The sequence below is a fragment of the Nuphar pumila genome, chromosome 3, assembly GCF_984573655.1.
Source record: "Nuphar pumila chromosome 3, dmNupPumi1.hap1.1, whole genome shotgun sequence".
Classification (NCBI taxonomy): domain Eukaryota; kingdom Viridiplantae; phylum Streptophyta; class Magnoliopsida; order Nymphaeales; family Nymphaeaceae; genus Nuphar; species Nuphar pumila.
The window spans coordinates 5,944,339-6,088,517 of NC_143251.1; the positions used below are offsets into that span (position 1 = coordinate 5,944,339).

General features: G+C 40.2%; 3 protein-coding genes and 1 pseudogene across 3 annotated transcripts; 3 read left to right on the forward strand and 1 right to left on the reverse strand.

Annotated features, from left to right (window-relative positions):
• The first annotated feature begins 6,343 nt into the window (after positions 1-6,343).
• LOC149841752 (uncharacterized) lies at positions 6,344-37,385 on the forward strand. Its single transcript, XM_089998517.1, has 20 exons — positions 6,344-6,731; positions 7,640-7,894; positions 9,383-9,507; positions 9,679-9,723; positions 9,821-9,902; positions 9,977-10,045; positions 10,130-10,300; positions 10,381-10,446; positions 11,183-11,251; positions 11,376-11,519; positions 11,613-11,677; positions 12,004-12,246; positions 13,252-13,364; positions 13,487-13,641; positions 13,733-13,774; positions 35,474-35,578; positions 35,665-35,857; positions 36,576-36,637; positions 36,706-36,757; positions 37,011-37,385. Exons 1-17 carry the CDS (start codon positions 6,531-6,533, stop codon positions 35,761-35,763), a joined length of 2,049 nt encoding a protein of 682 aa, XP_089854643.1. The 5' UTR covers positions 6,344-6,530; the 3' UTR covers positions 35,764-35,857; positions 36,576-36,637; positions 36,706-36,757; positions 37,011-37,385.
• A 706-nt stretch (positions 37,386-38,091) lies between these two features.
• On the reverse strand, positions 38,092-73,140 carry LOC149841753 (uncharacterized). Its single transcript, XM_090001151.1, has 8 exons — positions 72,861-73,140; positions 71,248-71,372; positions 45,786-45,823; positions 43,954-44,064; positions 43,686-43,765; positions 41,549-41,585; positions 39,950-39,991; positions 38,092-39,021 (listed from the first exon to the last, which is right to left on the reverse strand). The coding sequence occupies exons 1-8, from the start codon at positions 73,068-73,070 to the stop codon at positions 38,936-38,938; spliced, it is 729 nt and encodes a 242-aa protein (XP_089857277.1). The 5' UTR covers positions 73,071-73,140; the 3' UTR covers positions 38,092-38,935.
• A 53,193-nt stretch (positions 73,141-126,333) lies between these two features.
• Positions 126,334-128,081, forward strand: LOC149841754 (tetraspanin-8-like). Its single transcript, XM_090001152.1, has 2 exons — positions 126,334-126,961; positions 127,664-128,081. Exons 1-2 carry the CDS (start codon positions 126,458-126,460, stop codon positions 127,943-127,945), a joined length of 786 nt encoding a protein of 261 aa, XP_089857278.1. The 5' UTR covers positions 126,334-126,457; the 3' UTR covers positions 127,946-128,081.
• Positions 128,082-143,958: 15,877 nt separating this feature from the next.
• LOC149841755 (tetraspanin-7 pseudogene) overlaps positions 143,959-144,179 on the forward strand; it is a 1,901-nt pseudogene continuing 1,680 nt past the window's right edge.

The window sequence follows — 144,179 nt, forward strand, 5'->3', positions numbered from 1 at the left end:
CTCTTTATGGCTTCTTTCCAATGCCTTGCTTCAGGTGAAGCCATAGCATCACGAAAAGTGGAATGATCATTGTCGATAAGGTAAGTGATATAATTACTTCTAAAATTCTTGATAATACATGGTCTCTTGCTCCTTAAAGGTTCAACCACTTCTTCAGACTCAATGGGTCTAGGATGGAAACAAGATGGTTCTACCCCTACATCTATCATCATTTCCACATGTTCGGGAATAGAATCAGAAGATAAAGATATACCTAAAGAAGAAAGTTTTTGAGGTACACCAACTTTCATAGAAAATACATCCTCAAAGAATGTAGCTTATCGAAGCTCAACAATAGAGTTTACATCTATGTCAGATATCTTAGACTTAATTACTAAGAATTTATGGGCATAATTGTTCTCTACATAACCCAAAAAGACAACATCTACGGTTTTAGGACCCAGCTTCTTCCTGTTGTGCTCTGGGACAAGTATCTTTGCATGACACCCCCACACTTTAAGGTATTTCAAGCTAGATTTCTTATTTCTTCAGAGTTCAAAAGGGCTACTATCCTTATGCTTCTGAGGAACTCTATTTAAAATATGACAAACCGTATTCAGAGCAACCCCCCACATATAGGTAGGTAATCCAGAACTCGCAAGTAGAACATTAATCATGTCAGTTAGGGTTCTATTCTTCCTTTCTGCAATCTCATTAGATTGAAAAGAATATGAAACAGTAAACTCATGAAATATGCCAACATACTTGCAATATTCATCGAGTTTATTAGAGGTATATTCTCTCTCTCTATTAGACCTCAGTCTTTTCAGTTTTCTATCAATTTGTGTTTCTGCTTTATTTTCAAAAATAAGAAACTTATCAAAAGCTTCATCTTTTGATTTCAGCAGATACACATAACAGTATTTAGTGTCATCATCTATAAAAGTGATAAAATACTTTTTATGATTTCTGGTTAACACTCCATTAAACTCACAAATATCTGTGTGCACCAGATCCAATATTTCAGAATCTCTAACAATCGTATGGAATGATTTCCTACATTGTTTTGCTTGTACACAAATTTTACATTTTTTAGTTTTGTCAATGGAATGCTCATGAATCATTTTTAAGTTCATCATGCGTTTCACATAATTGAAATTCACATGACCTAATCTATTATGCCACAAATTAGATGATTCTATGTTAAATGCAATATTAGACAATGAATCAAAAGAAACATCATTTTCTAATTTATCACTGCAAACATGTTCAACACAAAGTTTAAACAAATTATCATCTAAATACCCCTTGCCAATAAAGGTTCCAGAATGTAAAATAACAATTTTATTACATTTAAAGTTAAATTCATAACCCTCTCTAACAAGACATGAACCACTTAAAATGTTCCTTATAACTACAGTCACATGGTGCACTCTGTGTAAAGATAGAACTTGTCCTGAAGGAAACTTCAGATCCACGCGTCCAATCCCTGACACCTTTGCAGCCGTTGAGTTGCCCATAGTTACAGATCTGCCTACAGCAGCCTGGTATGAGACAAAGACAGACTTATCAGTATAAACATGCACATTAGCCCCAGTGTCAACCAGCCACTCAGTTGGCTCATAAACATGATAGATTTGCGGGTTAACAGAAACATACCCAGTACTGGTCCCAACGACCTCAATCACCATGTTGACTTGAGGCGTTCCATCTGTGATCCCATGAGCTTTGACTTTCTTAGAAGGACATTCCTTAGCCCAGTGCCCAACCTGCCCACAGTTCCAACACAGTTTGTTCTTTGCCTTTTTCTGGATTTTGACCTTAGGTTTAAACTGAGTTTTCATTGCAGATTTCGATTTTTGTCCCTTGCCCTTAAAAGATCCGGTCATCATGTTCACTTTAGGCTGTTCAGTTGGCATCACAATCTATTTCTGACTTCTGTGCTCTTTTTCAATGGCAATGGAGACCATAAGATCATCCAGGGAAATCTTCCCTCTACGGTGCTTGAGAGACATACTAAAGTCTACCCAAGATTTAGGAAATTTCTCCACGATGGTCATAACTTGAAACTTCTCAGGAAGTTTCATATCAATCTCAGCCAAACTATGGAGCAACAACAGAAACTTGTGTGCCTGCTCAGTGATCGACTTGCTTTCAACCATCTGATATTTCAGAAACTTGGCAACAAAGTACTTTTCAAGACCTTGGTCTTCGGTATTGTACTTTTTGTCAAGTTGATCCCATAGGCCCTTAGCAGTGGTAGCCGAGGAACAATATACATTGAACAACGTATTGGACAAAGCCAACAGTATGCAACCATGACATATACTGTCATTTTCTTTCCACTCTACAGCCGCAATGACCGCAGTAGGGTCAGGATCAATATAAAAAACCGAAGGGCAGTCAAGTTCTAGAACATATAACAGCCCTATCGTTGTAAACCAGATTTTCATGCGTTGCTGCCAACACTTGAAATTTTGACCGAAAAACTTTTCTAGCATACCGAACATGTCCACTTCTGGTACAAAAGCAGAAGAAGTTGACATGTTTAGAATCTTCTCTAAGACTGTTGTATCGATTTTTCACTCACACAGTTTCACAATCAACATCATGAATAAAACCAGAACATGTATAAACATGATATTCACGGAAAACAGTTAACCGAAACATAAACAGGGAGCAAACATGTCGGTTTTCGCACAACACCAAAATCCAGACCACAACAAATAGACAAACAGTTGCATAGAACACAATAAAAACAACGAAAGCATGTTAATCCTGTGTAAAAGGCTAAGGCGTACGAAAGTACTTCCCTTAGAGAAGATTCGCCCCCATATACAGTGCAAACAAGGTCTGACGTCCTTCATTCAGGATACAATAACCTCGACAATTAGAACCGATGCACTCCGACGAATCGTCCTTCGAAGACAACCTCTTCGAACCGATGTTGCAGATAACCCCTTCAGGGAAAACTCAGAAGAGAGAGAGAGAGAGAGAGAGAGAGAGAGAGAGAGAGAGAGCAACAGAGAAAGAGAAAACACAAAGCCTTTCTTCAGAATGCTAAGCGTCAAGGATCTTCGTAACCCCAACCCTAGCCACGCTTTTATAACCCACGAACGGTTACAAAACGTGGATGAAGTCCGTTACGGAATCCGAGGCACCAAGATCCGTTACGTACTTCAAAGAGTCGAGATCCGTGATGGAATCCGAAGAGATAAGACTCTTTATTGGATGCGGACTACGAGGAGAGTCTTGATCCATTATCATTTCTCATAACCCATTAAAGCATCCAAATAAACACAGAAACTTTGGGCAAAAATGTACTTTGGCCTTGATTGGATATGGCCATAAAGGAGCCGAACCCGAACCCGAGCCCGAGCCCGAGCATCACTTCGGGGTCAGGTGGTCGCAGACAGAGTCTGATTGAAAAACTTGCCGAAAAAAACACACACCTTCAGAGATATTCCATGGTGGCTGCAAGTCACCCTCCGTCCAACCCAAACTATATCAAATACGTCGACTCAGTGGGCTCTGTTAGGTGTGAGAAGTAGAGGAGAGAGAATTCAAATATAAAAACATTGGCTGTTTGGAAAATGTTAGACTTGATGATGTGGAATAGTCCCGTATTGACAGTGTTTGAGTTTGTTGTAGGCTTTAAAACCTACATGTAAACTCTCACACTTGTTCCTAAGAACAAGAGGTTGGGATGACTACCACACACATGCACGCGCATGCGTGCCTGTCCGCCGTGCCGTGCCAGGCCCAGCCCCAGCCCGGCACAATGGATGGGCACGCACGCAGATGTGTGTGGTAGTCATCCCAACCACTTGTTCTTAGGAACAAGTGTGAGAGTTTACGTGTAGGTTTTAAAACCTACAACAAACTCAAACACCGACAATATAAGACTATTTCATGTCATCAAGTCTAACCTTTTCCAAACAGCCCATGTTTTCATATTTGAATTCTCTCTCCTCTACTTCTCACACCTAACAGAGCCCACTGAGTCGACGTATTTGATAGAGTTTGGGTTGAACGGAGGGTGACTTGCAGCCACCATGGAATATCTCTGAAGGTGTGTGTTTTTTTCGGCAAGTTTTTCAATCAGACACTGTCTGCGACCACCTGACCCCGAAGTGATGCCACCCTTGGTGCCGCCGCATGGGGTCTCCTCTGGCACTGACTTTGTCAGACCACCTGAATAGGTAAAGGGTGTTCTCCTCCATTTTTTTTTCTTCTGCAGCCCCGCACTCCGACTGCTCTGCCCGGATCAGTCGACTCTGACTCTGACAGCAATGCTGCTGTAAGGGAAAATCTCTTCCACCTTGACAACAGGGATCACCAAAGTCCACTGACAACCTGAGGGAGAGGGTTCTATGCTGACCTTGATGCCTGTAGGGATGCCAACCTCTAGTAACTCCACCTTCCTCTGCAACTTCTTCAGAGGGTTGCTCCGATTAGCGACGATCAGCATCGAACATTTACATACATGGTAAACTGAGGCTCAAATACCAATGTTGGGTTTCGTAAATCAGGGTGTTCGTAATAAGAGGGAGCACCTAGTTGACAGAGGAGAGGAGAATGAGAATGAGAATGAGAATGAGAATGGTGAGGTTTACGACCTGCTTCATTGGGGATTTTCTCGATATATGGATAATCATCCTGAAGAGATGGGGCCGAGTATAATTAATCTTTTCGGGGTAGCTATTTTTCAGCATAATAGTTCCCTTGAATTCTCAAACGTGTTGGAAATTCACTAATATATGTTGTGACTATTAGATTACCAATTGTCTTGGGTATCCCATGAGATATGATGGGCCCCACCACAATGTTTGTGGTCTCTTGAGGTTCCATACGTGAGACCTATGTGCACACTGGATCCTACATTGAATCCAGTTTCTATACTGGATCTAATAGGGTTTTGAACCTGCAACATCCCAACACAAGGTAATGTGCAATAGCTGCTCCTACTAGACAAGCGGAGCCTCCTTGGTATGTATAAAAATATCTTTCTCTCTTTCTTATTTAATATTTCTCTCTCCTAAAATATCTTTATAAATCATTTGTCTCTTAATTTTCTCATTAGTCATTAAAACAAAACTTTTTCGTCATGCATAAATTTGTCAACAAAATATATTTGAAATGCATCTTTGGTTTTTTTATATTGTCAACAAAATATATTTGAAATGCATACATAATTTACCATAAAAAAATTAACATAATCTAGGCCAATCCATATAGATGGTCAGTTATGTTTTAATTTAAATATATATTAAGCCATATAAAGGGTATTTATTTCCTTTAATTGTTTAGTTGATATTTAAAAAAAGTTATAATGTGTTTGAAACATGCATACATGACATATTTTTTTATTTGTCATAAAGAGATTAATACAACCACGATTGATCTAAGCCTAGCCATATGAACAGGCTGTTAAATATCAAGTCATCAATATTGGAGCGAAACCTATGCTTTAGGTTTATAAGGAAATTAGGATGGCAATGTGAAGCAACGTAATTGAATCGGTCTACTCTAATAGGTCTTTTATTGATTTTTGTTTTCTTAAGAATAGGCTGAATTAGTTTTCTTTGTTTTTATTTTTATGTTAATTATTGGCTATTTTGTTGTTTATGCATTAAATGCATATTTTAGAATTATTGGACACTATAAGTCGCCATTTACTTTATTCTTGTATTTTCATAAAAAAATTTGAAAATTGTTTGAATTCTTTGTGTTTTTTACTATTTTGATCTTGAAAAGAAAGGCCGATCGGCTGATTTTCTAAGTCGTTTTGGAAAGAAATTCTTTCTAAAACTCGAAGGGTATCAAATGAAAACTTTGTTCAACCCTCCAAGTGCAAAAACTATTCACATGACAACATTTCATATTAAATGTTTGCCTTCTCTTCTCATATTTTCTCAACCTCATTTTCACGTCACACAAACAAGAGAAAAAAATCTTCCTTCCCTGGGAGATCATTTTCAGTTCTAAACATGTCCTTTGAAAAATCTAATTTTCTCAGGAAAAGGTTCTAAAAATATCCAAAAATATGTATAATATAAGTTACATAAGAAAAAATGCAAAATACAAACAAAATTATGAACAATATAAATTATAAAACACTACATCGAAAATGTTTTTATGGCACTGGTGGATATCCACAAGCCGATCAGCCATGTTTGGAAAGGGCATAGCTGTTATTTTGGCCAAAACACAGGGTCAAGATCATCACACTAACAACATTAACGAGAATCGCTATACCGCCTCAACAGAGTCCATCCTCCACAGAATGCCACGTGTACTCCACGTGTCAAACCCCGGCGAGCCCCATAAAGCGGGAGGCTCCACATCCATACGTGGCGGGCATTTTCGATTCAAGATCCCGAGCTCTTCTCCTTCCCCGCAACGAACCCTTCCCTCCTTTTTCTCCTCCCCGATCCCGTTTGGACTCTCCGCGCGTGATCGCGATCTTTCCCTTCGACGTTGGTAATGCTCGTTCTCTCGGTCTCTCGTCCCCTCTGGTTGGAGTCGGGGTCCCAGGGGAGCCTCTGAGGATGGAGAGGAAAGCGCGGCCGGAGAAGGAGGCGGCGGCGGCGGTGGAGCGGCGGAAGTACCCGATCCGGCCGGAGGACTACGAGCTGTATGAGGAGGTCGGCCAGGGGGGCAGCGCGGCAGTCTACCGCGCCCTATGCGTCCCCATCAACGAGATCGTCGCCATCAAGGTCCTCGACTTCGAGAAGGGCCAGGCCGATCTGGTAATCCCGTCCCTTCTAGGTTCCGTCGCAGATGCATCTGTTTCTCTGATCGTTCGATCGTGAAGCAAAATCGTCGAATTCAATGCTTGTTTAGTCGTTCCTCATGTAAAGATCTTTTAGTCCGATAATTCGATCGAGTTGATAGCGTGTCGAGAATTCTCGCAGCTCTGTTATTTGTTCAAATAGCGCATTGTAGCGTGTGTATTTGATGTTTCATCAATGGATCCGGTTATTCTTCGGTTGATGAAAATTTAAGGGCTTTTGTAGCCAAATTCGTCGATGGTTTCTTTTGTTGATCGGCCGATGAAAAAAAATGGAGGCACGATGAATTTTCCTGTTTAGATACGAATCGTCTGTGAATTGGTTCAATGGATGCTGTCCTTGTGTGAATAATTTGTGTTAACTAGTGTGAATCACAATAGCATGTTCTTCACATACTGACATACACACTGTCGATAGATAAAGCGTGGACCTCAAGTGGTTAAACTCGTCACAGGGGTTCGGATTGATCCCACACACTTGCAAGAGCATGCCTAAAGGGACACTTGCTTGATTCGGTCGAACTTGGTAATCTAGGAATGCAGAGAGAGAGAGAGAGAGAGAGAGAGAGAGAGAGAGAGAGAGAGAGAGAGAGAGAGAGAGAGAGAGTTTATGCATCGGTAGTTCTACAGCATTTGAGGTTTCGTCGGTGTAACGGTACGGACAACAGAGAACGGCGTGTTGCTTACTACTTACTAGTTTGAATTTCCACTTTGTAGAGAATGAATTTTCATGAATCGTGTTTTTTTTACGATGCGACAAATGGTAGTTGGCTTGATTTTTGGGTTATTTGATATAATGAGGAGTTGTAATTGGTGAATTCCGTGGATGTATAATTCGAACGTTTTTTTTTTTTTGTGTGTGTTCAGGATAAGATTCGGCGTGAGGCACAAACCATGATTTTGGTCGACCATCCTAATGTTCTTAAGGCACACTGTTCCTTTGCCAATGGTCATAATCTCTGGGTTGTCATGCCTTACATGGCCGGGGGGTCTTGCCTTCATATATTGAAGGCCGCCTATCCTGATGGATTTGAGGAGGCAGTGATAGCAACTGTGTTACGTGAAGTTTTGAAGGGTCTGGCATATCTTCATCACCATGGTCACATTCATCGGGATGTCAAGGTGAGTATGCTTCTATGCACATATATGAATGCATTTTCCTTTAGTTTTTTCTTTTCAAATGTAAGAGGCTGTTCATTATTTAATTGCTGAGGGGTTGGATATTTTCGTGATTGTTTTATTTCATGCACGTTCTGTTTTTACATGTGGAAACCTTTCGAAATTTGAGGTGACTTTGGGAGGCTATCCTGCAATCATCTCTCTGGATGGAGAATCTGACAGCGATCAGAACTTAGATGTAGGGAAACCATCTAAAATTGTGCTAGATAATATTTGATTCTTTGACAACCTAATGCTGTGAGGTGAATTCTAAAGATGCTTTGACCCATTCTCATTGACTAACTGAAGATTCCCCATCCAGGTGAACATGCACCCGTACTTAGTCTCATGTGGCATGGTCACTGAAGTTCTTTTATGTGTGGTGCACATTATGTTCGTTACTGAGAAGTAAAATGATCAACGCAAGCAGTAGTATCTTAAGCAAGCGTACACCACAAAGGCCTTGCTTATTTTCATGCTGTTTTAGGTCATGCTGGAATATATTATTCCTCTTGTAGATTCTGTCTAGAAACGAGTTTGTTCCTTATGCTAAGATAGAAGCTGCTTTGGGACTGTTGTCATAATTGTGTGTTCTATGGCTTTCTTGGCCGGTAATACCAAGTTCATCTGTTGTGTAGACAGCAGGCAACAAGCATGTACCTTCAGTGAATTTTGCTCATGAGTATCTCATTTTAAGTTGTTTTTAACTGATCCTGAGTTTTTGTTTTCTTTGCTCATTGAAAATGTAAAAGAGGCAAAAAAATAAAAGGGTGGAGAAAGGAAAATATGTTCTTGGACTTGTTCCTATCAAGAGCATTTTGTGCATAAATGTTTGCAGCAGAAGGTTTGCTATGCATAAATGGCTAAATGAGGAATTGCCAAGGAATGATCTTGACATTATCAATCCTCATTGGTTTTATGTTATTAACAGCTTATTTGAGAAGCTAGTTCTCTTTTTAATGATGATTGTCAAGGAGATTTCATGGCTAACTCCTGTAAGTTGAATTCTTTAAAATTTGCTTGCATTAGATTCATGAAAGTGCCTGCTGTAAACAGAAGTGAGCTTCTAAAGTAAACAGTGATAGATATTCCTGTGTATATTCTCCCAATTTAATTGTATTTTATTCCTTTCTGGAAAATTGTATAACATGGTTTTGATTGCATGAGCAAGGAGGAAAAAAAATCTAATGTGAATCCATGTATAATAAAGGTGGCAAAAATTATTGATACCTTTTACATTCACCAATATTTTATTGATAACCAGGCATTATGAAGAATTGAACGTCTTCTGTTGTAACATTGTATTTTTGTTATGCTTGACTTCTATTAGGTTTCCATGTGGCTGACATCAACTAAATTTCTATTTTGTATCACTTCTGTATGTTGTTCTTGTGCTTCAGATGCTGTTACAGAATTTCTGGTCATGCATTCTGTTTATTCTTGCTATCACAGGCAGGGAATATTTTAGTGGATGCAACGGGTGGTGTTAAGCTTGGAGATTTTGGTGTTTCTGCCTGCCTCTTTGATTCTGGAGACAGGCAGCGATCAAGAAATACATTTGTTGGTACACCTTGCTGGTGCGTATTGTACTTTTATAATGGAATACATTGATGTTCTGATTTCTATGAGTTTTTGTTCCTTCTAATGATCATCTTGGTTTTATTTCATAACTATGAAAATGTTGTAAACAAGGGACGTAGATGTTGCTTCACCATTTTCCTTTTTTTCCTATATAAATTTAACTGCAGGATGGCACCTGAGGTCATGGAGCAGTTGCATGGTTACAACTTCAAGTAAGCCTGATCATTTTGTTTGTTATTACCCTAGAGTTGTCAGCCGAAGTTTTTGGTACATTATGCTAAATGTTTGTCTGGTGTTTCATTCTTCTAGGGCTGATATGTGGTCTTTTGGAATAACTGCATTGGAACTTGCCCATGGTCATGCTCCTTTCTCAAAATATCCTCCCATGAAGGTGCATATATGTCATATGCAGGGTGTTACCTCCATTTTCAGAAATAAAAAAGCTAATTCAAATTCATCATGTAGGTTTTGCTGATGACTTTGCAGAATGCTCCCCCAGGTCTTGATTATGAAAGAGACAAGAAGTTCTCCAAAGTACTGACAGTCATGTTGAATTTCATGTATATTTCAGAGTGTTGCCTTCTCCCTCCTAAGAAAGTTCTGTGGTTTGTTTCTTAGTCTTTTAAGCAGATGATCGCCATGTGCTTGGTTAAAGACCCTTCAAGGAGGCCTTCTGCCGAAAAGCTATTGAAACATCCATTTTTTAAGCAGGCTCGGTCCATTGATTATCTGGCACGAACAATCTTGGAGGGTTTACCGCCTCTTGGTGATCGCATAAGAGCACTGAAGGTTAGGATTCTTTATGCAAAAAAATTAAACCAAAGCTGTATTTTATGGTTCATTTTCTCACAGATTGTATGTTCTGACAGGATAAGGAAGCTGACATGCTCGCACAGAAAAAGATGCCCGATGGGCAGAAGGAAGAGCTATCCCAGGTTTGACATTGTCATCGTTTATGCTAAAAATTACTAGAGGCTTGTGCATGTTAGCCTTAGTATGGAGTTTTGATTTTGTTTTCTTGTCTTTAGGTAACTTTGTGTTGGTTCCAGTAGGTGGCTAAGTGTTCTGAAATCATCTATTAAGGCGCATAAAAATGATTTGAACAGGGTGCATGTAGGCCTGTTTTGGTTGCCAATTTCAACAGACCAGCTGATTGGATTGTTCAGTTTCCCTTTGGAATGCTTTTCCCAATTGGTTATTGTAATTTTATGTCTGTGTTGGTCTCATAGTTGCACATGTGCAAATGAAATAAATGCACAAGATGCTTGGTGCTAAAGTAACAAAGTCAGAAAGAAATGAACTTGAGGGCGCTGTCATAAGAATTGCTTGATCTTGAGATATACACCCAGTTTGCCTCTGTTTGAGGTGTATAATGAGTAGATGTGATCTTGTTTCTGCATTCCATGGGTCATGCCTTAATTGTTATCCATGAAAAGACCTTTTATTATCGACCTTTTGTCATGCCATTGGATTTTCTATTGTTCTTGAATAGTATTAGGGAACAATCTTTTCTACCATGGAGCGTAGTGCTTTGTTTGTCTCTAGGTTATGTGGTAACATTGACAAAGGAAATTCCTTCACTCATTTAGGACTGGTTTTTGCACATCTGTTTCTAGTCTCTTCCTAACATGTTATCCCTTGTTGTGATGTTTTGATCTTGGCTTTGTGCAGAATGAGTACAAACGGGGGATAAGTGGATGGAACTTTAACATTGAAGATGTTAAGGCTCAAGCTTCTTTAGTATGTAGTCATATGATTGGCCAAATCATATGTTGGATTCTTATTTCTTTTTCATAGGCATTTTGTAGCTCAGGTAGCTGCTGTGTGCCATTTATTAAATAATGATTGCTCTGGTGTTTGGTAGATTCAGGATGTTGATGAAATTCTTCCTAGTAAAGATCAGATGGAGCCCTTAAATCCTCTGCCTTCCCTTGACAATATAGAAGGTCAATCACAATGCCACTGTTCATTTTATGGTGACTCTTTAAAAGATGAACCAGTTGATCAGGTATGGCTCTCACTTATGTTCTCAGATTGGTAATGTTATATTTGCTTGTTGGTGTTTAGCTTTCTCACATTTGAGCAATTGGTGACATTACAGGAAGAAGAGCCTATAAAACAAAGCATGCTGGCTTCTCTTCATTCATCAGACCAAAGCTTGAACTTGTTCGATTAATTTCCCTCATCTTGCATTTGATTGTAATTATTTTTGTTTATATGAAAGATATACACCTCAATGAAAATCCATGCTGAAAAAGGAAAGCTTGTGAAAATGATTGAATTTTGTACAAGCTAGTAAAATTTGGATAATGCTTATATATGAAATTTGGAAGTTGATTATTCATATTAATTTTGTTGAATTTGTTCAAATTCGGCATCAGATGTCAAGCATGTGTATGTTTTATACTTTTATTATTGTGATCATTAGTGTTGTGCTTAGTGTCAGTGTCATCTACTCTTGCAAGCTTATTGTGACTAACTTTTTTTTGCAGAGGAAAATTGAATTGTTCTGCGAATGAAACAGCTGCAGTTGGCCCTGTGATGCAAGAGGACATCAATCAGAATGGTTTTGTCATGTCAGATTCTTGTGCACGTGATGTGTTTAAGACCACCAAAGGCGATGCTTCAGAGATCGAACCAAGGTCTATGGAGGATCTATCTAGACAAATTCATCATGGAAAAGGGTTGTCTACTGGGCAAATTCCTATTGACCTCCCCCCACCAAGAGGAGAAAGGTTAGGCATTCAGATAAAGGCAATGAATTACAAATGTGTACCTAATATTGTTTGCCTTGTTATCATGGAATTGAATCTGTTGCATCATTTTTGGTTCTGTTATAAAATGTAATCTTTTTCATAATGTTAAGTTGGAATTCAGTTCCCTTGAAAACGGTTAGGAGAATGTGTTGGTTCCACTGTTGAAGCACACTTGTGTTTCACATTTGCATAGGATGGTGTAGATTATAAGATATCCTTAATACTTGACTAAATCATGAGTAGTCAAATGACCATGCTGCCCCTTGTTAGAGGTGGGCAATGGGCCTGACAGACCGCGGGCCTGCCTGCCATCGGCCTATATATTAGACCCAAGTGTGTGTGTGTGTGTGTGAACTTATATATATATTATTTATAACACATTTATATTTATAACTATCTAAACTATCTATATTAATATGTCTGATACATATTTCTGAACTAATGGAGGGCTGCAGGCCAAGCTTTTTTCAATGGGCTGGCTTGAATCGGGCCTAGGCCTGGCGTGTCAATTGACTGGCCGGGATTTGACCGGGCCAACTGGCTGGGCCGGCCTGTTGCCCACCCCTACCCCTGGTGGAGCTACATATAGCTGCATTATCCTTTCTATGTTCTTATGTATCATGAGAGTAAAGTAGTTGAAATGTTGATGAAGGGTTTCTTTTGTATGAAGATCTCTTCACATATTAAGCATGTCTTAAGCCAGGGGAAAGAAGCACAGTAACTTGATTTGTGTCCTGCTACAAGTGAAAAAAGAGGGCAAATGAGCATTTTCGGTGCAGTTTTGGAGAGTCAATGTGAAAAACTTGGGGATGCATGAAGGATGGAGTGACAGGTTTAAATGCCTTGAATTCTCAGGATCCTGAACCCTTACTATTGGGTGCACCATTGTCATGTGCTTATGTTTTTGAGTTTTTTGTTTATTCTAACTAGCAGTCGCTTTGATATAGTTGTGTTCTTTATTAATTGAGCATGTCCCTTTTTCAGTGACGGTCAGAATGCTCAATCTCTGAGCCTTGGGCAGTTAAATTTGGAAGCAGTTTATAAGGGAGTGGCTGATGTGCCTCCTGAAAACATTCCTAGAACATCTAAGTTGCCAGGCATGCTTTGAGTTCTATTCATTCCCTTCCCTTTTCCTTTTTTTTGCAGCTATCTGCAGATTCTTGGCTTTGACTCATTTATTGAAGATGAAGTTACAAAATTCTGTTGTCCCATTATGAAGTTTGCTTCTTGGGCCACATGTCATTTCCATGCATTTTAAGATGCTGTTTTATTGCAGCATCAAATGCCGATGAGCTTGGCGATAAGGCAAAGGGGCCTGTTGTCCAGCAACGGGGGCGTTTCAAAGTGACATCTGAAAGTGCTGATGCAGAAAAGGTAGGAGTATGTGAGTATGGTATTTTGGCATCAATGTGAGTGATTGTTGTATCTGAATTTTTCTTGACCATGGCACATCTTTTCTTTTCAGGCATTGCCATCCCCTATTCTGCAGAAGAGTCACAGTTTGCAGGTAACTGCATCTTTAAGAGTGAAGGGATCCACATATTGTGTTGGGGAGTTCTCTATTCTTTTGCCATGTATCATATCGTTGTGAAGTTGTGTGTCATCATCAAGGGATTGTGTTCAAAAGATATTGATTGGATCTCTTTTTCTTTTTTATGATACTCATCACCAGACAAGGATGCTTAGTAGGTACTAGTTGGATTTATGTTGCAGTTGATGAAAGCATCTCAGGATGGATTCCTTTTATTATTGTTTTTAAATTTGAAAGAAATTTTGAAGTATCAAATTTCTTTTGAATTCGTGCACGCTGTGTAACTGATTATCATGCATTCATCAGTTCATCAAAAGATATGTAGATTAGTATGAATACTCAGCTGGAGTGTATTTATGATTAAACAAATAATCCATACATTTTTTAAAGCAAAATTGTGAAGAGAAGGATTTCCTGTGACATCTTTTGGAAATAAAATTTTGAGGCACACCTAGACAAATTGAAATACAGAAAATTACAGACATTCTTCTACATGATTACTATTCTGCACTTTCTTTGTGCAAATACTTGATCATCATACAATATTCATGTAAGATGATGTCCTTCACATCAAACATAAAAGGTAGCTATTGGACACTTTCTTGATAGTGCACCATTTTGGAGACGGAAGAAATATATGACAAAAATCAATTGACATATTCATCAGACCGTTCCTTCGCTTATCTTCTTTTAACATTATGTTGGACAGCTAATTGCTTTAGATAATGTCTTCCTTTTGTATTCTTCTTCTCACTTATTTTCTGTGCATTAAACTCCCTTTTTTCCCCTTCACTTTTAACTTCATGAATAACGTTTAAACATGGTTTTATTGAAATCAATGCAAGACTTCTATGGTTACATCTTTGAATGGGATAGGGTTGTCGCAACCTGGCATCCCTTTGGCCAGGTTTGCCAGTAGCAGTGGAGAAAGGGAAAGAAAAAGAGCACTGAAGGTAGATGTAGAGACTTGACATCTGTTGATGCTGGCACATCTTAGTTCAGATAAACAGATTGTTAGGTAGTTGAGACTATTCTTCTCACTAATAAATGGTGAACTATTTCAGTTTGAATTATTAAGTGGTGAACTACCTCAGTTTGAACTTCATCAGTTCTTACAAAGATGTTTTTGACCCTCTTTTCTGTCCTTTGATGTGATTCTTCATATATCTTGTCCTTATTTGTGTTTATGGGTAAGCCAACATTATGTCTTTTCTACTGATTACTTGCCATGTCATAGGCCTTTGGAATCTTGTCTATTCCGATAAAGTTGAATCCTTAGTGAGTGTAATGAAATGAAAAAAAGCTCACACACCTCACACAAGAGGGTAAACACAACCCAAAAATGAGTTCAATCACAAGGGCCACTAAAGGCCAAGAGAACACTCTTAAAAAATAAATCTATTATGTGAAATGCACAAAGAATGCATGAGTTACAAGGGGGCAATATGCCCCATATTTATACACACAAGGGATTGAGAGGCTCCCATTCTAGCCGTTGGAGAGCCCCCCAATCATTATATTGTCAAGGACAATATTGCCCTTGACAATACCTACAAAAGACACAAAATAAAAAGTAAGAAAAATAAAAATATAAGAAGACAGTTCTGCCACTAGTGGGCAGATCCTATTATAAGGGTCAAATTACCACAATACCCCTAGAGGGGATTACCTATTCAAACACTTAAAAATACATATATGTACATCAATTACAACAATATTTCAACACCCCCCTCAAACTTACCGTGCCACAACCGAGAGTTTGCTAAGAAGGAAGTGAAACCTCGGAGACAATTGCTTTGGTGAATAAGTTCGCCATTTATTACTTAGATGGTACATACAACAATGTAATGATCTTCGAGAATTCTTCTCTAACATAATGACAATCCATTTCTATGTGTTTGGTTCATGGAATGTATGATTGTCTGTTACGTAGGCTACACTTTTATTGTCATAACATAATCTTGAAGGTTTTGTTATGTGAACTCTCAAGTTTTCTAGCAACTGTATTCACTACACCAACTCAGAAGTAGTAGTTGTCATTGGCTCGTTACTTTGCTTACGTAGAGGATATTGACACATTTTGTTGTTTCTTACACTTTTACAAAATTAAAGTCACCGACAAAAATACAGAAACCTGTAGTTGAGCGTCGATCATTCATAACTCTTCCCCAATAAGAGTATGAATATGCAATTCCTTCTAATGGGGAAGAGGATGATAAAAATAAACCATGATTAACAATATTTCTAATATATCTAACAATCTTCATTACAACACTCATCGTACTTTTGTGGGAGAATGTTGAAATTGACTAATAATATGAATAACATGTGCAATGTCAGGTTGAGTAATAAAAAGATAGGTTAGAGCTCCAATCATTTGTCTGTAAGGAATTGGGTCTTTTAAAGGTCTACGTTATCTTTTTTCATCTTTGCATTGATAACCTCTGGAGTATCAACTCGCCTTTCATTAGTAAGTCTGGATCTTTCTATTATCTCAATTGCATATTTAGTTTGTGATAAGAAATAACTACGAGGTGAATAAACTACTTCAATACCCAGAAAATAATGAAGAAATCCAAGATCTGTCATATTAAAGTTGACTTTGAGGACTTTGATATGACTACTCTATGCTTATCACCTCTTGTGATAATCATGTCGTCCACATAGAGAAGTAAAATTACAATACCTGCATCATAAGTCTTAATAAGCAATGCATTATTAGGGAACGAGATTTAAAACTTAGTTGAACCATCATATTGCTGAAACAATTGTACCAATCATTTGAGGCTTGCTTCAAGACCATACAGGGCCTTGTGTAGGTGAAGAAAATTTTCATCTGCCAATCATAATCCGGGTGGAGGTTCTATATACACTTTCTTATTAAGATTACCATTAAGAAAAATATTTTTAACATCCATTTGAAAAATTGCTCATTTTCTAATAGATGTTATAACAATAAGTGTTCTAACTATAGTCATTCTAGCTACCGGGACAAAAATTTGCTCATAATCTATTCTATATTCTTGACTGAAACCCTTGACCATTAACCTAACTTTGTATCTTTCTAATGTTCTATCATGTTTAGTTTTAATTTTATATACCCATCTATACCTTATGATTTTCTTTCTTATAGGTAGTAATTGAATCTTCCAAGTTTTTGCTTTCTCTAGGGCTTCTAATTCATTATTCATATCTTTAATCTATTATAGATGATTCTTAGCCTCATTATAAGATGACTGTTCGAGTGGATGACCATATTCAAATGATTCATAGGACACAAATCTACTAGGTGCTTTAGAGATCCTTATGTATCTTCTAATACTAAATTGGTCTGGCTTAATTTTGAGAGTACCTTTCTAAAGCACATGGGAAATGATCATCGGTATGACGAGAATAGACTTGTATTTCATTGTGTGGTTCAACTATATCGATTGGAATATCATTGTCATTCTTATGTGCATCATGAGTGTCATCATTGACACTCTCATGCACATCATGAATATCAACATCATTATTCTCATGCATATCACTATCAAGATTATCATTAACATTGTCATGCTTATTGACTAGATAAAAAAGAAAATACAATGTTTCTTAGACTTAATTTTATCAAATCTATTTTCTTTTTCAAAAAAAGTTACATTTCTTAAAACAAAGTTTGTCCTTCTCAATCTCATAACATCTACATCCTTTTTGATTTTCGGCATAATACAAAAATACACAAGAAATAGCTTTTGCAGAAAGTTTATCATTTCTTTTAGTAATGACAAAACATTTACAACAAAAAATTCTTAACCTTTTGTATTCGGGAGGATTTTTAAACAAATTTTTTATAGGAGAAATATTTTCAAGGATGGTTGAAGGCATTCGTTAGAGCGGCTTCGGCCCAATTTTTTTTTGAAATATTTTTGCATATGAGAAGGGTCCTAATGGTTTCAATAATGTGCCAATGTTTTCTTTCGGCTAAACCATTTTGTTGTGGATATTTGGGCAAGATCTTTGATGTACATCTCCATGATGATCAAGATAGTTTTTGAAATCGTTTGATAAAAATTTTCCTCTAGAATCATATCTAAAGATCTTAATGTTTGCTTTAAAATATTTTTTAAAAGTTGTGAAATTTTTTAAAACAACCAAACACTTCATGTTTGAGTCCAAGAAAATATATCCATGCATGTGTACTATAATCATCCACAAATATAACATAATACGAAACTCTTTCTTTAGACATGATCGGTCCCGGTCCCCATACATCCTAATGTATTAACTCAAATGGTTTTTTAGAGAAAAAATGACTAGATCCAAAAGGCAAATATTTCATTTTCTCAAGGATGCAATCTTTACAAATAAAATCCTTTTAATTAAAATTTTCAAGAAATGAAAACAATTGTAATTTTGACATACTTGATGTCCTAATATTCTATGCCAATTTTTTATGTCTTTCCTTTCAACAAACTTACAAAAAACTTGATTTGATAACTCTAAATTGTCCATGAAGTAGAGATCCCCACTTCTATGGCCTCACCCAAACAACCTCTCAGATTAGAGATCTTGCAGCAAAAAATCACTAGATGAAAAAGAGATCTTACATCCATGGTCAAAAATTTGAGAAACAGATAAGAGGTTTAAATTCAATTTTGTTATTACTCTAATGTTTGAAACATAAATTTTTTGAATATTTTTGGATGAATCTTTTAATGTTCTAAAACTTTTGATTTTTAAAGCATATGAATCATTGGGGTTAATATGACATTTGTACAATATGGCTTATTAGGAGTCATATGGAAAGATGCACTGGAATCAAGAATTCAAGAAGTCATATCAGGGTCCACGCACGTAGAAACGGCCGCACCAGAGAGAGAAAAAACTTGGTTCTTGAGTAGTGGTTGTAGTGCCTTCATTAGTTGACCTAGAGACATTAATTCAATACTTTTGTAGCTTTCATATACACCACCGTTCTTAAATGATGGTCCCATAAAAGTTGCTTTCTTTTATTCTCGTCTCCTTTTCGGGCAAAAAAGGTTTGATGTGGCCTGACTCATTGCAAAAATGAAAATCTTCTTTTTGGATTCATAATCATTTGAGCTTCTTCCAAAATATGGAGGCTTGTAGGTCCTTGTATGATTTTCGAGTATTTACATGGCAATGACGAAATCTTCATCTTTGGAGGAGGTGGGTTTCTTTGACTTATTTTCTTTCATAGTTAAATCTTCTAGAGTTTCTACTATGGAAGGAATACATCCTCTATGAAAGAGAGCAAACTTAGTTCTCTCAAATTTGGGTCTAAGCCCGTTAACAAATTGGCAAAAATGCTTTGTTTTGAATTGTTTTTCACGAAGCTCAATGTCCATAGGATAATGTCATTTACGATCTAAGAGTGCTAACTAATCCCGAGAGAGAGAGAGAGAGAGAGAGAGAGGAGAGAGAGAGAGAGAGAGAGAGAGAGAGAGAGAGCATTATTCTCTTATGCTCATGTCTCCTTGGGTCATGATTTTTACTTTATTTTGAAGATTACAAACGTGAGCAATATCCTTTAAGGAGAGATTATTTTATTCATCACTATCAACATCAAACTTTGCTAAACTAAAACACTTCTTTATATCCACACTATTAATGAGTCACTTCATAATTTTGGAATGACTCATCTTCCATTCCTTCCATCTTTTCTCATAATCGACGATGACTTTGGTCATGTCATCTCCTTGAAGTGTCACTTCTTTTCCGTTGTCATTCTTTGTGAGCACTAGTTTTGGTTCCTTTTTGGTACCATCCACCAAACCCCATAGGCCCTTCCCCCAAATTTGATTTTTCACGATTGACACCTACATCACATAATTGGTATCATTATGTCTCACTGGAATGGTGACGATGGTTTCTCTGTCCTCCTCCATTGTAATGAATGGAGAAGCGATAGAAAGAGAGAAAGAGAGAAAGAGAGAAAGAGAGAGAGGACAAAGTAGATGGCAGGAGAAAAAGTTCTTTTGGACACCATAAGCCCACGTTCACACGATTCACACGAGTAACACGTCTACAAGATTCAATATTCCAAAGCTCTGATACCATGTAATGAAATTAAAAAGATCTCACACACCTCACACAAGAGGCTAAACACGACCCAAAAATGGGTTCGATTTACAAGAGGCTAAGGGCCAAGCGAACACACTTAAAAAATAAATCTATTATGTGAGAAATGCACAAAGAATGCATGAGTTACAAGGGGGAAATATTTGCCCTATTTGTACAAGCGGCTAAGGGCCAAGCGAACACACTTAAAAAATAAATCTATTATGTGAGAAATGCATAAAGAATGCAAGAGTTACAAGGGGGCAATATTCCCCATATTTATACACACACAAGGGAGTGAGGCTCCCATTCTAGCTATTGGGGAGGTCCCAACAACTAGATTTCTAGCCCTTTGGGAGCCCCTCAATGGTTATATTGTCAAGGACAATATTTCCCTTGACAATACCTACAAAAGACTCAAAATAAAAAGTAAGAAAAATAAAAATATAAGAAGACAGTTCTGCCCCTAATGGGCAGATCCTATTACAACAGTCAAATCACCACAATACCCCTAGAGGGTATTACCTATTACAAACACATGAAAATACATATATATATATATATAGATATATGTGTATATACATGATGCAACACGGGGATTGGCTTCAAACGTACTCGATTTCAGAAGATGATGGCACAACTCCCATGGTCGTGCGAAGTGCAGAAAACCAAAAGAATAATCACCGTAAAATGATGGTGCTTGCTTTATTTCCGTAAGACTGTAAGCAACAATAGAATAACACTAATGAAAGAGAAATAACAATGAAGGAAACTAGAGTCCAAAGGAAAAACTGCAGAAAAAAATATCAGAGGTGGCTGCTGAAACTTCAATCACGTCTACCCACACAACCCTAGAATAGGGTATTTAAAGAATGCAAGTGGACCCGGGTCTCGAGTCCGGTCTTGGACCCGAGACGTCTTCACTCTGCTGATGGATCTGGGACGCCTTGGGCCTTCCCTCGTCTGGAGTTGGTACGCAGGGTCACGTCCCTGCATCGAGGCACCTTGCCTGCAATCGGATCCAACTCCTGGGTCCGATCGTCTATCCCCTTTGGGTCAGGTTCCTTGGTCGTGCCTGGGTCACGCGGTACAGGCCCGATTTGGTCCTGCTCTGCATCATTCTCCTCTGGTTGGGAAGAAGTCGGCTATGACGACTTGTTGTCTCCACAATAAGCATATATACCAGACACATTGAAGATAGGTGAAATGTGCCAATCTTTGGGCAGTTAAAGAAGGTAGACATTTGGACCCAATCGCTGAAGGATCTTGAAAGGGCCATATTTTCTAGGACTCAATTTACCATAAGTATCCACTGGGAAACGCTCTGGACGCAGGTAATTCCAAACTAACTGACCAACTTGAAACTGGACATCTCGACGGCCCTGATCCACAAAAGCTTTGTAAGATTCATAACTCTCAACAAGTTTGGCTCGGACCTGCCTATGTATATCACGCATGTACTCAACAACATCAAACGCGTTCGGGGCTGGGTCTGAAAGACTCGACACAGGTCCTAGATCTACTACATGGGTTGGTGACCGCCCATAAACCACTTGAAAATGAGACTTTCCCGTGGACTGGTTGATGGAACTATTATAGGCGAACTCGGTTTGCGGCAAGACTAGATCCCAAGTTTTTACATTTTCACCAACTAGACTCCTTAGTAGGTTCCCTAAGGTATGGTTCACAACTTTGGTTTGGCCATCAGTTTGTGGGTGGTATGCACTGCTAAACTGGAGTTTGGTTTTCAATAAGGCCCACAATAATTTCCAAAAATGGCTCATGAAGCGAGTGTCACGACCGGAGGTGATTGTGTGAGGCAATCCATGAAAGCGGACCACATCCTTGAAGTAGTATGAAGCTACTAACGAGGCCATAGGCGGAGCGGGGGGGGGGGGGGCAGAACTGGGCTGTAGCACAGTCCTGCCTCCCGGCCCAGTTAATTTTTTTTTTAAATCCTAGTCCTAGCTCCGCCCTGATTCCATATGAAATAGATTTTTATCCATTTTTGTAGCCCAGCCCTGACTGCAGCAAATAGTTTGATTTGTCCATATGAAATAAATTTTTATTAATAATTGTAGCCATTTTTTATTTTATCTCTAATTTTTTTTTGAGGGCACTGCCCCGAACCCTAGACTACCACACCATTTTTTTGCTACACCCTTGTTGCCCCCCCCCACCCCTCACATGAATCCTAGCTACGCCCCTGAACGAGGCGTCCGTGGTCCGCTTACATGGGACAAAAATTGCCATTTGGAAAACCGGTCAACCACAACTAAGATGAAATCAAAACGATGCGAGGTTCTGGGAAGACCCACAATAAAATCCATGAAAACATGTTCCCAAGGTCGCTCATTGATGGGCAACAGAGTATACAAACCACTATTCTAACGTCGAGCCTTGGACACTTGACACACTCAACAACTTTGAACAAACTTGACAACATCTTTGCGCATTTTGGGCCAAAAGTATCGTTCATCTAGCAGTGCGAACGTCTTATCATGTTCAAAATGCCCAACTAGTCCCCCTTCATGTAACTCAGAATTCAATTGAAGTCTAAGAGAGAATGCAGGCACCAGTGTTGTGAAAAGCGTTGAGGCGTAGCGAGGCGCTCCACCAAAATCTGAGGCGAGGCGTAAGCCTCGAGGCGCAAAGCGTAAGCCTCAAAAAAAAAATTTAAACTTAAAAAAAAACTATAAAAATTATCTAAAATTATAAATAAATAAGAAATGCTTTATTGATGAAGCGCCAACCAACACGAAATAAAAAATCTCAAATAAATACGAAAAAAATATGAGATTAACATGTAAAAGTAACATTAATGCAACAGCTTGATCTATATAAGTATCTAATTGCATAAAAACGGAACTACCAAATGAACAACAGTAAGCACTCTCAAAGTCTTCAAGTGCTAAGAAGAAAAAACGCATTACTGTTTCACCATCATCTGACCATTCAAAGACACATAAAACAAAGGGATGAGTACCAAAGACTTCCCTTGTTCGAATTCCCATAAGCAGAAAACACAACAAAGGAGAAAATTAACAAGAAACCATAACTCCAAATGGAATATCACCACAACACCCACCTATCATAGCATCATTACCACCATAGCAACAAGAACTAAATCCAAGCAAACCTCTCAAAAACCACCAAACACGGGAAAATTTCAATATGTGGGCGCCATAAAAAGCAAAATCAGGGAACACACACTTTCCCAAACCATTGATTCAACAAATGGGTATTGCATAAAATCACAGAAAAAGGAAGAATAATCAAATGGGCATATGGTCCAATGGCTTGAATGACAAAAAACAAGTGAAAAAACAACCTATAGTTTCCTCCGTTGCAGGATTGATGACGGGAAGACGCTTCCCATTGATTGGTTCCTTCCATTCTCCATCTATGAAGAAGGAACCAATCAATGAAGATCTTTACGCACTAGATCATAGTCTTCAGCCACAACAATGTTTAGTAGAATATGAGATGACCAGGGCTTAGTCTAAAATCTGCATGTCTCAACTCTATCGAGCTATTAAACCAAGCATCTTGGGATCCATTCGTAAGTTTGACAAAGAAGTAGAAGTAACACGAATGTCTAGCAGAAAAACAAAACTACCAAATGAACAACAGTAAGCACTCTCAGTGAGGGGTCGACCAAGAGAGAAAAGCAGGGGAGGGGGTAACCCCCTGCCGACGAGAGGCGACGACAGGGGGCTCTGCCCCCTGTCGGTCGACCCCTCACTGAGAAGAAGTAAATAAGAGGGCTTACCTGGCGGCGGAGACTTCGACGTCACCGGAAAACGCAGAGAAACAGAGGTTGCCGGAATGGACGGCGGTGGCGGTGAGTCGCTGACCCCCTCGCAACAGAGAAAAGAAGATGGTGGTGGCCGGCGGGTCGCCGACGCCTTCTCAGTAGAGAAAAGAAGGTGGAAGAGGCGATGACCGGCGGCGGGTGGTGGCTAGCGGTGGCGGGGGACGAGAGGGGACGGAGTGGAGAGAGAAGGTTCGAGAGAGGGGACAAAGTGGAGAGAAGGTTCGAGAGAGGCGCCTGTGTCTTTTTTAAAGACACAGGTTCTCTCGAACCTTCGAGCATACGGGTCCGGGTCGGACTCGGGTCCGGGTCGGACTCGGGTCCGGGTCGGACTCGGGTCCGGGCCCATTTGATTTTCTAATGCGTGCCTCACGGTGAGGCGCGCCTCGCCTCAAGGCGTACGCCTCAAGGCGCATGAGGCATACGCCTTGAGGGTTTTACGCTTTTTAAGTGCGCCTCAAGGCGAAAAGGCCCTCGCCTCGAGGCGAGGCGCGCTTTTTAATAACACCTTGAGGCGCGTTTTTAATAACACTGGCAGGCACACATAACTTATTACCACGAAAGAGGTAACCGTTATGTATGACAAATCATGGGTCTATCATGCTAGTAGAGGACAAACACTTTTCCCAGACCTACTGGAAATCAGGATCTGTCGGGTACAATTCCTTGCAATGCTCAAACCCAATGACTTGCACGGACATAGTCATCAAAAGACTATTCTTCCTGCTAAGTGCGTCAACTACATTGTTTAGAGCAGAGTTACCAGTCGAGGAAGCGGGATCGAGAAGCGATACGGGAAGTGGGAGCGGGAAGCGGGAAGCGAGGCACTTTCAAAAATTTAGGAAGCGGGGAAGCGTGGGACCACTTAGAAGAAAATTCCGAACCGTCTCGGAAGCGACCTAGGAAGCGAACCGGAAGCGAGGGAGAAGCGAAAAAAATGGAAAAAATGGGGGAAGCATGGGGGAAGCGCGCTTTCCATAAAAGGGAAACACGCTTCCCATAAAAGGGAAGCACACTTCCCATAAAAGGGGGAGGCTTCCCCTCACGCTTCGGAAGCACGACGTTTCGCGCTTCCAAAGTGCGCTTCCCCTTTTGCCTAGGCGTTTCCGGTAACTCTGGTTTAGAGTACCTGATTGATGGCGAATAGTGAAGGTGTACTCTTGCAAGAAGCTGACCCACTTGGCATGTCTAGCACTCAACTTTTTTTGACTATTCAATTATTTCAACGCCTCGTATCCGTGTACAAGACAAACTCTTTATAAATGAGATAATGTCTCCAATAACGAAGGGCTTGTACAACGGCGTAGAACTCGACATCATACGTGGAGTAGTGGCACCTTGCCTGAGTTAGCTTTTCACTAAAGAAAGCAATGGGCCTGCGGTTCTGACTTAAGAGGGCACCAATTCCCACTTTAGAGGCGTCCCACTCAACCTCAAAGACTGCGCTAAAATCAGGAAGGGCTAGGACGGGGGCACTAGTCATTTTCTCTTTGATGAGCATAAAGGCCTTTCCCGCGACAGGTGTCCAATGAAAACTAGTACCCTTTAAGCACTCCGTAATAGGGGCCATGAGGGTGTTGAAGTTTCTCATAAAACGACGGTAGCAAGTGGCTAACCCGTGGAAACTACGGATCTCTCCTATAGTCTTTGGGGTAGGCCATTCTACAATCGCACAGACTTTGGCAGGATCCGCCTTAATTCCATCAGCCGACACGATAAAACCCAAAAATACAACACTTGATGTCATAAACTCACACTTTTTTGAATTGACATACAACTTCTCCCTTCTTAAAATCTCTAGGACCTGACGCAAATGACTCAAATGATCAGACAAAGAAGAACTATAAATCAAAATGTCATCAAAATATACAATGACAAACTTCCCTATACAAGGACGCAACACTTGGGTCATCATGTTCATGAAAGTACTCAGGGCATTTGATAACCCGAATGACATGACTAACCACGCATACAATCCATCATGTGTCTTGAATGCCGTCTTCCATTCATCCCCCCTCTCGGATACAGATTTGGTGGTACCTACTCTTTAAATCAATTTTGAAAAAAATAGAGGCACCGACCAACATATCAAACATGCCATCCAACCGAGGAATGGGAAAACGGTACTTAATAGTGATGCGATTGATCGCTCTATTGTCGATACACATTCGCATGGACCCATCTTTCTTAGGAGTGAGCAGGGCGAGCACTGCGCAAGGGCTCACACTCACGAATAAAACCCTTTCATAGTAACTCTTGCACCTGTCTCAACAACTCGGCGTGCTTGGATGGGTTCATGCGATAGGCAAGGAGGTTAGGCAAACTCGACCCCGGGACAAAATCAATGGCATGCTACACCACCTTCATCGAAGGTAGGCCATCAGGAAGGTCGTCTGGCATAATGTCACGAAACTCCTCAACAAGGGGCGCGTTGTTCGCGGGAACGGGCACGCGAGCAACCGAACTCGCTCAGGCTTATTCACAGTGGGAAAACTTGTTTCCTTGATAGGGAGAAGGATTATTTTATGACCCTTAAAATTAAATGAGTACGTGTTTCTGCGGCCATCGTGAATGGTCTTGCGATCAAACTGCCAGGGACGTCCCAAAAGAATATAACACACACTCATAGGGGCTACATCACACCACACCTCATCGTGGTAATGCTCTCCCATAGAGAACCGAACGAGACAACGCTGGGTGATGGGCACCTCGTTTTCCCTCTTGAACCATGCCATCTTGTATGGTTGGGACAATTTCTCCATTTTCAGGTTCAGGGTGGACACAACACTCTCGGAAACCATATTCTCACAAGCCCCAGTATCAATGATAACATCGCACGCATGCCTCTCACAATTGCATCGGGTCCTAAAAATGTTATTCCACAACCATTTTGCAGGGGTCGACTCTCAGTGTGCGGTCAAAACATGATGGATGGACAACAAATTTTTGACGTTACCATCAAACTCTATGACTTCTCATTCTCTCCCTCAATCGACGACTCACCCTCACTCTCACTATCGGATGCGGACTCAACAATACCCTTGATGAAATGGGCGTTCTTGTTCACGGTGGGGCACTTGGACGATACGTGTCCTAACTCCTGACACCTAAAACAACGGATGGTTGACTCACTAGGTTTGGACTTGGACCTGGTATGGTAGGCTGGTCCGGACTAGTCAGGCTTGCTAGAGTTTGCTCTTGGGGTAAACTTTGAGTCTTCCTTCCTTGGGGAGCTCGCTCTCCTGGTTGAGAACCTTGACTTGGGCCGACTGGACTGGTCACTTCGGGAGACTCTATACCCCTGCCTTCTTTTCAAAATTTCCTCCACATTCATTGCATAACTGCTGGCCTGATTCAATGACTCGACTGTGACACAATTGAAATCATCAGAAATAGCAGGACGGAGACCAGAAATATACCTTGTGATCTGCTGGCGGGCGGTCTCCTCGGTCTGCACTCGCAGGGATAGACGATTGAACTCAGCAGTGTATTCCGCCACGGTACGGGTGCCTTGACGCAGGGTTAGGTACTCCTTGTAGGCTCTCTCGGCATGGTCTGAAGGCACGAACTTGGACTGCATCAACCTCTGCATCTCTTCCTATGTCTGCACTCGGTCTTGCACCTGCCATTCCCTCGAACTTTGCAGCTCAAACCACCATGTCTGCGCTAGGCCCCTCAATCGAGTGGACGCTAGAGAGAGATGGCGGTGCTCAACCACAGTGTGGTAGTCGAAGAAAAACTGCACGGCGTAGGCCCAATCGAAGAACTCCTCAACGTCGAATCGTCCGACGAACTCTGGAAGGTCCAGCTTCACCCCGTAGGTGGAGGGGCACTCTGGCGCTCTTTTTTGACGAGGTTCTACCATTTCTGCAGGGTGCTCGTTTCATAAGGCTTTATCGTCCATCATGGCAACGTTATTTTTGTCACGGTATTGCTCGACTGGAGGCTGGTGTTGGCGAACTCCCATGACGTGTGGTCGGCACTCAGGCCGCATCGGTCCATGCTGAATCTGCCTCAGTTTGGCCCGCCCGTGGGTGGGAGCCATCTGCAGTCGGCGTTGAAGCACCAATATAACAGGAGGTACTACTAAAGGTGGAAGGGCTGGTCAGTTTAGGGGTTCTAGGTGTAAGAAATATCCACCTGCAAGGGTTAGAGATGAGGTAAAGAGAGAAGAGAGGGGTCAGCGGCAATAGGGTTTTCCCTCTTTTACTTAATATTTATAAGTGTTGTACATAGTATAACATTACACAAGAAGTAAAAACTAATTACAAACATGACACCGCCCATGCATCCCAAGATGGATCCTTGGAATGTGGTGCGGGTCAGATCCATGATCCAAAATTAATAGCCTCCCTCAAGTTGAGTATGGTCTTTGATCATGCTCAACTTGCCTTTGAGTGCCCAAAACTGATGAGTGGATAATCCCTTGGTAAAGATGTCAGCAACTTGCATATCTGACCGAACATATGCAGGTTCAATTTCCTTTTCTTCCACCTTTTGCCTAACAAAATGTTGATCGATCTCGATATGCTTCGTGCGACAATGAAGGATGGGATTGAAGGCAATATTAATAGCACTCTGATTATCGCAAAGAAGCATAGAGGACGAGATTGGTTCTTGTAATTCTTGTAGTAGATGTCTCACCCATGTAACATCGGTTGTTCCTGCTGCCATTGCACGATATTCTGCTTCAGTACTAGATCGTGCCACTGCCTTTTGCTTCTTGCTACTCCATGCTACAATATTATTGCCGATAAGAATGCAATACCCCGAAACTGATCTTCGCTCGTCAGGATCACCCGCCCAGTCCGCGTCTGTGTAGGTGAATAGTCGATGCCCTGACATATAAGTTGTGTCCTTGGTGTACATCAAGCCATCTCCAATCGTACCCTTTAAATACCGAATGATCCTTTTTACTCCTTCCATATGTACATCTATAGGAGCATGCATAAACTGTGAAGCCCTATTGACAGAGTATGCTATGTCAGGCCTAGTGAATGTTAAGTATTGTAACATCCCTACAACTCGACGATACAAAGTAGGATCATGATAAGTAGTGCCTTCTTTCGCACTTAGCATATGATTTAGAAGGCAAGGTGTGCTAATTGGTTTACAATTCTCCATCCCTGTAGCAAGTGAAATATCAATGGTGTACTTATGTTGGCTCAATGTAATAGTCTCATGTCGACTATCAACTTCCACACCCAAAAAATATCGCAAGGGACCCAAGTCTTTCATCTTGAATTTAGCCATCAGCATAGATTTAACCCAAGATATGTGAACCTCATCACTCCCGGTAATAATGATGTCATCAACATATATAAGCACCCAAATAATAGCTGAATCACTTTTGAATATGAACAATGAATGATCTAGAACACTTTTAGTGAACCCATGATGCTGGATCTCCGTGGAAAAACTCTCAAACCAAGATCGAGAAGCTTGTTTCAAGCCATAAAGAGAGCGTCGAAGTTTACATACCCAATTGGATGAATCATGCATACTATAACCAGGTGGCTGCTCCATGTAAACTTCTTCCTTTAGTTCACCATGCAAAAATGCATTTTTAACATCAAGTTGACTGAGTGACCATCCATGTTGTAATGCCAATGCAATGATAATCCTGACGGTGCCCAATTTTACGACCGGGCTGAACGTTTCATCGTAGTCCTGCCCATACTGCTGTGTGAAGCCTCGTGCGACCAGACGAGCTTTATAGCGCTCAACACTGCCATCTGGTTTGTGCTTGATCTTGTACACCCATTTGGACCCTACAACATTCTTGTTATCTGGCCTTGGTACAATTTCCCATGTATTGCATTCATGCAATGCTTCCATCTCCTCATTCATCGCCTCTACCCAGGCACGGGAATGTACAACATCATGAAAAGAGGAAGGTTCTGTTTCTTGGGACACTCTGGTTAGAAATGTTTGAAAATCCAAAGAGAAATTGTTATAACTTACCCAATGATCTATAGGACGTCTAATCCGAGTGGAACGTCGTAGAGGAGTCTCATCATTGACTGGATGAGCTCTACGAGAATAAACAAGACTAGAAAAACGTGAGGATGTTGTTGTAGGAGGAATGTCTTCCATATGCGGTTCCACATCGAAAGCATATGGTTCATTGTCTGTCAATAAAGATGAATCCTCATAAGGCAACGAGTCATATAAAAGTGAGTCACTGAGCCAAGGATCATAACTGTCCTGTGTATCTGTGGAAGACGAACCCAGAGTGTCAAAATTTTCATCATAAAAAACAACATTTCTAGATACCCGAATTTTGCCTGTATGAGGGTCATAACACCTGTATCCCTTATAGTCATTTGCATACCCAAGAAACTTGCACTGTACAGCTCTGTTTGGAAACTTATTTCTCAATGAATGATCAATGTGAACATAACATACACAACCAAAAGGATGTAGTTCTTCATATGATGGATGACAATTATAAAGAACAAAGTATGGAGAATTATCTTCAAGGATGGTCATGGGCAACCTGTTGATAACGTAAACAACTGTATGGAAAGCCTCGGTCCAAAGAGAGAAGGGAATACCCACAGTGTGCATCATGCTCAAGGCTGTCTCAACAATATGCCTGTGTTTTCTCTCAGCTACTCCATTTTGTTGAGGGGTATGAGGGCAAGAAATGTTACGTGTAATGCCATGCTCCTTCAAATATTCACTTAAGTCATGGGATATGTATTCTCCCCCCCATCACACTGGAAATATACAACATTGGTATTGAATTGGTTTTGGACTAATGCATGAAACTGTTTGAACAACTTGAAAACTTCATGTTTGTTTTTCATGAAGTAAATCCAACTAAAACGAGTGTAAGAATCAAGAAAGAGTGCATAGTATCGAGATCCAGAAAGAGAGGCAGTGGGCGCAGGACCCCAAACATCTGAGCATATAATCTCAAAAGGCTTTGTTGCTCTTTTATTGATACTATGAAAAGGAAGTACATGACTTTTGCATAAATGACAACTTGGACATTTTGACTCTAAACTGACTGCGGGTATTAGACCTTTAGCAGACAACTTGTCAAGAAAAATTTGACTACAATGACCCAAACGAAAATGCCATAAGTCTGGCTTATTAAGTTTCAAGACTCTAGATGAAGAATTATGATTTGTGGATCGACTCAAAAATGTTGGAAAGGAAGGAGCTGAAGAAGCCACGGCTACGGAAGACGACGTCTTCAAAGGCACATGAGATTCTTCAAAGACGTACATGTTCCCGCGCCGTTCACCTTTAGCGAGCGTCTTCTTGGTGTGAAGATCCTTAAGATAAACAGGAGTAAATTCAACGGAAGAATTTGTTTCATCAACTAATTTAGACACATATAAAATATTCTTTTGAATAGCAGGTGTGAGTAAGACAGTTGACAAGGGTAATTGAGATTCAGGCAAAGAAAGGGAGACATTTCCAGTGTGAGAGATGGGGTGGTGAGATCCATCTCCTATGACTATAGTGCCATTTCCAGTGTAAGGAGTCAAGTGAGAAAATTTACCTGCATCAGAAGTAACATGTGTTGCTGCCTCTGAATCAATATACCATATACCATCATCATTTTGACGCAAGTTCATCTGATTGAAAGTAGTCATAAGGATATTTTGTACGTCCTGTGGAAGAACCTGTCCCTGAGGAGTGCGTGCAAACGTCTGAGTTGCCCTCTGCCCTGGCCTCCCTGTTTTGTTCCGGTTCTGAGGATTGTACCAACAATTTGCTTTAACATGTTCCGGCTTGTTGCATAGAAAACAAGTAGGGACACGTCCCCCTCGTGGTACACTGCCTGAGCCAAGGCCTCCAGCTGGTGTAGGTAGTAATCCTCCTTTGTTTATAGTTGTTCCATTTGGACGAGGAGTAAATAAGACTCCTGTTTGAATAAGCGTATGTGCCATCATCACAGGATGAGTATCATCTGACGCGTGTTCCTGATTTAAACGGACCTCATATTGCAAAATCTTAGATTGAAGATCATCAAAACATGGAAGAACTGAGACAACCTGGAGTGTTGTGCAAAACATGCGATATTCAGGTCCAAGGCTACCTAATACCTGTTGTACCATGTCCTTATCTGATACAGGACTTCCAATGGCAGCTAACTGATCTGTAATAACCCTGACATCCCCCATGAACTCTGTAATAGATTTGTTTCCTTTTCGCATGGATTGGAATTGCCACTTGAGTTGCAAAGCCCGAGATTCAGAAACCTGAGAAAAGGAATGAGCTAGTCCATTCCACAACTCGGCAGCAGATTGATCATCAGAAATAGTTTATAAAACACGATAAAAAAGTGTGGAAGTTATGTAAGCAACTAATGTCTGATCCCGTTGTACCCATATGTCATAAGCAGGATTGGTGGTTCGAAGTTGACTCACCTTCCCATCTTCACCTGTTATTTCTTGCATGATATGTGTAGGTGGGGCGGGTGATCGCCCATCTAGATGCCCATAAAGACCATGACTGCGAATAAAAGGCACAATTTGACGTTTCCAAAGTAAGTAGTTATCATGAGATAACTTGTGGGTCATGAGGTGAGTAAGAAAACTAGGGTTCAACTTGGAATCCATGGATTATATGAAGAATGAGAAGCCAAAAACTGTTCTAACAGTGTATTGAATGAGGAGACAACAATGCTGTGTGCTGAAAATAATATCAACACACACGTTATTCAGAGAAAGAGGAAAACAGCAATGTTGTTGTGTGCTGAAAATGATACCAGCACACACGTTACACAGAGAAAAAGAAGCAGCAATGCTGCTGTGTGCTGAAAAAGATATCAGCACACACGTTACACAGAGAATAGTAACGTGCGAACCAGAAAAGAGAAAGAATCAGAAATATTTTGGGGAGAAAACAAAATGTGTGCTGAAAAAGATATCAGCACTTACGTTACACAGAGAATAGTAACGTGCGAACCAGAAAAAGGGAAAGAATCAGAACTATTTTGGGGAGAAAACAAAAACTCGGCAGACTGAAACAATATGTTATTTCAGTGAACCAGAAAAAGGTAACGTGCGTACCAGAAATATTGAGAATGAGAAGAACCAAAAGAAAAACTGGAATGACATGAAAGATTTATAAGAAAAAGGAAGAAAGAAGCAAAACTGATTAATGGAAGAAGGGACAGAAATAAACCTACGTTCTTTAGCAGCACGTGTTGGTCTTTAGAGGCCTTCTAGATGATTGATTTCCGCGCCTGTGCTTTGATACCATGTAAGAAATATCCACCTGCAAGGGTTAGAAATGAGGTAAAGAGAGAAGAGAGAGAAAAGAGGGGTCGGCGGCAATAGGGTTTTCCCTCTTTTACTTAATATTTATAAGTGTTGTACATAGTATAACATTACACACGAAGTAAAAACTAATTACAAACATGCCACCGCCCACGCATCCCAAGATGGATCCTTGGAATGTGGTGCGTGTCGGATCCATGATCCAAAACTAACACTAGGTTTGTGGGAATGGGATAATATGGGTTCGGGTTATGGGTTGGGTCAGGGTAGAGGTAGTGTCGGGTAGGGTACCAGGTTCTGGATCGGGGACAGGTTAACGGTTTGGGTCTGGTATGGGTATTGGGTTTGATTGGTGTAATATTGGGATGATTCACCCGATTGGATCTGGATCGGGTCAAGTCCTAAATTATTCGTCGGACCTAGAATGGGGTAAGTAGGATCAAGGATCGAGTTGTTGTGCGAAAAGGCCTGGTTAGAACTCGATCCTTGATCCATAACAGGATGGGTCTGGTTTTGACCAGACTCAAATTCAAACTGGAGATTCGTTCGGGTCTGATATAGGTTTGGGTCGGTATTGGATCTATTTTGGGGCTCAAGACTAGGGGGTTGGGTCTGATTCGGGGCGAACTGGGAACTGAACCCAACTGGGTAGGTCGGGTATGGGTGTTCAAGACTTGGACCCGCTCCTTGGGACTCAAAGGATGGTCCTCAAGATCCGAGTCTGGGTCCCGCTGTCATAAACTCCGGTCCAGACCCTCTCGGGTTCAGACTCATCCATAGGGCTCCCACTTGCGGGTGTGCTGCCATAGGGCCTCCACGCACTGGCTCAGGAGGGAAGGGGAGTTCCTTCCCGGGTTGGGCTGACGAACCCAGGACTGCATCAAGGTCCAGCGTGACGCTGGGGTCCTGCAGACCAGGCCCGGCCTGCGACACAACCACCGTGGCTCGAGGCCAGGGCTGTAGCGCACCCGAGATGTGTGTGTGGGGGGGGGTCCTGCCGTAATCCCCTGGTTCGACTGGAAGGTACCGGCTGTGTGATTCATAACCGCTACCGATTCTAGATGGAGAGAGGGTACCAGTTGCAAAATGGTGGCGGGGACAAAATGAGGGTGCGTTGGCTGGATTGATTCCGCAAGTATTGCATTCACACGATCGGTTGCGCTGTCATCCAGCTCTGCTCCCGTTCTTTGCATTGACGTCGCATTTTGCTCCACCGACAACTCAAGGACGACAATCGAGCCTTCGTTCCCGTCCATACGTTTTGACGTGCCAGCTACGTCTTTGCTTACGCGTAGTAGATTTTCTTGGATCTTGGTCATTATGTCTATCATCCGCATCATCGGATCCTCGTTGCCGGTTTCCTCCCGCTCTTTTCCGCTCTTAGGATCGTTCCTCGCTTCGTGCGCCATGCCGTTGACCAAGGAGGAGGGCTGTGCTCTGATACCACTTGATGCAATGCGGGGATCGACTTCAAACGTACTCGATTTCAGAAGATGATGGCACAACTCCCATGGTCGTGCGAAGTGCAGAAAACCAAAAGAATAATCACCGTAAAATGACGGTGCTTGCTTTATTTCCGTAAGACTTTAAGCAACAATAGAATAACACTAATGAAAGGGAAATAACAATGAAGGAAACTAGAGTCCAAAGGAAAAACTGCAGAAAAAAATATCAGAGGTGGCTGCTGAAACTTCAATCACGTCTACCCACACAACCCTAGAATAGGGTATTTAAAGAATGCAAGTGGACCCGAGACGTCTTCACTCTGTTGATGGATCTGGGACGCCCTGGGCCTTCTCTGGTCTGGAGTTGGTACACAGGGTCACGTCCCTGCATCGAGGCACCTTGCCCGCGATCGGATCCAACTCCTGGGTCCGATCGTCCATCCCCTTTGGGTCGGGTTCCTTGGCCGTGCCTGGGTCATGCGGTACAGGCCCGATCCGGTCCTGCTCTGCATCAATACATATATATGTTATATATGTACATCAATTGCAACAATATTTTAACAGTGAGAACCATGTTTTTGTTATACTCTGTACCTTTTATTGTTATACACCTGGTAGGTAAACTTGGTTGTTAGTCTTCTTCTTTTCTGAAACATTGGCAAAAAAAGTAATCATGTTTTTTGAATTTTGTAAATGGTGTACATCATGCGTGTGTTTTGAAATTCATATGAAATATTTTAATGTGTTGCTTCCATTATAAATTAGGGAAATGTATGGGGTCATCATCTTTGCTGGTCCTTTACAGTTCTATAAATCCTAGACCAGTTTAGGCAGGAAAGGAATATTAAGGTTGTTTGGACTATAATGGTGTTGATTTGGGTTATTTTCTCATTTTGTGCCATACAATTTTTTACTGTTTGTATGTGCCAGAAATGTCTTCTCTTCTTTTTGCTAAATTATACCATTCGCATGAATGGACAGGGAATTGTTGCATTAGCTTAACTGCACCTTTAGATTATAAATAAGGTTCATGTTTCTTCTATGTACCTGTTTGACATAAACTACTAGTGATATTCCTTGAATGGATAACTTAAGGCTGCCTATCATGTAGGTGATCCATCAACAACCTCCAACACCTTCTGAAGTGACATCCAATCAACATATCCCAAATTATCTACATTTGCAAAACATCTTACACCAGATTAATCAGCTAAGAGTAAGCATTAGAATCAATTTTCTATGCTTTTAATACTTTTTCCTTTTCCTTTTTTGGTAATGATGCTTGTTGGCATCTGCTGACAGGACTGTGTTTTGTCAATGATGAAAGAAATGAATGTTGGTGAGGTCTCTCCTGGTATGTATTTGACACAGTTTTGGCAATTGCTTATCCTTTTCCTGTAATAATACATGATGTGTATTTACCCTTCTTACAGCTAATTGTACATGTAATTCTGGTCAAAAGCCAAGTTCACTTACAATAACTGAGAAATCATTGGTAAGTGGCAATTATAGATTCCAAGGGGTAGTCAATATTTTCGACGCTCTGCCCTGGATTGTAGTCAATATTCTATCTCCTGTTGATTGTTTTGATCTGTATAACTTCTCAACTAAACATCGTTACTTGCTAATTTTGCACCTTGAACTGTTGACATGTTTCCATGAAATGGTTCAGTGCGTGTAATGTTGCCTAAGATTTTGGAATTCCTAACTGATATTCTTTTCGAAATCCTGACAATTCAGACTTTTTTTTGTGAATCGTGATCCTTGCATAATTGAAATAGCATGGGCAAAGAGATAAATTTCAGCGTATTCAGGAAGTGATTGATATACACGAGGTTTTAAAAGGCGGAACTAAAGGATATCCAGTTATGAGGGCTAAGGGAAAAGCTTCAAGACGATCCTCTGAAAAAAATTATAATGCAAATTTACTTTTCTTTTGGTTTATTCTTTTAATCTATGTACTGAATTATGAAATATGATCTACTTTATGGAATACTGCGTTATTTCTTTGGTAGCTCAAATAATCAAACAAAAATAGATTGAGATTTGTACCCTTGCTTTTATAGCTTAAGAAATGGTGAAATTTACTATTGATCCTCGTTTTTAGGATATAGCAATCTAACAGAATATAAGTGTGTTTACAAAGTCAGACTTGCCATTTTGCTTCTGCTTCTGTTTATGTATTAAACTGTGTTCCGTTTCTTCTCCTATAGTTGGAGTCTGCGTATGAGAGAGAGAAGGAATTAGTTCAAGATCTAACTGATACAAGATGGAGGTATTGGTAATGAAGAATGTCAATTAAACATCATGAAATGGACATATCTGATTCATTTCCTATTGCAGGCTCATCTGCGTCACGGAAGAAATGCAAAGAATGAAAATGAAGAACGGTCAGGTTGGTAACAGTTGTTTTGTGGTTCTCGCGTTAAGTGAATGTTAGCTTTGATTCTGTTCAGCTTTTACATGTTCACGCATCTCAGGCCATGCAAGTACTGGAGACTGAATCCAAGTCCATTAAGAGTCCTACCTGTGAAGGTGTTATTTTGTGTTGGACTAGGTTCAATCTCCGCATGACCATGCCTAGACAAAGGTCATTATGATGTCATGGCATATACTGTTATGCTCTTTTAACATGTGATGTAAACCAGGTCTAATGAAGAGATGCAAGTTTCGTGGGACATTATGAACTTTTGACTGGAGGAAGAAGCATAGGTGGTTAAGAGGGGGTGTCAATAATCATTAGAACCAAAGAGCTCATCTTCTCAATAGTGAGTACATCTTGGAAGAGGTTCCTAGATCAGCCTTCTGCATCAAAGCTGCGCATATTCTTTGTATGCGTCTGTATATGGTTACACAATTAGGTAGATATTTGTATCATATCCATAAACGCTTTCTTCGATGCCCTACTCCCTTTCATTCTTTTCATTTTATCCTGTTTTTGATCAACAAGGGCTGTCTTGCATCTTCATGATCACTGTTACAGAAATATTGGGATTTAAAATTAATATGCTTTTTGTGAATAACTATTTGGCAATTAGCCAATGAAGCTGGTAATAACAGTTCTGCCAGATTACTCCATTCAAAGAGAATTGAGGCTATCTATAAGATGCGGCTCTCTTTTTGTATTTGTTTTTTCTCTCGTCTTTGGATAGAATTGACTATGAATGGGGGGACCTGGATATCTATCTACCGATTAGTGTAATACTTCAAATTGTCTGCTATGTCAAAGCATGAGAGACCTGGTCTTTACCAGCTCCATTTTTTTGGTGAACAAAAGAGCAGGGTCTACCCAGATCTCAAATGCCTCCCAACAAGTCTCCTAACCTACTGCTAGAGCAGGTTGATCCTGCTCCTATGTCCACCTGAATGATGTGGGACCAAGTTTTCTTGTAACTGTCACAATGCTGTGAAATCTTTTTTTTGGGTTATAGGCAATCTGGGGAATAACCCCGCGTGGTACAAGCCTCAGACCCCTCAGTCATGATAGTGCACCAGTAATAGGGCAAGCTGACGTTGCAAAACAAATTTGAAGGCCATTATTTCTTTTCACAAGTACTATGGACTGCCATACACAAGGCGTTCTTATATAACATGCTCTCTGTGCTGCACTCGGATCTGGTTTGATGGGAATATGTCTCATCTTTACTGCCAAAAGCATGAGCAGTGAGCCCACAAGGATCCTCTGATTAGAGTGACTGTGAACATCACCAAACTAAAGGAATATCATAAGCTTGAAAGGCTGAAGTTGAGTGAATTCCCTAGTGGGCAAGGTAGACTTACGGTTTTTACACCCAATGAGCTTGCCTAAGTGAAGCGGTTTTCACACAAAAAAAATTATATATATAGGGGTTGGGGCTACAAAATTGTCATTAACTCAGCATCCGCACAAGTTTTGTGTCAATGCCGCAGATAACACCCACCAGTTTTGGATGTAACTTGAATGAAGTTCATTGACATCTCTTCTCTGAATGATGCATGTCATATTACAGAACCTCCGATCAGCTTAAAAGTGCAGAAGAGCACAATGGCAACAAAAGCAACCAAATTGCACTAGAAAGTTGTCATATTACAGAACCTCCACTTGTGGATGCACCTAAACTGCAACCGAGTATCATGGTAACGAAAGCTAGTCCTAGAAAGTTGTAACATTTACAGAACGTTCAATTGCAGAGGTACCGTGAGCAATCATATTTGCAGTCTTTACAATGCAAAAGAGTTCCACTGCATCATCTGAATCTTTGATGTAGACCCCAGAATTAATTTATTCAATAACCATGGCAAGCAATCTATGCGAGGAACTTGAGAGTTATCTTACCGAGATAAGCTTAAGCAAAGTAGTCCAACCTGAAATAAGAGAGAACAGAGACAAGAACAAATCCTAACTTGGAGCTGGCCATCTTATTACTGAAAAGCTACTGGAAATATTTGTTTTCCGAGACCTGGAGCACAGGGCATGCTAAATTATTCTGAAGCTGTTGATGAAAGCTGAAAAGCCCTGCGGGGACTAAAGGTTCCTGGAAGCAAATACTCAGGATATATGTGCCACTAACTCGAAATCTTGTTTATCAAGAAGCTACTCGGCAGAAGCAACTTTCCTTTGTCTTCTCCTAGACACTATTTCTGCAGCCCAGGCCTTGCCCACATCAGTTTGGAACTTTCCTGCATGTCGAAATGTCACATGTATTTTATTGCTATGTGCCACAGGAAAAAGCAAAAATAATACATGGTATGACAGCTATATAAAAATGTGGATCCACTTTCTCATAAGAGAGTCAAGTATGGACAGATCCATGCTCAAGTTAGTGATAATAGCCGGATTATTACATAGACCGGCAGAAAAAGAAGCAAAATCTGAGTAACATTGATATGCTTAGAACATACAGATCCATGCTCAACCAAATCATATTTAGAACATTGATATGCTTTGAAATCTGAGAGGAAAAAGAAGAGCTGAAAAAAAAATTTGAAGACAAAAACATAGCTCAAGTTCCCATCATGGGAAGACAAGTGGTACGTATCAGATTTTGGTGTTTCAGGGTTTCAATACTGCTCCATGGCCATCCTTGTTAAAAAAACATATCTATTCAAAGTCAGAAGTGTCATTTTGAAAGTTCCCAGAATCTCAGTGCAGACCATTACTTCCATGTTGGAAATAATTGGAAATTTCTTTACAATTTACTTGGGAAACTGAGACGCAGTCAAAGACAAGAAGATGCAAAAACTAAAAGCATGTCAACGTGTTATATATGCTTACAAGAGAAAAGAAAGGTGAAAAAAAACAGAACTAGTTATAGACTTTTATAACACTCAACTGAGAGTTGGAGCCTGATAAAACAGTCGAACAATCAGTTCGGGTCATTTTCTAGAGGATTCTTTTATCTCCAGTGTTCACAATCATGATAACATGTAAATACTCACATCTGTCAGTTTGGGTCTGTGGAGTAATCATTTTACATGCAATCATTCACATCCACGATTACAATACATGCAGACATTGCGTGTGCAAAAATATACAGATGCGTATGTATCCTTTGTTGTGTTTCCAAAATGAAAACAAAGAGACAGTCAAGTTTGATGAGTCATCAACCTGCTGTTGATTCGAAAAACTCCTCCAAATTCCGCTTTTGTTCTGTATAGAACACAAGAAGCCATAAGAACATATCAGACACCAAGTATAACACCTTGCACTCACATGCTAGAGTTGTGTCTATCTATGATAACAGATAAATCTTTGGACCAGCAACATGAGAACTTGTAAAAGCCTGCCATACTTGGGTGAACATGGTATGACACGGTACAGGTAAGACACTTGGGTATAGGTTAACAAAATATGCACTGGCCTTTTTGTTCATTTTCTTGACTCATTAACATTGATTAAGCCAAAATTTGTCCAAACTTTAAAGCAAATTAGGGATTGGCCCAGATCTTTGGTACTCCCCCTGCACCAAATGACTTGAGGAATTCAACCACTGCTACTTTGTGACATTGGGCCTTTGACGCCCACTGTGGTAACTCTGACCACTGGTGGCAGTATTTTGGTGATCGTGACCACTGGCAGCAAAATTTTGGCCAAAGCTTTTTCTCCCTTTCTTTTGCTTGCTTTTCTATCATAACACCATAAAAGAGGGCAACACTAAGGTCTATCTACTTCTGGTGACTATTACTGGCAACCTTGGGTAGGCTTTAGTGATCAGAGTTTTTTTCCCATTTTTAGGAAGAGGCCTTTTTCTTTCCTATTTTTTTTTTACTGGGGGGGTGCAGGGGGGTCGTGTGTGTGTGTGGTGGTGGTGGGGGGGGGGAGGGGGAGGGGGGAGACGGGGGAGCGGATTTCTGCTGGAAAAAGTTGTGGCAGAAATTAAATGGATTTTTTTCTATTTCACATCAAATATAAAAAAACTCCATTATTTTTGTTGGTTATCATGACTTTAGAATATAGTTTCCCTGCAAAAACCTTATTTTGTTTCATGTCAAGTATATAATGGAAAAAATCCCATTACCTTTTAGGGCTTCTCCCCCATGTAAGGAAAAACCCTTATTTTAGCACCAGAGAAAATAACCTCTAAACAGAAATCTGATGAATTTCCTTATCGCATTTCATGAATCATGATGACTATAGAATGGGAACACCCCACCTTTCGTTTGGGGAAAGAATCCCCTTAGTTTCCTATTATTTTTTCTAATGAACTTGAAAAGTGGTATATGCCTTTATGTTTAACTAGGACAATACAATATGATTATAAATGAATTTCAAACTGTTGGAAAGACAAGAAGTGCAAATGCAATGTCTAATTGAAATATTTGTGAAGATACCTTTGGTGCATCATGTATAAGGGTGAAGGCTCATCTTTTAAAATCTGGGGGGCATATTGACAGGTTGAAGAAGATATTTATAAACAATTAAAGAAAGAGAATAACAAGAGCACCAAATGGGTTTGGTGTAGTGGGCTGGGACCTAGGCCGCTAGGCAAGTGGTCTAGGTTCAAATCCCATGGGCGTTACCCCTTTCACAAGCTGAAGCGTGGCGACTCCCTGGAGGCAAGGGGTAAGCCCACAGAGTTTTACACCGCCAGGACATCGACCGTAAGTATGGCTGGCAGAGCCAGTGCAGCTAGGTCTCTGATCCTGGGGGTGGTCGCTCCGTGTAAATATAAAAAAAAAGAGAATAACAAGAGCACAGAGGCCATACCACTTTCGTATTCCAAGGCTTGAAGTATCATCTCAACCTGAAAGCAGCACAAAATTGGAACAGATCATTTATCTGAACACAATATTTCCAAAATTCACATTAGATAAATTGCACAAGATAAATAATTATATGACAGAATAATGCTAAAGACTTAACATAAGTAAAGATGCCAAGCTCAATCAAGAATCTGTAGACTTTGGTTTGGGATCTTCACCTAGCAATCATAGTACACACCAACCAACCCAAGGTCATACACGTGTATCGTGCTTTGACTTGTTTGATCATGAAAAGATATGAAGTCTGATAATTGATCATGAAAAGATATGAAGTCTGATAAATTGATAAACCGATGATACAGAAGGATGCCACTTAACAATTCAACACACCTAATGATGACTCTCAAATGCTTCACCTTACAAAGTTCAGTTTGCCAGTTCATGGTCAGACTTTCATCTTCAATTGAAAGTTTGAAAGAGTAGATAGCTGTTGATTACCCTTCACACAGCAATTAAGGATATGACTGTTCTGGATCATACTGAACATGGCTAAGCTAAAAATTGAACTTTTCTGAAGCCAAGAAAAACCTAATAATTTTTTTATGACCAATAAAAGCCTAATAATTAAGTTGTACAGTGTTGCAACAATATTTTTAGTAAAAAAGTATCAACTCTTAACTTAGTAGGGCATGAAGCCAAGTGGTCAAAGTGCTTGGCAAAACAGAAAAACCAGATCTGACACTAAGAAAAAGAGCGACAATTTGAATTTATCTGCTAAAATTGTTTTCATTTGGTCAGTCTTATCCTTTAAGCCACCCTATGTCCCAGTGATGCTATTCAGGATGCATGTCATGAGTGACGAGTCAAACTCATTATGACACGTTGACACGAATCTAATACGTATGGATATTATTTTAATATTTTTATTGAAATAGCTGATTATTTTTATATTTTTAATGATATTTCAATAAAAAAATGTGCTTTTATATTTTAAAATACTAAAACATAGTTTTTTATTAATTAAAATTTAGAAAAATCCATGTCACATGGATGCGGGTTCAGGTGTGGGACACGATGCAGATATGGTTAGTACGATACAATAATTTTCAAAAATTAGGACACGGGGGCACAGGCATGCACACGTAGATGCATGTATGTGTGTGACTGCATGTATAAAACAATAATTTTATATCACTACAATTAAGAACATCAAATAATGAATCTAAGTTGAAATTGAAATGTAATGTAATTGATGACAAATTTTAAAAGAAAAAAAACTCAAGTGAATTTGGAATAAGTAAATAAGATCATAAAAGAAAATAGTTAAAGTTAATGACACAATGTTGACTGTGTGTGAATTTGGTTTGACTATGCTAATGAAGTGTCCGAGTGTTGTGCCATGTCGTTACGGGGTACACATGCTAAGTGAAGTGTCAGTGTGACATAGGCCCTTATGTCTCGTTTTTTAGAAAATTTGTGAACTCACATGTCGAGCTCAAGTGGCGTGTTGGGACATACCAGTATTGTTGTGGTCCATTCATGGCATTGATGCATCACATCCTTTTTTCATGGCATCCAAAGAAAAGCTGCTTCTTTTCGCAATTTCATAGACAATTAGTTCACTGTCCACAATCCCCATATGGTATATCGGTGCCTAAGCATCGGTGAACCATCTTCTGGTCAAATGACATACCTTTTCCTAAGTCCTCACTATATTACTTCATGCGAGTCACTAGATTATTCCAAACATACAGTTGTCAAATCTGACAACTTTAAGTGCAAAAAGTTATGAGATTCAGCCTGGAATAAGTGGATAAGCGATAGAATAAGTTAATAATGTGTCCATTTGCAGACTTTGTTCAATAACAGGCATTATTGAGCCATGCAATAGGTGCGCAGAAATTCCTGAAACCTTCAGGTTCAAGAGCACCTAAAGGATAAACAAATCAGTTAAGCATTAGAATAGCAACAAATGTATGACACAAAATGGAATGAGTGGATAAGCTATAGAATTAATTAGTAATATGTCGTTATTTGCAGGCTGTGTTCAATAAGATGCATCAAGCCATAAAAAAAAGTGGACATAAATTCTTGAAACTTTCAAGTTCAAGAGCATGAGCATCTAGAGGATACGAAGTTACCTTATCAAAATCTTTAACAAGCTTTGCTTCCAGAGATGAGTTCTCTTCATATTCCATCCACAACTCGGATAGTTCCTTAGCTATATCATAGTGTAACAAACATAAAATAAAGTTTAATTACAACCAACAGTTCAGATAATTTATAGCGAAAAAACACCGCTTGAAGTAAGCTAGCGGTTCAGAGCTAAAAAACAGAAAAAAGAAGCAAATGCCTAAAATTTTATGACCACATGCGCAAAAAATGAACATAAAGTTGCTGCAAACATACCTCTTGGACCTCCACCAAGTAATTTACACATGTGCTCAAGTGCTTCCCGTTCTCTCCGGCTTTTTTCAGCCTTAGGTATACCATCAGAAGGAGCAATGTCGCCAACAATAGCTGTTTACATAACAGCAATCACATAAGGCATCTAGCAGGAAGGCCCTAACCACTCTCAACATGCAAATATTTCCTGAAAATTTAGTAGGATGGGATGGGTGACTGGAGGTGGTAGTGATGATGATGTTGATAGTGGAAGCGAGGAATGTGAGAGCTTTTACTAGATACAACTATAAGGAGCATGATATGAGTGTGTTTCATTGCATGGATATTTGAGAAGAGGAAGAGGCAAAGAACATCATTCTAGACAAGGAAATACAGTTGGGTGAAGCTATAGGACAATGGATATTGAAAAAACAGGTAGTGGTTATGATTTGGGTAAAGCTGAAGGTGGAAAGACTGGGTGCCTATTGGCGGATGGGGATGGGAAATTGGCAGCACAGTGGAGGTCCCCAAACAGGCTATGTCACATGGATACAGCATAGATACGGCGATACAGCCACTTTTATGACGTTTGCAGTATGACTTGTATATAAAGGGATACAGAACGGCAGTCCGAATGGAGTATCTGTGTGACATAGCCAACATATTATTTAAAGTTTGAGAATACTGTAAAAGAAAATATCACACTTGTTTCTCTGCATATGAATCCTGACAAAGTGGGAATAGTTTCAGTAAACTATATATACATAGTACAGTCTATGTTATACTTTGACTACTTCATTCTTTTATTCGTTGTTATACTTGCATCAATGCCAGTAATACAATCTTACGCATCACCCTCAAGGGATGACACTACTGCAAAAGTAGTGCTTTTCCTCCGTGTCTCCTTCAATTTGTGTTCTTTCTTGATATTGCACCAACGGTCTAATGACATCAGAGTGGGGTAAAGGTTACAACGGTCTGGCTGCATAAACAGGTTTGGTACCTTTCTCTTATTTCCTATTTCCTTGTTTTTCTTATCCTAGGTCCTCCTTTCTAATTTTTTTTTCCTTCCACCAAAGTATTTTTCTTCATGCCAATTGTTTTGGGATGAAGGCGTAGTTGTTGTTGTTGTTGTTGTTGTTTGCCATCAGTCTTCTTTTTCTCATCATTGTCACTCTTTCTATGCACATACACTGCCCTTAATTCAAATATGTATTGACCTTTCCTATTACCTATTTTCTTTTCATCGTTTTTTTGTGCTTCTGCTATTCTTAAAACTTTTTGTGCTTCTCTTACTTGAAAATAATAGCAGTAGGCCTGACATCATTCCTGAAATCACTGGGCAGCATTACATTGATATAGATATGTTTAGTTCAGCAGCCTTTCTTGTCTTAATATCCAAAAAAAAGGAACAGGAATATGAATTGAGGTCGAGCTGTGCAGATTGTCAACTGGCACCAGATCATGTAACAGGCAACCCAGTGATTGTTGTTCAGGTACAAGCATACAGTTTATCTGGAAATAGGCCTTCCCACCCCATGTAAGAGCAGCTGTAATTTGTTCTTCTAAAGGAAGAAAGGACAAATTGACCTCATTCTTGTTGGAGGTATAAAGGTTGGAAAATCAGGGAACAGTTAATTCAAGATCACACAATTCACATAATGCTTCTATGCTTTGAAATCTAGATAGACATATATGAGCGAGGTGAAATCAATTTATGGCTTCCATAAAATAGAACCACAAACTAGTCAAATTGTGATAAAAATCTTCTGCTGTTCATTGATAGATACACCTACAAGGCTACAAGATGGCACTCTAGCCACAGAAAAACAACAAGAACCCATATGATATCCCACCTTCAGCAATATCATGCACTATAGCCAATTTTATACACCTGTAAGAATACACACAAAGAAATGGGTTATCACAATGTGAGCGCAGCTCAATTCATACTGCATACAAGAAGGGGACTTCTATCAATTGCTTTTCAACAGATAGTGTTAAGAGTTTCTTGCTGAGTTTACCAACAAAATACAGATTAAGATATACTTCAAAATAAAGCAAACAAATAAATGGTACATACTAAGAAATTTCTACTTAATAATCATCACACGAGCTGAAATGTTTTTGTGAATTTGAGACTTCCAGTCATTTAAGCTGAAAACAAAGCCAAAATGTAAAAGAACTATAAAACAGCATCCCATAGAAAAGTTCTTCAAACAACAATCCAAAAAAATGTCAAAAGGTAAAACTGACTTTTTTTTTATGCCAATTTGCAGATCAACTTACATATGAATAGTTGCAATCAATGTTGTAAGTATTGTATAAGATACAATACATATCGTAACTATGGCCTAACTCGATACGATACATACTCATTGCGGTACGAGTATTGCTGATATCTTTTGACAAGTGTTTGCAGGTGTTAAGGCTGTTAAGCAAGAATCAGGCACCCTTTTAACTTGGATGGCAAGCGTCCATCTAGAGGACAGTAGAACGGACTGCTGTCCGCTGCACCAAACACGTGGATAAGCATCGAGGCTTATCCCTATCCGATCCCAACCGCCTTGTATGTCTTCCAAGGTGGGAGGACTCTTCTCGAACGACTTTTCGTATGAGAGGACTCTTCTCGGACAACTTTTTGTATGAGGACTCTCTTGGATAGGCCTTATCCCCATTTGAGATAGACTCATATCCTCTGGGATCGAATATTGACCCAAAAAATCCGGTGATCCATGTCTTGTTATGAACTCTATAAATAGGGGCTTAGCCCTATAATCTGATCATCAAAAAATTAGATATTCAAGTGCTAGCCCTATAAGAATACGACGACCAAAGCCTTGCCGGTACACCGTCTTGACGCCATTGAATAACACTCATATCTGTTAAAAATAAATGTATATATATATATATATTTATATGTAATATAACTAGAGTGTAACTAGGATTAGATTTTTTAGTTTTTTTGCTTTTTGGTTTTGAACTAGTCAACATTTGTTGACTAGTTAACATAGGGAGTCGTTGGGCTTAGGGATGGTAGTGGACCGGGGGAAAACGAGGCCCCGCCCAACCTCACCCTGCTTGGACCGGGATGGAGGTAGGGATGGAGGTTAAAATCAAAACCCGTGCGAGGATGGACTTATGCTTTCCCTTGCCCTGCCCACCCTGTCCCCAATCCCCGTTAGTAAAATAACTAAAATACCTTTAGGGATGGCAGTAGACCGGAAAGAAACGGGGCCCTGTCCCGCATCGCCCCGTTTGGACCGGAGATGGAGGACATGAAACGGGGATGAAGGTTAAAATAAAAAACCCATGAGTGGATGAAGGCAAGGATGAAAGGTAGAATTTTGAGACAGGGTGGGGGTGGAGACCTTGTCCCCCGACTCCACCCCGGTCCACTGCCATCCCTAGTTGGGCTACAAACGACTCTCTGAGTCCTCTCCTCATTGTGTATAAATACGAGGCAAAGCCCCTCTTCAAAGTATGCTTTTGGCATGGTCTTGATCAATAAAATATTATTTTTTATTTCTTGTGTTTACCCCTTTAGTGGATGTTTGTGTGTGAGCCCATTTTGTGGCTTGTGTTCCTTTGGTACGTTGGTGAAACTCTTTGAGTGTCCACCTTGTCCTCTTCGTGAATATACTTTGGAGAACCTTGTTTCCTTCCATGGTATCAGAGCTTGGAGATCAAACTGATTTTTTGGTGCATTGGGAAACGTGTCACTCATGACTTTGAAGAGATAAAGTCTCCTTTGCAAAATTTATTCACGTACTTGTGAGATTGTTGTGTCCTCTTGGTGGTGGAGTGCTAGTGTGTTTGTGCCCTTCATTAAAGGTGCTCTCTTGGTGGTGGAGTGCTCGTGATACTTTTGATTATCTCCTCTCTATCTTTTATTCTTTCTTTTAGCCCTTATAAACATGGATGACAATAATAATGTCATTCTAAAACCCATCAAACTCAATGACACAAACTTTGTAACATCGACTTCAATAATGAAACATTTTATATGGGAGAAAGGGTTGTGGGGATTAGTGAATGGGTCGGATTTGGAACCCAAACTAATACTAAGGAGAAAATGAGGTACCTCTTATTGAGGCTGAAAAGACCAAGGCTATGACCATGTATGAGAAAAAATGGAAAGAATGGAGAATGAAGCATGCCAAGATTATGTTTTGCCTCATTAGTAGTATTGATATCAAGAAATGCTCAAGTTTAGCTAAATTTGAACATGCAAATAAAGCATGTGACTATCTCAAGAGAATGCATTCTCTTAAAGATATTGCCCATATTTGCAACTTACAAGACAAAATACACACTATGACTCAAGGAGGAAAAAGTATTAGAGAACACTTTAGTGAGTTGTCCGACTTTGGGATGAGTTGAATCTTTTTGAACCGTAATGACAATGTCTCGAATACATAGAACTCCGTCAAAGATAAATTGATGTAGAACAATTCTATCAATTCATCAATGGTCTAAGATCGAAGTTTGAGTCTAACAAATTGGCTTTTTTTTCATAGAGAAAAAGTTCCTACTATTGAAGATATTATTGAAGAGCTACGTATGGAGGAAAATAGACTAAAAAGGATAGCTAAAGAAGATTATAATTCGGTCCTAGTCATGTCTAGGCGGGGAAACCATATCCATGCCTACAAACCACCATATTGTGAGAGACCAAACAATGATAACTATGGAAAACAAGGCAATGAGTTTGAGAAGAAAAAAATTATTTGTTATTATTGTCGTGAATCGGGACATGTCAAGACATATTATCTTAAATTAAAGAGCCCTATGAGAGGAAGGTAGCATCGATTGCACAAGAGACAAGTGAGCACAAAGCTACACAAGAATCAAATTTTAGAAGCATGTCCTTGACTCAACTTGTAGAAGCTCTTCAACCTCTTGTCAAAGGAGCTTCATCAACCAGAGCCATCTCCTCTGTTGGAATCATTGACCCTGGTAAGACACTTTTGCTTCTTGACTTAGATGCCTCATTTCATATGAGGCCTAATAGTGATATCTTATCCAAATGTCGTAATTCAAGCGAGTCAAATGTTTTTACCGTTGATGGGACATCTCTTGAGATAAAGAGAATATGAAATTTCAAAAATATTTCAGAAAGTCTTTTTATTCCAAAAATTATATATATTCTCAAGTTAAACCTAAATCTTTTGTCAGTTTCTCAATTATCTGACCATGGGTATAATGTTTTTTTTTCTTCTATTGGTTGTTGAGTGCAGGATAAACAATCAGGGAAGCTGATTGAGAAAGGTTATAGAGAAGAAGGGTTATACTACATGGATTTTTTGGAAATACCCCAAAATACCTTTTGTTGTAAAGTTTAGAAACTGGATTTGGATTTATGGCATAAAAGACTTGGCTATCCTAATGTATCCAAAAACACTTTTCAAATTTGAAAAAAAATTATAATCTTGAAAATTTTACATGTAAAGATTGTATTCTTAGGAAAATTAAAAGATTGTCATTTCAAGAAAAAACTTTTGTCGCTACATGACCGCTTGAGTTAATACATTCGGATGTTTGGGGCCCAATAACTGTTGTATCTAAGGGTGGGTTTGCATATTATGTGATATTTGTTGATGACTTTACTAGACACACATATTTACTTCCTCAAACATAAATCTGAAGTCTTTTTATATTTTTAAATAATATACAAATTGGTCAAAAATCAATTTCAAAAGAATATCTCTATCTTTTGCATTGATTTAGGAAGAAAAAATTTATCAATTTTTTTTAAAAATTACCTAGAATCAAATGGTATTACACATTAAAAATCTTGTCCCAACACTTCACAACAAAATTGTTTGGCCGAAAGAAGACATAGGCACATCATAGAAACCACACGAACTTTGCTTATCTCAAATCAAGTATCTAAAGAATTTTGGGCCGAAGCCACTTTGACTGTAGTTTATCTTATTAACAAAATGCCATATGTTATTTTGAAAAATATATCACCAGTTGAAAAACTTTTCAAACTTACTCCTGATTATTCTCGACTAAGGATTTTTGGATGCAAAAATTTTGTATTCACTAATAAAAGTGATAAACTTTCTTCCCGTGCTATTTCTTGTGTCTTTTTGGGATATGCAAATAACCCAAAAAGGCTATAAATGCTTTAATTTTAAAAATAATAAACTATATGTTTCCAGAAATGTGTCATTCTTAGATTTTTTTTTTTTGAATTTGAAAATTCTAAGGACATAACTAAGTATTTTTTTTATGTTGGATCTAATTTCAAAGTTTGATGATTGTGATAAAGATCAAGATATCAGGAATGATAAGATGAGTGAAGAAGAATCTCATGACAATGAGATAAGTGAAGAACAATATCAAAATAAGGACTGTATTAAATATTTCAGGCGTAGTAGTTCTGAACATCCCTGTGCCCTTGAAAGATATACTAATGAAAGCCATGTAGAAATACAAACTAGAAGGTCATTGAGAGTATAAAAACACCTAGAGAAATTTGTATCCTATGAGTCCTTTTCACCTAAGTATCACGCTTACATTGCATTGATACATTCCAATATAGAACCCTCAAACTATGCTGAAGCAAAAAAACATTCTGAATGGGTAGAAACCATGAGGGTAGAATTAGATGCCTTAGAAAAGGCGAACACAGACTATTCAAGATATTTTCTTAGGAAAGAAACCCCTAGGTTGTCGATGAGCTTATAAGATAAAAACCAAGAATGATGAAACTCTTGAAAAATATAAAGCTAGGTTAGTTGTCAAGGGATACTCCCAAGAGTATGAAATAGATTATGAAGAAACCTTTGCACTGGTTGCTAGGATGACCATAGTTAGAACCGTAATAGCCCTTGCCTCTGTGAAGAAATGTCCTATATACCAAATGGATGTTAAGAATGTGTTTCTCAATGGTAAATTGATTGAAGAAGTTTATATGGAAGCTCAACTTGATATGAGTGTAGCTGAGATGCGGATGCTTAGATGGATGTGTGGAAATACAATAAAAGATAAGATTCGGAACGAAGAGATACGTAAGAAGGTAGGTGTTGCACCCATTGAAAATAAGATGCGAGAGAATCGTTTACGGTGGTTTGGACATATTCGGCGAAGGCCTAATGATGCTCCAGTTAGAAGGTTGGAGAAATGGGAAAATATTTTAGTTAAAAGAGGTCGGGGTAGGCCTAGGAAGACTTGGATGGAGATGATAGGAAAGGATATGAATGCTTTGAACCTCACCGAGGACATGGCGTTGGATAGAAATGATTGGAGGAAAAGGATTCATGTGGAAGACCCAAAATGAATTTCTTTTTTGGTTCATATCGCTGACCCCAATTGTTTTGGGATGAAGGCGTAGTTGTTGTTGTTGTTGTTTGTTGTATTGTATGGTCTTAAACAAGCTCCAAAGGCTTGGTATGACATGTTCAGTTAAGTTATACTTGATGTTGGGTTTCAATCTTGCTTAACTGATACAACTTTGTTTGTTAAGATTTCTGATGCAGGTATTCTTCTTCTTCTTCTTTGCGTGGATGATATGATCCTCACGGGAGGTGACAAACAGGAAGCTGAAAACATTAAAAGACTTCTCAAAACATATTTTGAAATAACTGATTTGGGGTTTTTAAAGTATTTTCTTGGTATAGAAGTTGCTTATTCCTCTAGAGGTTATTTACTGACTAAATCCAAATTTACTTTAGATATTGTTGTTAGGTCAGATATTTCAAATGATAAAAAGGTTGACAGTTCTGAAGTTGTAAATGTCAAAATGAAGATTGATTAAGAGGAACCACTAGAAAATCCAACACCATATAGATGACTTGTCGGGGCTCTATCATATCTCTCAATTATGAGTTTTGACATTGCACATGTGGTTCACACAACGAGCCATTTTCAGCATGCTCTCACCACTGTTCATACGAGAGCTGTTTTGCGTACTATTAGATATATCAAAACTTATATTTTTTGAGAACTTTTCTTATCTGTTTTTTCTTCCTTAGATTTAATTGTTTATATAGATGCTAATTCGGGGGGTGATCCATATAACCGATACTCAATCACTGATTTTTGTGTGTTTTTAGGTGAACCGTTGATTTCATGGAAGTGTAAAAAGTAGCATAAAGTTTCTCTTTTTCAACTGAAGCAGAATACCGAGCTATGACTACAACTATTATGGAGGTGGTCTGGCTAAGAAAATTGTTGGCTGACATGGGCGTTCAAAGTAAAGGAGTATTATACGACTGTGCTATGACAATAAAAGTTCTATCTACATTGTCAGCAACCGAACCTTCCATGAACAAACCAAAAACATTGAGATGAATTTTTACTATGTGTGAGATGAATTTCTACATGTCACTATTGATCTTCCCTACATTACTTCATAATATCAACTGGCAGATTTCTTCACCAAACCTCTCGTCGCTCCTAGATTCCACTTTCTCTTGGACAAACTTTTGGTTATCCACCGTAAGTTTGAGAGAGTGTTAAAAATAAAATATATATATATATATATATATATATATATATATATATATATATATATATATATATATATATAATATAACTAGAGTGTAACTAGGAATAGATTTTTTAGGTTTTTTACTTTTTCGTTTTGAACTAGTCAACATAGCGAGCTCTCTATGAGTCCTCTCCTCATTGTGTATAAATATGGGGCAAAGCCCCTCTTCAAAGTATGCTTCTTGCATGGTCTTAATCAACAACAACAACAACAACAACTACAACTACGCCTTCATCCCAAAACAATTGGGGTCGGCCTTGCATGGTCTTAATCAATAAAATATTATTTTTTATTCCTTGTACTTGCCTCGCCGACCCCAATTGTTTTGGGATGAAGGCGTAGTTGTTGTTGTTGTTGTATTCCTTGTACTTGCCATTTTAGTGGGTATTTAAGTGTGAGCCCATTTTGTGGCTTGTGTGTACCTTTGGTACGTTGGTGGAACTCTTTGAGTGTTCACCTTGTTCTCTTGGTGAATATACTTTGGATAACCTTGTTTCTTTTCAATATCTACGTGAAGTGCTAAAGGACAAAAAAGAGCATGAACGATAAAACGGACCCTTGAGTTCGAAAAAGGTATTTTTCAGATCCTTAAAATGTTCATTTCAATTTCATTTATTCTTTGGATTAGGTGCTTATACACGTTTTATTCTTACTCGCATATTGAAATTCGCAGCGACACGATTCAAGCTACAAAGATTGAGAAACCTGCCCCATCTTTATCTTCTTGTCAAGCGAAGGACAATCGAAACTTGCAAACAACATCCCCACATTCAGAAAAAATATTTTGTGTAATTTGAGTAAGTTAGATCTTTCCAAAACTTTCAATTTTTTATCAACAGTTTTGAGCAATCACGATGGAGTGCCGTACTTTTTTTTTCGTAGCTAGAATTGCATTGCAGGGAGATTTTGACCCCTAACGAGCCCAAAATCTTGGTTTTTTGGGTTTCTGTCTTTGTCTGGACGACAAACCCTATTTTCCTGTCCGCCAACATTTGGTCATTCGGGTTCTGCCATCCGCAGACCCATGCGTCTGCAGGCTCTGCCATTTGTTGACAGATAATGTCGTTCAAAGACCCTCACATCTGCAAGCTCTGTCCTCCGTTGACAAATCCGCAGACCCGCGCGTCTGCAGGCTCTGTTGTCTGCTGACAGATAGTGCCTCCGTGATCCTCACGTCTACCACTGCTTTCTTTTGCTCCTTCTTGCTAGATCTCTTGTTTATTTTTTCTCAACCGATTTATCTTGCGAATAGGTTGCTTTGCATTATATTCATGCATCAACACTAGGTTTTAGGCTTATTAGATTTTAGAAACCTTTGCTGGATACTTGCATGTCAAGTAGAAAATAGGAAAATACAACCTCTAGCCAGTTAGGATTTGTTTGAAACATTGTTTGATTCCATTGTGTGCTTTTCATTTATTTATCTTCCTCTCTCTTAGGAAAATAACCTTTCTTTTATTGTAAAAAATTTCAAAAATCTCTTGACCTAATCCTCTACTAGTACCCTTAAGTTGTTAGCTTGGGTATATCGGTGGTGGTATCATTGGAGCAAAATATTCCACAGTAGTACCCTTAAATTGTTATCTAACCAATTGTTTGAGGTATAATAAATATCCGATTTAAACTCTGTAAACTCCAAATCCAATCCATACCAGAGGAACTACCTTTGAATAATCTCATCTACAGGATGCCACCCCATATGATGCAAAACATCATATTCGATGAAGATCCTGAAGAAAAGACACACAGACATTCCAAATGAGTCTATAGCTATGTCACAGGGATTCGGCTAGCAAGGTGCCGCACCCGCGTCGACGCGACTCGACGCGGGTGCGGTCAACCTGATCCTGGGTGCGTTGACCGCACCCAGGATCATTTAGGTCCATTTTTTTTTTGGATTTTTTTTAAAAAAAATTTGCCCAAATGGGCTGCGAATTTTTTAAAAAAAAAAAATTATTCTGACAGCAGCTGTCAGCTGCAACAACTTTTCTGTCAGCTGCGAAATTTGAAAAAACCCGCGTGTTCCCTCGACCCCCTTTATATATATATATTACATTTTTGCCCGTGCCGCACCCGGGTTTTTTGGAAGTGCCGAATCCCCGCACCCGCGCCCGCGCCCGCGCCCGCGCCCGCACCCGCACCCGCACCCGCACCCATGTGACATAGGTCTATAGATGACCGAAAAAGGAGAAAGACCCTGATGTTCCCTGAGTTCAGTTCACGTCGGTATTCTCATCGATCTCGTAAAGTCTCCCAAACGGATTACGAGACGAGAAATTCTAGCATGAATGAGTCTACCAAAAGATGAATCCTTGGGACATCGCATTTCAAAGCTTGGTTCGAAGAACAACACCCTAAGTCCCTTATGCGGGTCACGAGACAGACAACTCAAGCACAGGTGAGTCCCCCAAGAGACGAACCCCTAGGACCTCGCATTTCAAAGATCGGTCCAAAGAAAGGATGTGCTAGCACAAACAAAACAAAATATGAAAATGATTGAAGAAAAAATAAGAGAGATCCATGAAAGGTTGAGATAAGAACAGACACAAGCTGAAAGAAGAGCCAAAAGAGCACACAAATCAAAGTGTGAAAGGGCACGAGTCAACAAAGAGACTAGAAGGACTAGACAGACTCCAAAACCGCAAGAGGACAAAGAGTACAGTTAGTGAGGAGAGTCTCAAATATCTGATGTGGAGAGAAGAGGCTACAGATCCAGGCCGACCCGTTCAGACCAAACCATGTCATCCGAGTTGGACAAAAAAATCAAATCGCTAGAAGACATGGTCCAGAGCATAACCTCGATAATGAGATACATGGATATAAATCGAAGAAAATACTCCATGTGTGATTTCATGCCAGAGGGATACAATGAAAAATATTATGATACCCCTCCAAAATTCCTAAAGTTTAGCGAAAAAAGAGACCCAAGGACTCACTTGTCCTTATTTATGAGAAGTATGGCCAAATATTGAAACTACGATAGGAGGCTAATTAATTGGTTCCCCAGACACCTGAAGGAAGAAGCACTGAAATGGTTTGCCACCCTTAAAAGAATTCAAGCATATCATAAATTTGTTCATGCAGAAGTTCAGATTTAATGTTGAGGCCCTTCCCACCATCAATCAGTTGTACGATCTGAAGCGAAAGAAAGAGGAAGGTGCCCATGAGTTCGTAAATCGATGGCAGTCCAAGGCTAGCAAGATAAAGTAGTTGATCTTTGACTCTCATGCCATGGTCATCATGATGGACAACTTCTCTCAACCAAATTCTAAATCTCTTCATGGAGATGTTTAGATTTAATGCTGAGGCCCTTCCCACCATCAATCAGTTGTACGATCTGAAGTAGAAGAAAGATGAAGGTGCCCATGAGTTCGTAAACCGATGACGGTCCAAGGCCAATAGGATAGACAACTTCTCTCATACCCTGGTCATCCTGGTAGACAACTTCTCTCAACCTCTACAGAGCCTCATCAGCATGACTCAGGTTGAAACCTATACCAAACTCATCAAGAAGGCTACAACCTTCGAGGTAGGCATTAAAAGAGGAGTATATGATGGATTCCTGACAGCAAAGACAACAATATAGATAAGAAGTCAGACCAATCTAAAGACCAAGTCAACACAATACAGGCCACAGGGCAAAAGGCTAAGAAAAATGGTAGTCGGGGGTAGAATGGAGATAACCAGAGAACCTCCCCAAAGAAGCAGAATGAGAACGGATATGGGAGAAATCCCAAGTAGACCAAAAACCGAACATTCACCAAGTACGAACAACCTCAATCACAGGTCTTGGATCTACTACTAGAGGATGGACTAGTCAAGTTGCCCGAGGTGTCTAACCCAACACAAATGAAAGGAAACGACCCAGCCAAATACTGTAGATATCATAGAGTTGTGAGTTATGACACCGAAGACTGTTTTATCCTCAGGCACATCATCCAACACCACATAGACAATGGGGAGCTGCTGGTGAATAAAGAATAGCGAGAGCCGAGCAACAATGACAGCACCATAGAAAAAATGGTTCGAGCTTGTAAAGCAAGAGAAAACTGGTTACTGGGGGAAGGTATGAAGCAATGACCATCTAACATCATAATGGTCTGTGCTCCACGAACCCTCGTATGTAGTAATTGTTCATGTTCGATGCCTCTAGTACCCCAAATCTATTATCAAGGAGAAAGAAAGGTATAAGAAAGAGGAAATTCAAAGGAGAACAAAAAAGTCACTCAGATAAACGTGATTGATCTAGGCTCACTAGTCAACAATCATATCAAGGTTCTTTCTCCAGTGTCCCAGCACCTAACATCCATCAAAGAAAATGGCAGCCTCTCTGTACAGCTCATATTATCCAACCTCGAGGGGAAGATTGACATGAGAATTGTTTGGTCGAAAGAGTAAACAACCCCATCATCTAACCCAGTCGTGAATGTGGTGTCATCCAGTTCGGGCCATGTGTCAGTCAAAAACCTCTCTAAAAGACCCAAGGTCATAAGAGAGACTCTTCCAGTCACACCAAGAATGAGAACCTAGGGTCTCGGCTACAAGGGGTCTGTTAGAATCTCCTCTGGTACCTGTATTGAGAAATGAGAGAGAGAGAACAGAAGAAGATGAAGAAGAAGAGGTTGTGGCTGTCACGATTTCATCAACTAATGAAATCGTGATCTAAACTTTGTATTAATACATTTAAAAGAATAGTATGGATCTGAGTCTGGTGCAATGTCCAGACCCGAAATAAACAAAATAAACTTGTACATGACTCTAGTCCTTAGTAACCATACTATACATACAATGGACCTGGGTCGGGTCCTAATATCCCAGAATACACTTTTTCACCCCCCCTCAAGTTGATCATGGTTTTGGACCATGAACAACTTGCCTTTAAGCATCCAAAAACGATCCTTTGTCAAGCCCTTTATAAATATGTCTGCAACTTGTCTTTCAGTATTGACAAACTCGGGCTTGATCTCTTTTTTTTCAACCTTTTGTCTTACAAAGTGTTGGTCGATCTCAATATGCTTAGCACGGTTGTGATGTACTGGATTGAATGACATGTTGAGAGCACTTTGATTGTCACATAGTAAGATAGAGTGTGAGATCTTTTCTCCCACTTCAGTTAGTAGATGTCTGATCCATGTGGCTTCAGCAGTAGCGGCAGCCATGGATCTATACTCAGCCTCAGTGCTTGACCTAGCGACAACCTTTTGTTTTCTACTACTCCAAGAGACTAAATTTCTTCCAATAAAGACACAATAACCTGATGTAGATCTTCGTTCATCAGGGTCCCCTGCCCAGTCTGCATCGTAATATATAGTAAGTACATGCTCATCCTTGTCGTACGACTGTGGTGAATATATCAATCCATCCCCATTGGTTCCTTTCAGATATCTAAGAATCCTCTTAACTGCTTCCATATGTTCAGTATGAGGTGCATGCATAAACTGAGATACTTGATTGACCGAATAAACAATATCAGGACGAGTGAATGTGAGATACTACAACATCCCTATTAGATTGCGATACCTGGTGGGATCCTCACACAGATCTCCATTATGAGTGTTAAGTTTTTGGTGAAGCACACTTGGAGTTCCTAGAGGCTTGCAGTCTTTCATACCTGACTTGCTGAGAACATCTACTGTATATTTGTGTTGAGTGAGTGTCAAGCCATGAGCCTGGTTGTCAACTTCTACACCAAGAAAATAGCGCAGGACACCAAGATCTTTCATTTTGAACCTCTAACCTAGTAAGTCTTTTACTTCTTTGATGTGAGCTTCAGAGTTTCCTGTGATGACAATGTCGTCAACATAAATTAATAGTAGAGTGATCACATTCTGACTTCTAAAAATAAATAATAAGTGATCCAGTAGAGAACGTGAAAATCCATGTTTTTAAATAGCAAACGAGAAGCTGTCAAACCAAGAACGAGATGCTTGTTTTAGACCATAGATAGCTCTCTTTAGCCTGCACACATGGGTTTTACAATTTTGCTCTTGATATCCAGGCTATGTCACAGGGATTCGGCTAGGAGGGTGCCGCACCCGCGTCGACGCGACTCGACGCGGGTGCGGGTGCGGCACCGGGGTGCGGTCAACCCGATCCTGGGTGCGTTGACCGCACCCAGGATCATTTAGGTCCATTTTTTTTTTGGATTTTTTTTTTAAAAAAAATTGTCCTATGCTGCGATTTTTTTTTTTAAAAAAAAAATCTGTTGACAGCAGCTGTCAGCTGCTCGTTTTTTTTTTTAAAAAGCAGCTCTGTCAGCTGCTCAATTTTTTTTAAAAGCAGCTGTCTGTCAACTGCTGACAGACAGTTGCTTTTTTAAAAAAAAAATCGAGCAGCTGACAACTGATCTTTTTTTTGTAAGGGAGGGGAACCCCGACCCCCTATATATATATATATATTGACATTTTTGCCCCTGCCGCACCCGGGTTTTTTGGAAGTGCCGAATCCCCGCACCCACACCCGCATTCATGTGACATAGTATCCAGGGGGTTGTTTCATATATACTTCCTCTTTCAAATCTCCATGCAGGAATGCATTTTTCACATCGAGCTGACTCAACTTCCATCCATGTTCAACAACCAAGGAAAGAATAATTCGAATTGTTCCCATCCTCACCACCGGGCTGAAGGTCTCATCATAGTCTTGCCCTGCTTCTTGGGTGAACCCTTTTGCCACCAGTCTTGCCTTGTATCATTCAATGGTTCCATCTGGTTTATACTTTACTTTGTAGACCCATTTGCATCCGACAACATTTTTGTCAAGTGGTCTGGGAACAACTTCCCAGGTTCCACATTCATGTAAGGCCTGTATTTCATCATTCATGGCTTCTACCCATTTGGTAGAAGTGGGTGCTTGATAGTACATAATAGGTTCATCTTCCTTATTGAGGGCAGTTAAAAAGAGTTGAAAATCCAAGGAGAAGTTATTATAGCTGACCCACCTATCAATAGGATGTCGTATGCAATTTGATTTTCTGACTTCAAGAGCATGAGAGGAAGTAGGATCGGCTGTAGAGGCATGATTTTGGTTTGATGATGTCGTTCTCTGTCTAGTGTAGAAAATGCCCTTGTATCTGCCCGGTACGGATGATGGTACTTCTTCCTCATGCTGTGATCCCGATGTTCCAATGTTCTCAAACATTTCTTCTACTTGCGGCATACAATTTAGAGGACAGACTTCATTGGAACTAGCAAAAAGTTTTGAATTCAACCAAGGATAGTAAACTTCAGTTGTGTTAGAGGACATATCTGTTGTGTCTGCTTTGTGATCAAAATTTTGCTCATCGAAGACAACATTCCTTGAGATTATGATGCGCCTGTTGGTTGGATCATAACACCTATATCCTTTATAGTCGTCTGCGTATCCCACAAATCTACACTTTTGAGCCTTGTCCTGAAACTTGTTTCTCAGGGACTGGTCAATGTGCACATAACAAACACATCCGAAGGCACGCAAATCATGATAACTATGGTGAGCTCCAAAAAGACAATAATGAGACTTATTTTCCAGAACAACCATAGGCAGTTTATTTATCACATGTACGGCAGAATAAAAAGCTTCTGTCCATAGATTGATGGGAAGGTTACTGTCATGAAGCATACTCATGGCGCTTTCAACGATATGCCTATGTTTTTGCTCAGCAATCTCATTTTGTTGAGGGGTGTGTGGACAAAACACCCTTCTTCCTATTCCGTTATTTTGAAGAAAAGAAATAAAGTCACTAGATGAGAACTCCCCACCTCCATCACATTGAAAAAATTGGATGGACTCAGAGAATTGATTTTTAATAGGGAAAGAAAATTTTGAAACAAAAGAAAAACTTCCGACTTATTTTTTATGAAATATATCCAAGTGTATCAAGAATAGCTATCAACAAAGATTAGGTAGTATTTGCTCCCAGATCCAGGGACAACTGGGGCGGGTCTCCATACATCAGAACAAATTATCTCAAAAGGTTTCGAAGCTCTCTTATTAATGGAATGAAAAGGCAATACATGACTTTTGCATAAAAGACAACTTGAACACTTTTGACTTTTCTCATTCCCATTGAGACTTTCTTTTGGAATGAGATTATTAGAGACAAGTTTCTCAATAAAATGACTCCCACAATGTCCTAATCGACTATGCTCTTTCTCTTCTCTCATACTAAATTCTGGTGGGACTGGAGTGGTTCCATCCAAGTGACCTAAGAGACCTTGGCTCCTTATAAAAGGAATGATCTGTCTCTTCCAAATCAAGAAGTTTGAGGTATTCAACTTTTCAGAAATGAGTTGATTGAGAAAGCTTGAAGAAAGACTCGATTGAGAAGAATAAGAATCCATGGAGAAAGAAAATTTAACAAGAGTGTTCACAAAGTGCTCAGTCTCCCCCCCCCCCTTTTTTTGCGGCTTTAAACTGGAGGTTGCAGACTGCCAGATTTAGAAGAGAATCAGACATGAGCTTTCCCTTACACTCTTGCAAGATTTGAGATTAACGTGATGAAAATCCTTTTCACACGTTGAATAAAGTATTGATCTAGATGTATTTTGAGGCAAAGGTAGTGAATTCCAACTGTGACAACAACTTGAAAAGAAAAGAGAATAAGAAAAAAACTGTGTTCCAACTGTGACAGCAACTTGGAAGGAAAAAGAGAATCAGAAAAGAAAACTGTCACACAGCAAAGATGAACACTGAGGAGAACTTGATATCCAGATCTGATGGTGGAGTTGCGTCAGACCGGGATACGTAGAGGAGATTGGTAAAGAGAGACAGAGTTGGTGCACCAGATCAAATAATGTCAGATGAAAAAGAAAATGGATCGTTTATGTGTTTCACGTGAATCGATTTCAGCGATTCACGTGAAACAGAATTACCCGTTTTTCCTTTTTTGGGACAGTGCTTACGTGAACAGAGTTCACGTAAATCGCAGACCCACGTGAATGTTAGGTCCACGTGAGACGTGAATACACCAAAAATTTAGAAAAGAGATGGTGGAATCAGAGATAGACAAAAGAAGAAGAAAAAAAAATGAAGAGTAGAAGACAAGAGACGAAGGACCTCAAACCTCTGGCCGTTGCACCTTTTCAGAAGCCTCTTCAGCCCTCAGATGGATCTCGACTCTGATACCATGTTAGAATCTCCTCTGGTACCTATATTGAGAAAGGAGAGAGAGAGAACAAAAGAAGAGGTTGCAGCTGTCACGATTTCAACTAATGAAATCGTGACCTAAACTTTGTATTAATACGTTTAAAAGAATAGTATGGATCTGGGTCTGGTGCAATGTCCAGACCCGAAATAAACAAAATAAACTTGTACATGACTCGAGTCCTTAGTAACCAGACTGTACATACAATGGACCCAGGTCGGGTCCTAATATCCCAGAATACACTTTTTCAGGGCCTAAACAGGAAAAGGGCAAAGAAAAAAAACTCTCCTGAGTCCTGAAGGGTCACCTCAAGAAAAAGGCCATCATCATAAGCTAATTGAAAGGACCAGACACAACAGATAGCATGGGGCTCGGCCTGAGATAGAAAAAGCAACAAGGCAGCCTGAACTCTAGCCTGAACTCTTTTATCTCTCTTTCAGCAAAAGGAAGACACCATGCTTAGAACAAGGCTTCCACATGTCAGGGTAGAGTCACAATGGTATGGAGGAAAAATGATATCTCGCATAGGTCACCATCCCACTACCCCAAGTAAGTCTTCAAAAATCTAAACTCTTTAAATAACTTTTTGAAAAATAAAAAAATTAAAATATTTCAAAAAATCCAAAAAAATGAGAAAAGCAAAGAAAATTCAAAAAAAAGTTCTTTCTAGGGTCCAAGTTATCCTATTTGTTATAGGAGCATGCTATTCCTGTTGACGAGACTAAGGAAGCTACTTGTTTTCAGACCATTCTCAATGATGTCTTTCTAACAAAACCATGTGAGGGCATGTCAAAAGAGTCTGAACCTATCTAGAACCTAGGGATAGGGCATCATAAAACCATTTCAAAATCCAAATCTCTTACACAAGAAGAAACTTCTAGTAGCCAAGCATATAAATCCCCAAACCGGCTCGACCTTGTTCGACGAGACTCAAGTAGTCGTGAAAGCCTAATTTACCTCTGGATATTGGCTCGACCTTGCTCGACAGAACCCACAATGTTCTTTACATCTCAATTGTCCCAGACACTGGCCCGATCTCATTTGGTAAGACCATAAAAAGGTCTTCACATCCCAGTTGTCCTTGAACTAGTCTGACCTCGTTCAACAAGACTCATAACGATCTTGACAATCCAGTTCACCTTGACTCCAACAGTTATAGGAAGGGGATAGAGCGTTATCATGATGCAAAATATAGCATTAAAAAATCAATAAAGGTCAGTGATCTTTTCCCAAGATGGATCTAGTTCTTATCAAAATAGTCATTTCCTCAAGTAGGTCCTTGCACTCGAGAGTCTACCATATAAGACATCCAAGTCTTAGGAGGAGATAGGCAGCGATACAACGAGGCTAAGGTATTTTAATCTAATGATTCTAGTCTGAGTTTATAATGATGAATTATAGGGGGCACAAGATTATTATCGATGCATGGATGAAGATCCAATGAAAACCCACCTAGGCAACCAACTCTCCAGGAAAGAGGTTGGTGTTGAATACCTTCAATGCTAATTAGCTTTATAGGTTGGTGAGGAGCCTTTTCTTTTATCTCGATGAAAAAAAGCAGAAAAAAATGAAAAAAAAGAGAAACCAATACTTACTTCTAGATCTATGGTGTGTTGGTAGGCTCTGATCATACGATTGTCTCAGGGGCATAGGTTAGAATGGAATAAAAAAATGAGAGGTAGGAGAAAGCCAATATCTACCTTTTGACCTATGGCAAAGTGGCAGTCTTCGATCATATGGCCTTTGGAGGCAAAGGATGAATAGCTAGAGGCATCCCTCCAAGACCGAGAAGCTATGATTGCTAGGCCTCAAGTCAAAGAGTGGCAATAATGAGGAATAAAGTCCCGAGCTAACAACAAAGACTACAAAAGCTTATCTAAGGGGAAGAGGTGCACTTGAACGCATTCTTATCAAACCCTAATCCTTTAGAGTTCACCATTAGACCAAAAAAGAATGCCTTGAGACCTAATCTCACGTCCCTATAACTAGTCAAAATTTTCAATGAAGCTAGTGTCACTATCTTACACCACCACCTAAGAGGAATAAAGTCTAAAGTGTAGGAATCTCAAGTGTAGAAATCAACTTGTTAGGAAGGTTCTAATTTTTTAAGAAAGTTCTAATTTTTTAAGAAAGAGCAAAAAAACACGGCTTTATATGCTCAATCGTTCATAGTTATCATAGGCTACCTACTCTACTACAAATGCATGAGTCACACTGCATATCATAAAAGTTCATTGCATGCATTATAATGCATCAAAGAGTCTAGCCTTAGGGATCCTGAGACTGAGGAGTACACAGAAAGATATGTCCTCTCTTTGATGTTACTTGACCGAAGTACGCTTGACTCTCCTCACTTGGGGCAGGAAATCATACATCTAAATTGATCATCTTAGAAAGGGTATCTCCACCCTAAGGCTTTATTGGGGCAACTCTACCCTATTTATGAACCCACAAGAGGTGTAGGATTCCTCACCCCCCACAAATTCTCAAAAAGAAAATCATTAAAAATCAAAACGGGCCTAAAAGGCATGAAAGAAAGTCACATTTCTCTTGTGCTACCCCTGCCTGAAGCCCAATTTTTTTTCTCTACTACAAATAAAGTGTTTCCTGAACTGTCTCAACCTCGTTCGACGAGACCCACGACGGTCTTCACATCCCAATTATTCCCCATTTTTGACACTAGCACCGACCTCGCTCGGTTAGATCACCAAATAGTTTTGACAATCCAGTTGTTTCCGTTAAAATATGTGTACTCGTACACATATATTTTGAAATATAATCCTTAAATGTACATATATATTTATATATATATATATATATATAAAGATACGTATACATATATATATGTATACGTATTTCTATTTATATATATAAATATATATATTTTATCTTCCTAAAATACCCTCAAGGGTATTCTTGTAATTTGACATTTTACGCATATTCCAATTGGAATATACATTGTAATTTTTCCCTTAATTTTCTGTTTTTTATTTTCTTAAATTTCGTATTTTGTACCACATTGGGGGCCTCCCAATAGAGATGTTGGAAGCCCCCAACGGTCACAAATGTGACCGTTGGGGGCTCTCCAACGTCTCCCTTGGGAGCCCCCAAGGTGGTCCCTTTTATGCTTATAAATAGGGGCTTGCCCCTTTGTATTCTTTAAGATTTGGAGGAGCTCTTGCTCCATTGTAAGGGGTTTTTACCCTCTTCTTCCTCTTCTTCAATAATATTCAACTTATCACTTTATGTCATATTTTTGCCCCTTGTGTGGGTTTATGTGTTAGCACATTATGTGCTTGTGTTGTTCCCTTTAATGGGTTTATTCGCACTTCATGTGCATGTGTATGGGTTCATTATTGAACTTAATGTATTCAAAGCCACTTTCTAACATGGTATCAGAGCACGGTTACGATGGGGTTGTCTCTTGGCGCAACGGAAAGCGTGGTGCTCAAGAAATGGTGAAGTATTCGTTCTTCCTCTCTTTTTTTGAAGTTTTCGGTATATATCTCTTTTCTTAACATATTATGCATTATGAAACTATTTTTCTTGCACATTTAGTGTTTTTGATAGTTGAATCATTTCCTTTCACATTTCGCGTGTTCGTATATTTTAAAATATCTACTTTTAAATTTGGTAAATTTGTTTATTGTTCAAATATATAATTCTTGGTTATATAGTTATCGATTTCTCATCACATATAATAGTAATTTATGTTTTGCAAAATTGTTTTTCAATTATGTGAGATTTATGATTTTTCATAAGAATTTCGTGATTAACCTATAAGTTAACTTTTTAAATACGATTTCTTGCTAGATTAATGATCTTTGTTTAAAAACTCTTTAATCTCATATAAAGTCTAATTTGTTTTGAGTTCCTCTCTTGTTTATGGATTTTAGTGCATTTTTTGGAAAAATCTTGATATAATTCTTGTATAAGAATCTCTCACATCTAAATCCTTGTTATGAATCCTAAGTAGTTCTCGTTAATGATAGCTATTTATGAGAACTCCTAAAGATGTTTCAATGATTTTGGTTTATTTAAAGGTTTTTTGAAAAATTGTTTGTGATAAATAGGTTGTTCGAACCGGTGTAAAAAGATCTTTTAAAAGAATTTCTCACACTATATAGAATGCATAGTGTATCTATTACATCTTTTTGGTATAAAAGATTTCATTAAATTTATTGATGCAACTTTACAAACTTGTTGGTTTGTATTTTTCACATAAGATTTCAAAACCTCTTGATTGTATGCCTACATTGGCCATAATATGGTCTTCTTTTGAATTGCATTTATCAAGCATAAAATTGCATAATTGAAGCTTGAGAGTCTCAAGCATTTGCATCTTTTATGAAATACATGCATGTTTGATATTATTACGCTTTTTGCGTATTCTTTGTTCAAGTGTTGTGAGAGTGCCTTCGTGCACATCTTTTTTAAAGTATTTGTACTCATATACGTATTGTCTCTTCGTAGACATTTTTACATTGTGGAGCTTTTGTGCACATTTCTTTAGGTGAAAGTGTAATGAATTTAGATATTGATTCTTTTGTTGAATCATTATAAAACATTGTAAGTGCTTATGGCACTTTGTACGTTTCCGCATATCTCAATCAAAGAATATTAAAACTTGTTGTATGGGATTTAATCCCAATTCTATAAATTTTCAAGTATTTTTGAATATCTTTTCTTGGGTATTGTGTTAAAGCTCTCCTTGCGAATCATTACGGTTCTTGTGATTTCTTTGTTAAAAGCTTGATTTTCTTCTCTTGATTATCCCAAGATGATTTCTTTATGTCATTATGTTCTTTGAAAAAGTTTTTTTATGATACTTATCTTGTCCATCACAAGTTATATGGTGCATCAATTCTTTTATGGCCCTATTGTTATTAGAGATATTTGAGGTGAGTTATGAGCACCTTGTGTTATACCATTTTAGATTGTCCACTTGCCATATTATAGATGGTGGTTGAGGTGAGTTATGGGCACCTTGGGACTCTAGAATGATTTGGTATATGATCTCTAATTATGAGTGTGTCACTCGTTGTTATGTCATTTTAGATTGTCCACTTACCATATTATAGATGGTGGTTGAGGTGAGTTATGGGCACCTTGGGACTCTAGAATGATTTGGTATATGAGTGTGTCACTAGTTTGATATTGGTCATTGATCTTATGGATGCTCTTATTTATATATAAATGTGATGGATATATGATGTTTGAAACCTTAAAATGTTTTAAGGTATATTAATATCAAGGTTTTTGGGATTATTGCCCAACCTTTTATTGTTTATGAATCTTATGAGTGTCTTTGCACATTTGTGTCTTGTGCTTTTATGCACAAGTGTTCTTGGTGTGTGTATATTCACACATTTATTCCAAAATATTGTTGTTATGGGTATTCTTTTTGAAGAATATTGTTCTATTGATTCAAGGTTTTATATATATGTTTGTCATTACAAAGTTTCATTACCTCAAAAGTCTTCTCCTTTTATAACTCTTATCTAAGTGTCATCATATGTAGACAAGAATTTTATTACACCTTTGTGTGTTGATAGCCCTTTGTTGGCTTTGTATTCTCTTGTTCTAGTAGCTAAACACACTTGTCTTGAGTGTTATCATATGTAGACAAGGCACGTTGATTCACACCATGGTGTGTGATCTTTAGTCCATGTTGGCATTTGTGTTCTTGTTCTAGTCGCTAAGTTATATACCCATGGTTGGCTTCTTTCACTCAATTCAAGTGTCATTTTATGTAGACAAGAGATGTATTGTGTTTTTAGCCCATGGTTGGCTTAATACTCTTGTTCTAGTAGCTGAACAAGAGTATTATTATATGTAGACAAGAGGTATTTTTACACACCTTAGTGTGTGTCATTTGGCCTTTAATGGCATTATATTTATATTCTTGATCTAGTAGCTTATACACTTGATTTACGGGTTTTGGAGGACTAATGAGGTAGTTGCTTGTAGTGGATAAACTAGTTTTGAAAATTACAAAATTTATTGTGTTTTTTTTATACAATTGAATCATATCTATGATATGTTTTTAAAATTGATATTTTAGCATTTAATCTATATATTAAGTGCTTACAGTTCTTCGACGACTTTTGTATTTGATATGCAAAATAAGTCTTTGTCTCAAATGATATTCTTTTTTTAATCTTGGGTGGATGCTTTAACATATTTATGGCATTTGTTTGACATAGATCTTCTTCCTAAAGATGTGAAAAACTCTATTGTTGATCTATGCATGTTAAATATGCCTTTATAAAGCCTCTCTTATTGAAGAAATTATTCGACATGCCTTTGGACATTAGTATCCATGTTCATTTAAAACTTTTTGGACTCTTGTGTTCATTTTGACTAAAATATGTTTGAAGCATGTTCATTGATGATTTCTTAAGCGTTAATTCATTTTGATAGTATATGCATATGCTCATTATGACCTTTTGAGCCCTCATTCAATAAAGCATATGTAGCTTATGCCTCTTCGTAGGCTTATTGTGGTGTCCCTTAGTGGACCATTTTGTTATTCCCCATTATGGGGTTGTGTTTGTCCAATGTTGGACCTTATGAATGCATTATGCATTTTTGCAATTCGTTTCCGCTCATTGTTTAACATGATATATGATTTTGAAACCTTGGTTTTCTAAATTTTCTTTTCTAGAACAATTATCCTATTATGCATAAATTTTGCACCTTGTTAGGAATGTTTCATTTCAGTAAAGTGCAAAGATATTTTTTACTTGTTCTTTGTTGTTATTCCACAGGATCTTGGAGATAGGACAAAGAGAAGTACCCTGGATGGTTCAGGAAATGTGTTCCCTTTAGAAGACAATTGGAGGAAGGCATTTTCAAGTTTCAATTGCATCCTTGCCGAAGCCTCTTGGAGTCTTCCCCTTTTTTTCAATCTTTTCGTTTCCCCGCAAAGATTGAGGGGGGCTGTTAAAATATGTGTACTCGTACATATATATATTTTGAAATATAATCCTTAAATGTACATATATATATATATATATTTATATATATATATATAAAGATACGTATACATATATATATGTATACGTATTTCTATTTATATATATAAATATATATATTTTATCTTCCTAAAATACCCTCAAGGGTATTCTTGTAATTTGACATTTTACGCATATTCCAATTAGAATATACATTATAATTTTTCCCTTAATTTTCTGTTTTTTATTTTCTTAAATTTCGTATTTTTTACCACATTGGGGGGCTCCCAATAGAGACGTTGGGAGCCCCCAACGGTCACAAATGTGACCGTTGGGGGCTCTCCAACGTCTCCCTTGAGAGCCCCCAAGGTGGTCCCTTTTATGCTTGCCCCTTTGTATTCTTTAAGATTTGGAGGAGCTCTTGCTCCATTGTAAGGGGTTTTTACCCTCTTCTTCCTCTTCAATAATATTCAACTTATGACTTTATGTCATATTTTTGCCCCTTGTGTGGGTTTATGTGTTAGCACATTATGTGCTTGTGTTGTTCCCTTTAATAGGTTTATTCGCACTTCATGCACATGTGTATGGGTTCATTATTGAACCTAATGTATTCAAAGCCACTTTCTAACAGTTTCTTTACTGGCATCGATCTTGCTCGGCAAGACCACAAAGATGGTCTTGACTCTTGGCAATCTAGTTATCCTCGAACTCATTCGACCTCGCTTGGTGAAACTCATAACATTCTCAACAATCCAACTCCTCTCTTCGGATGCTGGCACCGACCTCGTTCGATGAGACCAATCACGATCTCGACAATCCAATTTTCCTTCAAACACTAGGCCGACCTGTTCGGCATGATTGAGTCTAGTCCTGATGACTTAGTGTTTCAAGCCTTGAGTGTCTTTCTTTGTCATAAATCGAATCACATCAATTAATGACAAAGAGGGGCATCTGTAAACACCAAAAATTTCATAATGCCTAATTGATGATATCTTTTAACAAGTGTTTGCAGGTGTTAAGCAAGAATCAAACACCCTTTCAACTTGGACGACAAGCTTTCATCTAGAGGATGGCAGAACGGACCATTGTCCATTACTGGATGACAAAATGGAACAACGTCTATCATGGGACGGTAGAACAAAATGTTGTCTGCTAGGGGACGACATAGTCACTTCGTCGTTCATTGTACTGAACGCGTGGATAAGCTTCGAGGCTTATCCCTATCCGATCCCAACCACCTTATACGTCTTCCAAGGCAGGAGGACTCTTCTCGGACGAGTTTTCGTATGAGAGGACTCGCTTGGATATGCCTTATCCTAATTTGGGATAGACTCAGATCCTCTGGGATCGAATCTGGACCCCAAAAATCTGGCGATTCATGTCTTGTTATGAACTCTATAATAGGGGATCACCCCTATAACCTGATCATCGAGAAATTAGATACCCAAGTGCTAGCCTTACAAGAATACGCCTACCAAAGCCTTGTCGATACACCATCTTGACGCCACTGAAGAACCCTCATATCTATGTGAAGTGCTAACGAACAAAAACAAGCTTAAACGATAAAACAGACCCTCGAATCCAAAAAAAGTATTTTCTAGATCCCTAATATGTTTATTTCAATTTCATTTATTCTTGGATTATGTGCTTATACATGGTTTATTCTTACTCGCATATTGAAATCTATAGCGGCGCGATTCAAGCTACGAAGATTGAGAAACCTGCACCGTCTTTACCTTCCCGTCAGGCGAATGACGGTTGGAGCTTGCAAATGGCGTCCACACATTCAGGAAAAGGATTTTGCGTAATTCGGGTAAGACAAATCTTTCCCAAACTTCCAAATTTTTATCAACAGCTATGATATATATCTAACTTTAGGACCAACTACGGGTAACAATATGCTACTTACAACCTTGGTTGCAATTAATAAGCAACACTAGAAAATTATCTTTGTCAGATGCCATCTACATTAGCCCATTGGGATGTACATTCACGCTTCAAGTACACATTTCTTTTTGCTTTTTTGCACACCTAATAATGTAAAATGACTTCAAGCAAAGCATCTTGATCATGCTACACTCTAGTAAAGTATGTATTTCATGATGTACTTTACAAGGGCAAGATAAGGACACCAATATTGCTTTGAATATCGCTTTGAGGTTCCAGCAAAAAGCTTTGGTTACCCTAATGATACTGTTGACCTATTCCAAAAGCAAATTAAACTGATTCTTCACTGGAATTGCAAACATTACAAGATTGGTCAGACCTGACTACTTATAAAGGGTATAATCATTTCATCTAGAGGTCTATCTTATCAGAATATGATTTTTTTTTATTAAAATGTTGGTTTACATTTTGCCAAAAAAATGTTTGTCTATCTTTCCATTTCAAGCTCTTTTCCATACTTTTTAGTATTTTTAGAAGGGATAGGAAAGAAAAGAAAAGGAACATATGAATGAGAAACAGAACAGAAGGCTTCAAGACTTTTACCTACTAAATTAGTTGGTATTATGATATTGGAAGCTATACTGTCAACATTGAAACTTGGAAGATATGGATCCTTGCTGGATAACTTGATAAGAACAACAAACGAAAGGTTTGTTGAAGAGAAGTCAAAAGGCCCTTATATATATCCAACGCAAACCATAGAATACCCTTGTGCTACGTATTGAATACCATTAAGTAATAGCTGTCTCATTTGAAGTATTTTAACCAAATGAATGAAGAAATCAAACCTGTCTCTATTCAAGCCAGGAATATCAGCTGCAATGAGGGCCATAATCCCCATCCTGTACATGTGATCAGATATTGATTCAGGATTTTCTATCCCACGTCGAACCCATCCTGTTCTCTTTGTAATCTGCAATATTTAAACCCCAATGAGGGTATATTACCACAGTATTTCAAGGAAAGTTAACAAGATTTGTAGGCTAAAACATACTAATGTTAATCAACTTAATAAAGGAAATAAACAATCGATACTTCATTATTAAGAACAATCATATTGAGTTACATGGTTGCCTCTGAGTTCAGTAAAAAGCAACTTAGATCAGAACTCCACACACAGTTTTAGATGCCAAGATGAGACACAGAAAAAACATTCGGCTCTCTACCATATTTTTTTGAAAGAAACCTAATAAATGCACATCTCCTTTTAACAGCATGTGAAGAAAAGAACATGCCACATTTAACATTATGTCACATAAAAAATTAGCAAAGCATTACCGGATTAATTTATGCATGCATATTCCTTTTCCACTACAGATACAAACCAGCTAACAAACTAAAAGGAACAAATAACCATGAGAGAAGTAAAAAAGTACAAATGTGAAATGGAAAGTGATAGAATAGCAGTGAACTGTTTTCTGGTTTATCTATTGGACGTATTATGTATTGCTCTCCTACCGCAGTATCTGATCTCCATTAAGGTAATTTAGCATATAGTTGTCCTAATGGGTATAGACCAAAGTCATCAAACCCTTCTAAAATTTACCATCACATCATTACACGATCTGTAAAGAGGAACGTCCAATTTGTTTTCAGATGATTCATTTGCGTTCGAGGTTTCTTCTTTTTGCATTCCTTTTTCTAGTTTAATATGCCAATCTTTTCAAAAGACGATCTACCACGCTTTCACCAGGAAAAAACAATATCAGACTGCCAGAAGTAATACACGTGATTTGAGATTTTCTAATTTGAGATACTAACAAAACGGGCATATTAGCCAGACAGCAAACCAATGAGTTCAGGTAAGGTATTTAATATTTACCACTCCTTTTGTTCATCATTATGTGCTCTATCCACGTTGAAGCCATCAAAACACCAAAAGATGATTGTTATGTATAAGACTAACCAGAAACACGCATGAAAGGAGCTACAATCACACAAATGTCAAATGGCAATGGCGTGTGACCAGATTCACATACAGAAGAAAGACATCTAAGTAACCAAGGATGCAAGACATCTAAGTAACAGCACGTCAAGTCCGAAGTAGAACGTCAAACCGAACTAAAATGCAATACAAAAAAGTCAATCAGAAATGTCCACCTATGTGGTCGACCACCAGAAACATCTCTTCTTCATAACTTATTCTCAGCAACCAAAACATAATTCCCATCTTAAAATCCAATCTAACTCCACAATTTTTAGCATCGAAGAGTTCTCTTGCACAAGAACAAAGATTAAAAGAAGGAAATCCTAATCATCCGATTCAAGAAAGTAAGTACCAAGTACGGTCAATACCATGAAACTATAGGAACCAACATCAACACCCAGAAATATTCAATCGACCAACAAGAAGAAAAGGAGAAAGGGGAGCAAGAAATGGGAGATGGGTGGGCGAGAAAACCTTTAGACGGTGGCATAGGGAGAGGAAATCGATGGCAGAGGAAGGAGAAGGAGCGTCGTTCTTGCATTCCGATGAAGGGGACCCGTCGATTTTGGAGCTCAAGGACGCCATGGGCACTGTGGTCTTCCTGTGGAGGAATTGAAATTGGAGGTGGGTGGGAGCGAGGGAAGAGAGGAGGAGTGATATGCAGAACGGTCGACTCACTCCCATTTCTCCCTTTTCCCTTTTTGCTATCTTCGTTGGGGTAGGTAAATTTTGGGATTCTATTTAGGCTGTGTTTGGGAGGAGATATTTGGAGGGTTATGAACGGTGTTGAGGAAAATCAAATTACAGTAAATCAAGGGAATTGGTTTTGAAGGAAAATGTGGACTAATTTTTACTTTGGAAGTTAGTCAATCAAGGGCCTGTTTGTAATCTCGGCTCTGGGAAGGGCGTTTATGCATTTGGTGTACCCCATGCAAAATCATGGTCAAACGCCACGGTGGTCCTTTTCAATCTCGGCGCTTGGGTGGGCGTTTATGCCTTTGGGATGGGAAGTGAGGCCCTTTATCATTTGTATTTATGATGGATTTGGGTAGCTGCCACTTTCTCAAATGCATAAACTCTTTAAACGCCCATCCCAGTTACTGATCCCAAATGGGGTTGGTGCATTTTGTGTTCATGTGAACTTGTGGCACCTTTTTCATAAAAAATACTTGCATGTCTCCAAATCCTTTTTGAATGAAGAGTTGTAAATAACTCTTGGTTAAAAAAGGAATTGAAACTAATGAAATCAAAGATTTGGGAGCTCCTAATTCAGGATCATAGGATAGTAGGGGACATGTCAAACAACTTATAAGTTCGTTTTCAAAACCCAAATCATAAATTCAAAACTTATTCAAAGAGATTCAAAGATAAACTCTAATCAAATAAAAGAAAATCTATAATCAAATTAACTATAAGAATTCTTAACTAAAGAAATTTGATTAAAGCCCTAATCAAAGAAAATATTTGTAATCAAAGAGAAAGAAAAAAAAAAGAAAATGAAAAAACAAAGAAGATGAGGGGAAGAAAGAAATAAAAGAAGAGAGAGAAAGTGAGAGAGAGGAATGAGGAAGAAGGGGAAGAGAGAGAAAGCAACGACAACCTTTTATGGCCGGCCTCACTGTTGGACTCTCGATGTCTGGTCGCTGCCCAAGAAAGAGAGAGAGAGATGTGCACAAAGGAGGGGACAAGAGGGAGAGAATTTGAGAGGGCGGCAGGTAACCCCAATGTCCACTAGTTTTTTATTTTGATGATTCACCATTCCCTACCTCCTATTCCCAACATAATAAGGGGAGTGGAACGGCTAATCACCATTCTACGAATGCGCGGAACGACGCACATTGTTTGTTTGCGAGGGCATGATTTTTTGTTGCGCTGTCGTAAATCACTCCAAGGACACACCATCAAACAACCCCTAAAGCATTTATTAGTCTGTTTGTTACACTCTAATTTAAGGGAAACCTCTTTTCTTTGAAAGAGCACTTTGGAGGAAAAATGCTTCCTTAAGGGTAAGGTATGTCAAGCAAAGCTGATTTTTTGCATTTATTAAGTCTCACCATATATTTCTCATAGACATATTTGTTTCACTCTTTGAAGGAAAGGGGCCATATTTCCTATGAAAGAGTACCTCTTTTTAAGAAAAGGCATGAAACAAACGCTAAAGGTATGTGTATTACATGTAAAATTTCCTAAATCTATTTTCTTCTCGTTTTCTTACTTGGATTCATTGATTTCTGCATTAAATCATTTTTTTACACTTGCTCCTCTTTGGTAATTATGGGTTATTGCAGCATATTTGCAAGAAAATGGTTAGAATCTTACTCTTAACATGTTAGAGAGGAACATTCATTTGGGTGGCCAGCAGGGTATGCGTAAGGCGTTAAGGTGGAAACACTGGTTCGAACTTCGAACCACACTACTAGCGATGTCTGTGGGGGCACCTAAGGCAGGGTGGTTGTGTCCCAACCTAGGGTTTTACCTTGCAGGGTCCAGCCCATTAAGTGGACCCGTCCTCGATGAGGGTTCCTCATTATTAAAAAAATTGAAATCTCAGGACTGGCTTCTAATAAATTTATAGTTGGGATTTGGGTCTACTTCTAAGGTTGCTGAAAAAAAACCTCAAGGCTTGTTTGGAATGTCAACACTGGGATGGGCGTTTATGCATTTGGTGGTCCTGAGTTCTTGGTCAAACTACCTTGGTGGTCCTGTTTGGAATCTGGGCGCTGGGATGCGCGTTTATGCATTTGAGATGGGAAGTGCTTCTCTTTTTACACTAAATCATTGATCTGGCAACTTCCACTTCTTCAAATGCATAAACTCTGTGAACGCGCATCCCAGCTACAGATTCCAAACATGCCCTCAAGTGTTTTTCAGTTACAACTTATGAACTCTTTGATGCTATCCTTATTTGAAATTCAAAAATTTAAAAAGAAAAACAAAGAAGGAAACCCAAAATGAAGTACCCTCCCTCTCATTTTCCTTTTCCTCATCCAGTCCTCCCTTAAAACTATGGCTGCACAACAAGCCGACCTAGCTCGAGCTCAACTCAAGCTTGACTCATTCGAGTAAATAAATGAATCGAGTTTGATTAGGCATTCAAGTTTGATTAAGCTTGATTTGCCTAATTAAGCTTAATTAATAGTGTCATATGAGGACCACTTTTGGAATATGTATCATTTTTGTTAGATAACAAATACATAACTTTCTCATAGCCACGTGGTTAACGTCTTTGCATTCTGATTCTAATCCCACCCTCTAAGTAATTGAATTTTTTTATTGTAATTTAATGCAACTCAAGCTAAGCCTGCCTCGAGCTTGAACTCGGGTCGAGTTCATACATAGTTTTTCAAGCTTGGCTTCAGTCAAGTCGAGCTTTTTGAGCCTGAGCATGGCTCGGGCCCAACTCGTGTGCACCCCTACTTGCAACCAAACATTTGCTTCTCTTAGAAAAAACGTAACTTAGTGTGTAAGTCTATTGAGTTTGAACTAGTTGCACTCATAACACACATTATACACATTGTCTTTCAAGCAATTATTGCCCCACTTAGTATCACGTACTTGGTGCAACTTACACTCACATGATACGATTAAGTTTTTACCTTCTCATGAAGGTCAAACCACGCCATGCACTGGGTGCGATTAAGTATCTCAACGCGAATCACCTTGAATATCGTCTTGAAAAGGTAAGGTTGACTTAGGCTTGACCCTAGGCTCAGCTTGGGTAGGAACCCTGAGTTCAACTTAGGTAGGAACTCCATGCTCAACATAGGCAAAACCTTATCTAAGTCAAGGATTGAACTAGGGATGTCGAGAGGGCAGAAAGAGCAAGCTGATGAGAAAGAGAGAGATAAGGAAGCAGGCTAGCTTGTGAGAGAGAAAGAGAAGTTAGGTGAGTCATAATAATGGGGAGAGGGCCGGGGTTTATATATATAAGCCCCAACCCATCAACTACTAATAAAATCCCATAAAGGACATTCAAGAGGACAAAATAACCAACCATAATGGGTTTGGCTGGCCAAACGGATAGTTTAAACTTTATTGAGGTCAAGATTGTCTAAAATTGGGGTTGGGGTTGAGGTCAACAACCAACAGGAGGAGGCAATTTAAGGACCATTTGACCATTTATAGACCCATGCAAAGATCTTGGGTAGGTCTGGTCAAGGTCCAAATGGTTCATGCGAGAATTAAGATTGGGTCAAAGTCCATAAATAAATTGATCAAGGGTCGATCTTAGACTTGAGGTTTAAAATCGTCTAAAGTTATAAAAAGAAAGGTCAAAGAGTGAGCCCAATATCCAAGTAAAAAGTCAAAGTTTTGGCTGGTCCAAATAACCCTCTCAAGGTCAAGAATGTCCAAAATCAAGATTGAAGTCAACAGTCAACAAAAAGAGGTGTCTTAAGGGTAGTTTGACCGTATATGACCCCATGCAAAGGCATTGGGCATGTCTGGTCAAGGTCCAAATGCTTCATGTGAGAATTAAAACTGAGTCAATTTATAAATAAATTGGTCAAGGGTCGGTCTTAGACTTAGGTTTAAAATTATCCCAAGTTATAAAAAGAAAAGTCAAAGATCAAGCCCAAACTCAAGTCAAAAGTCAAAGTTTAAAGTTTGATTACATGCCCAAGATCCAAGTGCCCCAAAGAGGGTTGGCATAGTGGGGTGAGGCCTTGGCCGTTAAATGGGCAATCAAGGTTCGATTTCCATGGGCGCCACTCCTCTGCGCAAGCCAATCTGCAGCATAGGCCCCGAGGGCAAGGATCCTAGCCTTAGAGTTTTACATTGCTGGCATGATGACAACAGGTATGGTAGGTTAAGCCAGCGCAACCAGGTCTTCATGCCGAGTGTGGTTTCTTTAGGTTATAAATCCCAATAAAAAACCCAAGATTAAAGCTTCTTGAGGGCCTTGCCTTTCAAGGCAACACCCCCACTATATAAATCTTATCCCAATTCTAACAACCTTTAACGTGAGACTAAACTTGTAAGAATAAAGGCACACTGACTAACTTAGATAAATTTAGGATAATGTGAGAAAATTTCCTAGATAATTTTAAGCCAAAACCCCAACAACTCCCCCCCCCCCGCGCTCGAGATTACAATAAGCACCATGGTTAGGGCTTAGACAGAGATTAGGACATCAGTTATACGGTCCCTCTCTTTGCACTTTGCACTTATCTCACTCTTCCCTTTTCTTTTCCATCACCTCCCTTCCATTGACTGAGATTTTGGCCAGCCTTAGCGATCCCTTCTCGTTAGACATTTCGATATCGGTTTGGTGATTCTGGCCAGCATTAGAGATGGCCCTTTCCCAAAAAGGTCCCAACCTCGATGACAGTCCCTTATTGACGAAGAGTCTGTCTTCAAAGATCTTTCCATGTAAACATTCTATCATCATTGTGGTGCTCTCAGAAATGAAGCATTTCATCTTAAGACAATTACAGGAGCAGGTAGTGCTCTCACCAATGACGTATTTTATGTCTATGGTGTATGATTTGATCACTGTTCAATTGATTGTATTTGTAGCGTTGCTTTTGATTTATTATATGTAATCGGCCTAAGAAAAGCATGAGGTTAATCTTTTTTTAATTTTTTTCTATTTCAGTAGTAACTTTGTTGGATTCTGATACAGATCCAATGTGACCAGATGGGTCTCACATGGAATCCAATGACCCATTTAGTGGATCATTAAGATATGTACCACCAGGATCATGGTGGGGTCCACTACACATTAGATTTTCAGCATGTTTGAGAATCCAATGAGACAGTTAGGCTGGATAACAGTTACCCAGAGGAGGTTAAATTCTCCACCCCCTGCCTCTGCAAATCAATTGAAAGAGGTTCAAGAATCCCCTCTGATGCAGGTCGTTAATCAACTTCACAAGCCTCAACCCTCCTCCTCAAATCTTCCGTGCACACCCCGATCCTAAAACGTATAGTGGTATCAGAGCGAGGTTGTAGGTGTGCAGGCATTGTAATGGATTCGTCATTCACTTGAACCAAACAGGAGATGGAATCACTGATTGTTGTTGCAAAGAGGCCACGTCCACCGATGAAGACAAGGTTCTCGACAAAGGAGCTGAAGCTGGAGGTTTTGGTGGTGGCAAAGGCCAACAGGAGGCCTGCAACCAATGGCGGCAGCGGCGGAGGCACCTCCTCCCTAGTGCATCACCGAGGAGCAACAATCATCGAAACTCGGGGACTATATGGAGTGGAGCTACCCACTTTCTGATGGGCATGCACCCCTATGCAAGCGCCTCAATGGCTCCAGCCATGACATTTATATGTAAAGCTTCAAAAGCTTTGTCATCACCAGATGATCAAATGACAAATATATATATATATATATATATATATATATATATATATATATATATATATATATATATATATATATATATATATATATATATATAAACTTAGACGGGGATTCTGCGTGTAGCGGGATCGATGGTGCCGCGAGATGGGGGGTGACGACTCATCGGTGGAGTCAGAGAACAGTGCAATGAATTTTTTTGTTGTTGTTTTTCGTTTTGCCTTTACGTCAATGGTGGCAGCTTCATGACCAGTGGGAGGGGTTTTTCTCGTCGGTGGCATCACGAAACTGCTTTCCGCTGCCGGACGCAGAGAAACCCGTGAAAAAGAAAACAACAGAAGAGGAAGGAAAATCCCTGCATCTGAGGTAGAAAGAAAACCTTCCTGAATTGGTGTTTGCAACCGATTTTTAGTGGAACAACATACTCGAATCGGGCCAGCTTCTTGACTGAGATCAGAAGAGGCAAAACCCCCTCTGTGTGCAAAATATTTTTTTTCTTCTCGTCAGTGGTGGTGGTTGCGTGGGAAGCGATTCTTGCCAGTCTCCGACAGTAGGCTGTTGAAGACTGAGGCAGAGGGAAAACCATATTTTTACCTAGAGGGGTACACATGCTTCTAAGGCAAAACCCGATTCGGGGTCTGCTCCTGGCATCACGAAGAGGGAGGGGAAAATCCCTTTCCGTCAAGAGGTCGACGGACTCTGGTGACCCCTGCTGACGGTTACAGTAAGGTAAAACTCCTTTGTCACAAGGTTACCAGTTTTTTTCGGCGACTTTTGACACTGATTCAGTAAAAACAAAAGAGGGGGAGAGGAGACTCACGAAGTTGGATGAGAGGAGCGTTCGAGACATCAAGATCTCCGACGGGGGCAACATCCCTGTTGTTCCCATGAATATCAGTTGCAGGTGATCGGATCCGGTTCATGTTTGACCTCACTCAGAACAAGAAGGCGGTGATGTTTGCGTCCCATTTGGCCACCAATTGGTTGTCTGAGACATTGAAGCTAGAGACAAAGACACTGGTGACCGGAAAATCAGGGAGTTGGAAGCAAAAGATGAGCCAAACGATCAGGAGCATGATGTCGCATCATCGCCGGGAACCTCTCCGATCGGCCACACTGTGTAGCCATTTTTGCAGAGATGGTGGAGAACCCTTTTTTTTGTGGGGTGGTTGCGCCAACAAAAAATTCACGGAAATAATAGCAGCAATGGCTACGATCATCACCCCCATTTTCCTAGCTTGGATGACACCTTCGTGGACGATGGCATCGACTAGCTTGCCAGTGCGAGAAAGCATACGATGATAGTTGGAGACAACACTATTGTTGTTGACGAGCAACAGTTCTCCGACATGATGAAATTCCTTCGCTGGTCGACGGCAGCCGGAGGGAGGTGACACTACCGTAGGGTGGAGGAGATCCCCCAGATGGTAGCGGTTGTCGAATCTTTCGGCGAAGGCGATGACAATGACGACGAGGATGAGATCCTTCTATTGGCCAGGCAGTTGCCAGATCTTTCGGTGGAGGTGGAGGCAGAGGCGGCGGCTAGGGAAACGACCGTCGCCCCCGTCCCTCTCCCTCACTCTATTTCCCCTTTTCTTAAAAAGGGAAAACCCTAAGCTAAGTCCCTTTTTTACGAAAAAAAAACTTTTAAAAGAATCGGTCCAGTTTAAGGAACCGATTCAATCCTTTTTTTTAGACAGAGGCTCTATTTTCTGAATTTTTCAGAAAAGGTCTGTCTTCTCGTTAATTCCTAAGACAAGCTTGTATTTTCTGGTTTGTTCAGAAAAATCTTAAAGTTTTTCAAAAATTACAGAAGACCACTTGAAGTTTTTTGTTTAACTCAAAGATATTATGTTTTTCATGTTCTGGTTTGTTTTTATTTTACCCAGAACTATTTCTAACTTTTCTGATTTTGCAGAAAAGTGCTTCTGGTTAGCAGAATACCTCCCAGAACATCATCCTTACAGGTTTGGATCCAGTTGGTACATGTATTTTTATAAAAGACCTCGTTGGATCCGGTAAAACTTTTGAATCATGAAATTCTTTTGAGTTATTACATTGTTCTTATGCTTCACATTATGATTCGTGTTTTGGATTTGGCATCGATCTAATTTTGTGGGTCCTAATTTATATGGATCTGGATATGATATGACTTAGTATAGATCCAGTTCAATTAGTTTTGGATCCAGACATTGTTATTGGATCTTGTTGAACTTGAACAGATCTAGTGTTGGTTTCAGATACTCAGATACGAGATATGGATCTAGATTTGATTCAAGATTTATGATTGGATCCGAATGAGTGTTATACTTGGATATGGGATATAGATCCAGTTTGATTCAATTTTGTGATTGGATCCAAATGAGTGTTATGTCTGGATATGTTATATGGATCTAGTTTGATCTAGATTGAATCCAGGTTAGTGACACGCTCGGGTAGAGGATATGGATCTAGATTTGATCCAAGATTGTGATTGATCCGGATAATTGTTGTGTTCAGATATGGTATGTGGATCCATAATTGATCTATAGACAAATCTATATATATTTTTTGTATGGATCTAGATTTTGATCCATGTTGAATCTGGATAGTATCAGGCCAGAGATTTGGATCTAATAATGATATATACTTATATAAATTCAGGATTTACACTATTAGATCCAGATAAGTGGAATACTGGATGTGTAATATGGATCCATTGACATTTGAAATATATGATTTTGGATATGGATTTGGATTATAATCAAATCCTGTAAGATCCATGGTTTTATTTAAACTTGTATGGAGATCTATTTTAATATGGATCATGTTGGACTTGATAGATAACATCTCAAGTCAGATTTAGATATGAAATCCTGCAAATCCAATAAAATTGGATATATATGTAGATCTGGTAATGGTTTTGAACTTAAATGTTCAAACTAGTAGTTTGATTAAAGCCTGGTAATTGGCTTATCATATTTTAGTATATCCAAATGATAATGAGATAACTCTCATTGGATATGGATCTGCTGCATATCTAAATTGGATTTGGATATAGATTCATGATGGAAAACAACCTAGTTTGCGAATAACCTCATGATATGGATATATCATGAAGGAAAAATCCAACTAGTGTATGTAAAACCACATGATATCATGGCTTAATGCAAATATTGCTTAAAATGCAATGCATGAAAAAGCGAGAGCGAAATTATAATTTTGCACATGCATGTGAGGATCTGTAATAATAATAAATAATCATAATGCTCCCTATATTATGTTTGTATAAATGCATGAAGGGATATTTTATTTTTCATGCATAAAATGCTAAATGGTGTTGGTGAGTCACTCTGATGACTATTTGGATCCGGATATACTGATTTAAAATGATCAGGTAGTGATCAATATGTGATAATGCACATGGAAAGTGGGAGTATTTGCTATGTTTTGGCAAATCATGAATTTATGAATTTCATAATACTCTATTAGTGTGCATGCCTATGGTATAGTCATGGAAAAGCCAAATAACCCCATGACTATGTGAGACCCACATTATGATGTATTCGTGGACTGCATGACTTAATATGCAGTGAACAATGGATACTTGAAAGTTATAACATGATGAAAAAATAACCTAGTTTATGAATAACCTCATGATAGGGATATATCATGAAGGAAAACTCCAACTAGCGTATGTAAACCTCATAATGTCATGAGTGCATACATAATGCACTGGTTATGATAAATGTGGGTGTTCGCCCCATATGGTCAAGTGGGAGATGTTGGATCCTGATATAGATCTAGTGTGACCAGATGGGTCTCACATAGAATCCAATGACCCATTTAGTGGGTCATTGGGATATGTACCACTAGGATCATGGTGGGGTCAACTACACATTAGATTCCCAGCATGTTTGGAAATTCAATGAGACAGTTAGGTTGAATAACGACTACCCAGAGGAGGTTAAATTCTCCAGCCCCCTGCCTCTGCAAATCAACTGAAAGAGGTTCAAGAATCCCCTCTGATGCAAGCCATTAATCAACTTCACAACCCTCAACCCCCCTTTTCCTCAAATCTTTCGTGCACACCCCGATCTCAAAACTGACAAACTTGGTCAAGTTACATAAGATTGAAACTCCAAATGCTCAGCTTTGATGAGAGTGTGGAAAAGCTAAAGCAACAAAAAATTTGCTGAAATTTCAATGAACTTGTTCCAGTTGGTTTTTGAGGATTGATGAACAAGTGTTGTTATATGTTGAAGCATTCTTTTTCTTTTTCTCGATAGCAAGATGTAAATAATGCGTATGGACCAGTTTCCAATAATTCTTGTAGCCATTGCGTAATGTAAAATGTACCTGGAGTAATAGCCTGTAGAAGATTGTTCCTTCCATTCATTAGGAAATAAGAAATCGAAGGTTCATCTTCATGTATTTTTGCATTTGATATGCTTTTATCCACTTAAGTATCTGCCCATGCCTAAAAACTATGAGTTGGCGTCAAAAGCTATTTCCACAAATGTTACTGTGGTAACGAGGAAGTTTCAAGATAAAGTGATGATGAGATTAGATAACATCAGAAAGAAAAACTGATCAGCAAGCTGAAATTCAGGGATACAATCTCTTAAGAATATTGACTTACCTATCCAGAGACTCTACTTGCCTTAGTTTATTCTTGACCCTAAAGATATTAAAAGTTGCTGTAAAACATCTTTACATATGAGAGATGCTCCCAGCCATTCTTGTAATCTGATTCATTATAAAATAATATGAGCTGCACTCTCTCTCTCTCTCTAGTAGATTGAAGAGAGACCAATGGGGGCTCTGCTTGTTTGGCAGGAGCAGTTAGTGCACGTCACCTTGTGTTGAGACGTTGCAAATTGGAACCCCAAATGGTATGGTTGTATAACTGGTAAGGGTCTGCCTAACCCAGCCTTCTTTGTGGAAAAAAAGAAAAAAAAAGGTAATTAAGAGAGAGAGAGAGAGAGAGAGAGAGAGAGAGAGAGAGAGAGAGAGAGAGAGAGAGAGAGACGAATCAAAGATATCAACATTACGACAGGTTCAACAAACATTGAAACCGGCAAACAAAACACACACGACCCAGACCGACAAAGAACACATAAGCCAAAAAAGCATAAAATACAAATCAGAAAATGGGTGATCAGTTCGGATCTGGGGGAGGCCTTAGCGGCAATTGGCACTGAAGATCAGGAAGAAAGATGCGTAACGAGGCGTATACATCCGCCAGAATATAATTTACTAACTTGTTGAAATTAACCAGGATCTGCCTGAAAATAGCATTGTTGCGCGACATCCAAACAGCCCACCAGAAAGAAGGCAACCAAGTTCTCTAAATGATTCGCCAACTTTTACATCTACGAACTGGCTGAGGTCCCCACAAGAGGTCCACAGCGAAAGACTCCTGACGCACACACACTACCGACTTATTCCAGGTAACCTTAAAGATATTCTGAAAGACTTGACATTCCTAGAATAGATGCAGCGCAGATTCCTCGCCCCCCTCACAGAGAGCACATTTACTCACAATACAGAAACCTATAGACTTGAGGAAGCTATCTGTCTGCACCCGATCTTGCAGAATAAGCCAAGCAAGGAAGCACGCTCTCGGAGGAGGACCTTTGCCCCAAATAATCCTCGTATGAAACCGATTCATACCTGCCGAAAGGAGAGAAAGGTAGGTGTCTCTAGTACGGAAGAAGCCGTTCTGGGAGATCGCTCTACAAAGGAACTGGCTCTACGCGACGTCGTCGCCCTCACCACCCTACACAACAGACCAAGCTTGAATCCATGATCTACGCAGATGCAAAAAGGGCGACCTAATCGCACGCTGACCCCCAAACAAAGACTCCACCGATCCATATTTAGCCTGAAGGAGATTTGCACAAGGGAACCTCGGTTGGTATACAAGCCAACTTTGCTTAACAATAAGAACAATACTTCTTAACCTGGAGTCCGAAATCCCCAACACCCCTCTATTCTGCGACAGCCTTATAGTGTCCCAACCCACAAGGTGACACTTGTTATTATTACCTTGCCCAAACCATAGAAACCTGGTCAATAACCCAGAGAGCTTCTTATTGATCCCCATAGGCATAAGGAATACAGACATAAGAAATTCTGGCGTCACATTTAAAATATGTTTGATGAGGGTAAGTCTGCAGGCAATCGAATGGTAGGAGGCTTGCCAGGTCGAGATCTTAGTCTGAACCTTTTGTAGAGTGGCGTTCCAAGCAACTGATGGAATCCGTGAGAGCTGAAGCGGCAGACCAAGGTAGGAGGAAAACTTATCCGAGGAGGCACACTGAAAGATCTTCTGACCGATGGCCTGCATATGTGGAGGAACATTGATCATGAAAATACAACACTTATCATTGTTTAGCGAGAGGCCCGACATCAATAGGAAAAAGAAGATGATGAGCTTGACTCTTAATTAACATTTGTTGGATGGATCCAATGCCAAAATCAATCATGTCATCAACGTAAGTAAGAATATTGCTCTGGAGCCCCTGAACTCCGAGTGGCTTAATAAAACCACACCCCACGACCCTCTTGAGCAAGACTGCAATGCCTTCAGAAATGACATTAAAAAGCAAAGGGGACAATTGGCATCCTTGCCGAATACCACGCTCAACCTTGAACTGCTTACTACAGGCCCCGTTAATTTGAACTTGGGATTATGCATTTGTGACCAACTCACGCACCCAATTAGAAAAGCATCGACCAAATCCAAAGTTCTCCAACATGTGAAAGAGGAAAGGCCATTGCACCGAGTCATACGCTTTGTGAAAGTCAAGTTTAAGAGTAAAGAAAGGCCTCCCGCTGGACTTCAGAGAGTGAACCACCTCTGTGGCCAGAATAAATAAATGTTGCAGCCGTCTATGGGGAATGAAAGCAAATTGAGCATCTGAAAAAATCTGATTAGCGACAGAGCGCATTCTGGTAGCCAATACCTTGACGATGATCTGGTAGATTCCCCCTAAGACAGAGATAGGACGGTATCACGCTATGTCCACCGATGTAGCGTCTTTCGGAATAAGAGATACAATGGCCAAGTGATAGATAGACGGTAACCGACTGTTACGGTGAAACTCAGTGAACATACTCAAAATATCACCCTTAACACATGTCCAAAAGGTGCGATAGAAGTCCACAGAATAACCATCAAAACCAGAGGCTTTTCATTCGGACAAAGTTGTTACTGCCGCAATGATTTCCTCTTCAGAAAAGGCAACATGCAAAGACTTTGATAATGCGTGGTCGATGCAATGAATGAAGTCCGTACCCATCGACCCACCGGCCGAGGGGTTTCTGGCATAAAGCTTGATGAAGAAGTCAGTCACCACTGGTAGGACCTGATCTCCCGAATGGTAGACACCTTCAATGCAAATGGAAGGAATGACATGCCTTCGATGCCAATAAGAGGCAACAGAATGAAAAAAGCGAGTATTTTCGTCACCCGCTTTAAGCCAAGTAGCACGAGACCGTTGCCTCAAGCGAATCTCCTCTCTCATGCGCCACAACCGTAATAGCAGAGTCAGCTCTGTGAATCTAGCATTCAGGCTGGCAATACCGGAGTTCGACAGGGAGGCCGAGTTTGAGAGAGACTGGTGGATCGACGACAGCTCACGCTCCCAATCCTCCATATGTTGAAATTTACTGATATGCCTCGAAATAAGCCATGATTTAATTGCTCGAGACAAACGACGACACTTAACCACACAACGATTAGCCGCCCTAGCTGCGGTGCACAAGCCACACCAAGATAGACGGACTACAGACTCAAAGTCTAGCTCCGTGATCCACCATTGCTCAAATCAGAATTTGATGTGGCGAGAAAATTCATGCCCCATCGGATAACCAACTGACTATGGTTAGAGACAGATGGAGGGAGAAGACAAACAGAGAGGTCATTTAGCGAGGCCAACAGATCCGGGGAGACAAGCACACGGTCAAGCAAGCGGTAGCATGGGTGAGATCGACGATTGGACCAAGCGAAAGCTTCCCCACGATGCAAAACAGAATACAACTGGTTCGATTGAATGAAGTTTTGGAACCCAAGCATAGAAGCCGAGCAGGAGATAGGATTACTCAAGTCGGAAGAGGACAAAAGGCAGTTGAAATCGCCCATGATGAGGTGCTGGTCCTCGAAAGACAGAAGGATCCTATTCGTGTCCTCCCAAAAATCCTTTCGACGGCTCGGGCGGTGCGGACCGTACACCATGGTGACCACTGCTGGCATCGGCTTATCCGGAAGAATAATGGCGACGAATATGAAAAACATGCCTTCATCAAGCTGGTAGACTCCAAGAGACGACCTCCCAAGTACAAGGATATCGCCCGCAAAGAGCAACGATGGCTTAAAGAAAGAAACAACGCCACGTCAGATCTCAAAAACTACCGAGCGATGAACCTCTGCCATCTTGGTCTCACAAATAGCAACAAGGTCAGGATTTTCCTGTCGGATCCAACTAGCAAGGAACATGCGCTTTTGAGGGCAATTCAAGCCCCTAATATTCCAGCAAAGAATCTTCATGTCATGAAATCAGGAAAACCCTGCAGAGAGCGGATCTGCGCAGAACGCCTTGGAGATACCCCAAACTGAGATGCAGAGACCTTCAAAGACCGTCGCCTACCCCTAAGGGAGGCGCCCTCCTGCCTTGACGAAGAACTCCCCCCGATTGCAGATGAGGACGGCGAGGAGACTGAGGGAGGGCCGGAGGCACCAACGTCCACCAAAGGCAAATCCTCAACGATATCAACGAACGACTCCCTCATCAGGATAGAGATGTTGTGCAACTGCGACTGAGAGAGCGAGAGATAAAGACGCCGAGCTGCTACGTCCACTGAACACCCCAAGAAGGAAGATAGGTGGCTGCACTGGGAATACAGATCGACCACCGAAAATGGTGGCTGAACAAGAGAGACATCTTGCCCAATGAAACCTGACTCCCTAAATGGATGTAGCGCGATAGAAGATGAGTGGGGTCCGACAGCTGCGAAGAAAGGGGATGGAGGGATGGAACTGAATGAAATTCGACATAACGGAGAGGTGCAGCAACTATCATCGATAGCCGACACCACATACGAGGAACCCTCTTCGAGCAAGCAACGTATACTAGGTGACACCAAATCACCAAGCAGACGCAGATAAGATACTCCCGCAGGTACTGCATACGTCGAGAACTGAGTCGATGATCGAGGCAAGCACACCCGACCAGAGCAAACCTCGAGAGTAGGAGAGACGCCAAGGCCCATATCCCTAGATGCCACTGAGACGCCAAAGCCCAGAGCCCTCGATGCCACCGAGGTAGAGACCACCAAGACTAAAGGCAAGGATGCATCACACCAATCAAACAGTCTCCAAGCCCCCAAATACCAGTGGGGGGGCGATCGAAGCATAACAGACCTGATAACACCGCCAGCTCCACCGCAATCGAGCTCGATGCCTCGAGAATTGTCATCTAGAGGGGGAAGACCAAAAGGAAGAGAGTCACGGATACCACCCCCCAGACGAGCCCCAGCTTCCCAAGCGACTCGGGGCGCCCCCCAAAGGCAACAATCAATACCGGCTATCGTGTCCACCAAATTATAGGTGGCAGTAGAAGAAAGCAGCATGGGAACTGAAAGGTGCGGATAAAAGCTGCATGCAGGCCCCAAGATAGGCTGGATAATAAGCTGCAACAGGTAAGTCGACACTCGAAGCTGAGGACCACCATGGAAAACAATACCCACTGGTGATATAGCCCCGAAAGGCGAGCGAATCACAGTCCGCGACCCCTCAGAGATCTCAACATGGCACGAGAGCCTAGCAACGACCGAAGACGACGCCACCAAGGCCAAAGACAACATCAAGCCTCGAGCAACGCTAAACCCACGCACCCTCCTAAGGCAAGAACAACGAGCACGAGGATGAGGGAAAGCGAAGTTGCAGCCCACCATTCCCCTGACCTCAAAGATACCTCAGATAGCAGAAAAAGGGTTGTGGAAGGATAAAAAATGCCTGTTATGGGAAATCATAACACCCTCGAAACCCATCGAGCATCTGGGCGACCTCCCAGACTTGTAAAAAACACCGAAAGGAGACCCCGAACATCCGGCAGCATCACACAAGGGCGTTGGGACATGCAAGGTGTCGCAGGATCCAGGAGGGGCGAATTGTGCTAGAATATCACTGGGCCGGACACGACTCGAACCAAGCAGAAATCGCTTACCCGTGAACGACATCGGACACGACAGCTTTGAAATCGTTGGCACCCAAAATGACCCGATCTTGATTGCCAGGGTGGAAGAGGAGGGATCCTGCAGTTTGGCGATCCTCACCCAAGGTGAGAAGGAGGCCTTGCGCCACAAGCTCTTAACCTTGGACGGAATCCAATTGCAAGTAGGAGGATGGCCAATAATCTCAGAGCACCTGCATACCGGGTGACGCCTGGAATGAAAGGGCGAGGCACAATGAAGGCAGGTGTGATGCTTACGAAAGTTGAGCGCCAAACAAGCAGCACACCACCAGTCACCCGGTTGAGCCTGGAGGAGACGCGAACCAGAAAAGCTCCTTGAGAAGGACCGCTGCCAGGAAGGCAAAACCTCTTGCCAACCGTGGGAGCCGCTCGAACGCGGAGAGCAGCGGTAAAAAAACGGGGCTCGGAGACGAGCACCAACAGAGCAAGCTTGAAGTGCTTCAACCCTGACGGCCCACATGAAGCGACAGACGTCTCGAAGAAACAGCGAGCCGGAGGCCAGACAAGAATCGAACACCTCTGAAAGGGAAAGAAACAAGCGGAACGATAGGCAGAACAAGAGGGCAACAAGGATGCCTCGACGACGCGAGGCAAAAGTGAGCCCTCATTCATTCAAAGCCTCCGGGATTAGGAAAAGGGCCAACTGGTTGGACCGCAGAGAGAATGAGGGTCATAAGCCCCAGAAGAAGGGAGAAGGGGAGGGCATTGGGGCAAGCAGGAAATTCACGCAAACCCATCTTAGAAGAGACGAGAGAGAGATAGCATAAAGAGAAAGAGAGGCCGAGAGAGAGAGAGAAAAAAACCTTACATGGAGGGACTCTGTGGTTGTGGCCGGTGGGATACCGTGATGAGACACAGGGCGAAGGCACTGAAAGAGTGGTTGTGGCCTGGTGGGCTACGGCGTCGGAAGACCGAAACCTCGGCTGTTGGAACGAGGGGCGAGGGGGAGGTCCGTTCGAAGGGAGATCAAGCAATCCGTCCTGTCGTCTGGGTGTGAGATGGCGCCTTCGGGGCCTGGGAGCGTGATGGTGGCCGCTGGAATTTGTGGTGGAGGTCAGAATCCTTGATGAAAAGTCATCGAAACCCTGAAATCCTTGAAAAAGGTCGACGAAACCCCGAGAGAGAGAGAGACTCTAGCTTCTGCGGCCCGTCTATGAGAAAGCTCAACGGGCGATGGAGCGGAAAGGAAGGAGCCTCCGCCTGGGACGGAGCCTGACACTGGAGATGGCGGACTGTTGCCGCCGCCTGAGATACCGATTGACCACCGGACGGACCACTGCCGACGCCTCTTCACCAGCCCCCTACAGATTTCAGTTTCTCTGGCATCAAGGTTCGGGCTTCCGATGTGCTCAAGGAAGAGCCGAGAGAAATAGGGATGTCAAGGGTTTCAGCTAAGAAGGATATGGGAGTCGGGAGGGGATTCTCGGCATCGAGTAGGGCCTCTTGCGAAGGGAGCGAAGGGATCCTGGTGATACGTCAAGGGAGGAAAATCGGAGCAGGGGGTCGGGTTGGTCTCGGCTGGCATGAGGATGAGGAAGGGCCCCAACGAAGGGGAGCCCAACGAGAGAGAGAGAGAGAGAGAGAGAGAGAGAGAGAGAGAGTTTTGTTCGTGACATTCCTTCAGGAATCGAACCATATTATATTCGTTTTTGTCATTTTGAACAATATTCTTATATACATCTGTCATGTTACTAAAAAGAGACCTATCTATTCCTGTAGACAGGAAAACCTTACTATCGAGGCAGATCCAGTAATTGGGCCCGAGTACTTCGACCACACAACACAGAAAATCGCTGCCCACGTTAGCAATTTTCTGTTTTTGTGTTTTATAAAAAAAAATCGTGCACACCTTAGCAATTTTCTGTGTTTTGTGTGGCCTGAGTACTTTGTGAAGTACTCGGGTCCATCACAATCTCTGTAGTAGTTGAAGCCAAGATATACTTAAAGTCTTAAACAGAGTCGTCTAAAGGGATAACAGACATCCAAGTGCTAATTGGGTCGTGTATTAGCGACTCAATCAATTTATAGAGACTTGCGAGTTTCAGCTCGGTTTGAACATTTACGAGGTTTTTTATTATCAATACGCAAACACCAAAGCGAAAAGCCAATGTTGTCAGTATCGGTATCGGTATCAATCCTGTATCGTTTGGCCAACTATTCAGGTGAATTCGGCCGATACCGATACTCAAGTGAATCGATGGCAAAAAAATAATTTAAAAATATTACATGTCAATCAAAACGTGACATGTTAAAGCCATTAAAATAATATAAAAATAATTTTAAGTATTTTTACATTTATTAAAAAATAACCAACTCAGGAGTGATGGGTATCAATTTTCTGTCGATACAATACGTATTGCCCGATACACACCGATACTGACAACATTGAGAAAACTGCACACACGATAAATCAAGTTTAATGTGGTTCAGCTGAAGGCAGCCTACGTCAACGTCTAAGACTTCTCTCCTCTCTCTTCACCCATTGTAGAGAGGAGTAGGGGTGCACAACGGGTCGGCCCAACCCCTTAATGGACCGGGCTGACCCATTGGGAAAACCCCAGCCCCCGGCCGACTGTTAGGCCTGTGGGCCTAATCATGCCAGACCAGGCCTATAATATATCTGCGGCCAAGCACGTGTCGGGCCAGGCCGGGCGAAAAGCCTGGTTCAGGCCAAGCCTGGGCCTAATTTATAGGCCCAAGCCTGGTCCGTGGTGGGCTAGGTCAGGCCGGCGCACGGGCAGCCCAGCCCATTGAGGTTTCCCTAATATAATTGAGTTGGTTACACGAAGGACTTTCCTTCTAGTTTCTGAATTCTCATCCTTTTGTTTTAGAAAGTTTAAATTGCAAGGGGTCTGGCCAGACGTGAGTCCTATTCTTATCAGATTTCATGTGATCTAGGCCACTTATAGATTCATTTGACTTGGCGTGATCCAGATCCAAACTCTCACTCTTTGGATCTCTAACATCCCCTTGCAAGCTGCGAGACTGAACGTGAAACTTGAATTGAAGATCAGAGAGCCGAGCTGAAGTTAATGGTTTAGCGAAAATGATCGCAAGTTGATCCTTTGTAGATATGTATTTCACCACCATCTCTTTCTTTAAAACCTGATTGCGAACAAAATGAACATTTATCTCAATATGTTTACTGTGATTACAAAACACATGATTAGCTGAAAGATAAGTGGCAGTAATAATATCGCACCACAAAACATGATCTTGCTTAAGAAGGTAATGAAGCTCTCCAAGAAGCTGTTTCAACCATACAAGTTCACCTGCAGCATTGACAAGTGCTCGATATTCAGCTTGAGTACTTGACGAGTCACTGCATGTTGTTTATGAGAACTCCATGACATAAGATTGGAACCAAGATAAACAACAAACCTGCCCGTTGATTTTCAATCGTCAGGCCAGCCATCCCAATCAACATCAGAATAAGCAAATAGACTAGAGCAAGATGATCGAAAGATAAGAAGACTCACATCCAAAGATTGCATAATGTAGCGGAGGATCCTCTTCATAACATTTCAATGGTCTGGATTTGGTCGATGAATATATTGGCCCACTTTGTTAACAACATACACTAAGTCAAGATGGGTTATGGCACCAATAGTGCTGCGATATAATATGAGATCATGAAACTCATTGCTACAGACATATTGGAGTTAACTAGTAAATAAGTAGTGACTGGCTTTGCCCCAAGCATACCAGTCTTCTCAAGTAACTCCAACAAATACTTTCTTTATGAGAGAAATAACCCAACTAGATTTGAAGTTACCTGTAGTATCCCAAGAAAGAACTAGAGAAGACTCAAGTTTTTAATAACAAGAATGTCAATAAGACAATGTATAACAGTAGGGGAGCTTTCAAACAGAATAATATCATCCACATATACCAATAAATAAAGTAAAATGCTAGTACAAGCATAAACAAAAAAAGATAAATAAGACAGTGATGCTTGGAAGTCACACTGAAGCAAAAACTCACATGATTCATATATCGTGGGTCATGAAACCCAAGAAGTTGATCCATGTAGACTTCTTCGTACGGGTTCCCATGGAAGAAGGCATTGGCTGACAACAATGGCAAGACCAATAAAAATAGAGAGATGTTTGACCACGAGACTAAAGGTCTCAAAGTAATCAATACCTTTTTTTCTGCGTGCAACCCTTAACCACAAGTTTGTCTTTGCATCGTTCAAGTGAACCGTTAGCCTTACGTTTAACTTTATAGATCCACTTACAACTCATGACATGAGAGATAGACTGAGCAGCGACTAGCACCCAAGTAGGATTATGAAGCAAAGCTCGAAACTCATCTGCCATAGCTACTTGCTACTGGGGATCTTTATTGGCCTGAGATAAGGATATGGATTCAGGGTCCTAGACAAGTTCCTTGAGATAAACAAGGGGGAGAGGGTGCAAGTCCACACTTTGGGTATGTGAGTAATATCTTGGGACCTAGTAGTTATAGGATGAGTACGACTAGGAGGTGGAGTTGGGAGAGAGGATACCGGGATGACCTGAGAAAGTGGACCCAGATCAACAACAAGATTTATTCCAAAGTCAGTAGCTGAAGAAGATGAATTGGACACAGGACTAGTGGACTGTTGAGGGGAAGGCACAATCAGGGTTTGGGGTTCACGAGGAACAACCGATGGGTCAAGGGGGGGGGGGGGGGGGGGGGGAGTCATTTGAGGTGCATGTGTTGAAGGCACATGAAGAGGTATTGGGGACAACTCAGGTGATACGAGGTTAATATTTAATATGTATATATAGTAGGCAATTTGAAAGGAAATCAGCTTTCATCAAACACAACATGGTGATTGATAACAATTTTCTTGGTTCGATAATTTAGACAATAAACTTCCATACCTAGGAAAGACACAATTCTGATCTATAATCAAGTTCACGAGATCTATAAGGCCTTAAACAGAGAAATAAGTACACCCAAAAATTCACAGGTCTTTAAAATTAGGTTTGGTCTTAAACAACATTTCGCCTGGAGCTGTCAAACCAATAGCAAAGGAAGACAAGCAGATAATCAAACAAACAACAGCAGCAAAAGCATATGGCCAATATTTTTGTGGTAGAGCAGCTTGAGCCATAAGTGCTAAACCAGTGTCAACTATGTGCTTGTGTTCCTGTTTTGCTGAACCATTCTGGTCATGCATGCCAGGACATGAGATTCTATGTTCTACCCTACATTAATATACGAATTTAGAGACGTTCTTGTACTCACCACCCCAATCAGTGTGCAAAAATTTTAACTTCCTGCCAACAATATTCTCAACATATAATTTAAACTTTTGAAAAATTTTCAACACTTTATACTTATGAGAAATAATGTAAATCCAAGTATATTTAGTGCAGGCATCCATGAAATGCACATAATATCCAAAATCAGCATTAGAAATTATGAGACAGGGTCCCAAAACATCAAAATAAACAACTTCTAAAAGAGCAGAAATAACGGAGTTTGAACAAACAAAACTAAGATTATGACTTCCCTTACTGACATGCATCACAAACATCATATAATAATTTATTCTCATGATAAGGTTCATGATTATTTAATATGTGCCTAACTGCTTAAAAGGATGGATGCCCAAAACGCTTGTGCCAATGATCTACCGTCATCTTTTCATCAATCAAAACTTCCTTCTCTTGGGGCTCGAGCTTGATCCGATATAGACCTTGCTTAGTCATTCCTATGATATGAACGAGCGAGCCGAACCAAGCCGAGCAAGGAGCTGCTTGGTTCATTTACCAGACTCGTGGGGTGAAACAAATGGTGATGCCACCACAATATATCTTATGGATCTTGCAATTTGTGAAACACACATGCAGCCATCACCAAACAAACATTAACGTCTATAAGATTATCCCATGATAAAACATTTATTCCTCTCCAAGCATGTTATTTCATGAACTCATTGAATAGCTTCTCTACAGGATAAATATTCAGCCTGCACTGCTTGGAATGGTTGAAAATGCAATGCTTCATTCTTTAAGAAGAAAAAAAAAACAAGCCCTTTTTTACAGGCATGGACATTTTACAAAGGCATTGTCAGAATGATAGTCGACGCGGCCAGGTTATATGTTCCCCCCAGGAATACGCACTGTAGCTACAATGCATGTTCCTGGGTCCCCACTGACCGCCACGTGGTGCTTAGTGGGGCGTACGGGGGAGCCGTACATCCTACAGAGTGATGTACGGCGGTGTACAGCTCCCCCTACACCCCACTGAGCACCACGCGACGCTCAGTGGGGACCCTGGAACTGTAGCTACAGTGTGTGTTCGGGGGGTGCACACGCAACACCCTCTCATAGTCGACTGTAGACAATATTTCTTGTACTTCAATATTGTGCATAGGGCATTGAAACCCGCTTCTCCCAACATTGGTATTTTCGTTTACTACACGGGAAAACATAAATTAGGTCGGAAGATCCACTGCATTAGAAAGCCCCGCCAAACCAAATCGGTTCCACTCATCCCCTATGCCATCCCTATCTTCATAACCCTCCTTAGGATTTCATTGATTCAAGTTATTTTGATGGAATCGGACTCCATAGATGTTGTCGACATCATGCATTTAGTGAAGATCGACATTTAAATCGTTGAAATCTAACTAATTGTGTGCAGGATTTTTGGGCGATTAAAAAATTAACGGTTGACAAAACACAAAAAATTGTGATTTAAAAAATCATAATTTTTTCATCAAAAAATACAATCCAAGTCGATTTTTATTAAATTAACCATGCTGAATCCATCTATAAGGTCAGATTTGATCAAAACAACTTGCATGATGGATATGAAGATGAAAGATGACATAAGCGATGATTGGAACTGAGGGTCCTGCCAAAATATATTCTCCACGTTTAAAACCTCGAGACTGCTACGTTGTGACAAGGAACACGCACATTTTGGATATCAAACTCTTTTTTCATGTTAGATGTTTTAAGTCAACCCACCTGCCCAAACCCGTCTGAGTCTGAATCCCTCAAGAGGTAGCAGGACTGACTCGAGTTCTGATTAATTAAGACCTGCAATTTTTTAATGTGTGGGTATGATTGCTCTTATAGTAGACCCAATTAGACCAGGGTCCGAATCCAATATCATACCCAAAAATCTGATCCAAGTCTGATTCCACCTAAGCCCGAACCAAACCCGAACCGTTGACACCCCTTGCTATAAACACACGCTGACATGCATCCTCAGCCACAAAGTTGTAGTAGTGCCTTACGAGTAATAAAAGCCCAACTACCCACTTAGCCTATGCAGTGATATAAGTGTGCCAGCAAACACTTTCGGTGGAGCACTATCTTTTACCTGATAATTTTTTTCTTTTTATAAATTTTTAATATGCATCATTTTGGTTTAAGCTAAGCCATGAACAAGGCTATAAATAGGTGTCTCATCCCATATGATTCAACACAGAAGCAGTTACATACAGCATTATTCTCTCCTTTACTTCATCCCAAGGTGTTCTCTCTTTGTTCTCAGTGCAAGTCTGAAGTTATTGCCAAAATGCCTCGCTCGGTGGCTCTCGTTGTGTTTCTTCTTGTTTCAGTTTCAGTTTCTGTTTGGGAGGTCGAAAGTCGAATTTTTAGAAAGGATCTAGGTTTGGACTTGGGTGGTCTTGGGGTTGGGCTGGGTGCAGGTCTAGGTCTTGGTTTAGGTGGTGGTAGTGGTGCAGGTTCAGGCTCAGGTTCGGGCTCGGGTTCAGGGTCTGGTTCAGGCTCAGGTTCTGGTTCCGGTTCGGGCTCAAGTGCGGGCTCCTATTCAGGGTCCTATGCTGGCTCACAAGCTGGTTCGGGATCTGGTTCAGGCTCGGCTCGAGGAGAAGGCTATGGGGAGGGCTATGGCTCGGGCCATGGTTCCGGGTCAGGGCAAGGGTATGGACGCGGTTCAGGATATGGCCAAGGGTCAGGTTCCGGTTCAGGCTCTGGTTATGGCTATGGCGAAGGATATGGCTCGGGTCATGGGAATGGACATGGCAAATAGAAAAGTAATAAAAGAAGCTTGGCCTTCTGTAAATGACTATATAAATAAAGGATGTCTCTGTCACGGGCTCAGAAGAACAGTCTCTATGTATTTGAATAAAATTATGATTAGTCTTAATTTCAATGCTACCTTGTTCCCTTCCCTCAGAAAAAAATGCTGCCTTGTTCACATAAATATTTTCTAAGATATGCTTGGTTTCTTCCATTTCTGCTACATGCTGAATCTCTTCTAACAGCTTTGAACAACGTGTAGTTTGTTACTCGTGGAAGGAGTCATTAACAACTTTGGTGTAGTTTACAGTACACTTTACTACTTTCATTTTCTTTGCTTATAAATTTTATTAATTTTGACAGTGCATATAAATTTTAGTTAGTGAATTGTAATGCGCCTAAGCTTGCATATAAGACAGTGCTTAACTACAAAGGAGAAATAAGTGGAGATCATAAAAGGAAATCTGAGAGAGAGAGATGCAAATCATTGATTAATTTGAGACCTTTAGTCTCGTGGTCAAACATCTCTCTATTTTTATTGGTCTTGCCATTGTTGTCAGCCAATTGCCAACTTGTTACAATGCCTTCTTTCATGGGAACCCGTACGAAGAAGTCTACATGGATCAACTTCTTGAGTTTCATGACCCACGATATATGAATCATGTGTGTTTAAGTGGGTTTTTGCTTCAGTATGACTTCCAAGCATCACTGTCTTATTTATCTTTTTTTGTTTATGCTTGTACTAGCATTTTACTTTATTTATTGGTATATGTGGATGATATTATTCTGTTTGAAAGCTGCCCTACTGTTATACATTGTCTTATTGACATTCTTGCTATTAAAAACTTGAGTCTTCTCCGGTTCTTTCTTGGGATACTACAGGTAACTTCAAATCTAGTTGGGTTATTTCTCTCATAAAGAAAGTATTTGTTGGAGTTACTTGAGAAGACTGGCTTGCTTGGGGCAAAGCCAGTCACTACTTATTTACTAGTTAACTCCAATATGTCTGTAGCAATGAGTTTCATGATCTCATATTATATCGCAGCACTATTGGTGCCATAACCCATCTTGACTTAGTGTATGTTGTTAACAAAGTGGGCCAATATATTCATCGACCAAATCCAGACCATTGAAATGTTATGAAGAGGATCCTCCGCTACATTATGCAATCTTTGGATGTGAGTCTTCTTATCTTTCGATCATCTTGCTCTAGTCTATTTGCTTATTCTGATGTTGATTGGGATGGCTGGCCTGACGATTGAAAATCAACGGGCAGGTTTGTTGTTTATCTTGGTTCCAATCTTATGTCATGGAGTTCTCATAAACAACATGCAGTGGCTCGTCAAGTACTCAAGCTGAATATCGAGCTCTTGTCAATGCTGCAGGTGAACTTGTATGGTTGAAACAGCTTCTTGGAGAGCTTCATTACCTTCTTAAGCAAGATCATGTTTTGTGGTGCGATATTATTACTGCCACTTATCTTTCAGCTAATCATGTGTTTTGTAATCACAGTAAACATATTGAGATAAATGTTCATTTTGTTCGCAATCAGGTTTTAAAGAAAGAGATGGTGGTGAAATACATATCTACAAAGGATCAACTTGCGATCATTTTCGCTAAACCATTAACTTTAGCTCGGCTCTCTGATCTTCAATTCAAGCTTCACGTTCAGTCTCGCAGCTTGCAGGGGGATGTTACAGATCCAAAGAGTGAGAGTTTGGATCTGGATCACACCAAGTCAAATGAATCTATAAGTGGCCTAGATCACATGAAATCTGATAAGAATAGGACTCACGTCTGGCAAGACCCCTTGCAATTTAAACTTTCTAAAACAAAATGATGAGAATTCAGAAACTAGAAGGAAAGTCCTTCGTGTAACCAACTCAATTATATTAGGGAAACCTCAATGGGCTGGGCTGCCCGTGCGCCGGCCTGACCTAACCCACCACGGACCAGGCTTGGGCCTATAAATTAGGCCCAAGCTTGGCCTGAACCAGGCTTTTTGCCCGGCTTGGCCCGACACGTGCTTGGCCGCAGATATATTATAGGCCTGGTCTGGCATGATTAGGCCCACAGGCCTAACAGTCGGGCCGGGGGCTGAGGTTTTCCCAATGGGTCAGCCTGGTCCATTAAGGGGTTGGGCCGACCCGTTGTGCACCCCTACTCCTCTCTACAATGGGTGAAGAGAGAGGAGAGAAGTCTTAGACCTGGACGTAGGCTGCCTTCAGCTGAACCACAAGAAACTAAATACTAAAATGATCATAATAAAAAAGATCCAAATGATAAAAAATCTAAAATATAAATTAAATCTAAATGAATCCTTATGGATCCAAGTTTTCTGCTCTGCTCCTACATCATTCTCTTCAATTTGAAAAAGACTTGCCCTTAAGTATGAATCTCTCTTAGATTTCTTTCACTTCTGCTTCACCTTGTGGGTTATGGGTCCACAGTATAAAACTAGATATCTCTTCTGCTCCAGAAATTGTGTGGACCAAGAAGAATCTATTTCGATATGTATATGAAAGCCCATAATGTTAATTCTGAACTCTCCATTGTAATAGATATCGGATTATGTATTGGGTTCAATATCCAAATTTTATTAGATTAGGATAAGTTTTATCTTTTAGAGAGTTATTGGATTAAAAAGTTTACTTGAATTAGAATTAAAAAATGTTATCTATTTACAGATGTGGGGGCTCTATAAATTGATAATTGAAACAAGCTGAAATTGGTGGGCTTTGAGTTGGATTCAGGTTCAGAACATTTGAACCTGTTCAGATTATGATAAGGTTTATCTTTTAGAGAGTTATAATATAAAGAAGTCTACTTGAATTATAATTATGAAATCTCATCTATTTATAGATGAGGGAGCTCTGTATATGAACAATTGAATCGGAAGAATCACTTATTCTTATTTTCTCTTAATTCTTTAGTTTTGCAATTTTCTTGAATTTTCTATTTTTCTTTGAGTTTAGATTGTAGGAGTAGAGTAACTTAAAGTTTTCTTGTGAATCAAGGATTTGATTTTCATCAGAGAGAGAGAGAGAGAGAGAGAGAGAGAGAGAGAGAGAGAGAGAGAGAGAGAGAGAGAGAATACAAGGCTTATATACCATAGGTATGCAAGCAAAAGTACTGAAGAAGTATTGTCCTAATGTATTGTATAGCTTTTCATGAATTGTTACTAATCTAAGCAAATCAATTCACATAAACTTAGGTCTGATCAACTCAGATTCAGAATGCATTTAGTTTTTTTATCCAATTAAATATTGAGCTAGTATCAAGGCATTTTAAAAATGCATGTAGCGATAATTTTGGAATGGATTTATCAGTTTTCTTTTACAACGATTTTTTTAATGTACGATTAATTTTGGAATGCATTTATTATCTTTGTTTTACTAAGAACTTTCTTTGGGTCAAATTTCTTTAACATTTTTTAAAGAAAAGAAAATAAAATAATTTATTTAATCCCTGATAGGAAGAATTAAGCACAACAAAGGTGATGAGTGTTTTATCTTGAAATAGAACAACAAAAACAAACAACAAAATAGAAAACAGAAGCCATGAAATAGAAAAATCCAGAAAATTAGATGAACCGATTCGTAGAAAGGGCCCATCTTGGATTCTCCAGAAGCATATGATTCTTCATGAATGGAGAAAACCGCATAACAAAGCAGGGAGAGAACGTAGAGAGAAATAACAAATGCAATCTCCAAGATTCCCCACACTAGGTGTGCAAACGGGTTGGATTTGGGTAAGATCTTATCCAATCCAAATCTTAATCCAAAATGTAAACAGTAGATCTGGATCCGGATCAGATTCGATGAGGTAAGGTTGTACCCAGATCCGAAATACATATGGTAATAATGAATCTGGGAAAAAAATAAAATAGAAACAACCTATTTACATGTAAAAATGCAATCATGTCAGATTTCGTTTCGAATCAATTCTAGATCTAACTTAGAATCTGATCTAAATCTGTAAGTAATTCGATTGAACATATCCAAATCCCATCCTATGCACATTCTGATTTTACTTAAAAGGATCTAAAACCCGAAATAACACGTTGGACTCAGTTCAGATATTCAACCATATCCAATCCGTTTGCAGTCCTAACCACAAATCTGATTGGGAGTTTTTTTAACAGTCATTGCACTTGAGCATGCGAATGCAGTGATAGTGCAGATTACAGAATGGAGACAAAACTGGAGGCCTGATGCAAAAAAAAAAAGAACACTTTGGATAAAACCCCAACTTATTCGGACACCTTTTAGCTCGAAAAAGCAGTGTCCAGACCAGGATTACCAGAAGCACTCATAAGGCTTGAGAAGCGTGCTTCCCCAGAAAGTGCTTCAAAAGCGCAAAACTCAAAGCACTTCCCACCCCTTTTAAATGGGAAGTGGGAAGCACGCTTCCCATTTAAGGAGAAGCTCGTTTCAGTGTTGTGAGTGACGTAAGCCTCAGTACCTGAGAGGCGAGGCCCACGCTCAAGGTACTGAGGCGTTGCTGTGATGCACAAATTGCCCCTCATCACATTTCCCCGGTTACAAATTCCCCGGTGGTGAACTTCGCCGTTGGCTGCTCAGTCTTCTCCGACCACCGGACACGGCCCCCCCTCGCTTCCGTACCAGCTGGGCGCGTGGTCCTTCTCCTACTGCCTCCCCTCCCACCGCTTCACTTCCAGTCCAGTTGTGAGAGGCGTACGCCTCAGAGGCGAAGCGCAGGCTCATCGCATTTAACAACCTTGGCTCATTTGGTAGCGTAAAACCTAAAGACCACTGCCTTATGTGATGCGTACTTCTTGCATAAACGTTCTCAAGTCAATGCAGTTAGCTAGGTGTATTTGGGGGCTCCACTCAAAGGGCGACACCACGTGGCTGCTTTCCTTGGGATATGTGAGAGTGAGGCAGCAAGTGAATATAACGTCATATACAATATGATCAGTGGCAGAGCCACAAACTGGCTAGGGTGGGCAAGTGCACAGCCTGACATGAATGTTCTCTCTCTTCTATATGTAAACACACTTGCACGGCTTTGCCTTTGAATATGACAATAACAGCTCTCTTATGTTTGTCACCAACAATAGAACATGCGTCTCGAGTCTTATTTTTATTTGGAGAAACCGTTCCAGGCGCAAAGACCTAGCTGCACTGACTCAGCCTGACATACTTCCGGTCGCTGTCCATGTCAGCATAAAACTCCGAGAACTTGACCCCGGGAAAATGCTCCTGGGGTATTAGTAGGCAAGCAACAAGCTCCTTCCTTCTAACAACAAAAGGTTAATGAAATATATCAAATGGTTCTGTCAAAATCTCAAAGCCAATGTCAATTTGTATCAACATCCACCTTGCCAGAAACCAACCATAAACGTGTCAATGAATGAGATGTACACACTCATTTAGTGCTGCAAACACACGCTGACATGCATTCTCAGCCACAAAGTTTTGTGAGTCATTAACAGAAGTCCAACTACCCACTTAGCCCATGCAATGTGGATGGATTAGCGATGGATATCATCTGTCGCAAATTCATTTAATGATGGATTAGCGATGGATATCATCTGTCGCAAATTCATTTAACGCTATCCATCGCTAATCCGTCACAAATCTGTCGCAAATTCATTTAACGATGGATTAGCGATGGATATCATCTATCATAATTTATTGGTCGCTAATTAACGACAGAACTAATCTGTCACTAATTTACAATGAATTAGCGAAAGTCATGATCTGTCGCGAGTTCGTCGCTAAATAAGTACAAATTTGGTTTTGCGATAGATACATATCCATCGCTATGTTAGCGATGGATTACATTCCATCGCAAAAGCAAATGTTAGCGACGGATAATATCCGTCGCTAATCCATCACAAAATTTTAAAAAAAATAAAAAAATTTGAGTTATTTAACATAAACATACCCTTCTGCAGTGGCAACACGAATGTGCTCCATCAAACTAGCGTTATTAACCTGAAGTTAAATTTAACCCATCAGCCCTCCAACCTCTTATTACTTCCAATCCATTTGAAAGAAACAGAAACACTATTATAGGCAACAAAATTATAAAAGTCCCTTGTCAAAATAACCAACAGAGATTTAACCAAAACAATAACACATCATAATAACCACCTGTCATTAGGTTATTTAATTTGTGATGATACCAGACAATCTGTTGGCACCCGTAAGTTACGATAAGTGGTCAGATTTTCCAAAGCGGCAAAACAGGATCCAAAATATTCATGCATCACAACTAATATATGAAAACGAACAAGGCCCAAGAGATTTAACATACCAAGATGTGAAGCGGCCGATCATTTGAAGAAAACCTAAATGCAAATGACTTTATTTCACTGATTGAGGAAATGTCACAAATCTGCAAACAAGCATTTTTTTTATTGGTTGGAGCGAGCATCTTCCAAAGAAATTCTGATGCAAGACTGGCAGAAGCCATATATACATCTAAGACCAGTGTCATTCAAGCTTCCAAAATACCGACTGCATTTCTTTTCTTTTCATGAACTGATATGCATCTGTAAAAGTGTCTTATAGACGCAGCGCCAAGTTATGTGTCTTAGTCCACAAGTTATTTGCCCATAAGGTGACCTGCAATTGATCCAGAGCATCAATGCCCTGTTATGCAGGGACAAATCCAAGGAGAAAAAAGGGCAAAGTCAATCCAAATAACAAAGCGATGATAAAGAGAGCAGATGATCATGCCACTCAAGACTTACAAATAACTCCAAATTCCACATTCTATGGTCGGCTTGTTGTCACCCAGTGTCGACATCAAAATGTAGATATTTCTCAATCACTGCAATAAATCCTCAATATCAATACAACAACAACATAGCCACAAGAAAAACCTTGAAATTTGAAGGAGAAGATCAGAAGAAAAATGTCATCTTCAAAAACCCAAATTCTATTGAACCATTCTTGGGCAGAGGAATCATCATGATAAACTGAGATTGCTTAGCAGCATTAAAAAATCTTCTAAGTGTGTCCCCAAGTTGCGCTTTTTAGTCCAAAGTTATCAGCAGCAAAGGTGATCTCCAGCATCAAATCTGGAGCATCAACACCCTTTTACGTAGGAAAAAATATCCAAGTGGGAAAAACAAGTACAACAGAATATGAAAATAAAAAGATGTTAGAAGGTCAGCCATGAACAACAATCCACATGAAGGAGTTGGCCCTCTTACATCCTATCGGCTTCCGGATCCTGTTTCATCGAAAAAAAACTCCCCAAGAGAATCTCCTGCTAACGAAGAAGGGAAGGAAGTCGACCCTAGGGTTTGTGGTCCAACGTTTAGGATTTAGCATTCAGGTTAAAAAAAATTGCATGTTAGAAGTTAAGTGTTAGGATTTATGACTCAGGTTTATGATTTTGGTTTTCGAATTTAAGGCTTACGATATAGGAGGGAGAATTTCACGTCTTAGATGGGTCGGTTTAAATAAAAAATAGCGACAGAAAAATTTTGTCTCAAAATTCATCGCTAATTAGCGGCGGAGTAGCGACGAAAAAATTTTGTCGCTCGTCTATCGCGAAGTTGCGACGGAGTTTGAGACAGATTTTTCCCGTCGCTAATCCGCCGCTAATTAGCGACGGATTTTAAGACAGAATTTTCCATCGCTAATTCTGCAGCTAATTCCAATTTTAGGAACGACAAGCTTTCTCTAGCTAATCCATTACAAAATTTCGTCGCTAATTAACATTTTTCTTACAGTGGATCCAATTATGTGCATCATTTTGTCTAACCAAGAGAAGCTATAAATATGCATCTTGTCCCATTTGACTTCACATAAAAATTAAGCAATCACATACAAACTATACAAATAATCTCTCCTTTACTTCATCCCAAGGTGCTCGCTCTTTCTTTGTTCCCAGTGCAGCCAAAATGTCTCACCTTATGGCTTTTGTTGTGTTTATTCTTGTTTTTAGTTTCGGTTTGGGTGGTTGAAAGTCGCATTTCTAGAAAGGACCTGGGCGTGGTCATGGGGTTGGAGTGGCTGCAGGTGTAGGTCTTGGTGTAGGTGGTGGTAGTGGTGCCGGTTCAGGTTCAGGTTCCGGTGCGGGCTCGGGTTCAGGGTTCCGTTCAGGCTCAGGTTCTGGTTCTGGTTCATATGCTGGCTCACAAGCTGGTTCAGGCTCAGCTTGAGGAGAAGGCTATGGCGTGGGTCGTGGTTCCTGCGCAAGGTTCGGAAAAGGGTATGGACACGGTTCGGGATATGGCCATGGTGAAGGATATGGGTAGGGTTATGGAAGTGGACACGGCAAGTAGAAGAGTAATGCAGAAGCCTAGGCCTTCGTAATGAGTATATAAATAATTAATGGGCCTTGTGTAATGAGTACATAAATAAGTGATATCTCTATTTATATTTGAATAAAGATATGGTTGGTCTTAATTTCAATGCAACCTTGGCCACTTCAATATTTTCTAAGAGATGCTTGGTTTCATTCATTTCCACTGCATGCTAACTCCACAGGAGTCATTCAAGAAATGACATTGCAAGCAGGAAAGAAGATGCATATATATATATATATATATATATATATATATATATATATATATATAGAGAGAGAGAGAGAGAGAGAGAGAGACGAATCAAAGATATCAACATTACGACAGGTTCAACAACCGTTGAAACCGACAAACAAGACAAAGAACACATAAGCCAAAAATAGACACAAAATACAGATAAAATCTGAGGCGATCAGTCCGGATCCGGGGTAGGCCTTAGCGGCAAGTGGCGTTGAAGATCCGGAAGGCATATGAGTAACGATGCGTATACATCCGCCAAAATATAATTTACTAACTTGTTGAAATTAACCGGGGTCTGTCTGAAAATAGCATTGTTGCGTGACATCCAAACGGCCCACCAGGAAGAAAGCAACCAAGTTCTCCAAATGATCCGCCAACTTTTACATTTACGAACTGGCTGGGGTCCCCACAAGAGGTCTACAGCGAAAGACTCCTGGCGCACGGACACGACCGGTTTATTCCAGGTACCCTTAAAGATATCTTGAAAGACCTGACATTCCCAGAATAGGTGCAACGCAGATTCCTCGGCCCTCTCGCAGAGAACACATTTACTCACAATACAGAAACCTATAGACTTGAGGAAGCTATCTGTCTGCACCCGATCATGCAAAATAAGCCAAGCAAGGAAGCGCGTTCTCGGAGGAGGACCTTTGCCCCAGATAATTCTCATATGGAACCGATTCACACCTGCCAGAAGGAGAGAAAGGTAGGTGTCTTTAGTGCGGACGGAGCCATTCGGGGTGATCGCTCTACAAAGGAACTGGCTCTGAGCGACGTCGTCGCCCTCACCACCCCACACAGCAGACCAAGCTTGAATCCACGATCTCCGCAGATGCGAAATGGGCGACCTAATTGCGTGCCGACCCCCAAACAAAGACTCCACTGATCCATATTTAGCCTGAAGGAAATTCGCACAAGGGGACCCCGATTGATGCGCAAGCCAACTTTGCTTAACAACCAGAACAATACTTCTCAACCAAGAGTCTGAAATCCCCAAACCCCCTCTATTCTGCGGTAGCCTTATCGTTTTCCAACCCACAAGGTGACATTTTTTATTGTTACCTTGCCCAGACCACAGAAACCTGGTCAATACTCTAGAGAGCGTCTTATTGATCCGCACAGGCATAAGGAACATAGACATAATAAATTCTGGCATCGCATTTAAAACATGCTTGATGAGAGTAAGTCTGCCGGCAATCGAAAGGTAGGAGGCCTGCCAAGTCGAAATTTTATTCTGAACCTTTTGGAGAGTGGCGTTCCAAGCAACTGATGGAATCCGTGAGAGCTGAAGCGGCAGACCAAGGTAGGAGAAAAACTTATCCGAAGTAGCACACTGAAAGATCTTCTGCCCAATGGCCTGCATATGCGGGGGAACAATGATCATGGAAATGCAACACTTATCATTGTTTAGCGAGAGACCCGACATCGATAGGAAGAAGAGGATGATTAGCCCGACTCTTAACATCTGTTCGATGGATCCAACGCCGAAAACAATCATATCATCGACGTAAGTAAGAATATTGCTCTGGAACTCCTGAACTCCTAGTGGCTTAATAAAACCACACCTCACGGCCCTCTTGAGCAAGACTACAATGCCTTCAGAAATGATGTTAAAAAGCAGAGGGGACAAGGGGCATCCTTGCCGAATACCACGCCCAACCTTGAACTGCTTACCACAGGCCCCGTTAATCTGAATTTGGAATTGTGCATTAGTGACCAACTCACGCACCCAGCTAGAGAGGCGCCGACCAAATCCAAAGTTCTCCAACATGTGAAAGAGGAAAGGCCAGTGCACCGAGTCATACGCTTTGTGGAAGTCAAGTTTCAGAGTAAAGAACGGCCTCCCGCTGGACTTCATAGAGTGAACCACCTCTGTGGCCAAAATAAATGAATGTTGCAGCCGTCTATGGAGAATGAAGGCAAATTGAGCATCTGAAAAGATCTGATTAGCGACAGATCGCATCCTGGTAGCCAATACCTTGGCGATGATCCGATAGATTCCCCCTAAGACCGAGATAGGACGGTACCGCGCTATGTCTACCGACGTAGCGTCTTTCGGAATAAGAGATACAATGGCCAGGTGATAGATAGATGGTAACCGACTGTTGCGGTGGAACTCAGCGAACATACTCAGAATATCACCCTTAACACACGTCCAAAAGGTGCGATAGAAGTCCACAGGATAACCATCAAAACCAGAGGCTTTCCACCCGGACAAAGCTGTAACTGCCGCAAAGATTTCGTCTTCCGAAAAGGGCACCTGCAAAGACTTGGATAACGCATGGTCGATGCAACGAATGAAGTCCGTACCCATCGACCCACCGGCCGAGGGGTTTCTGGCATAAAGCTTGATGAAGAAATCAGTCACCGCTGGTAGAACCTGATCCCCAGAGTGGTAAACACCTTCAATGCATATGGAAGGAATGGCATGCCTCGATGCCTATGAGAGGCAACAGAGTGAAAAAAGCGAGTATTTCCGTCACCCGCTTTAAGCCAAATAGCACGAGACCGCTGCCTCCACCGAATCTCCTCTTTCATGCGCCACGACCGTAAAAGCAGAGTCAGCTCTGCGGATCTAGCGTTCAGGCAGACAATACCTGAGTTCGACATGGAGGCCGAGTCTGAGAGAGACTGGTGGATCGACGACAGCTCACGCTCCCAATCCTCTATATGCTGAAATTTACTGATATGCCTCGAGATAAGCCATGATTTAATTGCTCGAGACAAGCGGCGACACTTAACCACACAACGAGTAGCCGCCCTAGCTGCGGTGCATGAGCCACACCAAGATAGACGGACTACAGACTCAAAATCTGGCTCCGTGATCCACCATTGCTCAAATCTGAATTTGATGTGGCGGAAAAAACCATGCCCCCATCGGATGACCAACTGACTATGGTCAGAGACAGATGGAGGGAGAAGACAACATGAGAGGTCATTTAGCGAGGTCAGCAAAACAGGAGAGACGAGAACACGGTCAAGCAAGTGGTAGCATGAGCGAGCGCGACGATTGGACCAAGAGAAAGCTTCACCATGATGCGGAACAGAATACAGTTGGTTTGATTGAAAGAGAGAGAGAGAGCATGGTTTGTTTTTCATATGATATTAATATCATATGAAGATCTTTTAATATATAACTAACTTTTGGATGTCTGTTTCATGCTATATGAGAAAGCCATCACATGAGTGAGTCTTACGTGAAAGGAAAATTTGCAATAGGAACTAGGGATGCAAATGGTTCAGATTTCCGATCAGAAAATACATTGCAGAATCGGAGTGGATCGGATCTGGGACGGTGAAAATTTGCAAAAGCCCCAGCCAGCCTGAATCCGACCCGTTTACAACACTAATAAGAACCACATTAAGAAAGACGCGAAACATCACTTCCATGAGGGAGGAAGTGCGATTTGATTTTCGTAGGAAAGGGGTGGTCAAAGAAAAAAGATGAGTACACATTGACTGGGGCTGCACATTTTTTAAAAGGTTAGCTTGTTACAACGACAGGTATGGAAAGCCCATTTGTGAGAAAGGGCACGTACTTCAAAAAATCACCTTCATTGTTATTTCCCGTTGGAAAGGGCTTCCCCACGCCACTGGGGAAGACATTTCCTATGAAAGTGGCACATCCCGCAAGAAATGGTGGGGTCCACCACAATGCCACGTGGGCCAGCTTGTTTTCTCACGGTAGTGTTTGTTTCACGTTCGTAAGCTTCGGATCATTTTCCCGTGGAGCAAATGGGCCCGAAGTTTGGTTAATTTCACGTGAAATTCGGGCGACTTTTGTAAGAAAATGGCTCATCTATTCAAGTTTTACGGTAGAAGAGAGGAGGAAAAAATCTCATGAGATGCTAACCATTTTTTTTTTGAGAAAATCTAGAAACAACATCGGTCTATATACAATCTAAAAAAAACTTTCAGAACAAATATAAAAATTAAGATGCTAATAGACTTAACATTGAATGTGCCTAGGATAAGACTAGGGATGTCAACAGGTTGGGTTTACCTTGACCCGACCCGGAGCAAACCCTATAGGGTCCGGGTATGGTGATAAATAAGAAGACCTGGGTCTGGATCTGAAGGTCTGATTAATACTTGCATCCGGGTATAGTTTGTGAAATTTTATACCAGACCCGGGCCAAACCTGAGTTCCGATAACGACCCACAAATTTTCAATGTAAAAAAGATAAAAAATATTATTTTACCAGGTATGGTTCATGTAGTTCTTATCGGATCCGAGTATGGTTTCTTTTATAGTAGACCCGATTAGACTCAGGTCTGGACCCGATACTATACCTGAAAATCTGGTCCAAGTCTGGTTCTACCTGATGAAACAAAAAGCGCTGCTGTGAGAATTATGTTCTGTTTCTTTCTTGCGTTCTTCATATATTAGTCGCTATGAAGAATTCTTCTTTCCTATGAAATCCTGACTGAAAATATAGTGTCTTAGTGGAATCCCACGATGGGAAAATCATGGAAATTCGTTTTCTCCTTGATTTGTAGTAAACATGTTTATGTTTACAGTGCACGTTCATCCTGTTGATTGCATGCTATCTTGGAAACAGATCTTTTCTAAGAAACTCAGCAGCAAGGGTGGGTGTCATGTCATATCCCATAATGATCAAATTTCACCTATACTTATGCCAGCAAATGGTTGGATTAGCTTCTATTTGGATTTTTTTGTACCGTTATAGACGTCATCAAGTATCCCACAGGCCTAGAATAGTCACTTGGTTGGAGAGAACCGAAAAAACTATTCTCCAACACTAAGGGTGTTGGGTTTCTCTCCTTATTCAGTTTCGCTGCACTCTAAGTCCTATTCGCTGCAGTCTCTTTCTAGCCCATCGCCTGATCTTGTTGAAGACATTTTTTCGTATTCGCTGGACAACGATTTGTAGAAGTCCTCTTAGCTGAATGACGATTCAGCTGTTCAGAGTTTGTGGATCAATGATTTGTGGTTTGGGTTTGGAGCTGCTTAAGTCGATTTCGTATTCGCTGGAATAACGATTTGTGGATATCGCTGGAATAGCGATTTGTGGTTATCGTGAGATAACGATTTGTGCTGTCTGTCGAACAACGATTTGTGGTATCACTGTATAGTGATTTGGAGTATCGCGGGATAACGATTTGTGCTGTTAGCCGAACAACGATTTGTGTGTATCGCTAGCGTTTTGTGGTTTCAGCTAGAAGTCGGTTCGTGACATCACTACATGGCGATTTGTTGTCATGGCTGGATAGCGATTTATGACATCACAGTATAGTGACTTGCGAGTATTGCTGCAATAGCGATTTGTGATATTGGCGCTTAAGGCGCTTCGTAAGTTATACAAGACGTTTAGTCTTTTCGCATTTAATGCAGGTCTTATCCCCTATAAATATAGGATGGATGAGCAGGAAAACTTAGCATCGTCAGGTGCACGCAGAACATTAGAGAGTGTGTGTGAGGAACACTTTTAGGGCACCGAAAGGGTGCAGAGAGAGCAAGGGTAAGAAGTGATGCTACATTTCTTTCAGGACAACTTCGTCAAGCTAGTTCATCAGATCATTTGTTCCTTGTTCTTTTGTGAGGTATATCCTCTTGTTCATTTCGTTACACCTTGTGTGTTTGTAAGGCTTATGCTATTTGTAATCTTTGTTTAAAGATATTGGAAGGTGCTGAACTATCGGTCGCCATGGACGTACCTCAGTTGAGAGAGAACCACGTAAATCATTGTGTGCGCTGTTGGTTTGATTTTTTTATTACTTCCACTGTCATCGTCGCATTGTTTCCATCGATTCACACTTGTGGGAAAGACTTGATCCGTCTGTTTGTTTCCGCTTTATCCCCAACATCTGGTATCAAAGCTTTGGTTTGTATATTCATGTGTGAAGTCATGGAGAACAATATTGTCGGGTGTATGATCAGTTTGAATGGCATAAACTAGATGACATGGAAAACTAAGATGAAAGACTACTTAGTTTGTAAAGATCTAGATGGATCCATTGAGAGTGTCAACAAAAAACCAGAAGAGATAAAAGATGACGAATGAAGAAAGCTAGACCGAAAGGCTGTCGGTTTCATTCAGTAGTGGATAGACGATAGTGTCTTTCATCATATTTTTATAGAAACTTCGGCGCATGGTTTTTGGACCAAACTAGAAAGCCTTTACGACAGAAAGACGACAGTGAACAAGGCTTTTCTATTTTGAAAGCTTGTAAACCTCAAGTATAAAGAGGGTAGCTCTATCGCAGAACATTTGAACGACATCAAAAGCATTGTGAATCAGCTGGCCACAATGAAGATCACTTTTGATGATGAGCTACAAGCTTTGTTGCTCCTCATTTCCCTTCTTGAGAGTTAGGAAACTTTGGTGGTTACTGTTAGTAACTCTGCACCTGATGGAACGGTAACTATGAGCCAAGTTACCAGTAATATGCTGAATGAAGAGACTAGGAAAAGGTCATCAGGTGCTGCTTCTACCTCCGAGGCATTTGTGGTTGAAAACAAGGGGAGAGGCAGGAGTGAGAGCAAGACCCCGCACTTTCGTGACCAATCCAGAGGCTAATCACACTTGAGCTCAAAAAAGGACGTCGAGTGCTATTATTGCCACAAGAAGGGGCATATGAAGAGGGATTGCAGGAAGCTCAAGTTCAAGGAGCAGAGCAGAGAGAAGAGCCCAAGAGAAAAGCAGAGTGCCACAGCCGCAGTCACAAATGAAGAGCTCTTGGTTGTCTGTGATGACACCAACATAAATTTGATCGATCAGGAGATTGATTGGGTGATTGACTCTGGAGCTTCGTTTCATGTTACCTCACAGGCTGACTTCTTCACTTCCTATTCGCAAGGTGATTTCGGTAATGCCTGAATGAGAAATAAAGATGTGTCAAAGATTATTGGCATAAGCGACATCTGCTTGGAAACAAGTGTTGGCTACAAGTTGTTGCTGAAAGACGTGAGATATGTACCAGACATCCGACTGAATTTGATCTCTGCCGAAAAGTTGGATGATGAGGGCTACAACAACACCTTCAGTGATGGAAGGTGGAAGATAACCAAGGGTTCCTTAGTAGTAGCCAGAGGAACAAAGGCCTGTTCCCTTTACACTTTTCAAGCAAAGATCTGCAAGAGTGTTGTGAATGCTGTGGAGATTGGTTTGTTCACAGAATTATGGCATAGAAGGCTCGGGCATATGATCGAGAAGGGCTGCAAGTTTTGGCCAAGAAAGAGCTCCTGATAGGTGCAACAAGAATATCGTTAGAACCATGTATCCATTTCTTCCATGGCAAACAAAATAGAGTTTCTTTCCATAGAAGCATTGCATCTAGAAAATCTCACATTCTAGATCTTGTACATTCTGATGTATGCAAACCTTTGAAGGTCAAGACACTTGGTGGTGCATTGTACTTTATGACTTTCATTGATGATCACTCAAGGAAAGTCTGAGCTTATACTCTGAGAACTAAAGACCAAGTTCTAGATGTATTCAAGCATTTTTAGGCCATGGCTGAAAGAGAAATTGGCAGGCAGTTGAAGTGTGTTCGCTCGGATAATGACAGCGAATATCTTTGACCATTTGATCAGTACTGCACCAATCACAACATCAAGCATGAAAGGACCGCGAGGATGACACCTCAACAGAATGGCGTTGCTGAGAGGATGAATCACACCATTCTTGAGAGAGTCAGATGTTTGCTGTCTCACTCTAAATTGCCAAGATCTTTCTAGGGTGAGGCAATAAGAACAACAATTGATCTCATCAACTTGTCTCCTTCTATCCCTTTGAAGAGAGATGTTCTAGAGAAAGCTTGGTCTAGGAAAGAACCTTCCTATCGACACTTGAGAGTGTTCGACTGCAGAGCATTTGTTCATATTTCGAAGGAAGAGAGGTTCAAGTTTAATCCAAAAGCCAAGCAATGCATCTTCCTTAGCTATGGACATGAAGAGTTTGGATACAGACTGTATGATCCTGTTGATAAGAAGGTGGTTAAAAGTCGAGATATTGTCTTCTTAGAAGATCAGACCATTGAAGACATTGGTCAGTTTGAGCCATCAGAGTCTAGTAAAGGTGATCTTGTTGACATAGATCCCCTTGATGCACCGGCTGTTTAGGATCCTGTGGAGGAGATGCTACCTCCTCAGGATGATGCAAAGGACAGAAGTGCTGAGACAGAAATTAAGGGGGAGCCAGCACCCCAAGAGCCACTTTCTCAGAATCTGATAAGGAGGTCTATCAGGAAAAAACAACCATCCAAGAAATACTCATCAAATGAGTATGTGATGATTATAAATCAAGGTGAGCCAAAAACTTTTGAAGAAGCTTTGAAGGATGCAAACCAAGTTGAGTGGCTTAAGGCAATGAAAGAAGAGATGAATTCATTGCATGAGAATCACACATTTGATCTGGTAAAGACACCTAAAGGAAAGATGGTGTTAAAGAACAAGTGGGTCTTCAAACAGAAGACTGATGGCAACAACTCCCAACCTAGATACAAGGCATGGCTTGTAGTGAAAGGTTTTGCTCAGAAGAAGGGAGTTGATTTTGATGAGATCTTCTCACCAGTTGTGAAGATGTTCTCCATCCGAACTGTGCTCGGTATAGCTGCAAGCATGAATTTAGAAGTTGAGCAGCTTGATGTGAAGACTGCATTTATGCATGGTGACTTGGAAGAAAAAATTTATATGGAGCAACCTGAGGGCTTCAATGACAAGGGTAAAGAGCACCTAGTCTGCAAGCTGAAGAAGAGCTTATATAAATTGAAGCAAGCACCAAGCCAGTGATATAAGAAATTTGATTCCTTCATGACTGAGCATGAATATTTAAGAACCTCCATAGACCATTGTGTGTTTATAAAAAAATTTTCAAATGGTAATTTTACCATTCTCTTGCTTTATGTGGATGATATGCTGATTGTGGGCCAAGACATTAGCATGATAAACGAGTTGAAGCTGGAGCTGAGTGAGACCTTTGCCATGAAAGATTTAGGTCCAGCAAAGCAAATTCTTGGGATGAGAATCGTTTGTGACAGATCACATGGGTTGATCTGGTTATCGTAAGAGAAGTATATAAAAAAGGTTCTTGAGACGTTCAACATGGACAAGGCAAAGTTTGTTAATTGTCCACTTGTAGGCCATTTCAAACTTAGCTCAAGGCAATATCCTGCAAATGATGAAGAAGGAATCGAGATGCAGAAAGTTCCCTATGCTTCAGCAGTAGGTTTGTTGATATATGCTATGGTCTGTACTCGATCAGACATAGCTCATGCTGTTGGAGTCGTCCGTCATTTTTTTGTCAAATTCAAGGAAGGAACACTGGGCAGCAGTGAAATGGATTCTAAGGTATCTTCAGGGCACTTCAAAGATGAGTCTGTGCTTTGGAAAGAGTGAATCTATTCTTGAAGGGTTCACAGATTCTGACATGGCTGGTGATGTAGACAGTAGAAAGTCTATTTTTGGGTATTTGGTTACCTTTGCAGGGGGAGCAGTTGCATGACAGTCAAAATTGCAGAAGTGTGCAACTCTCTCCACTACAGAGGTTGAGTTCATCGCCATTACAGAAGCCAACTAGGAGTTGCTGTGGGTGAAGAAATTCTTGCAAGAGTTGGGCTTGCAGCAAGAAGTGTATATTCTTTACTGTGATAGCCAGAGTGCGATTCACTTGAGCAAGAATTTCTCGTTTTATTCAAGATTAAAACATATCGATGTTCGATATCACTGGATTCAGGATGTCTTGAATGAAAAATTGTTGCAACTGGAGAAAGTGCATACTGATGACAATACATCAGATATGCTGACAAAGTCATTGCCCAAGGACAAGCATGAGAAGTGTCGATTCCTAGAAAGAATGGAAGAAGCTTCCGCATAAGTTGAGAAGGGGGAGAATTGTTGGGTTTCTCTCCTTATTCAGTTTCGCTGCACTCCAAGCCCTATTTGCTGCAGTCTCTTTCTAGCACATCGCTGGACAACGATTTGTAAAAGTCCTCTCAGTTGAATGACGATTCAACTGTTCAGAGTTTGTGGATCAGCGATTTGTGGTTTGGGTTTGGAGCTGCGTAAGTCGACTTTGTATTCGCTGAAATAGCGATTTGTGGTTATCGCTAGAATAGCGATTTACGGTTATCACTGAAAGAGTGATTTGTGGTTATCGTGAGATAGCGATTTGTGTTGTCTGCCGAACAACTATTTGTGGTATCACTGTATAGTGATTTAGAGTATCGCGAGATAGCGATTTGTGCTGTCAGCCGGACAACGATTTGTGTGTATCACTAGATAGCGATTTGTGGCTTCAACTGAAAGTCAGTTCGTGACATCACTACATGGCGATTTGTGGTCATCGCTGGATAGCGATTTGTGACATCGCAATATATATAGTGACTTGCGGATATCGCTGGAATAGCGATTTATGATATTGGTGCTTCAGGTGCTTCGTAAGTTGTGCAAGACGTTTAGTCCTTTCACATTTAATGCAAGTCTTATCCCCTATAAATATAGGATGAATGAGCAAAAAAACTTAGCGTCGTTAGGTGCACACAAAATATTAGAGAGTGTGTGTGAGTAACACTTTTAGGGCACCGAAAGGGTGCGGAGAGAGCAAGGGTAAGAAGTGCTGCTACACTTCTTTCAGGACAACTTCGTCAAGCTAGTTCATCAGATCATTTGTTCCTTGTTCTTTTGTGAGGTATATCCTCTTGTTCATTTCGTTACACCTTGTGTGTTTGTAAGGCTTATGCCATTTGTAATATTTGTTTAAAGATATTGGAAGGTGCTAACCTATCGGTCGCCATGGACGTACCTCAATTGAGAGAGAACCACGTAAATCGTTGTGTGCGCTGTTGGTTTGATTTTTTTATTACTTCCACTGTCATCGTCGCATTGTTTCTATCGATTTACACTTGTGGGAAAGACTCGATCCGTCTGTTTGTTTCCGCTTTATCCCCAACAAAGGGTGCATTTGTGTCACACAGAAAGTGGAAGGTTTCAGTGAAAATGCATGGGTGCCAGTGCCATTTCTACAGGCTCAGCCCTTGATGCAAACATGGGGCTGCTTTCTTTGTGAAAAGTGAAACTGAGGGGTTTGGTGTTCTCTTCCATGGAATACAAACATGCCCTAAGGAAAACCATTTCGTGCCATATTGAGTAGTGGAATTTGAGTATCCATTTGGATTTCATACTCTGTTTCCAATGCCATCAGTAAGGTGCCTTTCATCAAGTGCACGAATATAAATTTTCAACCCAAACATTACACAATAATCACCGGTTGTGACTTGGATGAGCTGACAAGATATGCCAAGACTCATTGAGATTAGGACGCTCTGACTTATTTTACACACTAGAGCACAATAATCACCAGTTATTACTTGGACAAGTTTACAAGATAGATTAAGACTCTTTGATGCCGGTGTGCTTTTACTTATTTTACAACTTATGAGTTAACTTTACTCTGTTCCACGTGGATGACTGTGAACACCCTAATTTTTTCAAAAAAATTACAAAAATTCTCTTTTTGCTCCTGGCCCCCATTTTTTGAATAATTGAGTCAATTTTGAGCAAAATTCCAGTTTATTCCTCAGATTTTACTGGAATCAAATCCATCTGACTCAATTTCAGATCCGGATCCAGTGTCAAAATCCGATTCTGAGACTCGTTATCCAATTTTCAAATTGAAATTACAAAATATCAAAAATAGTTTTTGAACGGCTCAAACAGTCCATCTGATATCTGTTTGGATCCACTGCTCTGTGTTTCTCGATTCGATGTCCAAAACTCAAATATTTCCTCAAAACCCAGATCAAAAACCCATTTTCTAAAGAAATTTCCAAAGGATAACCCCAAATTCTCAGAAAACCCTTATTTTGTAAATATTTTTTTGATTTTACAAAATTAGTTTGAAATCCTTTAGTTTTCAGAGTTTTTATTTCAAAAAGACCAAAAAAATAGAAAATATAAAGAAAAAGAACAAAAAAATCAAAATAAGAAAAGAAAATACGAAAAAGAATGGTGTATAACCCTCTTTTTGAAAATCATCTTTTGCTAAAACCTTCTTTTAGAAAAACTTCTTGAAAGGGCCATTGTTTTGAAAGCTTTCAAAATTTTTGAACTCGACTGGTAAGACCCCTAACGACTTCTCGTTATAAAAGAAGCCGCAGGGGTCGAGACCAAGCCATCTGTTTCCACCCCCGCATTTGCTTCCCTTCTTCTCTCAACCCCATTTCTCTCATCTTTCCTGGAGTTACTGAAGGAAGACCTCCCCTCCCTCCTTCAAAAACCCTATAAAACTGAGGGATTGGCATGAACATTTGCATCAGATCAAGTGAACATCATTCGAAGGCACCTCATTTTTTCTGATAACGCTGGTCGCTGTGTGGCTTAAAGGTTAGTAGCACCATGATTGAGGGTTATGCTCCAAAAGGTGTCTTTGTTTTTCTGCTTATTTTGCAATATCTCTCTTGCGTTAGTTCAATCCTTTGTTCAGCATCTGATCAATAGTCGGCTAAAGTTTGAGGTTCGAATCACCATGTTTCATTTACACTAGTATTAATTCCAACAACTACATTTATAAGGATTGGCATCCTATCATCTTTGATTTCGTTACCTTGCCAAGCATCCCATTTCATTGATACTGTATGTTGTTTGATCTTAATCTATTTCACATGTTTCGATCTAAGCTCCAGTATTTGGCTCACATTTCTTTAAATTTTTCATATGCTTTGATATTGCAGGATATTGTTATCAGGCGACTTCTTTTTAATGCATTTGTAAATGTCCTCCAACATCATATAGCATTAATTCTCATGCTTCACATCTCATTGAAGTTTTCCTGTAACTATCTCGGTTTACTCTAGACTTTTGTTTACATGCCTTCTATATCTTCATTTTTGTATGATTTTGTCTTTTTCCTTATTTGCTTCTACCTGTTGCCTTAATGTCATGTCATTGTTTATAATTGATGTGTATGCCAATCGGCTTCATCATAATATAATATGTATATCGGTTTGGTATCCCTTGATTAGCATCTCTGGTTTTATCATGGCATTTACTGTTCAGAATTCATCATACAATATCCTGCTTCAATCTTACCTTGATATCTAAGGTTTCAATTTTTTTTTGTACATTACCTTATATATGTTTAATCCACATTGATGTTTTCCTGTTTTCTATATATACACCTCTATGTTATTTGATTATGTACGTGTCTTCTGCATATATGTCACATGAAGGTATTGCACTACATATAACCAATATTGGTTACCCTGTCACAATCCATCTGCAACCACTCGTGTCACTGTCTCCATCGGCACAGGCAGTAGTTCCTGTAGCCAGTTCAGTTCCCCTGTATGTTCTATAGTGTATCTCACAACACCCTCCAAGCCACTTTCATTATCAATGCATAACCCTATACCATTTACCTACCACTATGCTACTACAGTGCCATTTGTAGCAAGCCTTACCTTATCCATGTATGGTGGTACATTTTCCCCTGCTCCCCAACTCACTACTATCACTTCCCTATTAGTATATCTTCACAACCACTACCTTCATCCCACCACTTACTATCTTTGCAACCCACCAGCTCCACAATATGATCCATAACCTTATCATCAATATCCTTTGATATTTGTCTCCAATAGTTGGTGACAGCCTGTTAATGAGGAATAGTGAAGGCCACATCCTAATGATGTTGTTACTAATAATCAACAGGTTGTTTGGGTTCTTGATTACAGAAGTACCATCATGATCTGGTTCATCAATTGTGCAAGATGGCTACTTTCGATCTCTAGCAGAAGTGCCTTGTTCAAGTCTCATAGGATTTCAATTCCCTATAGAGAACTCCCTTGACTCTGGAAGTTCAGTTCCAGTTCCATCACTTTATGGTGTCAATCAGATACAACCATGTAGAGCAAATATTGCAGCCTTTAATTGTCGGAGATAAATATAAAATTAATATTGTCTCTCATACCCTGAAATTCATCCCTGGTAGGTGATGAGTTTATAGTGCTTGCATATGATATACTGGTCTGGAGGGGCTGGTTGCCACAGAGGTCTTTGCCTTGCCAATGGTCTTAAGTTTCTGACCATTGCCAATATAGCCTTGAAGTCTAGCAAGAATCTGGAAAAGAATTGAATGACATTTGCAGTAAGCCTAGCTGCGCTTTCAGTGTGTGTAACACTCCATCACACTTGTTCAATATCACTTTCCCATGCATTTTCCGTCCTACAACAACACCCTTCCAGCCATGTCCTTACCCTTCCATACCTGTTTTTTGTACCTGTGTATCCGTTAGCAACAATACCGTTCTTACACTCCATTGTATACCCTCATATCTTCATTCCTTTACAATAGCATGACACCTTTCACACACAATGTTCACCACCTGTATATCCTCCAGCCACCTGCTGCAAATTACACTATTCATGATTACTTACCTGTTTTACCTTCATTATCCGCTTTGATCCCCTGCGGCACCTCCTGTGCATATTCATTTGCATTACATAATAGCCTCCACTTTCCATCTTACATTACAACATCCCATTCACCACTGATATCACACCAGTTCAATATCTACACTGGCACCATTTCAGCACACACATTCATCCTGCTATATTTTTACTCCACCTAATACACCCATTCCAGCCCTTCCATCTGCTCTATCACCTGCACACCCTACCTACTAGTTATCTTCACTATACCTCCAACACATACCTTGCCATTACCCAATTCACCCTCATTATATTCATCCCTACACTACTACCCTGTCGTCACCATTCTCTAGTGCCATGCCTACAACATCTTGTTGTAATTCACAACCCTTATAACAATTCTTCATAGCATTTCCACACTTCACTCAGCATACTCTCAGCCACCTACATAGAATGTCTTTACACTTGTCATAATCCAATGTGCCATATATGTTTCTCCTTTTGTATGAATATCATAGTTAGATGCATACACATGATTTCTCATTGGTATAAAATATAGGCATGAGTATTTCATTAGTTGCATTTTAGGACTCAAGGTGATGTTTTGTAAGATTCTTTCTATGTTTGACTTTTATCTTGGATTAACTTGAAATTTGCAGGAATCGGGTAGAAGCGGCTACTTTTCTTTCTTAATTTAGAAATTTCGATTTCAATTTCAAATTAAGAATTGTAATAGCTAGATATAATGGGAATTTTTTATTTTTCAGTCTTAGAATAGTGCACGCATTGTAGATATCATAAATTACTTGATTCATACTATTTTCCTCTCATTTCTCAAAAATCCATAATGGTGAAACACAAATGGCACGTGCACCATTCCAATGAGAGGTAATTAATCCTAAGCAAATGACTCACATTGATGGACATAGTCAAAATGTGGGCAATGTTTAGGATTTTTATCTTTTATGGAATAACATTGGATTCACACTAGATCTCTTTTAAAAAAATATCATATTTTTTCTAAATATTTTCTTCCTTTATTAGAGTTTAACGTGAAATTAACTTGAAATTAACTCAAAATATATATCAATGGCCATAGTCAGGATATATTGAGAGTCAATTTCATTTCAAACTCTATAAAGGCCCCAAAATATGTTTTATTCTTCATCTCAATTTAAATATAGATTATTATATAATACATTTTATGACCATAGTTAGAAATGTATTATATCTTCAATCTTATTTCAATTCTTTTAAAAAATAAAATATGCTTTTTAATATCCAATTTTTAAAAGTTCTTTAATTCATTCATCATTTAAGATAAGATTACATCATATTTTTTAAATTATTTCAAATTTTCTTCAAAATCCAAGTGATTTTAAGATGATTCTTCAAATATCTTCTTCATTTCTCAAATCAATCTTTAATTCTTATTTATAAATTTAAATTCATCTTTCTATTCTCAATTCTATCTCATTTCAAAATTCAAACTTCAAATTCAAAATCCAATTTGACTTTGAAATTTTGAATTCACTTTTATATTCAAAATTCAATTTCTAATTCAAATCAAATTTCAAAGTTTAATTCAACTTTGAAATTCCAAATTCTTTTTGAGGATTCTATTTCAAATTAAATTCAATATTCCAGATTGAATTTTAAAGTTCAATTCAACTTTGAAATCTCAGATTCATCACCTGATTTCAAAATTCAAGTTTAAAATAAAGTTTTTATTGAAAATCTCCAAAGTTCTATCTAAAGATTGAGTCTTGATTCTCAATTCAATTCATTTATCCAAAATCAAGGTTTTGAGATTGATTCTGAATCTCAAAATTTGATTTTTCCTAAACTCAAGCCCACTTTCAAATTCAATCAGGATTTCTTGAATCCAAATCCAAATTCTATCTGGGTTCCCAAAATCCAGATCCATCTTCTAATTTCATATTAAATTCCAGATTTCAAATCCAATTTAATCTTGGATTCTAGATTTAAAATCCAATTCTGTCTTGAATTCCGGATTTCTGATCCAATTCCATCTTGGATTCTATATTTCAAATCCCATTCCATCTTGGATTCCAGATTTAAAATCCCATTCTATTTTAGACTCCACATTTCAGATCCAATTCTATCTTGGGTTTCAGATTTCAAAATCCAAATTCCATTTAGGATTCTAGATTTCGGATCCAATTCCATTTAAAATTTCAGATTTCAAATCCAATTCCATCTAAGATTCCAGATTTTCAAATCCAATTTCATCTTGGATTCATATTTTTCAAATCCAGTTCCATTTTCCAATTTGATTCCCAATTCCAAAATCAATTCCATTTTTAAAACTCATCTGAATTTTAATTTCAATTCCTATTTCCAAAACCATTTTTTCAAACCTATTTTCTGAGTCTGAAATCAATTCAATTCCCGTTTCAGGTTCTGAAATTAAGAATTCCTTTTCAGAATCAATTCATTCAAATTCAAAGTCCATTTTGACTTTGAAACTCCATTTTTCTCAAAATTCTATCTCAAGTTCCAAATCTCCTTTTCTTTTTATTTCTTCAACTCAAAATCCATTTTCCAAACTCTGATTATTCCAATACTTGGAATTTCAAGTCTCTTTTTTCAGATCTATTTTAAGTTTTGAGTTAGATTCAAAATCTAACTTTTTCAAACCAATTTTCAACCCTTTGAATCATTTCTCCAAGTATGTTCAAATTTATTTCAAAAATCACTTGAATAAATCCAAAGGTTTTAAAATATATTTGTCTCAAAAGCATATATCTCTGCATTTGCATTACACAAGCATGATTCTTTATGCATTTTCTAGACTTAGAATAAATTCTTAGACAATATTTAGGCAAAACAAAAGGCATAAGTTCAATTACCCCTTGTAAAGGTGCCAAGAACGGTCGAACCTCGTATCGACGAGCGAATCCCGTCTCTTCATTTTTTCGTAAATTTTCAAAAACAGAGGCGAGTAATTTTGAAATATTTTTAAAATTTAGGTCAGGTGAAACATTTGTAAAAGAGTTCCTCTCTCTTCTTTCTTTTCTTCTCTCTTCTTTTCTATATTTTATTCCTCTTCAAAAAGGGAATAGAGGCTAGAAAGAAAAGGAGAAGGAATAAGACAAAAAATTTTGCAATGATCACATAAGTTCTAGATGTCTTATCAAGGAAATAAATTAATTCACCAAATCAAATTTAGGTGTGAATTTGAATCAACGTGAAATTGACTAATATTACTTAAAAACAACTGTCGTTGATCTACTTTTGAGGCATGAGTTAATGTATTGAGGTCGGTTATGATGAACCAATTCCCAAACTAGAGCCTTTTTGGAAAATGCTTTTAGCGTGCAAATGCCATTTGTTTTGTGGATATTGGGTTTTGGAATTAGTAGTTCCAAACCCACTCTACAAAAAGAAGGAAAAAATGATGCTCTAGCAGATCTGGACCTAACAATTGTTCATTAGGGGAGTTAGTATTGTCAACCCATTACAATTGGAAAGAATGCTGCTTTAGCAGATCTGAACCTGATAACCAGCTGTTTGGAAGTTTTTGGACTAAATTATGTATCATGAAAGGGCGACTTCTTCTGTCAATTTCCCATACAATAAAGAGATTTTTCCTCTGATAAAGATACTGCACGTTTCGTGAAAGGGCTTAAGTTTTCTTGCTTTTATGAGTTTTTTGAATGCATGTCTCGGATTTTGTGCTTTATAAGATACTGTACATTTCGTGAAAGGGCTTAAATTTTCTTGCTCTTATGAGATTTTGAATGCTTGTCTCTTGGATTTTGGTCTTTTTTTAACTTCTAGTAACTTGATTTTCCAATTTCTTAATATTAATATTTGACTGTTTGTTTCAATTATTTCTGTATGTTGCTTTGAATATTTGAAATTTTTGCACTCAAGTATCCTGTGCGGCTTGTGATTTGTTTCTTATTAGGTTGGAGACATAAAGACTCCACCAGCCGATTTTCAATTACTAACTACTTATCGGGGCACTATTTTATCATTCAATTACGAGACTTGGTACAGTGCATGCAGTTCACATAAAAAGCCAGTTTAAGTATGCTCTCACCTTGGTTCATATGATTTTTTTTATATTATTAAATATATTAAAACTTTTATTTTTTAAGGACTTTTCTTGATTATTTCTTTATTATTAAATTTAATTGCTTATGATGCTGATCCCAATAATCAATATTTAACCAATTATTTTTATATTTTTACCTAACTCATTGATCTGGTGAAAGTGTAAGAACCAACAGAAAGTTTATCTCTTCAACTAGAATATTGAGTCATATTTACAATACTATAAAAATAGTTTGGCTAAGAAGATTGCTAGTTGACATGGGACTCCTGATTACAGGAGCATCACATATGTGTTATGACAACAAAAGTTTTATCTACATTGACAACAACCATGTGAGTCATTGATCTCCGCCGAACGTTGAGATGAGGATGTGATGGATAATTTTAGTATCACCTATTACACATCTTTTCATCTGAACGCTACACAAACTTCATAATTTTTTTTCTCAAAAAATGCAGATCTTTGAATCATCTTCATTGTCAAATCAAGTTTCTAAATCATATTGCACACATTACTTTTATCACGTGAATAAAAGTTATATCAAGTCACCTCGCGAACTTCTTAGCATTGTTGCAAGATCGATGTCTTTCTCTCATACCACTTGATGTGAATCGAAATCTTGATTTATGAGAAAATCTACATTATGCTACTTCTATGCACGAGAATCGAAAGAAAATAAAAAAATACAAGAAAATTGCATAAAATTTAAAAAAATAACAAGTTTACTCATCCAACTTTGAACTATCCATCTTAGAGATCTCTCATTTATAAATAGATGAGATTTTCCCCAATTTTAATCCAAATAAATTACCTAATGATGACCCTCTGAATGATTAAACTCATTCTAATCTAATAAAATCTAGATATTGGATTCAATACATAATCCAATATCTATTGCAAATAAACAAAATACTAGAAGGATCTAAATAAAAAAAATCTAAAAGATAAAAAAAATCCAAAGTATAAATTAGTACCAAATGAATTCTTATGGACGCTAGTCTTCTGCTTCGCTCTTACGTCATTTCTACGTGACAAAAAGGAAAACCCAAAGTCAACTTCTAATTTGAAACAAAGATGAATCAGTTTCATTTGCCGCCTCCTTCTACATTCGAGGAATTTAATGGGCAACGAGGTGGGAAGAGAAACTAATACGTTATTAGAAGTTTTTTGGATTCAATCTTGCGGAAAAAATATATGTCAGAAAAAAAAGAATCCTCAATTAGAATTATCAACCAGCCAGTTGGCTCTCTTGCTTCCAATTACATATTTCATTTTCACAACTTAAAGTCTTAAACAGAAGACTAGAATAATACTCGTAAGTTAAAAAAAAAACCCTCAAACGAATCCTAGAAAAAATGAAAAAGTAACCAAGAAATCCCCATGATACCACCAACAACAAATTTTGAAAATTCAAATAGTTTGAGAACGCCCAAAAGTAAATATAAACATATAAAATAAGAATGCCCAAAATTAATCAAGGTATTTACAACATACACATAAATAAGGGTTAGCTGCTTACTGCTAGCTTATCGAGCCTTGTAAGGATTTTTTTAAATATTTTCTCAAATTTTACCATGCAAATATATTCGATATGCTTGATTTTCCGATTCCCACATGTGGGTTGATTTTAAACTGGTTCTAAAATCAACCCTCTACACATTTTCAAATTTTCATAAATATTCAAGCCAAAAAAATCATGTTGATTTCATTGAAAAAACAGGATCCAAGTGTCATTTTCTCCAATGCTGTCAGTATTGGTAAAACGATTCAGGTCATTCGGCCAATACCGATTCTCAAGTGAATTATTCTGAATCAGCCAAAAAATAATTAAAAATTATTATGTGTCAATCAGAACTTAACACATGTTAAAGTCACTCAGATAATATTAAAAAAATAATTTTAAGCTATTGTTTTTATTTATTAAAATATAGCCGATTAAGGTCAGTATCGTATCAATTTTCTGGCGATACGTACATGATAAGTGTCGACCGACTCCGGCAATAAGCACCTGTACCGACAACACTGGTTTCCTCACAAATTGACCCTGACATCAGCAAGGTCGGAGTTGCCAAAAACACTCTAAAAAAAAGTTGTTCTCTTGTGATAAGATCCTGATAGAACCCTACTCCCCAGTCCCCACTCACACATAAAACATATGGTTTCTTCAAGAAGAAAAACAGAAGAAAACTCAAAGTAAATTTCAACAGAAGAAAACTCAAAGTAAATTTCACCAAGTGCCCTGAGAGAGAGAGAGAGAGAGAGAGAGAGAGAGAGAGACGAGCGCTTAGGTGTTAAGCCCAAATAAGTTTCTCAGAAGCGAAAGTACACCGTTTATCTTCTCTGAAACTTCCCCCTATTCTCGTATATAAACACGCGTCACGCCCACAAGGTCACAACCATAACTGCATCAGAGAGGGGACACTTCTTCCTTTCCTTTTCTTTGAAAGAGAAAAGGGTCTTCATTCTCTCTCTCTCTCGTTTTTGCTTCCTCCCTCCTGATTCTGCTATCGACGACGAGTAACCGCCATGGTTCGCATCAGCAACAACCTGGTGGGCATCTTGAACTTGGTGACCTTCCTCCTCTCGATTCCCATATTGGGGGGTGGGATATGGCTCAGCACGAGGGCCAGCACCGACTGCGAGAAGTTCCTCGAGAAGCCCATAATCGTCCTCGGTGTGTTCCTGCTGGTGGTGTCTCTGGCGGGCTTCGTGGGCGCCTGCTGCAGGGTCACTTGGCTCCTGTGGGTCTACCTCTTGGTGATGTTCCTCCTGATTGTGCTGCTCTTCGGCTTCACCGTCTTCGCCTTCGTGGTCACCAACAAGGGCGCGGGGCAGGTGGTGTCCGGGCGTGGCTACAAGGAGTACCGGCTGGGAGACTACTCCAACTGGTTGCAGAAGAGGGTGAACAACTCCAAGAACTGGAAGAAAATCGCGAGTTGCCTGCAGGACAGCAAGGTCTGCGAGAGCATGGCCGGCGAGATGAGCGAGCCGGCCGTGCAGTTCTACGCCCAGAATCTCTCGCCCATCCAGGTAATTGGGCATACTCTCTCTGAGGGGCACTTGGTGAAATGTAAAGAGGGTTCTTTGTTTCTCTGTTGGTCCTCTTTTTTCTTTTTCCCCTTGAAAAAACCATATACTTACCTGTATCAGGTAAGGCCTTCTGTGATTTTGGGTGCTCTGCTTTTATGCTCCATTTTTTGGTTTTTTTTGTGGTTTATTTGGGAGGGTTCTTTTGATTTCTTTAAATTTTGAAAATTTGTTGTTGTGGAGGTCATGGGAATTTCTTGTTTACTTTATCCTTTTCTTTTAAATGGTTTTATTTTTTTTCATTGTTGAGTTCTCTTCGGGTCTTCCGTTTAAATTATGAAGATGAAATAGAAATTTAGATGCTATCGAGCCAGTTTCTAGTTGGGGATTTCCTTTTTTCTTGACATATATTTTCCGCGAGATTGGATCTAAAAAGCCTTTCTGCATATTGTATAGTTTCTCTTCCCGCATCTTTGCCCATTAAATTCATAAGTGGAAGAACAAGGCAGATGAAACTGATTCATCTTTATTTCAAATTAGATGTTGGATTTTCGGTTTTCCTTTTTGTCCTGTTGAAAGATAGAACCCCGCGCGCCCTCTTCAGTCTACAAGATTTTCTTTTTTATTGTGTTTTATTTATGAGTATTTCTTAGTAGAGATATGCTTACTGATTGATTGCTCTGTTGGGGTCTTTCTTTTGTGCAGTCTGGATGCTGCAAACCACCATCGGCCTGCAACTTCACGTACGTGAGCCCCACCACGTGGACCAAGACATCAGGCCCGTTCACCGATCCCGACTGCAACACATGGAACAACGACACCAGCCTTCTGTGCTACGACTGTAACTCGTGCAAGGCGGGTGTGCTGGCCAACCTGAAGAAGAATTGGAAGAAGGTGGCGGTCGTCAACATCGTCTTCCTCTTCTTCCTCATCGTCGTCTACTCCGTTGGCTGCTGCGCGTTCAGGAACAACAGAGCAGACTACTAGCCTCACTATAACATGAGAACTGAAATATGAGAACAAGAAATATGAGCATTTTCAACACTGTTTTTTTTGTAAATTGAATAATGTGGATGTGCTTGACATTGTGAATTTGCTAGAAATCAACCATTTCTATGAAAAATGCAAATTTTTAATGCTTAAATATTTATGAAAATTATGCGCCATTGATTTTAAAGCATTAAAAAAGTCTCTTTTATATATGCATAAAAATAGGATGATTCAATGACATGGGTACATTTAAAACCGAACATGTAGATCGCATTCGTTCGGTTAGATTCAAGAAAAAAAAACAAAAAAAATCTATGAAAATCGCTGTTCTCATATTTTCAGTTCTCATGTTCTAGTGACTATATATATATATATTGTTTTTTCACCGTTTTTTCTTTGAGAATCTTTCTTTCTGCCTATTCTGATGTATACATGTTACCAAGCCGATGACTTGGAGTGTTACCATATATTACTTACTACAAGAATCTCTCTCATGGATGAAAAATTGGAATAAGATGATCGCTTGGGTTAATTTTCCTACCATCTTCAAATTGAAATGGTATAAATAGTAACCATTTTTTTGTATATTACTATTTTTTTATTCAAAGTGAAGGTGCCATAAATATGTTTATCGCTGTAGTTATTTTAACTATTATCTTCTATCATAGTTGTCAATCCATTTTTTTTTAAATAGAGCCACTAGGGCCCCGTGATTTGGATGGAGAAGCGTACTAGTATTTTAAAGGAGGGTCTGATCTAAGGGGTCCAAACGGTCCTGATCCTAATTCGAATATAAGCAGTATATCCGAATCCAAATCAGGATCCATCTGGATCTTAAGATGTAAGGTTGAATCGAAATACATGTGGCAATACTGGGTCTGAAAAAAACAAAACTAAAGGCAAGCTATTTACATTTAAAAAGATGTAACCGGGTCAGCTTTTGAATAAGATCAATTTCACATCTGGCTGAAAATGCTGATCATAATCTGCCCTGAATTTCAAAGTAATTCGATTGAACAGAAATGATATCCGGTCCGGTCCGCCAATGTATGTTCAGATTTTACCTAAAGGAACTACATTTGAAAGAAAAAAATATCCTATCCGTTCTCTGATCTGTTACTTAAGCTTTTCACATGCCGTTTTTTTTCTTTTTTTTTTTATCCTCGGAGTTCATCTGTGTTGAGCCCTCCTCCTTTTTGTTCCCATTGGTGCCAACTTTGTTCCCATGGGCGCTATCTGCTTTATGTCTTCACCGTATATGCCAACATTCATTATTAAAGTTCTAGGAAAAGACAAGATATTGAAAAGGAAAGAGGAAAAACATCCTGCCATAAGGCCTTATCCAAGTGAAAGCATTTTCTTCAATCACGTAGAGGCGAATTTGGAATGACCTCACGTTCTAAATACACAACTTTCCTACGGGGACGACAGTGGACTGGGGCTAGTGTAGGAACAAGATCTCTATCCTGTCCTGTCTCAAAATAGTGATCTCCATCCTCGATTCATTCCTGTGATAGGGGACTTTGGACGTCCATTCCTGTCTTGTCCCAAATTTACCGTCTCTGCCTCGTTTTCGTTCTTGCTTCTCACCAAATTTACCTGTTTCCTACTGTTGCATTCATTAAAAAAAAGAAGCCGAGTCACCAAGAAGGCCAAGTTGTCATGCAAAGCGACACGAGGATCCTTGAGAGAAGGCCGAAAGGGTTGATCAGGACAACCGGAAGGAGAGGAAAGAAAACTAAACAAGCCAAAAGGATCGTTTTAGGCATTATGGTTAGAAATTTAATATTAAGAATATATATAGGAGTCATTGTTGGGGGTGTTTCACCGCCGGTCCGGAGTTGCCGGCGCCTCAGCCACCAACCGGTGGAAGCCCCTGCAAAAAACAATCACACATAATGCGTACCTGAGGCAGCGATTTCCGGAGGGCGGAGGATGTTGCCGGAGAGGGGTTTCCTTCAACTTAGCCGGTAGGGATGGCAGTGGACCGGGGGAAAGCGGGGCCCCGCCCCGCCCCGCCCCGTTTGGACCGGGGATGAAGGGTATGAAACGGGAATGGAGGCGGGGACGAAGGTTAAAATCCATCCCTGTCCGGGGGTGGAGGCGGGGATGGACATGCACTTTTCCCCGCCCCGCCCCGTCCCCGCCACGATCCCCGCCTCATACCCGCCCCGACCACTTTTGCCCGCAATATCCCCACCCCGCCTCATCCCCGTTTGAACCGGGGATGGAGGACATGAAACAGGGATGAAGGCGGGGGTGGAGGATAAAATCCATCCCCGCCGGGGATGGAGGAGGGGGTGGAGGATAAAATCTTGAGGTGGGGTGGGGGTGGAGACCTTGTCCCCCGCCCCGCCCCACTGCCATCCCTATTAGCCGGTCCGCAGCCACTACAAGCGTAGGCCTCCGAATGCCACTGGCGAGTCGACCTTATTTCCTCTTTCACTGTGTTTTTCACTGTATACACAAATTTATTTTTTCACACTTTTCCCGTATGAGGTTGCTCATGAAACCTCCTTCTTATAATCACCGAATGAGAACGGTTGAGCAACCGTTCCCCCTTTTATTCGGTGATGGGTTTAACGAAAGGAGCACTTTATGTGGGGAAACGTTACCCACATCGTAGGTAACCACCACCAACGTGGTGGTTTAACCCAACATTCTCCCACTTGTTCTGACGATAAACCCTTTAACCAGAAAACCTTATGAGAATAACTTGATGAATAAAATGACCTTTTTATTCTATTCTATAGGTCCTTAGTTGAATCTCTAATCTTTATGAGATTAACAACAACCATAATGAGAATAAAAAACTGAAAGTGATTACTTTATTTATGTGCATATGTCAAAAAGAGTTTAACAATCCCATCCTCATTATATGTTCGGAATATAATCCCGGTGCTAGCCATTTAGTAAGAGGATCAATGATCATCTCTTTGGTACCAATATTAACAATATGCACTAAATGATTCTCCGCCTTTTCTTTAACAACAAAATACTTCAATTCCATATGCTTACATGACGTAGTACTTTTGTTGTTATTCGAAAAGAACACCACAATTTCATTATCATAGTAGACCTTCAGTGGCTTCCCAATGGAATCGACCACCTTTAACTATGATATGAATTTCTTTAACCATATAGCCTGCGAAGTAGTCTCGTACGAGACTAAAATTTTAATGGAAAAAGCAAAAGAATAAAGGCCCTTGATATGCTTATTTCCTAGGCGAGTGAAGGGGGTCATCAGAGTCCTACTTTGGTAAGAGCTCCAACATGCGAAACCACTTCGCCTACCGACCATATTCGGTAAAACTAAGGTTCTTGTGAAGTTAGACCATTAACACAAGGTACCTTTAGATACACATGTGTGATGTATCTCAACACATTTACCTTATTTTACCCTACTTAAATTTCAAACACGATAAAACTACCTTTGAGTCATTTATCATTTCATGAATCTAAGTACAATGTGGATATCGTCTTAAACTGTATGATAGTATAAAATTCTTTGATGACGTACATGTTTTCAGTCACTTTGGTGACATGAAAACACTAAGCTATCTAACTATCCTTAATGCTAATATGAAAAAACAATATCTTGAAATGGTCTGTAAACCGAATGGACTAGTCATATGACCTTCGAAATTGTTTGAAAACTAAATGAACCAGTCATATGTATCAGAAATCAGTCTTAAAGAACTCTGAACCGGTCTGAAACAACCCTGAACCGGTCATCCAAGGCATGAACCGGTTCTGAACCTTATAAACCGATGTCAAGTATGAACAAAAGTTCATAAAAACCCTATAACCGTATGCTAAAATCCCTGTATTTTCTTATATGTAAGAAAACAGGGTTTTAGCATCTCAGAACCGGTGAGAAACTGGAAGGAACCAATAAAAAATGGCTTCGAACCAGTCCCGAAAAGGGGGCCGAATCAGTCCCTGATCCGGTTCAGGCCAAATAGTGCCTCGACCCTACTGGATCCGGGTCGGATCCAGCTTTTACTGGATCTGGGTCAGACCTAGTATGTACTAGATTTGAGTCAGATTCGGCTTGATCTAGATCCGGGCCAGACCAGGTACTAACCGGATCCGGGTCAGACCCGGTGATAACTGGATTCGGGTCTGCCCGGGGTTTACTGGATTCGGGCCAGACCCGGTAATAACCGAATCCGGGTCTGACCTGGGTATAATGGATCCGGGTCAGACCCAGTTAGACTTGATCCGGTCGGACCCGACATTAACCGGATCCGAGTCCGAACCGAATACCCGACCCGATCCGGTTCCACCCGTTAAAAAAACTGAAAAGGGGAAGAAAAAACCCTGATTTTTCTCAAAAGAGGGGTTTCCCCCATCTCGCAGCCGGCGACCAATGTCGCCCGTCGACGACCAACGTCGCCTGCCGGTGACCCAATGTCGCCCGTCGGTGACCCAATGTCACCCGTCGATGACCAACGTCGTCTGCCGACGAGCCGCCACACCTTCTGACGACCCTCACGGAGCCCAGACCCGGCGCAACTGCTTTACCAGAAACTCAAAGCGCCGCCGGCTGGATGCTTGCATCGCCAGACAGTGGCTGGCCAGAATAACGATGACTCTACGTGGCAGTCTCAGGCGACGACGAAAGAACCAGCAACCTAATGGCCTCAGGTAAAAACCCGAAACGCTGTCTGTCGCCCAACGACGACATTCGCCGGCTGCCGTCGACTGGCTGCAGAATCGCCCCACGGCGATCTGCTATGCCGGACGGCCAGAGCACACCCCACAGCGGATGCGGGGTATGGGCCCATAACCCATTGTTGGGGGTGTTTCACTGCTTATCCGGAGTCGCCGGCGCCTCAGCCACCGGCCGGTGGAAGCCCCTACAAAAAATAATCACACATAATGCGTACCTGAGTTGGCCATTTCCGAAGGGCGGAGGATGTTGCCGGAGAAGGGTTTCCTTCAACTCAGCTGGTCTGCAACCACCACAAGCGCAAGCCTCCGAATGCCACCGGTGAGTCTACCTTATTCCCTCTTTCACTGTGTTTTTCACTTTATACACAGATTTGTATTTTCACACTTTTCCCGTATGAGATTGCTTATGAAACCTCCTTCTTATAATCACCAAATGAGAACGGTTGAGCAACCGTTCCCCCTTGTATTCGGTGATGGATTTAACAGAAGGAACACTTTATGTGGGGAAACGTTACCCACATCGTGGGTAACCACCACCAACGTGGTGGTTTAACCCAACAGTTATATATAATTTTATTAAATAACTAAAGATATTTTAGTCATTTTACTAACGAAGACCGAAGACGGGGCGGAGAAAGTATAAGTCAATCCCCGCCTGCATCCCTGGTTTTTTATTTTCACCTCCATCACCGGTTCATTCCTTGTTTCATATTCTCTAACCCCGCCTCAAACAGGGCGGGTTCGGATGTATCCCTGCTTCCCCTCGATCCACTGCTATCCCTACTTTACTACAGGAACTATCTTCCACCTTATCCACAATAAAAGTGCCATGAAAGAACAGTGAGTATGCTATTGCCAAATCTCTATCTTGGTTCAAGGCCTTACACCTCGATATTTATGATATGGAAAAAATTGTGTCTTTTTCATTCTTTTGAAGCCAGAGAAGTTTTTTGAAAAGAAGTTAACCTAGAGCTCAGACTTTTTTTAAGAAGAATTCCTCTACCGAGACTAATGGGGGCTCCGGTTGTCAGGCAGGAGCAGCTAGTGCACCTCACCTTGTGTTGGGACGTTGCAAGTTCGAATTCCAATGCTATGGTTATATAACTGGTAGGGTCTACCTAACCCCAGCTTTCATGTCCTCTACGGAGGATTTTTTTTCTTATCAAAAGTTTTCTTTTTCCACAAGGTTAACAATCCCTACATCTCAAAGCATCTTATTTAGTTGGATCTTCATCATCCTCTCATCCTCTTCCATTTTCAAACTGTACAACAACATTTTGGAGGGGCATGAACTGGCTTAGAACTAACTAAGAAAACTAGATGGGATTTTATGCTTGTGGGCAGCTCTAGCCTAGCCTATACACCATACTGCCAATCTTCTGTATCACCTTAAAGGAACCATCGTACCTTGCTACTAAGCCATGATGCACATTTTCCTGCTTACCCCTCGATATATAAAAAGAAAAAAAAGGTGTAAAATACTAATCTCCAAATAGGGGACGTAAACAGGTGGGACTCGGGTCAGATATGAGCGTTACCGGGTCCAACCTTTTAGGATTTAGCCTAATTAGATTTGATTCAGGATCAGTGTTGAAAGAGAAAAAGGTAACATGGAATCTGAATCTGATTAGATAACTGGATATATCTTATATGTAATCAGGTCATATAATCCACTGAACTTGGTTTCGATCGGTATGAACTTGGATTCTAATTATTAATCGGATCCTTTTGCTCTAACGAATCTGACTAGTTGGATTCAGATTAAGTGGATATCCGACTACCTGTTGACATCCCTGCCTCCAAATAAGAATAATGATGGTACCATCATATCTGTCGGATCCATCGGCTTGTCGTATTAGATGGATTGAACGATCCACATACGGGAAGCCTCCGATGTAGACTGTTGGATCTTCAGTGCACATCTTTGGTTGGATCTTCAGTGCACTTGTTTTTTTTTTGAAAGGCAAGCTGGGGTTAGGCAGACCTCTATGGGTTTTGAACCTGCAACGTCCCAACACAAGGTGACATGCACTAGCTGCTCCTATCAGACACGGAGAGAGCCATAGCCAGTGGTGGTCCCTCAACTCATTGTTTTTAGATGATGACAGCCTTAGCTGTATTTTTAGCTGAACGCCATTGCATGAACGGATCCGTTGGTTATTTTCAAGATGTAACCAGTACTCCCTTTGCTTGCATACAAGACAACTTTACCACCAAGTCAATCCACTTTGTTAAGCTTGTTCATTGTCTTAAGACGAGCACATATTATATGACATTGGCCCACAAGGGCTTCGCTTATCTATTAGACTCTTGTGAATGTCACCAAGTTGACGAGACATCACAATTTCAAAACTCAGGTGACATTTCTTGCTGCAAGGTCAAAGCTAGGTGCACTTCTCAATGAGCAGGGGTACCACCGGGATTATACCAACAGAAGCCCAGCCAATGTATGGTCCGTTATTGGGGGTGGGGGGGAGACGAGCACCTATGAGAAACACAAAACCATGTCATTCTCATGCACATATGATTTTCTTTCTTTGTGTATGGCAAGGAGAATAATGGCTGCTTTGGATCACGGACAAAATCCACGTTTATAGCACCTCTTATTGGGGATTCTACAGTGTAAAACTTTTAGGGAACGTTTGGAAGAGAGAAAGATGTAAAAAAAGTGATGCAAAATGGAACATCCCTACGGATTTTTCGATTCTTCCAAACGAGACAGACTTTTTTGTTGAGAGAGTTTTTTCTAAAAAGTATGCTTTTTGATAGGAAACATTCCTTCATGGAATTGGGGAGGTGGAGAAATGTTTTCTAACAAGAGAAAATTTATTTTTACACTCCTCACCATCCATCTCACAGCATCTAGCCACTACCACCCACCACCATCAGCACCACCCTCCACTCTCATTTTTTTCATATTTTTCAACTATGTTTTTCTCATGCTAGACAAACAAGCAAAAGACTTTCTTTTGGAAAACTTCTCATATCAAAAACTCTCACCGACAAAACCTTCTTTTCCAATGAAAGTTTTTCTCTCTTACAAACGTGCCCTTAGGGTACTCCTCCCTTCTCTTGCCCACTATGCACAAAAATGTGTGAAGATTGTTACAATGGAAATAAAGTCCAAAGTCTGACTTTGTTTGGTTGGACTTTCTTTTCACTGTAAATAGGGTTAAAGCATCGAAACCAACAGGTGGGCAGGGTTCTTTCCTCACAGAATTTGTATCTTGTGTGTGTTTGTGACTTACCTTCCTCATGTGAGCCCCACGAAAAAAACCCGTTCAGAATAAATTGTTTTTCAGTAAACACACTAATTGTTCCAGCTCGCATGTTTTCACCTTTCTTTTCTTGATGTGGATACCTCTTTGGTTTTTTGTAGTGTACATAAATGGCCTATGGCTTAAGATTTTCTCTATACTACAATGGTAACGGGTCCCTCCCCCCGCTCTGTAAATCTTGAAGTTTATAAAGAAGTGTTGCTTTCTTTCTTTCTCTCTGTTGCGCTCTTTGAGATTGTGCACTCTGGTGCGGGGTGTTCGTGTTGCTTCCTTAATTCAGAAGGCTGACCTGGTTGGAATCACCAGGTGCCGCATGGTGCTTCTAGATAAGCCTGTGACAATTGATACCAGAGTCTCCTCGAGAACTACCATGGAAGTATTTGCTGAAACTCTCATCGATTGAGTTCGATCATGGACTCAGAGTTGGGAGAACTCCTTGGAAAAGTCACAAAGGAAAAAGGGCAGAAAAAGAGAAATCTACCATGGAGGCGACAAAGGTATCTCGCCTGAAAGAAATAGTCAACCCTATAGAGAAATGAGTGACAAAAGTCGAGAAAAGAATGACAAAATTATCAGGGGACGTCCGTGCATATGCCAATGCAGTTAAAAGGGCACAAGATGACTTTGAAAAGTTAGATGTTGATATAAGGGCTGAGACCGAAGACCTGAGGACCGTAGTCTAAGAATTAACAGATTGGTTTAGTACACAAGCAACCAAAATGCAGGAACTCTGTGAAAGATACAGAGTCCGTAAAAGATACAAAGTCTTAGAAAGGCTATTGGGAAACAATATTGGTGGTGTGGCCAATGCCAAAAATCGTAGAAATAACACACATAGGGAAAACACAGTGATGATCCATCGTGAATGGTGCAAACTGAAGTCGGTTGAGCTGACAAAGTTCAAAGGTGAAAGAGATGCCAGGATCGTGGAAAACTGGCCGTGGGATGTGGAACAATTCTTCAATCATGCTGAGATCGATAACGATGATGATCGAATCCATACTGCGACTAGGTCCTTGATCGAGGGTGCCACTGCATGGTGGATGACACAATATCGAATAATGGAATGCAGAGGAATTATGATCGAGTCATGGGACGACTTCAAAAAGAAAATGAGAGGGTGTTTTCTTCCACATAATGTCGAGGAGCTTGCCTGTAATAAGTTGATGGCCCTGAACCATACAAGGAGCATTCAATAATATGTAGTTGTGTTTTCATCAGTAATGCTCGATATAAAGGATATGTCAAAGATGGATCATATCTACTTTTTTAAAAGATGACTAAGGTTTTGGGCTCAACAAGAGTTGACTCGAATAAAATCGATGGACCTTATTCGTGCAATGGTGATAGCTGAACAGATAGTTGAATATCCTAATCGTGGGAGACCTCAAGCAAGGCCGTTCTATAAGGATGCTCGAGGTAATGCCCCAGGTGGTCATAGAGGAAAGCAATATTGACCACCTCCTTGACACCAGAGAAATCAGAACCAAGCACGACCTGATGGACTTTTAGAAAATAGATCGGTACCTCCGATGTTGGTACTATAGCAAAAATCATTTTTCACAGAATTTTCCCAACCAAAATCAAGGAAATGTTGGAAGAAGGGCAACCAACACTATCGAGATAGAAGAAGAACCTGTGAAAAAGGACATCAAAATAGGGGCCTTACAGAGGATGAATGCACGAGAGGGGTCCACCTTTGTAGTGCCCACGATTAAAAATGAGTTAATGTACTTGGAGGTGACTATCAATGGAAGAGCTACCAATGCGATGGCCAATACGAGAGCCACACATAACTTCATTGCCCAAGTGGAAGCTAGAAGACTTGGCTTGCAATGGGATAAAAAATCCCATCGCATGAAGGCAGTGAACTTAGTTACACAACCCATCTTGGGAGTATCTAAAAATGTACAAGTTGGGGTTGTGCAGTGGATAGGCAGAACATACTTCTTGATTGCTCCATTGGACGATTTCAAAGTAATCTTGCGTATGGAGTTTCTATGGGCAAGTAAGGCCATGCCTATGCCCCACCTAGACATCATCAACTTCATGGGTGAGGAGTCTCCTTGCATGATCCCTGCTTCGACATCGGCAATATCGAATGTCTGCTTGGTTTCTGCTTTACAAATTAAGAGGGGCCTCCAACAAGGCAGTCAAATATTTCTAGAAGTTATGCAAGAATAAGAAGAGGAGAAGTCTCTTGAAGACGTACTATCATCTATTGTTACGATATTGGAGGAGTTTTGAGACATAATGCCTCACGAGATGCCAAGAAACTTGCCGTTGCAAAGAAAAGTTGATCATCAGATAGAGTTGGTGCCAGGTGCAAGACCTCCTGCCATGATGTTGTATAGAATGACCCCGACCAAACTGGTAGAACTTAGAAGACAACTGGATGAAATGTTAGCTGTTGGAACCATCCAGCCATCAAAGGCACCCTTCAAAGCTCCTGTGTTATTTTAGGCAAAACATGATGGGTCCAAGAGGCTGTGTGTGGACTATAAGGCACTCAACAAACTGACTCTCAAGAACAAATATCCCTTGCCTCTAATTGCCGATCTATTCAACCAGTTAGAGGAAGCTCGAGTTTTCTCAAAATTAGATTTGCGATCAAGATATTGGCAACTTAGGATTACAGAGGGAGACGAGTTCAAGACTAGTTGCATTATGCGATATAATGCCTTCGAGTTTTTGGTGATGACCTTTGGTTTAACGAATGCATATGCAACTTTTTCTATATTGATGAACCAAATATTCTATCATTGTCATGATCACTTTGTTGTTGTATATATGGATGACATTGTTGTTTACAGTCAAAACATAGAGGAACATGTACAACATCTGCGCATGGTATTTCAGATGATGAAGAACAATGACTTGTATGTCAAAAGAGAAAAGTGCATGTTTGGTCAAAAGGAGATTAACTTTTTGGGCCATATGGTTAGGAAGGGTTGTCTAAGGATGAATAGCCAGAAGGTAAGAGCTATTTAGGACTGAGAAATTCCAACCAAGGTTCCCAAGCTTCGGTCCCTTTTGGGTCTAGCGAACTACTATCATCGCTTCATCGTGGGATATTCAACTATTGCGGTGCCACTAACAGAATTATTGAAAAAGGACAAAAAGTGAGACTGGCAAGATGAGGGCCAGTGAGCATTTGAGGCATTGAAGGTTGCCATGGAAAAGAAACTAGTATTGCAGCTGCCTAACCAAGAGTAACCATTTGAAGTATATACAGATGCCTCTGATTTGCTATTGGAGGCGTATTGATGCAAGATGGACACCCTATCGCTTTCGAGAGTCAAAAGCTAAACAACACTGAGTAGCGATATACGGTGCATGAAAGAGAGATGATTGCCATTATACATTGCTTACACGCTTAGAGGCATTATCTATTGGGTTCGATGTTCATTGTCTACACATACAACGTTGCCACGAGCTACTTTCAGACAGAAGAAGCTCAATCCTAAACAAGATCATTGGCATATATTTTTAGCTGAGTTTGACATGATCTCGGAGTATAAACTTGGAAGGACCAACGTAGCGGTAGATGCGTTAAGTAGGAAGGCCGAGTTGGCAACCTTGGTTAAAGATAAGAGTGGAAGTACAAGAACTCGAAGCGACCTCCTCGATAGAATCCAGGAGGGCTTACAAGAAGACCCCATGGCACAATATCTCCTCTCTCAGGTAAAAGAGGGAAAGACAAGGCGATTTTGGGAATAAGAATGACTACTAATGACAATTGAGAATCGAGTATATGTGCTTCGATGGGGATCCTTGTGTCGGAAGATACTGAAAGTGCCATGATTCTCTCTGGGTCAGACATCCAAGGCAAGAAAGGACGTTTAAGTTGAAGGAGCAGATTTATTATTGACCTCAGATGCGCGATGACATAGATGACTATATACACATTTGCTTGATCTATCAACAAGACAAGCCCATGAATCAAAAGCCTGCGAGATTATTAGAACCTCTCTCCATCCCAAGTCGACCATGGGAAAGTATTTCAATGGACTTCATCGTTAGCTTGCCGAAGACTAAGGGTGCAACATCATTTTTGTCATGACTGACAGGTTCTCTAAGTATGCCCAGAGAGCATCATCAATGATCGTGATGCTCGTTTCACAGGTAAGTTTTGGAGAGAAGTCTTTTGGTTAGTAGGATTTGAGCTACACTTTTCTACCAGTTTCCATCTGCAGATGTATGGCCAGATCAAATGCATTAATGAGATGCTAGAAAAATACTTGAGACACTTTGCTAGTGCGAATAAGGTAAAATGGATGGAGCTATTGGATATCACTCAATTTTACTACAACCTTCAAAAGAGTGAATCTTTTGGGCACAATTTTACTACAACCTTCAAAAGAGATGACTACAAGTAAACTTGCTGCGACAACGGTAGGATGCAATCTCGTTCTTGCACCAGACACACACTACTGAGGTGCGGCTAGGGAGCGTGTCGCAAAAAACAACATATATGACGTGTGGTGCTAAGGCATGTTGCAGGCACGATGCGGCTGATGTCACACAATGTTGTACGACATAAGATCACGTTGCTGGCACGGTGCGACGCTTGTGGCGCATTGTTGTGCAACGACGTGTGTGTCGCAGGGAGTGAGGCGTGCATTGAGTGACATTGCGCGGAATTGCATGAGCATGCGGCGACAAACGTGCATGAGCACTGTGCTGCACTACACGAAAGAATTGCGCACTAGCAGTATGCACAAGGTCTTAGACGACGATCGAGAGCCTGTGTTGGCCCTGACTATGTGCTTCTCAGTTGAAAGAGTGAGTTTCGGTAGAAGACGTCTCTGCGAGGCGATCTAAACCAGAAAACCTCCCTTCACCACAGCACAACTAGGAAGACCTCTACGATGAGCAGAGTGAGTTCTCCCAAGCGGCAATCATCAGCGATCGTCCTCCTCAAGAGACAGTACATGCAAATATATTGCATTAATGTATGCGCTAAACTTGAAGATCTCTAAAAAAGCAAGAGGCGTCATGTACTCACATTGGCATGAAGGTTAGGACTGCAATCTTGGCGTCTTCGTTGCAATGGAAGCTCTGAATGAATCTGCAATTTGTTGGACGTGCAATGGATCTGATCTAGACACGAAGCGCTTGATCAAGGTCGAATCCAACTTAGTTAGCTTGAAATTAATTGGAATTGACCCAAGGATGAATGCTGAGCATCAATCATGAATTTCCCTGATTAAGGGAACCAAATGCATAAAGGCACCAAAGAGATTTCTCTCTTGCCAAAAGACCGAAGTCCAAATTCTATTCAAAAGATTTCTAAAAGATATAATTCAATGGAAATGAAGCCTTATTTATAGGATGAACAAAACCATAAACTAGACTGTATAAACCATAATTGTTTTCTAACTGTTACAAGTGGTCCCAGCTAACCAAGGCGCACATTTATTGAATCCGATCTGCTGAAGTGGCACCCAAGGCTCCCATGTGCTGAACCTGAACATTCTGATGTGGCACACTAACAACTGTGCAACTGACTAGCCATTGACTACTGTCTGATGTGGCATGCTGTGTTGGTTGCATGCTATGTACAAGCCAAAAAACCTACGTTGGCAAGTGTGGCCTTCAGCTGCATCGCTGCACTGACCAATACAGCCGCTCATCGCAAATCTGCACGAATTCACTGTGGGTCCATCACACCCTTCCAAGTTCCACCCTCAAAAAAAAGGAAGAAAAAATGGGCAAGAACTATTTAAAAAATTCTCCAACCAAAAGGCTTGCACGTTGTACTCAAACACAATTCTAAAGCCAAAGATGCCCCTTTATCATCTTTGTGTTTTCTTCTCAAACCCTTATCAAGGTTATTTACAAAATATACCCGGTTGGTAGGGCAGGTAAACGAGCGAAACAACTCGTGACTCGGTTTGATTTGGCTCATCAAAACTCGTTCAGGATCTGTTCACATAACTGGTGAGCCGAGCCATAAGCAATTGGAGAGCACTTGTATAGATAAAAAAGATATTTTTATGTATAATATATATTTTAAGTGTAATAAAAAATAATAATGCTCATAGAATATATATAAAAAGAAAAGGATGAATGAAATATATATATATATATATAATATAAACTATTAAGTATAATATATAATATATATTTTAAATTTAATAGATAAAAAATATATCTCATGTATAAATAACATAAAATGTTTTTACACAAGCCAGATATATCTCATGTATAAATAACATAAAATGTTTTTACACAAGCCAGCTCGTATTCGAGAACTCAAGCTGAAAATGAACACAAGCCATGACATGAAATCCATCCATTGGTAAACCAGCCAGGCCTGAACATTTCCTGTTTGGTTTGTTCTGCTCGTTTACCCACACCCTGCTAGGGATGGTAGTGTACCGGGGCAGGGGTGGGGGACAAGGTCTCCACCCCCGCCCCAACTCAAAAAATTTGCCCTCAATTCCTATTCATGTTTTCTACCTATATATTTAGATATTTCAAGTAGGTGCCTACATTTATCCTTCCCCACCAGCATCAGCATTTCAACCACAGTGCAAATCAATTCACTTTTCTTCTTCCCAAAGTTCACGATTTACCCATCCTCCTCATCAATCTCTGTTTCATAATGTGTGCTTTTTGTTGGATGAAAATAAATCAATGCTACTGCAAAGTACGTTGAGATCCTGAAACAAAGTTTAAATCTTCACACTTTGAAATCTAGAAACTAATATTGGTATATATATATATATATATATATATATATATATATATATATATATATATATATATATAGAGAGAGAGAGAGAGAGAGAGAGAGAGAGAGAGAGAGAGAGAGAGAGAGAGAGAGAGAGAGGATGTAACGTTTTGGATTTAGGACTAATATTCGACTTAAACCGAATCGGTTTAGTAGGATATGGTAATAGAAGTGGTGTTCAATTAATAATGGGATCTGGATTGTAGCATTATATTCAATGCTGCACCGGAAGTAAATCTAAGTCCGAGATATATTCAAATGTAAAGCATGTAAATGTCACATCTGATTAGCTATTTAAGCTAGTAAGATCCTTATTCTTCTTTAGCCGATTGGGTTGTATTCGGTACACCCTAAATTCGAATTGAGTCCGACTTGTTCACATCCGTATGAGAGAGAGAGAACCATCTTTAGAAAATGAAATAGCTCTCAAGGACAAAAGTGTAATTTCAAATGAACCAACGGAAGCAGTATTTTGATTAATCATGTTAAGAATGTAGGGGTGGCAATCGGGTCGGGTTGGCGGGTCGGGTTGGCGTGTCAGCATACCTCAACCCGAACCGACCCGTTTATTAAACGGGTCGGCTGTGGCAAACACGAACCCGACCCGTTTAATAAACGGGTAACCCGACACGACCCGCCAATCCATTTAATAAATGGGTTGGGTCGGGTAAACGGGTTTTCAGGTTCGCGGGTCGGGTTGGCGGGTTAACGAATCGGGTTGGCAGGTAGGCAGGTTGGCGGGTCGGGTTGTCGGGTTGACGGGTCGGGCAGATGGGTTGGCGGGTCGGGTTGGCAGGTTGGCGGGTCGGGTTGTCGGGTTGACGGGTCGGGCAGACGGGTTGGCGGGTCGGGTTGGCGGGTTGACCCACCCACCTAACCCGTTTATTAAACGGGTCAGCCGGGTTGGCATACCCCCAACCCGAACCCGTCCTGTTTAATAAACGGGTTACGCGGGTCGACCCGTTTATTAAACGGGTTGGCTTAAGCCCAACCCGAACCCGCCTAAGAGGCGGGTTGGCGGGTCGTGTCAGAAATTGCCACCCCTGAATGAGGTATGTCTTTGACACATTAAAAAAGAACAGGTACGCGAATGAATTATTTCGAAATAAGTGGGCATATTTTTTACATAAATACGTGCAAGGCTCAAAACTCACAAGGCTCACAACGGTTTAACTGAATTAAGACTCCCTCTCTTGTTTCTCTCTTTGAAGAACGCGAAAGAAAGAAGGCTTCCATCCATCCATCCATCTTCTTTCTCTCTATTGCTCTTGCTATTGCTTCCTCCCTCATTGTGCGATCGACGACGAGTGAGCGCCATGGTTCGCATCAGCAACAACGTCTTGGGCATCCTCAACTTTGTCATCTTTCTGCTTTCGATCCCCATACTGGGCGGTGGGATATGGCTGAGCACGAGGGCCAGCACCGACTGCGAGAGGTTCATTGACAAGCCCCTCATTTCTCTTGGGGTGTTCCTCCTCCTCATGTCTCTGGCCGGCCTACTAGGCGCCTGCTGCAGGAACTCCTTGCTTTTGTGGAT

Coding starts and splice junctions, on each gene's coding strand:
- LOC149841752 (XM_089998517.1), top strand. CDS start 6,531: ATGGAGAGGAAAGCGCGGCCGGAGAAGGAGGCGGCGGCGGCGGTGGAG. Junction 10,301..10,380: donor ATCGCATAAGAGCACTGAAG/GTTAGGATTCTT, acceptor ATGTTCTGACAG/GATAAGGAAGCTGACATGCT. Junction 10,447..11,182: donor AGAAGGAAGAGCTATCCCAG/GTTTGACATTGT, acceptor GGCTTTGTGCAG/AATGAGTACAAACGGGGGAT.
- LOC149841753 (XM_090001151.1), bottom strand. CDS start 73,070: ATGGGAGTGAGTCGACCGTTCTGCATATCACTCCTCCTCTCTTCCCTC. Junction 41,586..43,685: donor TTGTTAAAGATTTTGATAAG/GTAACTTCGTAT, acceptor TGCTGCTTTCAG/GTTGAGATGATACTTCAAGC. Junction 39,992..41,548: donor AGCCTTGGAATACGAAAGTG/GTATGGCCTCTG, acceptor TGTTCTATACAG/AACAAAAGCGGAATTTGGAG.
- LOC149841754 (XM_090001152.1), top strand. CDS start 126,458: ATGGTTCGCATCAGCAACAACCTGGTGGGCATCTTGAACTTGGTGACC. Junction 126,962..127,663: donor AGAATCTCTCGCCCATCCAG/GTAATTGGGCAT, acceptor TCTTTTGTGCAG/TCTGGATGCTGCAAACCACC.